The 144179-nt window shown below is 37.7% G+C and overlaps 1 long non-coding RNA gene across 2 annotated transcripts; it reads left to right on the forward strand.

Annotated features, from left to right (window-relative positions):
• The first annotated feature begins 23503 nt into the window (after positions 1-23503).
• Positions 23504-74938, forward strand: LOC111769104 (uncharacterized). 2 transcript variants are annotated; one of them, XR_011428855.1, is made up of 4 exons: positions 23515-23692; positions 63606-64211; positions 73494-74208; positions 74742-74938. It is a non-coding gene; the product is annotated as an uncharacterized lncRNA (long non-coding RNA). The 2 variants fall into 2 exon arrangements; XR_011428854.1 differs by lacking the exons at positions 73494-74208; positions 74742-74938 and having other exon boundaries at positions 23504-23692; positions 63606-64849.
• Positions 74939-144179: the final 69241 nt, after the last annotated feature.

Genomic DNA, 144179 nt, shown 5'->3' on the forward strand with positions numbered 1-144179 from the left:
TTTGATAGCCACCATAATGAATGTGAAGTGATGTCACATGTGGTTTTGATTTACATTTCCCTAGTGATTAGTAGTCGTGAGCATACTTCATGTGCTTATTGGCCATCTGTATATTTCCTTTGGAGAAATGTCTGTTCAAGTCCTTAGCCCATTTCTTAATCAAGGTGTTTATTTTTGTTGTTATTATTGAGTTGTACAAGTTCTTTATATATTCTGGATATCAATCAGTATCAGATATTTTATTCACAAATATTTTCTCCCGCTTCCTGGACTGCTTTTTCACTATTTTGATGGTATCCTTTCATGCACAAAAGTGTTTTGTTTTGATGAAGTACAACTTACCTATTTTTTTCTTTGTTGCCTGTGCTTGTGATGCCCCTGTCTTTTTTCTAATTGACCAACCAACTGTAAAGTTCATCTGGAAAACTGCACATGAAAGAATAACTAGGAAATTTCTGAAAAAAGAGGGGTAATAGAGGAATAGTTTTCCCTGATAATAAATGTATTCTAAAATAGCGTAGTCTTGGGGCCAGCCCAGTGGTGCAGCAGTTAAGTGCGCATGTTCTGCTCAGCAGCCCAGGGTTCTCCTGGTCATATCCCTAGTGTGGACATGGCACTGCTCATCAAGCCATGCTGTGGCAGGTGTCCCACATATAAAGTAGAGGAAGATGGGCACAGATGTTAGTTCAGGGCCAGGCTTCCTCAGCAAAAAGAGGAGGATTGGGGCCAGATGTTAGCTCAGGGCTAATCTTTCTCAAAGAAATAAAATAAAATAAAATAAAATAAAATAGCCTTGGTCTATAAGTAGACAGGCACATCAGTGAAGCATAGTAGAAAATCTAAACTATATGCCTGTACAGTTAGAAATTTAATATATTAAGTATAGCATTTCAAATCAATAAGCAGTGTGGGGGAAACTGGTTGGCCATTTGAGAAAAACTGAAATCTTATTTCATATCTTTTATCAAAATGAATTCCAAAATGAATTTTAGTGTAATCAATGATTTAGACGTAAAAATTGATTTAAATGTAAGACTTGAAACCAAAAGATTAATGAAAAAAGTATGAGAGGATATATTTATAATATAATAATGGGAATGATCTCCCTAAGCTTATCATAAACCTAGAAGCTATATTGAAAATTTTGACTACCTATCCGTTTGAATGTCTATACAGACTTCTGCTCTCAGTAACCAGATGAACTCTCTTATTGAAAACAAGAATAAACCAACAGAAACAGCAACTGTTTGAAGACAAGGAGATTTTAAAATTTCAGGCAATACTTGAGGAATTACAATCTTTGTAAGAAGAGAAACACCAAATAAGGTTCATATTCAAATTGATTTAATAAACTTCGTATTCAGACTGACATTTTATCTTCGGGACATTTTCTGTGTGCGAGTGAGTGGGGCACAGAGCCCAGGCAGAAAGCAGCAGTCACTCTGTGCTGAGAAGGGACGTGTTGGCATATGGAGCTGCCTAAACAGCTGAGACCTGAAAAGTAAAATCCAAAAGAAGAGGGAATCTCAGAGAAATGAGCCCAAAATCTGACTACAAATTTTCCTCCAAACATTAGCTAACTCTTAAGTACCATATGAGTAGATTAAGATCCCAAGAAATACATCAGAAAACACCAGGGAGGGGGGCTGGCCCCGTGGCCGAGTGGTTAAGTTCGCGCGCTCCGCTACAGGCGGCCCAGTGTTTCGTTGGTTCGAATCCTGGCACGGACATGGCACTGCTCATCAGACCACGCTGAGGCAGCGTCCCACATGCCACAACTGGAAGAACCCACAACGAAGAATACACAACTATGTACCGGGGGGCTTTGGGGAGAAAATGGAAAAATTAAAATCTTAAAAACAAAAAAAAAAACAAAAAAAAAAAACAAAAAAAAAAAAAAAAAGAAAACACCAGGGAGGAAGCTAAAGCTGAGCAGAAATTACTACGGCCATGGAGACAGAGGTTGGAGTTCAAAGCCCTTGAAACAGACCCCCAGGCTTTCAGTTATGAGCCACTAAGAGTCACACTCAGGAGTAAGGGACATGTGCTAGTACAGGAGACAGCAAGCTACAGCCTGCAGGCCAAATATGGCCTGCCACCTATTTTTGTATGTCCCTAGATCTAAGAATGGTTTTTACATTTTTATGTGGTTGAAAATAAGCAAAGCACTATTACATAACACTTAAAATTATATGAAATTCAAATTTGAATGTTAATTATTTTTATTGGATCATAGCAAAGTTCATTCACTTACTTATTGTCTATGACTGTTTTTTCTGCTACAACAGCAAAGTTGAGTAGTTGTGGCAAAGGTCATATGGCCATGAAGTCTAAAATATTTACTATCTGGTCCTTTTTGGAAGTTTATTGATCCCTAGCCTAGAAGTGAGAGCAAAATCGAAATAGATTAGCCCTGACAAGCTTGAAATCAACCTTTACTAGGACTAATATGATCTGCCAGAATAAAATGTAACCCTCCTTGAGAGGAGATAACATCCAAAACCTCTATATTTTTCACATGTAATGTCCAGTATCCAATATAAATTTGAAAGGTCTATTTAAAAAAGTATGAAATAGAAACTGGCCTGGTTGCATAGTGGTTAAGTACTCGTGCTCCACTCCAGCGGCCTGGGGTTCACAGTTTTGGATCCTGGGCGCAGACCCAGCACCCACTCATCAAGCCACACTGTGGCAGCATCCATCATAAAATAGAGGAAGACTGGCAACAGATGTTAGCTCAGGGCCAATCTTCCTCACCAAAAAAAAAAGTATGAAATGGCGAAAAAGCCAAGAAAAATGACAAAAAGAGTCACAGAGGCATGTATGTCATTTAGATATTGAAGTTATCAGACAACAACTTTTTTTAAAGTTTGTGATTAATAGATTTAAGAAAATAGAGGAAAAATATAAAGAATAAAAAATTCTAATACAGATATGAATTCTAAAAAATAAAAAAAAAAACAAATGAAAATCCTAGAATCTGAAAGCACTATAACTGAAAGCAATAACGAAAATATAGGTTTAGTGGCAGATTGGACATTGAAAAACAAAAGAGTGCTAACTAGAAAACACAATCATTGGATGCAGTACAGAAAGGGGGAAAGGTTGAAAAACAAAGAAAAGAGCAAAAGAGACGTGGTAAAAACCTTTAATTCTTTGTCAGTTAGAGTCCCAGAATTAGAGAGAAATATTGAGACAGAAGAAATATTAAGAGAATTCTTCACCACTGACAAAGGGCATCTAACTGCATTTTTCAAGAATCTTTACAAACTCAAAGTACATTACAGTCAGGCTGCTGAGAACCAAATGGAAAGAGAAAAGCTTCAGAGAAGTAAAACGCTACTTTCCAAGGGGAAAAATAAGCTGATAGATGAACTTTCAATAAAAACTAAGTGACATCTTTAAAGTACTGACAGGAAACACCAACTTAGAATTTTATACCCAGCTAAATATCCTTCAAGAATTAAGATAAAATAAAGATGTTTTCCAGACAAACAAAATCTGAGGAAATTCATCAGACACAGACTTGCAGTAAAAGAAGTATTAAAAGCTCTCCAGGCAGGGGGAATATGATCCCAGACGGAAGCACAAAATTGGGAGAAAGAATGAAAAACACAAGAAAGTGTAAATATGTGGATTAATGTAAAAGATTATTAATGCTTTAAAGTGGCAATAATCCTTATATCTTATACAATTCAAAATAAAGTAGAATAAACTATATGAAAACCTTAGCACAAGAGACAAGCACAAATGACAAAAGAAAAATAGATTTAAACTGTTGTGAGGTTCTTGCTTTCTTCAGCAAATACTAAAAATATTAACCTAAAGCAGACTATAATAAATCAAAGATGCATCTTTTAATTTCTATGGTAACAACTAGAAGAATAATAAAAGAATATATAATTAAATAATGAATATGGGAGAAAAACGGCAAAATAAAAAAATATTTGTAATAAAAATTATAGTCAAGAAAGGCCAAAAAAGGGAAAAATACAGAGGACACATAAGAAGCAAATAAGATGACAGATTTTAAAACCAAGTATGTTTTGTAATTCCATTAAATATCAATGGAGTAAAGATTCCAATTTAAAGGAAAAGAATGTCAAACTGAATTTTAAAAAACTGTAATACAAAAGACCTATTTTAAATACAAGCTTACAGAATGACTGACTGTAAAGGAAAACCACCAAATGTTTGGAAGTGACAAGCGAATTTAAAAAGTATTTCAAACTGAGTGATAATGAAAATTCAACATTTTGAAACTTGTGTGATGTAGCTGAAACAATACTTAAAGGGAAATTTATAATCTTAAATGCATACACTAAAAAAAGAAAAGAGATTGAAAGTCATTACTTATCTCAATAAGCAAAAAGAAATTAATCCCAAAGAAAGTTTAAAGAAGGAAATAGTAAGAGCAGAAATCAGTGTAATAGAAAGCAAACATGCAAGAAAGAAGATCAACAAATGAAAAGTTGGATAAATATCAAACATGTATGTTGAGTGAAAGAAGCCAGACACAAAAGGGAACCTACTGTATGATTCCATTTATTTGAAGTTCGAGATCAAGTAAAACCAATCTATGGTAATAGATGTTGGATTAGTGGTTATTTGGGGAATAATATTGCTTGGGAGGAGAATGTGAGAGCCTTCTGGTGTACTAAAAATGTTCTATATCTTGACCCACATGTTTTGACACTTGGGATTTGTGCCCTTTAACAGAAAAAGAAATAAATTTATGAAAATTTGTTCCTCTTCACTCACTAGAAATTACTTATAATTGCCACCACACATGTGCCCAAGCCTCAACTTTGCCATTGCCACTCACAGGACTGCACCCTGGACTCTGATGCTGTTGCCACAGTGTATACCCCTGCTCCCTAGACTCCAGCGCCAAGAGGGATCCCCTCTGCCAAAGCAACCTTAAGCAAGAAAAATAAAGATGGAGGCATCACACTTCCTGATTTCAAAATATATTACAAAGCTGCAGTAATCAAAAGAGTATGGCACTGGCATGAACACAGACATATAGACTAATGGAACACAATAGAGATCCCAGAAGTAAATCCACACTTTTACATTCAACTGATCTTTGACAATAGTGCCAAGAACACACAATGGGGAAAAGATGGTCTCTTCAATAAATGGTGATGGGAAAACTGGATAGCCACATGCAGAAGAATGAAACTGGATCCTTATCTTACCTCATACACAAAAGCCAGCCCACAATGAAGTAAAGAATTAAACATAAGATTTAAAATTGTAAAACTCACAAGATAAAACACAGGGGAAAATCTTTGCATTGGTCTGCGAAAGGATTTCTTAGCTATGACACCAAAAGCACAGGCAACAACAGAAGCAAAAATAGACAAGTGAGTGAATTAAACTAAAAATCTTTTGCACAGCAAAGGAAACAATCAACAGAGTGATGGGACAACGTATGGAATAGGAGAAAATATTCACAAACCATATATCTGATAAAGGGATAATGTCTAAAATAAATAAGGAAATCATACAACTCAATAGGAAAAGCACACATAAGCCAATTTAAAAATGGGCAAAGAACCTCAGTAGACATTTCTCCAAAGAAGGCATACAAATCACCTATCGGTACATGAAAAGGTGTTCATCATCACTGATCATCAGGGAAATGCAAATCACAACCACAATGAGATATCACTTCACACCTGCTAGAATTGCTATTATCAAAAAGGCAAAAGATAACACATGTTGGCAAGGACGTGGAGAAAAGGGAACCCTTCCTTGTACAATGTTCATGGAAATGTAAATTAGTACACCCATAATGCAAAACAGTACGGAGAGTCCTCGAAAAATTAAAAATAGGACTACCTTATGATCCAGCAATCCCATCTCTGGGTATGAACCCAAAGGAAATGAAATCATCATCTGGAAAAGATATTTGCACTCCTGTGTTCGTTGCAGCATTATTCACACTAGCCAAGATATGGAAACAATTCTAAGTGTCCACCAATATATGAATGCATAAATAAAATGGGGTGTCTAAAAGGGGTGTCCATTCTATACACAAAGGAATATCATTCAGCCTTTAAAAAGAAGGCGATACATATCAACAGCAATGAAGCTGGAAGGCATTATGCTAAATTAAATAAACCAGACACAGAAAGACAAATACTGCATGATCTCATTGTACATGGAATCTAAAATAGTCAAACTCATAGAAGCAGAGAATACAATGGTGGTTGCCAAGGGCTAGAGAGAAGGGGCAATGGGGAAATGTTGGTCAAGGGATACAAAGTTTCAATTATGCAAAGTGAATAAGCTCTGGAGGTCTGACAGACAGTAATGTGAATATAGCCAACACTACTGTTTTGTATATTTGGAATTTTCTAATAATGTGGATGGCAAGTGTTCTTACCACAAAAAGAAAAGAAAATGTTAACCAAGTGAGGTAATGGATATGTTCATTAGCTTGATTATGGCGATTATTTCACAGTGTGTATATATATCAAAATATCAAATCATGCACCTTTAATAAATACAACTTTTTTGTCAATTATACCTCAATATGGGGGGGGAGGAAGACATACAGATTAAAACAAAAATATAGTAAGCTTCATTTATCAATGAACACTCATTAAAAATTTGTTAGTGCCAGGCCCAGCCAGGTGGCGCCGTGGTTGAGTTCTTGTGCTGTGCTTAGGTGGTCCGGGGTTGAGGGGTTCGGATCCTGGGTGTGGACCTAGCATCGCTGGTCGAGCCACTCTGTGGCGTGGTCCCACATAAAGCAGAGGAAGATTGGCACAGATGTTAGCTCAGCTGCAATCTTCCTCACAAAAACACACAAAAAATTTGATGATGCCTAGAGAAAAGAGCATAGGAAAACTAAAATGCTCACATTCTGTGAATAGAAGGATAAATTGCTATAACCGTCTTAGAGGGCATTATGGCAATATTTTTCAAAATTTTAAATATGAATATCCTCTGACCAGCACTCTACTTCTAGAAAATAATCTTAACATATGCACAAATATGAAAAGTTATATCCAGGGATGTTTTTAAGAAGGGAAAAAGGAAACATAACTTAAACTTATCCTGCATTCTATACTTTGAAAAGAGTCACTAAGGCCAACTCAGATTCCAGATGAGCAGATGAGATTTCGCCTCTTGATGGGAGTAACGTCCAAGAGTTTGTGGACATGTTTAAAACCACCACAAAATGGAATGTGATGCAACCATTGTATAAAGAAAAGCAATGCAGTAGATCTTTAAGTGCTGGTAAGAAATGATGTCCAAGTTCTAAAAGCTTAAAAAGCAAGTTGTTAAGTATGATTATATCAGGATCTTTCTTGTGGACAATTACACATATATGTACACATATGTATGTACACACAGCTATGTATATGAATGTCTATCTGTATTCATCCATATGTATTTACATATACACATGAAATCTGGAAGGTGAGCAAGTGTAGGAAGGGCCTTTTTTTCCTGCTTTCTACTCTTCTGAATGGTATGAATTATTTGCAATAAGAATACGATACTTTTATAATTAAAATTTAGTAAAATTTCCAATTTTAAAATTGGAAATAAATACTTTGTGCTAGATACCATAGAGTTTCCATCTTTGAACTAGATCTCAGTAAATGAGATTATTACTGAAGAGACTGGAATGAAAAAAAATGGTACATTTCGGGTACATGATGAGCTCTAGATTTGAAAGTACAAAAGGTTCTACATGGTTTCTATTTGGGCAAATTGCTTAGCTTCAATTCATTCTCCTTATTGGTAATACGTGTAGAATTGGACTGGAGGGTGACTAAGGTCCCTTACAGGGTGACTGAGGTGCCTTATAAATCACGAACCAGGGCAACTAGAAAGATCAAAATGTTCTGCAAAGAATCAAGAAGCTGATATACCCTAAATATATCAGGATGAGGTGTTTCTCAGTGAAACATCAGCTCCTGGAGTTTGTGGCCAGGTCTTGGATATTGTAGAGATAAAACGATAAGCAGACTTCTCAAACAGCTGCACTCAACTCCCATTAATGGTAAATAACTTTTTTTGCTTCAATGCAAGATGTAAAGAATTTAAATTTCTTCAATTTTCAAGTTCTTCAAATAACTGTTCTTACCATTTTCCCCATTTCAAACACCTTTTCTCACTCAGCACTCTTTGAAACACAACCCAGTTTTTTTAAAAAAATGAATTCATCAGCGTAAAATAGTTCAAAAAACAAATCACAAGAACGTATATTCACCTCATATTCCAACTTTCCCCCATCCTGCTGATGCCGTTCATATTGTTGACTCAATAAATAAACATTTTGCATGTGGTGCAGAATGCATTTCACAACCTTAGGAAACGAGAGGTAAAATATTATCACAATTCAAGCATTTATTTTTTCCTCTAGTGTCAAAGTAGGCAGTTCTCAAGTTTCAGATGGGCTGTGTCCCGGAATTTAGTTTTTACATCAGCCATAAAGAAGTAGGAATATACTTCTCTCCCCATAGAAACGATATTATAAATGCTTCATGTGTTCTCAAGCTAAACCGCAATGATCTACTTAATCCATAATGTACCCAAACCAGAGTATTTCTGAGGGATAATGGAAGCTAACAAAGAAAGCAAACCCTTCGGAGTCAGAACCAGACCAAAATCTTGGCTCCGTCACTTACCAATTGAGCAAGTCATTTAAAGTCAATGAGCATCGGTTTACTCTTATGTAAAATAGTGATCATAATATTGATTTCCCAGAGTTGCCCTGAGGATTATCTGAGATTATGTGGGTGGTCATTTCTTCCTTCCTGCCTACCCTTCTAGCCTCCCCTTTTATGCTGGTTTTTGCTACTTGTTAGAACCCAGAGGAGGTTTTTCATTTGTTTGTCCTACACCACAATTATGGTATTAACTAAGCTATGAAAATGGGTTGGCCTAATTTTAATCACAGTCCCAAGCAGCATCTGAAAGATGGGTACGGCTTCAACTCCGGAGGAACAGAAGAACAGGGCCTTGGAGCTCCTGCCATGCCATGTGATGATGTCTTATATCACAGCAGCATCTACACTCACTGATGATTAAGACCACAGGCTCTAGAGTCAGAGGATCAAGTTCAAAATCCTGCATCTACCACCTACCAGATGTGCAAACTGGAACAATGTGTTTAACTTCTCTGTGCCTCGATTTCCTCATCTGTAAAGTGAGAATAATAACAGTACCTCCCACAGTCAGCTCTGATGGCCCAGTGGTTAAAGTTCAACATGCTCTACTTTGGTGACCTGGGTTTGGCTCCCAGCCGTGGACCCACACCACCCGTCTGTCAGTAGTTGTGCTGTGGTGGCAGCTCACATAGAAGAACTGGAACGACTTACAACCAGAAAAAAGAGGAAGATTGGCAACAGATGTTAGCTCAGGGCAAACCTTTCCTAGCAAAAAATAAATAAATACATAACAGTAGCTCCCACCTAAGGTTTGCTCGAAGATTAAACAAAGCAATGCATACAAAATATTTACAAGAATACCTTTCTGATAAGATTTGTGTATACTTTAAGCTTACTAATTATAGTTTTGATGCTTTCTAACTAAAAGAAAGTTTAAACAAAAAAGAAAGCATGTGGGGCCAGCCCGGTGGTGCAGTGGTTAAGTCCGCACATTCTGCTTTGGCGGCCCGGGGTTTGCCGGTTCAGATCCCGGGTGTGGACATGGCATTGCTTGGCAAGCCATGCTGTGGTAGGCGTCCCACATATAAAGTAGAAGAAGATGCACACGGATGTTAGCTCAGGGCCAGTCTTCCTCAGCAGGAAGAGGAGGATTGGCAGCAGTTAGCTCAGGGCTAATCTTCCTCAAAAACAAAACAAAACAAAACAAAACAAAGCATGTATATACTGCTAAATTCAGTTGGGAAAAATCTTGCAAGTTAATTTCAAAATTTTCTTTTTGTTTTTTTAAAGGACACCTTTCTTATTTATGAATTCTGGATTTGACGCTTTGCATTCTTAGTGCATACTGACAAATCACTGTAAAAGGATGAATACTTCACAAATCAGGTGTGAACATGGTAATTGGATTGAGTCTTCTATGCTGATATAATTTTGTGTATAATCCTCCTTCAGCCAAGATGACAGCAACTTGATCTCTGTATTTTGAGTTTCCTAGGAATAGCATCCAGTTTACAGAGGCTTCACTCAGTCTCAAGACATCGGGCTGAGGCGCCGAGTGCATGGTGCCATCTGTCCACCTACATGTCTGCTGATACATCCTGTTGGGTCTTCAGCCCTCATCTCAGAGGGGTTGCCCATGAAACATTCCTTATCCCTGTTGGCTGGCCTCTTCAAAGCAGGAGGCTCTGCTGCTTCTACACCTCCCTTGAATCTCTCGGCTCCTTTCATGCCATCCTGTGGCTCCATAATTGCTGCATAGCCGTCTCACACCTGGACATACCATGCAGGCTTTCCTTTCGAGTTCCTGAGAGTTTGATCAGTAAGCAGAAAGCCGTCTTTCTCTAAGGGACCTACTATCATCTGTATTCACGTCATTTCTCTTCCATCTCTACCCTCCTATGATGTTATAAAGGGTGTCAAAGGTCTGTTGCCCTTCTCTCACACTGCTCTCTGCTCATCCCCTCACCATACACCACACATGGACACCCTCCTCCTCCTTTCATTGTCATATGAAAATGCCTGCTGGCCTTGCTCTCAAGAGCCCTCAAGGATTTTTCATAACTTTCTGTTAGCATCATTCGGAGGCCTTTCTGAGCCTGCCTTACTTAGATTTTATTTATTTATATCACAGCTTGTCCCAGAACTTTCTTAGCGAGCCTATTCATCCTGACATCCTTTATAACACCATCAATCTCTGCCTTCGTCCTCTTCATCATCCCAGGTGCTTTTTCTCTGCACTCTCTCTTATCTTTCCTGATTGGGAGCCTCTCAAGTCCATTTATATTGTGTCTCTATTTTTATTGGCATTTGTAGCTAGTTTTTAGTTCATTATTTAGTTCATAGCAGCTCTGTTACTTGCCAGGTCTATTTGATTTATGCTCACAACATTGTGAGAAGTTCTATCAAATGCTTTCTCCCATGTTGTCAGTCAAAGCAATCTTATCAGATTTCCCTGAAAGACCAAGGGCAACTTGAAGATATTTCTCAATTTTTGCATTCTTTTTCTGAGACAGTTTTATACTAGGCACTACTGAATTTCAATGCGAATGGCTTGGAGCCTCATCTTTTGAAATTCTTTGGAAATACAGACATTCGGTTATCTTGTTTCCGGCCACAGGAGACATTTTAGAAAGTAAAGCTCTAAATCCTAAATAACAGAGCTATTTCCATTTCTAATGAAATGGTGACATTTTCTCTACAAAGTTTTATTTAAATAATATATTATTATTTGTGTATTCATATAGATGCAGAATGTAGTGCGTGTGTTTTGTTTTGTTTTGAATTTTAAAGCAGCTACACAAACTACACTAGGTTCCCAGGGACAGAGCCTGAAAGAAATAAGTCCAAATTTTAAAAGAAAAAAGGTTCTGATCCAGATTGTTTATAACAAAAACAAGACAAAAAATATCACATTTGCTCAAGCCATCCATACCCAACACCTTGAGACTAATGATGGTCCTCCACTTTATGCTCTGTCGGATTATGTATTCTGTCCTTTGAAGGACAGGTTGCATTATTTCCCGCAGACAGTGTCAAACATAAACAAACAAAGCTCCAGTTTAGGTTTACGTTTTGAAACTAGCAGAAGCATTTTGAAAGGCACTGTATAGGAGAGACAAAAAGAGCACATTGCTGTTTCTAATATCAGAATTTACGCCGACTTTTTTGAGTGTTTGATACAAAAGACCCACCAGATAAAGTTGAGAGAGGTGCAAGGGAAAGAGAGGAAGTCGCTGAGTTTATCACATAGTCATTCACAACAAAATTGATTAACAACAGATATAACTTACGAACTGATAGCCATCTTCCAAATTTTTCCTGATTTATGACTGACTTGGTATAATTTTCTAAAACTATTTCATGAAGCAGGAGGTCCGTACAAACACAAAGGTTAGGATTTTGGGGTTTTTTTTGGAGGAAGATTAGTGCTGAGACAACATCTGCCGCCAATCCTCTTCTTTTTGCTGAGGAAGACTGGTCCTGAGCTAACACCCATGCCAATCTTTCTCTACTTTATATATGGGATGTCTGCCACAGTGTGGCTGAATAAGCAATGCGTAGGTCTGCACCTGGGATCCGAACCAGCAAACCCAGAGCTGCTGAGGCAGAGCAAGCGAATTTAAGCACTACGTCACAGGACCAGACCCTAGGATTTATATTTTTATTGAAAGAAAAAGACAGACTCTAAATATATTTGAGAAATCTCCATTCTCCTCAGACCTTTGGTGTGAACAAGCAAAAGAGCAGAGTGTGAAGCTGCACAACAAAGAGAACAGTAATCTGTACTTTGACCTCGGACCTGTGTCGTTAACCCAAGTAATCCTATTTCAGCTGTGGTAAACATTCAGAGGCAATTCCTTACACAGCCTGGGATAAACAGTAAGTCTATTTATTTTATAATTTTCTCATAATTAATACTAAGTCTTTTCTTTTTATTTATTTATTTATTTCTTATTGAGTTAATGATAGGTTACAATCTTGTGAAATTTCAGCTGTACATTATTGTTTGTCATTCGTATTATAGGTACACCACTTCACCCTTTCTGCCCACCCCCCACCCCACCTTTCCCCTGGTAGTCACTAATCTGTTCTCTTTGTCCACAATTTTAAATTCCTCATATGAGTGGAGTCATACAGAGATTATCCTTCTCTAACTGGCTTATTTCACTTAACATAATTCCCTCAAGGTCCATCCATGTTGTTGCAAATGGAATGATTTTGCTCTGTTTTGCAGCTGAGTAATATTCCATTGTATACATGTACCACATCTTCTTTATCCATTCATCTGTTGATGGACACTTAGGTTGCTTCCATGTCTTGGCTATTGTAAATAATGCTGCAATGAACATTGGGGTGCATAGGACTTTTGGAATTGCTGACTTCAAGCTCTTTGGATAGATACCCAGTAGTGGAATGGCTGAATCGTATGGTAGTTCTATTTTTCATTTTTTGAGGAATCTCCATACTGTTTTCCATAGTGGCTGCACAGGTTGCATTCCCACCAACAGTGTATGAGGGTTCCTTTTTCTCCACAACCTCTCCAACATTTGTTACTATTAGTTTTAGATGTTTTTGTCATTCTAATGGGTGTAAGGTGATATCTTAGTGTAGTTTTGATTTGCATTTCCCTGATGATCAGCGATTATGAGCATCTTTTCATGTGCCTATTGGCCATCCGTATATCTTCTTTGGAGAAATGTCTGTTCATGTCTCCAGCCCGTTTTTTGATCGGGTTGTTTGATTTTTTGTTGTTGAGTTGTGAGAGTTCTTTATATATTATGGATATTAAGCCTTTGTCCAGATATATGACTTGCAAATCTTTTTTTCCCAGTTAATGGGTTGTTTTTTTGTTTCAATCCTGTTTTCATTTGCCTTGGAGAAGCTCTTTAGTCTGATGAAGTCCCATGTGTTTATTCTTTCTATTGTTTCCCTTCTCTGAGAAGACGTGGTGTCCGAAAAGATCCTTTTAATACTGATGTCAAAGAGAGTACTGCCTACATTTTCTTCTAGAAGCCTTATGGTTTCAGGTCTCACCTTTAGGTCTTTGATCCATTTTGAGTTTATTTTGGTGAATGTTGAAAAAGAATGGTCAATTTTCATTCTTTTACATATGGCTTTCCAGTTTTCCCAGCACCATTTGTTGAACAGACTTTCTTTTCTCCATTGTATGCCCTCAGCTCCTTTGTCGAAAATTAGCTGTCCATAGATGTGTGGTTTTATTTCTGGGCAATACAGTCTTTTCTTAAAGGTGGACTCAGAGTTGTGACTTCATATTCTATTCTCAAAGAGAGCGTACCTTGTGTTTTGTTCCCACACTGGAAACACCTACCTACCCTGTCTGGATTGGTCCCTTGGGAACCATAGCACACTTCTGCCTTCTGGATGGCCCGAGAGAGGCACAGCCATGGACCTGTGTGAGGCTAACAGGCCCTGACCAAGCGAGCCTGCACCCAGGAACGTGATTCTGTAACCTATCGGCCAAAATGCCCACAGGCAATGGATACTGTTATGCTAGGACTGGGTAAATGTAACTGAGAACTAGAAATTTCCTTGTTTTTAATAACAGCAGAGCTGTGCTTTTTAAAGCCTTCTTCCTTCATGCAACAATAGATAAATGTTCTCGAAGATAAATTTGTTTTAAAAAATGAGAAAATCACATCTATGCTATGATTGTCGATATATAATTGATATATAAATTTCGTAGGTATGTGAACAGAAATGAATTGGAAAGTAGAAAAATATGATTACTTTTTATAAGATTACTGAGTTCTAAGTAATTTCACTTTCTACACATTTTAAATCTCCATTGCTGTTACAATACTGCTTATATAAAACATACACAACACAAAAACTCATCCTTAAGTTAGAAAATAATTGTGACTTCATCTTTTCCTCCCAGTTGAGACTCTCCATATTTTAGTTAACCAGTTTTTTAATATTCCTCAATCTTTCGATATATTTAACACAAATTAAAAGGGCCTTCAAGTTGGTAACTCACCAGCCCTAACTGAAGTTTCTGCTGATTTTGAAGGAACTTTATAGAAAATACAAGTAAATGGAGTACGTTGAAAATGCCTTCTTGAGCTAATCTTACGAAACGTTATTTTGAGAGAAGTTAAAACTTATTTATACTATTTTATGTATTTAATAATTAATATAAATTTTGATAAAGCTGGAGCACAGAGAAACTGAGGCACAAAGAAATTATGTAGTTTGCTTAAGGTTGCACAGCTAGCAGGAGTTACAGACTAGCGTCAATCCAAGAAATCTGGCTACAGAGTCCGTGTTCACTGCCCCCTCAAAGTAGTCGTCATTATCACCATATCAATATTGTCCAATGCAGAGTCAATAGTACATATATTTATGTTTGTATTTCCTTCTTGTACAATTTTTGCTTATTTTTCTTGGAATTAAGTGCTTCTTTTTTTAATTTGCTTCATTTTTCTAATATCCTTAATTCTTTCTAGATGCTCAATCGTTGTATCTCTTTCATCAAGCTGACTTCATTTTTCCTGGAGCACTTCCTCCGTGGACGCTCCACACGTGTCCTCTTATTTCATTCTGGACTTACAGTGATGTGCTCTTGCTGTTTGTGTTGATATACTGCTTCCAAAACCCAAGGTCTTTCTCTTTCTTAGTGCATTCCTTTGTTTTCTTGGAGCATATTCTCCCTATCTCCTCAGGAAAGGGTTCCATGAAAGGTAAACTTGTGAGTCCTCAAAATTCTGATATCTTAATTCTTCCGGGAAGTCTAACTGATATTTTAGAATATTACAGTGTGATAGATTTCTATAGCTTGAAAATCACTTTCCATCATGATTTTCAAAACAATATCCAGTGCTTTCTAGAAGTGGGAACTGATTGGAGATAATCAATTTCATTTTAATGTCCATTCTTCTGTGTATAAGCTTACTTACATTCTCCCCGAAACAAAATATTGTGCCTGGTGTGGGGATGTCCTCATTCACTATGCTTGGCACTTGAGAGACATTTTCAATATGATAACTAGTGTTCACATCTCCAGAATGTTCTTAAGTTATTGCTTTGATAATTCCCTCCCTCAATTTTCTCTGTTTCTCCTCTTAGTTGGATAATGGAACTTCCACGTTCATCTTCTAAGTTTTTTTATTATTTTTATTTATTTATTTTGAATATTTTTCCTTACTTTGGTTATATTTTCTGAGAGACGTCTTTGATCTTATCTTCCAACACTTCCCTTGATTTTTTAAGTAAACTTTGATATGACTTTTACTTTCTCAGTTTACTTACTCTGATTTTCCCTTTTTTCATAGTATCCTACTCTTGTTTTATAGATCTCTCAGGATTTTAATTGATTTTTTAAATATTTTCTACATTCTCTGCATTATCTATGTCTCTTTGATTTTTTTTTTTCACTATTTTGTCTTTTTAATCTCTGCCTTAAAGGCACCAGGGTTTACATAAATGTTCAGTAATTTTTGTTTGTCTGATGACACATGATTGAGTGACCTGATTGAGAAAACGTGGTTTGTTAGTTCTGCCCGCAGGCAAGGACTTTACTGGCAGGCCTCATTTCTGAGGGATTGGTCATGGACACGGCCTCTTTACTGAGTCCTCCATATTTTGGAAGCCTTTTCTCAGTGGTTTTTTCAGGACCTCCTGAGAATTTTCCAAGCTTGTTTTTATGGTATAGATGCCAGGCTGTTGCTGTTTTGCAATTGTGATGAGAGGAGAGAAAACTTGTTATGAACTAAAGTTTGTATTTATCTCCACCCCCAAAATTCATATGTCAACACCCTAAGCCCCAAAGTGATGGAATTTGGAAGAGGAGCCTTGGGAAGTAATTAAATTTAGATGAAGTCATGAGGGTAGGGCCCCACTGTGGAATTATTGTCCTTGTAAGAAGAAGAAGCGAGACAAGAGCTCGCTCCACCCATCCTGACCCTCACCATGTAGGGACGCAGAGAAAAAGCAGCCATCTGCAAGCCAGCAGGAAGCCTCTCACCAGGAACCCAAGCTGCCAGCACCTTGATCTTGGACTTCTCCAGCCTCCAGAATTGTAAGAAATGAATATCTACTGTTTAAGCCACCCAGTCTGTGATATTTTCTTTAGCAGTCCAAGCAGACTGAGACAGAGTTGATGACGCAATCATTCTGGTTACAGACTCTAAATTAATCTGCTATGACTCTGAGTCCCACGCCACTCCCACTAACTTTTCCAGATAGGAAAAATTGCCTAAATGTCAGTGTTTTTTATATTCCCTACATAGAATTTCAACCTGCTTCCCTGATTTCTGACCCTGCTCCTCTCTCTCACCATCCACTGTAACTCATGCTTTCCAACCTGGGGTTTGGAAGGGTGAACAAATTTCTTATCATTAGTCTCCTCTGCTGCACACACTTTAAATTATGGCCCCCTGCACCTCGCTAAATCATTTTAGCAATAATCCATCAGTTTTTCACTTTCTAATATTCTGTCAAAGCCTTTCATCAGTTAGTGTCCATATTATCAGTAAATGTAATCTCGGTAAAGACAGGAGATAAACATGTGGTTCATTTCTTTACTGTAACCTGGAGGATGGATTTGAGGGAAATAATGCTAGAGGAGGGCATACAAATTAAGTTATGGCATTACTTGGAGGTAGGTTTTGGAGCTATGATACATGCCTATAATGTGTGATTGTAAATGGACAATACGGTTTGAAAGAGATTTAGGAGTGGAATCCACAGACATTTGTCACTGACTAAATGTGACAGATGAAGCAAAAGTAAAACTATTATGATCATGTTAGCCTAAAAAAGGAAATGACAGTGCTACCTCTAAAACAGAAAAGATAAAAGGCTAATTTAAAATGTTAATAAACTTTCAGAGTTGGAAAGATATCAGTATTCATATTTTCATTCAACAAACATTTTGTTAAATTCATTTAAAGCCAGACAGCTAGACAATGGGCATAAAAACGATGATGAAAAATTCTTTTTTTCTCCAATTATTTTATTGAGGTCATAATGGTTTATAACATTGTGTAATTTCAGGTGTACATTATTATTTATCAGTTTCTGTATAGACTGCCTTGTGCTCACTACCAATAGTCTAGATTTTGTCCGTCACCATACATATGTGCCCCTTTACCCCTTTTGCCCACCCCCCCCCCGACCCTCTTCCCCTCTGGCAACCACTAATCTTCTCTCTTCATCCAGGTATTTGTTTACCTAAAAATGGTGAAGATCTCTTGCTTTGGAGGGGCTTACTGTTTAGCATATTCAGTCAGAGTTTAAATTTGATGGCTCCTACTGGATTAGAAACCACCAAAGTATATCAATTCTTGTTGGAAGAGGCATGAGATTTTTCTCCAGAATCACTAATCTCCTCTAAAGCAGGAGCACACAATGAGAAACTAGGATAAATGATGCAGAAAGTAACTGAGATAAGTTTTTGAAAGAATTGGTGAGATGTAGTTTAAACTTGAGTATCTTGGGATCCTTATTTGGAAGAAAGGAAGTGAATCCAGAAAGGGACTGATTAAGTCAGCTATAAATACTAGATCAAGGAACTGGAGAGTCCAATGAAGTCAACGAACAGAAGTGCAGTGAGAGTTGTAGCAGAAAGAGTTAATTGTATCCCCAAGACCATTGCTTCTTTCTTCCTTTCAGAAATAGAACTTCTGAATTTTAGGCTGCACATGGATTGCTCAGCTAGAGATTACCTTTCTCCATCTTCCTTTTAGCTAAGTTCTGTTGACTGAATGTTTATGTATGTTGAAACCTAATCCCCAGTGTGATGGTATTTGGAGGTGAAGCCTTTGGGGGGTGCTCAGATCATGAGGATGGAGCCTTCATGAATGGCGGTAGCACCCTTACAGAAGAGACCCCAGAAAGTTCCCTGGTCCCTTCCACCATGTGAGAGCACAGCAAGAAAACAGCCATCTGTGAACCAGGAAGTGGGTTCTCACCAGACACCAAATCTACTGGCACTTTGATCTTGGACTTCCCAACCTCCAGAACTCTGAGGAATAAATTTCTGTTGTTTATAAGCCACTCAATCTATGGTATTTTGTGATAGATGCCCAAATGGACTAAGACACTGGGTATGGCCATGTGACTAAGCTTTAACCAATAGGATGTGGGTGTAAAGAATATGTGCAACTTTTAGGTCACGTGCTTTAATAAGAAAGCTGCTAGTCCTTCATTCTCTCTCTTCTTTCCACTTGCTGGAAAGTATGTATCATAGTCGTAAACCAGCTTCAAACAAGACAGCCCACAAGATGGGGGCAGAACTACAAGGTAGAAGGAACTTAGGTCCCTTGATGACCTTGTAGAAAGAGTCATCTGCCTGGTTGGACCACTCACTTCTGAACTGTTACATGAGGAAGAGCCACTGGATGTGGGGTCTCACTGTTTCAATAGCTTATCCTGTAACTAATGTTGATGGAATAACGATGTGTGATCTGGAAGAAAAGGAGTTATAATCAGAGATTAAGATATTAGCTTTTGTGACTTCAAACATGATGTAGTTCTGGGAAACAAATGGTTCAGGATGGGATCATGAGAGTTGATTGTTGAAAGAAAGTGAAGACAAAGAAAGTAAAAGATGGAAAGTCTGACTTTAACAAATTGCATTAACAATCTATATGGTTATTGAAATCATCTGGATGAGAACAGGAATGAGGATGGCAAAAGAAAAATGATAAACCATGACAGAGTTCTCGATGGATATAGGAAAACCTTGAACTTAATAAATAATGGGCACATGGAGGGAGGAAAGGAGATTGCTACAGTCTATTGGCATAAGCCTCAAGGCTCCAGGGATATTTTTCCTGAGTGGAGGAATAACACAATAGAAGTAGTAATACAGGCTACTGGTGATTCTAGTCCAGAAGCTGTCATCAACCAACTTGGCAAATCGTTTAACATCTCTAGGTCAAAGGACTTTCACCTATAGAAAGAGAAAATTGGATTAGATTATACCTAGCTTCCTGCAGCACTAACATTTCATGATTTTAACTTAGAATTGAATCCAAATTCCCTAATTCTAATAACAGGCCAATCTTCTACTTGCTTTAAAACCATGTCACTACACCTTTAATGGAACATAAACCCAGGGCTAGTGTCTCTTGGGGAGAGTGATGAAATGGTACATAAACAAGTCACTTCCCTGCTCTCTCCAGCAGAGATGCTCAACTTTAAATTTGTTCCCTCTGTGTCTGTGAGCTGTGGTTCACAGCTGTGTGAGCTGATTCCCAATTACCATGATTTGCGGGAAAATCTAGGCTGAGAATGAGATGAGGCCTGTGGAAGGATCGAGGCTCAGGCCGGTCAGACAGTGTCTGGGTGACCTCTTTCTGACCTGCGCTGTTTTATTACCCAGCTGCTGGTGAAGAGCTGTTGCTTACACGATAGCATTTTCCTTTCCTTCAGCTATTTGGGTGTTTCCTCTTTGATTTGTTTCCTTTTTATTCCTATAATTTTCACTCTTGAATAGATTATTTCAAATCATATGTGTATATGTTTATGTGTGTGTTACAAACACATATGTACACACACATATATAACATAGCATTACTAATTTTCCAAACTTTCAAATAGTCCAATCACAATTTGGGTAATTGAGTGTTGTGAGCAAGATGATGTTCTAATACTCTGCTAATGAGTCCCAAGCATTTTATTTTGGCCCCTTTTTCCTTTGGCTATGATACTTTGCATCTTTCTAACCCCCAGAGGCTCTCACACTTCCCTTCTTGGGCTCGCCCCAGCTAACTTGGGTGTAGGGCTCTTGCCACACCCTCAGTCCACCATCTGTCTATTTTCCTTCCTTTTCCAACAAGACAAACAGCAGCACAGGACAGAGGTGGAATCAATCATTAAAGACATAGATTCTATTGGACTGAGATTGTCGTTCATAACTGTGGAATAAAACGACTTCAGATCTGTTTTCTTTCCCACTTCTGACTCCTTTTTTTTTGGAGGAAGATTAGCCCTGAGCTACCTACTGCCAATCCTCCTCTTTTTGCTGAGGAAGACTGGCCCTGAGCTAACGTCCATACCCATCTTCCTCTACTTTATATGTGGGATGCCTACCACAGCATGGCTTTTGCCAAGCAGTGCCATGTCCATACCCGGGATCGGAACCTGGGAACCCCGGGCCGCGGAGAAGTGGAATGTGGGAACTTAACCGCTGCACCACCAGGCCGGGCCCTCCGCTTCTGACTCTTGATAAAGAGACCTGGTTGGGGGTTACTGTCTCTCAAGGGCCATTGCGAAAACACTGTAGCTAGATTCCCCTCACACCAAAGACCTTTCCTGTTTTCTCATTGGCTCCCACAGCCACACAAACATCTACGAGGTGAACTTCAATTTCAAAAAATAGGTTAATTGGGAAAGAGATGTTGATGAGTGGTTGTTTACTTGTTCTGTAGCTAGTGCCATCTTCCTTGTTTCAAGTGTTGATTTTCTATTAAAGAGAGAGGTGTTAGCTGGGAAACTAATGCTAATAGAGCTTAACGTTCGCTACCCACTAGACTAGGCCAAGTCTGTCATTGCTGGTTTTTCTTACCGTCTGTACACATTATTATAGCACTTATCACAGTGGTAAATTAATCATTATGTTTATTAAAAGTGAGACCTGCTAGCTTACAAGCTCCATCAGTGCTGAGAACATATTTGTATTTTTCAACACTCTGCTATGACTTGCAGTTGCTACATACTCAAAAATTTGAGTGGATAAAGGTAAATAACATTATATTGAGTAATATTTTTCAGAGTCTTTTTTTAAGTGTTCATGCCTGTAAGGCATATAGTTTCTGGAAAGTCCTGCATAACTATTAAGCCCTGAAAATATCAATAGTCAATTTTGTTTATTACATAAGTTTTGAACAAGAATCACAGTTTACTCCTTATCCTGACTGATTGTTACAGCACTCTTAAGTGCACTGGTAATTTTCAAAGTAGTACGAAAAAACCTGAAACACACAAGACACACATTCAAAATGTAATAGCCTCCTTTTTTTTCTTTTTTAAACTCAGCGGGCGCTCCAGGGTCATCTCTGTTAACATCAATTATCTCTACACTCTAAATGTGTGTAAGTGCAGTTAGAAAATTTATGGTTAACATCTCGCCATGTCAACCAGACTTTACTATAAGATGTAATATTAAAGTGTCACTGAGCATAATCAGTCATATATCTCTCACATGTCCCACTCTGTATCAGCAATCACTAAATGTTTAATGCTACTTTCCCCCTCTGAATTACTGTATTGATAGCAGGTCAGCTGTGCTAAATGAACGAGTGTGATTGAATCAGGATTCATTTTAAGCTCTGTCATATTTTTATTTTTTTCTAAACTATGGCATAAAAGCCAATGTTTCTTATTATTACATATGCTTATCTTCACTGAAATCTCTCATGTAGATATGAAATTTCTGTGTGCTGCAAATCAAATCAGGATGAAGGACTCCATGAATTTCATAGGAACTTCCTACTAAGTATTCAAACCATAAATGGACGTTTGAATAAATAGTGTGCCCAAGCCAAACATAGCTATCCCAAAAGAATAGATCTCCAGAAGAAAGCTGATGACTATTTTGGCATGATTTATTTCTGTTATAACATTGTTTTCATTCCTAGACTCATACTTCAATGTAATATAATTGCTCTAGATTAAAATGTTTATAATTGTAGGCTTGCTTGCTTGCTTGCACTTCTGGCAAATTGTAGAAAGCATGAGTCTGTAAATGTAGATACCTCATTTCAACAAATTCACATTTTTATTTATTTGACCATTAATACTTAGGATTTATTTTACCTGGAAAGTTATTTAAAACTAAATTTTTATTGACATTATTATATTTATTCCTGATATCTACACAGACCTAAGCCTCTTGGATTTTCCTCCTCCACTCCCATTCTATTATCTCGTCACTCTTGTGTTGAAGAACTGTCAAGGGCTGCTTCTTCTAGAAAGTCTAAACCTCTACCTCTCTCACTACCTTCCATTATGTGGCTCCATCCGTAGCCATGTCCAGCCTACTTCAGCCTCTCCATACCACATAACTTCTGTTTTGGTAACTGTTAGTCATTTTTCTAATCCCACATAAATGTTTGCTTATCCTTGTCTTTTGCACTCAACATATGATCCAGCTCTCAATAGCTCTGTTTATTATTCATCCTTCAAGTTAAATTCTCAACTTATGAAAGAGATCCTCTGTCTGCCCTTCCAGATCCACTTCCACCCTGACTTCTGTCCAGAGGGCTGGTGGACTAAATTAACAGGCTCCCTTGACCTCTAGCTGTCAGTTAAGTTTGGCCAAAGTGGAGGCCTGGCAGAAATGGGAAGGCAAGAGCAAAGACAGTGAGGTTGTGGTATTTATTCCACCGATTTCTTCCCATAAGGTAATCTTGATCTGGCTGCATTCTTCAATCAAAGCCAGCTCTCTCTGCAGGACTCGCTTCTTTCAGGTTCCAGGAAGTACTCCGTTCTTTAGCCCCTTAGGATGGTAATGACCTGGTTGTTATTAGCCTCATAGTAATGTGCTGTTCTCTGTGGCTTCCACATACCCTGAATGCATCTTTGTAAATGATCCCTTTATTAAACCTTCCTAAAATGATCTATTTCTTGCTAGGATCTCAATTGATACAGATCTCATCCAAGAAGCCTTAGACAATAACTCCCATTCACTTGCAGGTGATGGCATATATCTTTATCACACTGGTGGCTTTAAAATATGTCCAAAGGTTCTTTGATACTCCTCTCTTCAAAAAATGAAGCCTAATTCCCTTCTCCTTTGGCTGTAGAAGGTGGCAGAAGTGTTGTCATGTGACTTCCCTTATTAGGACACAAAAGACATTGTGACTTCCTCTTGTTCTCTCTTAGATCACTCACTTTAAGAAAGCCAGTTGCCAGTTGACACTCAAGCAACCCTAGGTAGTGGCCCATATGACAAGGAACTGAGATCTCCTGCCAACAGCCATGTGAGTGAGTGAAGCGGCTCTTCCAGCCACAGACAAGCCTTCAGAAGACTGCAGCTGTGGTCGACATCTTGGCTCAACCTCATGAGAGACCTTATGCCCAACTACCCAGCTAAGCATCTCTTAAATTACTGATCCATAGAAACTGTGAGATGATAAATAATTGCTCTTTTAAGCTGCTAAGTTTTGGGAGATAATTTGTTCTATAGAAATAGATGATTAATACTGATAGATGACTAATATAGCAAGACACACCCAGACACATATTTTAAAGAGTTTTATGCCACAGAGGTGTAATGCCAATTCAAAACTGAATCACCCCAGAACTCTTTGCCTTCAATTATCTCATTTTTTGCCCCTGGTGACTAATCTTTGGATCTTCCCAACAACCATGCCTCTGAACTCTTCCATAATTTGGTTTTGGTGTAACTTAGTGGATTTCCTGCCCACGACACCAACTGTGCCCCACAGTTTTGCCTCTTGGACCATGAACTAAACCTAAGCCTCACTCAGTGCTTCTCCAGTCCTGACCAGGAAAGATTTCTACCACGAATCCTGTGTCACATAGGAATAACACTTTCACCTTATTCTCTTCATTTCCCTGTGATATTTACATTATTACGTTATTTAAGACTTAAAGCCATGGTATATGCTTTGTCTTCTTCAACTGTATTGCAAAAGGAGGAACCATAACCTCATTCTTCTATATTCTATATTCTATATTCTATTCCTTTCAATTCTGTCAAATATATAGTAGAAAATAAATGTCCATAAACATGTATACCTTATGTCATTTATGTTGAATAAATGTTCTTTTTTTTCCTTACTTCATTCTTTCTTTTGCTGCTACCACTACCCCACCACCCAAAAATCCACATATCTCACTTGAGTTAGAAGATTTTAATTTTTTCCCGGGCTCCTCTGTCATGCTCTTTTACAAATTATTATATATTCTGTGTAGATGTTAAGCCTTTGGTTTTTGTTTTTTTGCTTGTTTGTTTTAGTGTGTAGCAATTTGCCAGTCAAATGTATCACCATCATCCGTAACTCCTAAAGTAATTATATAGAAAATATTGCTGCTGTTTGCTAGATTCAACTTGGACATAAATGAAGATGACTCTATCCTGCTGTTCCTGGGTTGGCTCTTGGATAAATAGAAACATATGTGGCTTGTCCAAAGTAAATGGATGACTTACTCTCCTAGATAACTTGATTTGGCAAAAAGAAAACTAGGTTTCCTGGCTCTTTTTCCTTTTGTCCAATAAAAACAAGCTTTTGAGACAGCTTCCCTCTCATTGACACTCCATTAACTGCCAATATTGCTGGAGCTACACAGTTATAAATATGTAAAGTGTAATATATGCAGGACTATTTTGCATAGTGTGCCCATGTCCCTGGCTGCCTGCTTTTTTTGTTCAAGTCAAACATGTTTTGATGTGCTTATTTTGTTGTTTTTGTTTGAATTCTGTGATACTGAATGATTAAAAACAGTTTATAGAAGTCATCAGATATCCAAATGTTGCTGAAATGCATGCAAAATCTAACCTTCTGTGTTTGGATATAAATAGAGATGCTAAAATGGCAGTAACACAGAAATTTTTGTTTAGTGAAATTGTTCACATACAGTATTTAAATCATACCTAAATCATATAGATAATGTGCATATGAACTCAAGAAGGCTAGAGTATCCATGGTTGAGTTAAATAATGCCAGAGTAGGATGGAAATTCAGAGAGATTTTGGTTCAACTCTTTCACTTCATTTATGACGTTAAAGCCAAGGTATTTATTCATGGCCACACAACCAACTTAACGATGAACTATGCAGAGCCAAATTCCTAGTGAGTCTTGGTTTGATGTTCTTTTCCTATACAAAAATGAGAAGAAGTGGGAGTTGTGTCATCTAGGAGAAGACAGAATGGCCTTCATCCAGGAGTGCCTTATTCTCCATTTTCTAGGATGAGATGCTCTGCCGACACAGGTCAGCCTTCCTCTTTCTATGCCCAGAGATAAATAAGTCCTTAGAGGCAGAATCTCACTAAACCAAAGATATCTAACACTGAGCTAGTCACAAGAATGATAACTTATCATTTACATTGAGAAAGAGAAAACTCTCTAGACCATAAGATTCAGGCCCGCATTATCATCACGGCTAAGCTACACATCACTTTATTCATTAGCCATGAGGTATTATTACAGATATGAAGAATTTATTCTTATGTAATCACAGAGTTTCCCTCTAGGCTCGGAAGATAAAAACTCGAAAGCCTGCGGGGACTGGCAGTTAAGTTGGTGAAACAGCTGGGTGTAATACGACAGGGAATAGTAAAGATTCTGGTAAAATAGAATCTAAATATCCTGTTTAAAGGGAGCAGCTGCTATTCGGCTCTCAGCAGTAGCCACCATCTAGAAATTTAAACCTAATCTCATAAAAACGTGCTATTTTTGGAGGGGAAGCAACATCGATTAAAAACTACTTTCCCAACTTTTATATATCCACAACTATTTATGAACATTTATTTTAATTACACAAGAAAAAGTGTTTTGGTCTGAATTTGGCCTCTGGGTCCTCATTTACAACCTTCCCCATACAGACTCACATAGAAAGTCAACCATAGCCAGATGTTTGCTCACCTCTAATGCAGTCAGAACAAGGGGAGTCATGATTATTTAACGTCCCCTGGCTAATATAGTCCCATGTAGAGTTTCCATTAGGGATAATATTACCAACGAGGAACAGAAACACACTAAATTCACTCTCTCCGTTCCTTGCATCTATGTCCAAACCAAGGATGGCCTTGTCATTGTCCCAGAGATACTCCTGCTCCAAAAGATGAGAATCCTTTCCGCTCGTATTGTGTATATGGCTACATCCAATCTTATCTCAGCAAATCTCCATTTTTTCTGCACCTCCAGGATGACTAACCCTCTTTTGATTGAAAAGAATAAGAATCTCTTCCATAGATTTTTTTTTTTAAGATTTTATTTTTTTCCTTTTTCTCCCCAAGGCCCCCCGGTACATAGCTGTATATTTTCAGTTGTGGGTCCGTCCAATTGTGGCATGTGGGACGCCGCCCCAGCATGGCTCGACGATCGGTGCCATGTCCGCACCCAGGACTCGAACGATCGGTGCCATGTCTGCGCCCAGGACTCGAACCGACGAAACCCTGGGCTGCCTTCAGCAGAGCGCATGAACTCAACCACTCGGCCACGGGGCCAGCTCCTCTTCTATAGATATTTTAATACATTCTTTCTTTTTAATGTGAGTTTTGTTGGCCTGGGAACAGTCCTGTTTCTTTCAGGTGAATTTGGGTTTGCCTGTCCAGATCTTTCCTGTGTTAGTCTTATATTTAACTTTGAGTGTGTAATGTTATCTTCCTCATGTCCAAGTTCTTGGGGGACCACCTCAAGGTGGCCTCTAATTCTGACTATATTAAGATTGGCTAATGGCATAGTGTTCTGAAGGTCATGGAGTGACACATATGTCTAAATGCTTAAAAAATTAATAGGTTAAAAATTAATTTCTGTCTAAAATATCAAACCAGTTGCTGAACCAGGTGCAGTATGCTGTGTCCTCCTTTTTGGGTCCTGATGCATGCTAGAAATCTGCTATCATTTGCACAGAAGTAGTTGAGAAGATCTTGCATTGTCCTTAACAATCAGGGTACACTGAAACTTATCAGACACCAAAAATACTGCCTCACTTCTTCCTCATTTTTGACACACAACAAGTACATATGACAGAGGGAACAAAGCACTGGATTTTCACAAAGAACAAATCATGTTCCCCATGGGATCTCGAGCTGATAGGGTTGTGAGTGTGGCCCTTCTTTTGACCAGCTCCTGAGGGGCAGTGGCAATGCTATGTCAACATTCTCCTTCTTTAGCACCCCTAGGTAACCAGGGAGCTGGTCGTAGAGGCCACTTTCAAAATAGCAGCTCCAAGTTTTACATCAGTGTCTGCAGAGAAGAAGAGAGTAGGATAGGCAGGTGGTACCTTACTTGCTATTTAATAAAGCTCTGAAAATCTTTTGCACACAATCAGCTTGTATCAGCTGTGATCACTCTTTTCCATTACTTAAGAACTATAGTCTTCATCGTCTTATACTTAACCTTGTACACCATACTTAGAAGCAGTATAATATGCTGGTAAAGAGTATGGATTCCAAAATAAGACTGACCTCATAGCTTGCTCTGCCACCTAAAAGGCTTGTGCCTCAATTTCCTCATTTGTCAAATAGGGATTAACATAGGACTTATCATAGACTTTTTGTAACTATTAAATAAGGTAACGCCTGATTCTTAGGATAGTGCCTGGAATATGATAAGCATCATACACATTTTATTTAACTATTGTTTATCATCACCTGCATTACCATCTCTGTGGCTGCGCTTTCATGTTTTTTTCCTAATGATTCTGTCCCATTGTCTTCATAATCTCATATATGTTTGCCAAGAAGATTTTCCAATTTCTGGTTTGGAAAATATGTTCATCATAATTAAAGAGAACATCCTTCTGAAATAGTACTACTATTCAATTTCCCTAAACTTCAATGCCAGTTGCAGAGTCCCTAGCAGGAAACACTCCTTGATGTCTCCCAGTCCCTAGCACTTTGCTCCTCTTTTGTGTCTTGGCCCATAAAGAGCTAATTTCTTTAGACACTTCAGCTCAAAATCAAATCTCAAGTGTAAAACAACAAGTATGTTTTTTAAAAAGTCACAAAAGGATACTCAGCAAGCTGATCGAAGTTCCTTTGCTTCTAGATCATGCACTCTTTCCAGATTAATGAGGCTTTTTAAATTCCACTGTCATTTTCATTTTGGCTCTTCTCAGGATAACTAGGCTTCTGGTCATTAAAAATAATTTTTAGGAAAACAGTATTGTAGCAGAGATCATTGCTACTTTAATATAATAAGCTAGTCTATCCAGTAAGTCAGATGGCATTCATTACTTTTCACATGTTGCTTTCGTTATTCAGAATATTGAAGGAAGATATAAACTTGTTAAAGAGGTAACATTTTCAGCTATCCATTGCTGTGTAATAAACCACCTCAAAATTTAGTGGTTTGTAATAACAGCCATATTAGTATCTCTCATGTTTCTCGAGGATGACCAGAATCAGCTGGATGGTTCTTCTGTTCCTTAGGATATTGGCTAAGACTGCAGTTGTCTAGGGTCTCAGTTATACTGGAACATCCCAGATGGTTCCCTCTCTGGCTGGCAGTTGGTGCTGGCTGTTCTCTGGGAGCTTATCTCGGGCTGTAGATCACAGTACCTCAGGTCTCATGCTGCTTACAGCTTGACAGTTGGGTTTCAAAAAGGAACATCACAAAAGTAAGTATTCTGAGATGAAAGGAATGGAAGCTGTTAGTCCTTTTGAGGCCTGGATTCAGAAGTTCCAGAACATTCTATTCGTCAAAACAGTCATAGAAGCAGCTCAGATTCAAAGAGAGGGGATATAACTCTCTCTTCCTGTGGGAGCGGCTTGCCATGCAGGGAGGGGAGGAGTTGCAGGGGCCATCTTTGGAGACTGGCTACTATGACAACCAAAACCCCCTCTTCCCCTCAGATTTCCTCTGTTGATGGGCAAGAAATGAAATAAGAATTAAGAGAGTAGTTCAAAAGACAAAATAAGTTATGAATAATGTACTTAAATTGTATTAAAACAGAGTAGATCTTGGAATCAGAACATTAGGTTCTAATCCAGGCTCTATAATTTATAAGCTAATATGACCCAGAACAACTCCCCTAAACTGAATATCTCAGATTATTCTCTCGCAAAGTCAGACTGAGGAAAAACTAGCAAAAAACTGACCCTGAGAAGGAAAGTAAAATAACTGGTAAATGGCCAACATGTAACTTTCAAAGGGAAAATCATTCATCAGACTTAGGAAGACAAACTCAGTGTCTCAATATAGTTCCTGGATACTGTCAGCCTCTTCTGATAGTTGTCATAACCACAAAACAGAAAAGCCACATGGTTAGGTCAGTTCCCATGTAAGGCCAAAGATAAAAGGCAAAAGTCACCCAGATGGACTGAGGATCTGGGATGAAGGCATGGGTCAGACAACAGGCAGAGTGAAAGAGTTTAGCATAGTTCTTCTGGTCTCTCTGTTTCCTTATCCAGGTTTTCTGAATTAAGAAGCAATTCTAATTAGAATTTTTCAACCCTAGTTCTACACCCAAACTGCCTATGGAACTTAAAAAAACATAAGTCCACACTGTGCATGCTATTCCTCCTATCTGGGAGATCTTTTTCTTCTGGTTAATTCCAATTCATCCTTTGAGTCTCAGCTCAGAAGTCACCTCATCTAAAAGCGCTTCCCAGAGACCCTCTCAACCCATGTTAGATTCTGTATTCCTCCTTTGTGTTTCCACAGATGATCACTTTTTAATATGTCCTCTTTTCTTGTTTCTCTCTTTCATACTGTGAAGCTGATGAATTCCTAAGGCATACCACAGTGCCACCATCTTCCACTACCAAGATAGGTGACAGACAGACAGACTGACTGATAGACAGATAAATAGACAATGGATGGAAAGAAGGAAGGAAGGAAGAAAAGAAGGCAGAAGGAAGGAAGATCACATGCCCAATTTCTTTCTAATGTTTCCAAAACACACATGCACACACACACCCTGGCCCCCTACCAAAAGAGTTTAAATCAGTGGATAAATATTTTTATAGATTCTAATCCTGAAGTAGAGTCAGGGTTGATAAGTATTGCTTTATGCTTGAAAAGCAAAAAAGTCAGCTTGTACTGGCACAAAAATCCTATATTGATCCAAATGTTGGCCAATGAAATCCAAAGTAGGAAGACTACGTGTTTCTCCCAGTCTAGATATAGAACCAAGGGAAATAACTCAAATTTTTTGAGCATTTATTGTGTGTCAAGCACTGTTCCAAATGTCCTAAATATATTAGATTTTCACTGTAACAACAACAACCCTATCTTACTATCTCCATTTTTACTGACAAGGAAATTGAGGAACAGTACAGAGAGAGTAAGTAACTCTGGTCAGGTAGTAGATAGAACCTGTCACACCAAAAAGTCCATAGCAACGTAGGACCTGTGCCCCGACAGCTTTCTCTGTATACTGCTCAGCACAAGACTATGCACAGATTGATGATCAATGAATATTCATCAGCAGCAGCACAAGGCTTAGCTCGTCTCCTTCTGTAGTCAGAAAACATATTAGTGTGTGTTAATGATTAAGCCACAAAATCCCTTAAGGCAACAGATGGATACTCAATTACAGTGTTACCACTGGGGTTGGGAAGATGGCAGGAGATGGAACATGATATAATACAGCAGACAAAGTCGAGATTGAGTTGAGTAAAATGTTTTCTAGGCAATAGGTGAGACACTTTCAAGGAGCATCCATGTGGGTGTTCTTTCCTTCCCACCAAAATCTAGCGGCAGTGTTGACTTCATGGAGTACAACTTGTCGAGTTGCATGGGGCCCATGTTTAGAAGGGTCCTCTTGGTTTAATGCTCTGCAGTCACTATCCTGACAGTTTTAATAATTTTTGAACAAAGATCCACCCATTTTCATTTTACACTTAGCTCCACAAATTATGTAGCTGGTCCTGTCCAGGAGGTTCTGTAAAGCCTCTCACTACACAGCAATAGGTAAAGGAGACATTTTGTGATAGGTGGATACAGCCAACATGTTTGCAGAAATGGAGGAAGTTGCTTAAATATATGTAATAACAAATGAAAAGAGAATTGCGAGACTCATAGAAATACAGACAGGGTCTTAGAAATCCTTGTAATCAGTATGTCAGTCTTAAATCAAGGGAGCGGTAAGGCTGACATGAAGCAGATTAGATAGGGAAGTATTGGCCCAGCATGAGAATACAGAAGTGGATCAATGAACAACAGTGAAAAAGGAGAGTGAGAAAACAGACGTGGATGAAAATTACAAGGGCAATATCCTTTTCAGGAGTGGCAGAGTGTGTTTTTCACAACCTCTGGAAAAATAAATCAGTAATAAATAATAAATATTCATCTGGATATCATTTTTAACAGTGTTTATGCTTAAGGGAACTGCTTAGTAATCTGAATGTAATTAATTTTATGATGTGAGTTCAGTCATTCACAATTAATCATTTCTGATGTCTTTGTAAACTAGTGAGTTAGAAGAACCTCTTCCAGAATTGTTAATCACGGGAAAGTAACTGGATTTTTTGCTGACATTCTTATTGCTCAAGGTGGACAGATTAGTCAAGAACCTAAAATTGAAGACTTTTTCCTATTTAAGTAAGCTAGCTGTTTAGGACATTCACTGGGAAGAAATAGGTGCTCATAATAATGTCTAATATTTGAATACTTTATGTGCATTACCAGTTTAATCCCTTTCAGAACTCTTGATAGGGAAACTGAGGTACTGATGGGTTAAGTCGTATCCTCAAGATCATACAGTTAAGCCATATTCTAGTCAAGTAGCAAACAGATGGACACGATAAAGAAAATATAATTTATACTATCAGAGAGATATACATCCAGAATTACATCCTGAGTATGAGCCAGGGCAGCGCTCTGACACGCTGCTTTGTGCTGCATCACTTCTTCCACAGGGGATGTGCCTTACCATTAGAACTCGCTGGCCTGGTCCTCCCAAACACCTGCGAACTAGTCCATTTGTTTAAAAGATGATCCTTCCCCCACTGACTTGGGATATTCATACACCAAAAAAAAATATGAAATTCAAACCTTACCTCACAGCATGGGCAAAAATTAACTCAAAATGGTCATGACCTAAATGGAAAATCTAAACCTATAACATTTCTAGGAAAAAACATGGTAGTGACCTTGGGTTAAACAAAGATTTCTTAAATGAGACACAAATAGCACAAACTCTAAAAAAAATGATAAATTGGATTTTATCAAGATTAAAATATTTTACCCTTCAAAAGACACTGATAAAAAAAATATGAAAAGACAACCCATAAACTAGGAGAAAATATAACAGGTATCTTATAAAGGGCTTGTATCAAGACTATATAAAGAACTCTTAAACTCAATAATAAGATAAATCAATCAAAAATAATGGGCAAAATATTTCAATAGACACTTCACTAAAGAAAATATTTAGAGGGCTAGTAAGCACATGACAGATGCTCAACGTTATTAGTAACTGGAAGATGAAAATTAAAACTTAAAGGAAATACCACCAGACCCTCATGAAACGGTTACATTAAAAGACTAAGGAATAGCAAGTTTTGGTGAGGATGTGGAGGAGCTGGAACTCTCATATGCTGGGAAAGCAAAATAGACGTTGCTTTTAGCCATTTTGGAAAACAGTTTGGCAGGACTTTTTCGTTACATTAACTATACACTTATTATATGACCCAGCAAATCCACTTTTAGAAATTTACCCAAGAGAAATGAAAACATACGTCCACACAGACTACTTCATAGTAGTTTTACTCACAATTGCCCAAAACTGGAAAGAACTCAAACGTCCATCAACTTGAGAATGGATGAGTAAGCTGTGGTGTAGCCATACAAAGGAATACCACTCAGCAATAAAAACAAACTGCTGATACATAGCCAGCCCCGGTAGTCTAGTGGTTAACATTCAGTCCTATCACAGCTGTTCCTTTCTCCCTCAGGGAATCACACCACCTGCCTGTTGGTTGTCATACTGTGGTGGCTGCATGTTGCTGTGATGCTGAAAGCTATGCCCCTAGTATTTCAAATACCAGCAGGGACCCACCGTGGACAGGTTTCAGCAGAGCTTCCTGACTAAGACAGACTAGGAAGAAGGACCTGGCCACCCACTTCTGAAAAAATTGGCCATGAAAACCCTGTGAATAGCAGTGGAGCATTCTCTGATATGGCACCAGAAGATGAGAGGATGGCGCGAGAAGATCCAGCAGCGTTCTGCTCTGCTGTCCACAGGGTCTCCAGGAGTCGGAATCAACTGAACGGCACGAACAACAAACTGATTTATACAACGTCATAGGTGAATTTCAAAAGCAGTATGCTCATGAAAGAAGCCAGACACAAAAGACTTCGTACTCTATAGTCCCATTCATATGAAATTTTTAAAAAGGCAGACTATAGATATAGAAAGCAGATGAGTGATGGCCAGAGGTTGAAGGAGAAGATTGATTGAAAAGTGTCATGAAGAAACTCTTTGGGACAATGGAAATATTCTATATAATGATTATGGAGGCTACACAACTGTATGCATTTGTTAAAAGTCATTGAATTGCACATTTAAATGAATTTTAATTTATGCAAATTACACCTCAATAAAGCTGACCCCCCAAAACGTCTCTAGTCAATCATAATGCAGCAAATACGTTGAACAACTACATCGTATACAGTTGTGAACCTAAGATTATTTTTGTATCTTCTTCATTCATCTGTAAATTTTGCCAGGGTAATTGCTTGCCCATTTACTGTTTCCAGTACCATTCTATAATCACTTAAATTACATAACAAGGTGTTTTTTTGGGTTTTTTTGCTGAGGAAGATTTGCCCTGAGCTAACATCCATGCCAATCTTTCTCTATTTTTTAGTATGTGGGCTACCAACACAGCATGGCCACTAACAGGTCCACATCCGGAAACTGAACCCGGGTCGCTGAAATGGAACATGCTGAACTTAACCACTAGGCCACCAGGGCTGGCCCCATGACAAGTATTTTTGATAAAGCACATTCACTTTGAAACATATGATTTCACTGAATCACAGATAGATTCCATAGAGGTGAAATATTTTGCACTGCCAGCATTTAATCAGCTTATGGGTGGGAGGTGAACTTGATTTCCATGTATAAGATGTTGAAGCCATTTCTTCCCTTCAGGACACACGCAACTGTGGCAATTGTTTATCCAAGTGGCTGGCCAAACAGCACTTTACTCCTCCCAGATAAATTTAGCAAAGTCTAAATGCTTAAAGTTCATCTTGATTCATTATCTGGTGCTTGTGAATAAAAAATTGCCTGCTAAATTTCTTTCATCCAAAAGCTCACACTGCAGATGCGAGGAAGTCTGAAAGCCCAGATGCTTGTTTCCTGCTTCTTCTAACTCATCCATGTGCAGATTTACGCAAATGCTGACAGGACCACCACAATATCTTAAAAACTGACTTTTAAAGAATTGATTGAATCCTAAATCTAAATAAAAGCCTTTTTTCATTCCCTTTCCCAAATGTCTTTTTAAAGTCATGTGGATAAAAGAGAACATGTTTCCAAGTTCAGCAGAGAAACTAATAAAAGTAAGAAAATAATAAGAATTGTGTAGTGCCTTCTGCTTAAAAATGCCTTTTTTACGCATTATCTCAGAACAAATCAAACTGCCACAGAGTCGGCCATGGTTTAAGGTGAACTCCTCAGAAATATCTTTTCCTTTGAATATGGAACATCTCTAGGGGCTTTCCTCACACCTGAGCAGCCCTGAGACCGCTCAGTACAATACACACCTCACCGCACAGATGGCATGTGTCATTCACTTAAAACCCTCGTGCATCACTTCCACACATGGAGTGCAAAAAGAAGGACCAGGCCTCTCACGTTGTTAGCAAGAACACACTTAAAAGGGGCTTTTTAAAAATCAGTTAAACGCATGTCATTTCCTAATACAACCAAGTTCCCACTGTTTCAGAACAGCTAATATCTCAAAGTGAAACATTTTTGGCACAGCCACATCTAGAGTCCACTTTCAGTCTCCACTCCCTGGATTTCCTCCAGGAGGAAGGTTGATTTGCCTGACTGAAATGGATGAGCTGCCACTGGGCACAGAGACACGTGCTTGAGGAAAGTCAGCTCTAGGATGAATGGCGAAGTCGGAAAAGTTGCCATTGGGGGTGAATAAAAGGAGATATTGGCGTGCACGACAAGAACTTGGAAATACGGAGAGTTTCAAACAATGAATAGCAATTAACATTTTCATGATGTAGCAATAAAGCCAAAGATTATCTGTTATGTGATGAAGAGTTTAAACACATGTACAACTCTAATCAGGTTAGTCTATTTATTTTATCCTTTTTTCCTCCTTCTTTAAAAAAAAAAGAATTTAAGGTAGCATACAGAAATATACACAATATAATAACAACAAGAGACAAGAAATAAATGTTGATACTTCTAGGTGTTAGAATGGAGAATTGAGCACACAAATCTACTTTTGTTTTCTGCACAAACCCCACTAAAATGATAGAATAGAGACTTTAAGGCATAAGAACGAAGATGGAAGAGCAGGAGGCAACAGGAGCAAAGTTTTGTAAGCGATGGGCTATTGGTAATGACATAAACTATGTGAGAAACGGAGTCCTAAAGCAGTAGGGAGAACACCATAAATAAATCTTATTTATTCAACAAAATCCTCAGAAGCCTCAGGAATTTACAGTACTAGTTCACTTTAGAAATGATGATAAAGAGAGGATGCTAAAATAAAGAGGAATTCTTGGAGCAGTAGTTCTTCAGATCGTCTCTCCTACTCCAGCAAAAGACTGAAGTTTGATTTATTGGAGAAGTTAAGAGGAAGAGCCTCTGGATTTGGGGGGTACCAGAAACATTGAGGGTAGAAATAAGATAGCAAACACAGAGAGATTAAGTACTAAATGCTTACTAGATTCTTAGACTCTAGTCTACTTTCCCTATGCAGATCTCAGAACACCAGCAATTGCTAGACCATCCACCTCCTTTAAAGAGGAGGTTTGAAGAGTTTTCTTTGGAGAATCTGACTAGTTAAATAGAAAGACCTGGAAGATACTAACATCAGAGGTTCACCCAAAAAAGTTCCACCCATATCACCCTACAGTAAAACTCGTGGTACAACAGCCTTAACTTCACCATCAGACCTTTTAAATGGTTTTTGGGGCCCCTACTCTTAAATGGGAGCAACAAAGTCTGAGTAAAGCCTTTAAAGCAGAAGATAACAACGTGGGGGAAACCAGGACTAAACAAAGAGAAGAAAACATAAAAATCATCCACGCAGTCAAAGAGAAAAAATAATCTACTGTATCCATAAAGACAGAAACAGGGGCTGGCCTGGTGGTGTGGTGGTTAAGTTCGCACGTTCTGCTCTGGCAGCCCGGGGTTCGCTGGCTCAGATCCCCAGTGCAAACCTACTCACTGCTTGTCAAGCCATGCTGAGGTGGTGTCCCACATATAAAGCAAGGAAGATGGGCATGGATGTTAGCTAGGGGCCAATCTTCCTCAGCAAAAAGAGGAGGATTGGTGGCAGATGTTAGCTCAGGGTTAATCTTCCTCAAAAAAATAAAAGACAGGGACAGTGCTGTTAGGAGCTTTCTAAAAACAAAAAAAAATCCTCAAAACAAACAAAAAAGAGTTCTTTGAAATTAAATGTATGTTTACAGAAGTGAAAAACTCAGCAGAAGTGTTGAAAGACAAAATTGAGTAGATCTCTCAGAAATAAGAGCAAAGAGATTGAGAGAAGAAAAATTAGAAAAAATGATTATAATGACTTATTCAGGAGGTATAATATCTGAAAATAGAAATTGAAAAAAAGAAAAACGTAGAAAATGAAGAGATAAAATCATTAAGAGATTTTTCAAGAAAATGTCCCAGATTTAAAGGATATGCTTTTTCAGATTGAAAAAATAACTCAGAACAATGGATAAAAATATACTACACTAAGGTATCTGATCATAAAATGTCAGGGCCCTGGTGACAAAGGGAACAGTAAAAAACAGGTCACACTCAAAAAATATCACCATACTTCAAGAGTCACAATTGGAACCTTAAAGATATATAGCAATAACTTTAAAATACTGGAGGAAAGAGGTGTGTATTCAACCAGACTCAAAATTAAGTGGGAACTTAAAGACCATTTTGAATATGCAGAATTTTTGAAGTTTCTCCCCCTTTCTCAGGAACCTACAGGAGGATGAGCTTCACTAAAGTAAAAGTGTAAGCCGTGAAAGAGGAAGGTAAACTCAGGGAAAATGCATATTCACTTGAGGCAAAACGAATTCCCAGGTGATGGTGAAAAAACTTTCTATAATAACAGCTGTGCCCTCAGCAAAGGAAAACAACCCAGATTGGGGTAGGGTAGAACGTTCTTCAGGAAGAGATTTCTTCAGGAAAATGAAACTGATAGAACATGTGATGTATTTTAACATCTTGAGAGGACGTTTAGACAATCATGACCGTCAGGGAAAACATAATGTTGTGCAAGGACAGTAAAATTATCAAGACTCACTATATGGCTCCCTGTCAGTGGTGTTTACCTCTATCAAGGGGTGAGGGCTGGGAAGTGGCACTTGTCCAGCAGGCAGTGGGCGTGGTGAAAGAGAGCTTACTGCAAATTCTGTAGTTGGAAGTCCACAGATCTTGCTTGAAATTGGCAAACCGAGAAGTGTCGATAAAGCAGGTTATTCAGAGGCGTAGAAATATATCCCAAAATAATCTGCCAAAAGTGAGAGTAAGGGAAAGTAGACCGATGGTTTTCATAACAAATCTTGTAGGAACTATTTGCCTTTTTAAGTGTATGTATAACTTTGGTAAAAATTGTAACTAAAAAATCAAAGCAATATAGCAAGTAGTTACTTGTAGAGATTACGAATGTATAGCAATAGAACATATAAGAGCACCAACTTCCTAATATGATGTATTAGTAGCATAAGATGAATTTTTCAATGACATCATACATGGAATTAGTAAGTGCATATCTCAAAAAATGTAGATAGACGTGGAGATGACATTGTCAAGTCTCCAGCAGCCTAAGACCTAAAGTGAACGCCACTGCACTCCACTGCTTTGACACGCCAATGTGGAAACTGATGAGAGGTAGCTTTTTCCAAAATACTTGTATTTACTATAGAATTATACAAGACAATAAAAAAAAGATTCAATTTAAAATTACCCAATCAATCTAAACTAAACTTTCCTGTTCATATACTCACCCCACCCACACATATTTCTTGGAGTAGGGAAATAAGAATACACATGTGGTGATCTGCAATGGTCCATTATTTGACATGTGGGGAAAAATGACTTTACTTTTCCAAGGGGTTGCTAGGCCCTGACTGTGGATTGGATCCAGTACAAGCGTTCTCCAAAAAGCGTTCCATAGCCTCTGCACATAGACTCAACCCTCAAGCATCGGGCGAGTGGATGGACAGCATATACACCTGCCACGAAAGCAACTGGTGACATTGAGCTATGTAAGCTCAGGGTGCTTATACTTAGTGAGCTTTCGTACACTGGTCTTAGATATTATTACTCCATATTTTATGTCTGCTACCCCTACTAATCTGTCTGTAGGTTTCCTTGGGTATAAATTAAGAGACTCTGTTATCTCAATCTTGATAAGATGTGGCATCCCTTACTGAATGTTGCCAGATCAATGGGTTGAGAATGATATGATGCTGTGGCAAGAACTGGATTTAGAGGCATAATTAATACTGACACTCACTAGATGTTCTCTGGAAAACTCTGTTGATTATGTAGATACTGATGGCAAAGAGGCATACTAATAATTTGAACTAAACCTCTTCTTAAAATGTGAGTCAAATAAATCAGTATTTCTAAATTCATAAACAACATAATATATTACTTTAAATAGTTATAAATAAACAAATAAATCGCATGTAAGTTTGAGAAGAGAATGTTTGGAAAAAGAAAGGAAGCCAGAGAAAAGGCCAGGGACACCAAAGTGCAATCCATCAGATCCTTCAAGGACACTTGATGGTTCTCCTCAAGGAGACATTATGGCATGCTGAGAATCATGACCTTATGTGACACTTCTACAACACATACAACAGTGAGTTTCACTGAGTTGTTTGATATAGTCTGATGGCAAATACCAAAGGACAGGTCAGTAAAAGTAATATCATGAAAAGCCAAAACAATCAAGTTCATATTTACAGTTCCCTGATGGTTTGTCATAAGAGGAAGAGTGTGTGGAGAAAAATGCTTAGGACTAAAATTCAAAAAATTCATATTCTCATCCCAAGTCGCCCACTTATAAGGTATATGTGACTGAGCAATTTGGTCATTATAAAATTCTATGATTTAGTTATTTTACTGTGAATTATCTTAATGAGATAACTCTTTATATCCAGCAGAAATAAGTCCCATGAGTAGGATAATGAGGGAGGATAATGGTGGCTGAAATGAGGCAATCAAAGGGGGACTTGAGCTTCATGACAACATTGGTATATTAGTTTAATTAGGCTGCCATAACAAAATACCATACACTTGGGGCCTTAAACAATAGAAATTAATCTTCTCACAGTTCTGGAGGCTGGAAGTCCAAGATCAAGGTGCCAATAGGGTTGGTTTCCTTTGAGGGTTCTCTCCTTGGCTTGCAGATGGCCACCTCTTACTGCCTCTTCACATGGTTGTCCCCTTGTGTTTCTTTTTGTGTGTCCAAACTTCCTCTTATAAAGGCACCAGTCAAATGACATCAGGGCCCACCCTAATGGCCTCATTTTAACAGAACCACCTCTTTAGAGGACCTGTCTCCATATAGTCGCATTTTGAGGTACTGGGGGTTAGAACTTCAACATAAGAATTCGGTGGGGACGCAATTCAGTCCATAAAAGTTGGGAAGAAGACAAACCAGGGGATGAGGGAAAGGAAATAGATGAGAGCTGAGAAGACGCTGAAGCCAGGCTGGACGTCCTTCCCAACCCAGCCTTCAGTTGGCTTCATTCTTTCTCTCCTCTCAACTGTCTTCCTCCAGGCGCAGAGAGAGCCTGAGAGTGAAAGAAACATCTCTGTCCTTATCCTCCAACTGTGAGAGCGTGGGGATGCTGAAGTAAGGAGGGGACAATGAGAAGAGAATATGAGCCAGCTGTATTATTCTAACTCTCCAGAATTCAGGAATTGAGAGGGAAATTCACAATGGGGCACAAAACCTAGCCCTTTACCTCTTGACCTTTCGGCCCTTCTGTAGGCTGCATCACGGAGAAGTTCTCCCTCTCTTGCTTTTTATTCCTCACAGCCCCATGAGCGAGCTATGGGGATCCTCTAGCGCTGTTTGTGAAGGGAAGTAAGTTGCACATAGAGATGGAATTTATACAATGCTGAGCACATCCACAAGTTCGTAGATATACTGCACCTCACTACCCTCTTTCCTATTAGTTTATCCCATAGGACAAATGTCATCCCTCAATTTTTAGCATAAACTATTCAGAAATTATATGGCTTTGGATTCCAGTCTTGTCAAAGAGTTGAAAAATGTGCTACTATTGATGGCAATAAAGGCATTAGTTAAACATTACAGTAAAAAATATGTAGCCCACGCTTTGACACCTGTGCAGTTATAGCATTTGCAGAATTTCAGGATAGCAAGATATTTCCCTTGGAAAAGTTTGCCACTTCTGCTGTCCAATGATATTCATATCAGGTAAAACAGAATGGTTGTAACACCTCAAAATTACCAACAATCTTTTTTTCTAGCGAAAATTTATGGGAGCATAGTTTTCTAATTACGGCAATTTGCCGCTAAGATTTAAAATGAGTTCAAGTATAAAATACATAAAATTGAAGAGAAATATATCTCTGGCACAAGCAAATGTTAGGGTCGGTTTTTCAAAGTGAGTGTTAATCTGCGCAGCATAATTAGAGGTGGGCATCGTAGATGATCCATTCAGTTGAATTGTTGGTCTAGCAATTAATATTTTTGTGCCAAATTCTCTTACTACTAAAGTGTTTATATTTAGTTTTTGAGAGTGCTAGATCTACTCTGTCTCAGTTTTACACAATTTGTGTCTGACCCCAGAGAGTTTCTTGTGGAAAGGTATTTATACAATGATTTGCGGCTGCCACAGGCTGAACACTCTGGGTCCAGCAGCCGCTGCATTTCACCACCACTTTACAAGGTTGTTTTTGCACCTCAGAAAATATCCAGAGGAAATTCACTATGAATTTTCTAACCTGTGGCCAAACGCAAGTGACTGAATTCAGCCAACAAATGTTTCCTGATTCTCATTCTCTCTTATAATTTTTATTCCCATTGCCGTGATTCCAATTTGGGTATTCATTAACCCATTCCTGAATTATTTCAATATCTTCTTCACACATTTCCTTAGTTGAAAGTCTACTCAATCCCTGTATTAATTTGTCTTGCATCCAACCGCATATGAATCCTGCTGGAGCACCACCGTCACTGTACTACCTCTCACCTACTATTTTCTCTTCTCAAAAACATCCAAAATCAATTTCAAAATGGAACACAGATGCTGTACCCTGTATTGAAGGCTTCTGTTATGGACTGCATGTTTATGGTCCTCCCCAAATTCAAATGTTGAAACCTTAGTCCCCAGTGTAATAGTATTTGAAGATGGAGTCTAGGAGAGGTAATTAGGTCATGAGGGTGGAGCTCTTAAAATGAGATTATTACCTTTATAAGAAAAGACACACACAAAATAGCTTGCTTCTCTTTCTTTCCTCTGCTATATGAGGATACAATGAGAAGACAGCTGTCTGCAAGCCAGGAAGCAAGCTCTCGCCAGATACCAGATGTGCCAGCATGTTATAGGACTTCCCAGTCTCCAAAACTATGAGAAACACACGTTTGTTGTTTAAACCACCCAGTCTAGGGTATTTTGTTACAGCAGCCTGAGCAGACTAAGACATCCTCCAAAAACTTCATCGCCTTCCAACCCGTTTCAGTTGCCCAACCCAAACCCTAATTTCAGAGTTATCTCTACATTGGCACCTGTAGATATGGTATATTTAATCCATGTCTTTCCTCATTTTCCTACCAACCTAGAAAATTCTCTTATTGATATTACCTCTCCTATGCTTTTTGACTTTATGTCCCACTTTCTAATAAAGTCTTTAGTAATCATTCCAGGCTACAGTGATCTTATCAAGTGATCTCTGGTTTCTTACGGCCTTCATTCTCTATATTAAACACAGCACTTAAATAAATGGAGAATTGTGTTGTATTATATGTAAATGCATCTTTCTAACAAAACTATATGTGCTGCAAAGGAAGAACTATGCTTTATTCCTCATTTTATTTCTCCTACGTGCTTCACATGTTACTGGGCACATGGTAGAGATATAGATATAGATATACAGATAAAAAGGAGATATGTACTTATTTAATTCAATTTATTACATTAATTAATTATCTATTCACTATATTATTAATCAATAAGGTTTACTCATGAATATGATTATTCATTAGTTCCGTGATCTTGGGCGAGTTGCCTAACCTCTCTGTGATTGTTTCCACATCTGTAAAATGGAGATGATAATAGTACCTTCATTACTGGTTGGTTCATTGTGAGCAATAAATAAATAAAAGCACTAAGAACAATACCTAGGGCATAGAAAGCTTTCAGAGTTTTATCACCGCAACTATCATCATCAACTTTATCTTCTTCATCATCTCACTAGATAGATAAGTCTATTCATGTACTAATCAGTCATTCAACGTCAGTCAACAAACCTTTGTGTTCCTGTATAGCCCACTTAGCTTATTTCCAGTGCAATCGTCTCCAAACATTGCTTCAGAGCCCCTCCATGGCTTTCACAGAGGAAGTTGGGTGCCAAGAAGGCCCAGCCCCAAGCCACCTCGACCCTAAATCATCCAGAGCAGCAAAGCTTTCATCTGGATTACAAATGAACAAGAGCTTAGTAGGTCTGGAAATCAGTGTTCTAAAGCATAAATTCCACCACAAATGTTATTGCTCTCATAAGCTCTGTTGCTCCCAAGCTTATAGTCATTCTGTTGTCCCCTCTTTTATAAATGATGCTCCCCAAACCTCAATGCATGGGCTTAAATAGAATTACGTACTACAGCTTTACTCCCCAAAAAACTCCCATTGCTTTTTGGTACCATATCTCCTTATTCCAGCCTTCATAGTCTGCTCTACAATAACAGTACAACTAGTACACTGGAGGAATACTAAAGATAATCACTGGAAAGAAGGATTAAGTCATTTTGCAGCCAATTATTGAATAAATATTTATTGAGTGCTCCCCATATACCAGGTATTGTTTTCAAAACCAGTTTGATTCACAAATAACAGAAAAGATAATATCCCAGCATTGTTTCTCTTCCTCTTTTATCCCATGTGTTCTTTGAACAAATATGGAAGACTCTCTCTTTAATAGTATCTGGGAATTAAGCATAAAGTAAATATTTTGACATAGAAAAACTACAAAGTGATATTTCAATATGTATCGTCATATACTATCAATGTGTGCTGTTGGTTTACCTGTCACCAGTCTTCCATCTAGCTCTTGCATCTGCAGGTCGAGTTGCCTGCTTTGTTTTTCTATCATAGACAAAAGCACAGAAAAGCCTATTTTAAATATACATGTAAGTGCAACAGAAAATATGCATTTCAGACTGCACATTCCTTTCATCTTGAATCTGGGCATCCACCAGCTCTGTGCACAAATAAAAAAAATGACTAAGAAATAAATAAAATAGGTATTTTTCAATATAAGATGTAAGGCTCTATTAATGATATAAATATAGCTTTAATTTCCCCATTGTCTCATTTTTTGAAGAGTCTCCTTTTTTTTTAATTGAGGTATAAATGACATACAACATTATATTAGTTTCAGGTGTACAACATAATTCAATATTTGTGCATATTGCAAAATGATTACCACAATAAGTCTAGTTAACATCCATCACCACACATAGTTACAGAACATTTGTCTTGTGATGAGAACTTTTAAGAGTTACTCTTTTAGAAAGTTTCAATATGCAATACAGTATTATTAACTATAACCACCATGCTGTGCATTATGTCCCTGTGACTGACTGACTTCATAACTGGAAATTTGTACCTTTTGACTCCCTTCACCCACCCCCACCTCTGGCAACCACCAATCTGTTCTCTGTATCTATGAGCTTGGTTTTTGTTTTTAGGTTCAACATATAAGTGAGACCACACGGTATTTGTCTTTTCTCTGTCTGATTTATTTCACTTAGCATAACACTCTCAAGGTCCATCCATGTTGTCGAAATGTCAAGATTTCATTCCTTTTTTATGGCTGAATAATATTCCATTGTATATACATAGACCACATTTTCTTTATCCATTCCTCCATCAGTGGACACTAAAGTTGTTTCCGTATCTTGGATATTCTGAATAATGCTGCAACGAACATGGGGTGCATACATCTTTTTGAGTTAGTGTTTTGGTGTTCTTTGGATGCATACTCAGAAGTGAAATTGCCAGATCTTGTGGTAGTTCTATTTTTAATTTTTTGAGGAAACTCCATACTGTTTTCCATAATGGTAGCACCAATTTACATTCCCACCAACAATGCACAAGGGTATCTGAAGGGTCTCCTCTCTGTAATAAATCACATCATAAATGTTCTGGAGACATTTAATTAATTCCTTACTTTAAGACAATAAGTCTGATGCTAAAACTATCCAGGAATGCAGTTCTCTCTTCTTTTAATTAAACTTTCCACCATTTTTAGCTCATACCTATTTGATTAATGACCAAAAATACACCATTTTGATTTATATGGATCTAGGAACAAAAATAAAGATGGCTTTTTCATCAACTTAAATAATAATAAGATTTTATAAGCAATTAACCAATAGCCTTCCATCTTTGAATGAGGCATCAACATGAAATCACCTTCCTTACTATTGAAACAAGAAATTATTCTCACTACAACAGTGAAATTTTCAGTGAAGCCTCACTGATGACATTACCCTCAGATTATTTCAGGTTTTGTGATTCTGCTCTGTACACTTCCATCTGCGTGCCTTATTGGAGTTTGTGATTTCAGAGCACTAAATGACATAGCTGGGGATATAACAGGCAGTAACCAAGTAACCATTATCTCACGTTATCCAAATAGCAACGTTGGTTTTCTTTTTTTTTTCAGTCTGCCTCGTCGGTTTTTCCTTGGCTCTGTTTCCCAGGAACTGAGAGCAAGAGATAAGGCAAATGCAAAAAGAGAATTAGAAAGAGGTTCTTAGGAGAGAGCATCAGTAGATAATGTTAATGAAGACCTAGGTGAGACTGTTAGTGTTTGGTTGTTTTATAGTAAATAGTCATGAGCTACCATTGTTTTCTAAGGAGCCAAGTTTACAGGCAAAAGAAACAGTTTTATTTTAAACTCCAGCACCCAGGTTAGTAATTGGCTAGATGACAGTACTAGAAGCTGGGGGACCTAAATTATAAAGAGGGCTCTTCAGTGGAAGTTCCCCCTTTAGTATTAAAGCTGTGTCATCACCTGGTTTCTATAACACTGCATATCCCGATTCATTGTCTTCAGCTCAAGCTCTTTATCTTCATCACTTCTGCTATTTTCCTTCCTTCTCCCAACACCTGACTTTTTGTGCCTCAAAACTCAGTTCAAAGACTTTGAGGTATTTTGGACCCATCCCCTTTTAGCCCCATAGAATCAAGCTTCAAGTCCGTTCAATTTAAAACTGTTCCTTTCTTTCCATTCCCATTAATACTACCCTTGTCCGTAAGCTAATGACATCCTACTTCTATAGTGGCAGTTGTTTCCAAAGTCAAATGAAGAACCACATACCAAGCACACACCACAGTAATGACGCATAGTAGATGCTCAATAAATGTAGTTTCTTTCATTTCTCACCCAAAACTGGTTTTCTCGATTTCAACCTGCTCTCAGTAACACAGCGCATACATTTAACATATTTTTTGCATACATCGCTCTCTACTTTCAAACTTGCAATCTGCCCTCCATCTACCTCTCCCGATTTGTAATACATTAAACATCTAAAGGAACACTACACTTAATCCTATCAGATGTACTTAGTATTCCCCAAGTGGCCATTCACTTTTCTAACTCTATCTCCTTGCTCACTTCATTCCCTTTTCCTGCCGTCCACTGATACGTCTAGCTCTTCCTTTAAAGTGTACCCAACCTCCCAACTACTTCAATCTTTGCTGAATTATTTTGGCATTTACAGATACTCACAATCATTAGGATCTGAAAGGCTGTTTGAAATCCTATCTTTTTGTAAGGCCAAACTGACTTCTACAAGAGGCCATGGACACCATCTGTTGTTGGCATGCTTTTCCTCTAGCCAATAGCGTGGTTCATATCAATGATATTCGCTACTTCGAAAGTTTGTAAATGGAGGTGCTCCTGTACCATGAGCTTCACTCAACATACTTAGCGTATATCTTTCATTATTATTTATCTTTTAGTGAGTGAGTCTTCTCTACTCTGTCTAGCATATAAGTGGTTTTGAGGCTTATACAACCTTAAACATCTTTGCTTCCTTCTTCCCTAGTGCAATAACATTTCAACATTTATTGATGATAATAAAAAGAACACTAAAATATTTCTCCACTTACATCACAGAAATATTATTGTGAAAATACAATATCTTTAAAGCACCATGAGTTCCTCTGAGATGCAATTTATACTGGACAAAAAGAAATGTTTCTTTTTTTTAACTTTTTTTTTGTAGTATTAGATTCTGAGGAGAAAGGATAATAACTCAAACCTGCCATGTCTCAAAGGCAAATTTTTGTGTATTTACAATCTATTAAATCTGTACAATTTGTACCATTATTTGGTAAAGACAAAATGATATTCATTTGCTGAGAAAAAAGAGAGATACCATGACCAGGTCAGTTTTACAAATGGAGTTTGAAATATATACAGAGACCCTGCACAGAACATAAAGGACAATAACTGCTTCTGGCTCAAAGCAAAGAGTAAATTGTCAGTTAAGCTGGCATGGGACACTCTCTAGGAGCAATATGAAAGGAGAGAGTTATAACATTCTTACAGAAATGCCGAAAATGAGATACTCTTAGAATATAAGATAGAACTGTTACACTAAATTCCATACTGGATGAATCCGTGTTCTTGTAAACCTCCAAATGCCTTCATGCTGAACAAAATACTAAAGTCAAGATCCATATGAATAATAAATTTAGATAACAAAAAGCAGTTTTCAAAGGACTTATAATGGGAAATCACAATGCAAAGTGCATGTTTAAGGTGTCATCAAAATATTAACATATAATGGATAGGAATATATATAACCAGAGGTCTATATTTTGAATATCAATATCATATAGACTGTAGGAAGAGTTTTAGGCCAGAGACTTATGGTCTAGAAGTAGTTTCATCACCTTTTACTCTGTCACCCTCTCTCAGCAACTCAATCTCCTCTTCTATAAAATGGTGGCACAAATCTTTCTTTCCCATAATGGGTTTTTGTGAAGAAAAATTAAAGATTGTTTTTAAATGTAATTTCATCTCTGGAAGAATCTGCACATATAAAGACAAGGCATTCGACTATGATGGCTGTGAATTTGTGACTCTATTTTCCCCCAAGCTGCTAATTGCTCAAAAACAGCTAAGCAAAGCAGCTCATTTAGGAAATGGCAGACTTTTCTGCTTTATTGATCTGTTTCTGATCTGAACTGAGCCAGGCTGGTACATTCCTCTTGTTAATGGCACATTTTAACAGATTTTATTTAACTAACTAAATCAAGAGCTCATTACTTCTCAATTTGGATTTCAAAATACGTGCTGGAACAGACGTCTTGGGGAGTTTGGACACCTGAGCTTCCTCATTAGCTGGAGTAAAAGACAAGGAGGTAATTTTATGAAGCAAACACACCCAATTTGTACAGCTAATCATGACAAAGTCCATTTTCTATTATTTAGCAGGGTGGGAGTATCAGCAAGTCTTAGCCGAATCTAAACTGGGTTCCTCTTTGTGCCGTGTCACTTGCAGATGTGTATTTGCGTCAAGGGATGCAAGTGAGGGTTTTAATTTTTTGACTGACGGAGTAAGGGGGAGTTTTGTCGTTGTTTATTTTGATAGTACTATAAAGAGTCATGGAGAAAGAGTATTGATAAACACTGTGAAAGCAAGAGACTGTGTTTTTCCCTTACTTGAACTGACTAACCAGCTTTAAACCTCTGTAAAAGAAGGGTTAAGGGTAGAAACTTACAGTTCCGTTCATAAAAGGTGTTATGAGACGCTGAGCTCCTTCAGTGCTGCTTTGAGGTCCAATTGAGAATTAACGGAGGGAAACAGAAGAAAGTACTTGTACCTAGAAGACTCTGATCTCAGAGGCAGTGGTGGGATAACCAGACACGTCAGGAATTGGCACGAGGACCTGAGAAGTCTTGTTCTAGAGCACGTGTGATGCCGCCATGCTGGAGACGTCGGACATTACTGAGGGGGACTTCATATTTGGGAGTAGACTGAGGCCCCACAAAATGGTCTGGAGAAACTGAGATTTAGATATTAATATTAGTGGTGTTATGTATGTTCTCACAGGGTAGTGAAACCGATTGTGTATACCCAACCTGTTTACATATACAAACTGCATCTATTCCAATGTATCCTCTCATATTTATCCAGCAACAACCCAGTAATCCATTTCAAGGGTAAAATAGATCTATCCATTGTGTTTTGTTTGTTTGTTTTCTAAAACGGCCCTGAGCTAACATCTGTTGCCAATCTTATTTTGTGTCTTCTTCTCCCTAAAGCCCCCCAGTACATAGTTGTCTATCCTAGTTGTAGGTCCTTCTAGTTCTGCTACGTGGGACGCCGCCTCAGCACGGCTTGATGAACGGTGCTAGGTCCGCGTCCAGGATCCAAACTGGTGAAATCCTGGGCTGCTGAAGAGGAGCATGTGAACTTAACCACTTGGCCATGGGGCCGACCTCTACATATCCATTTTTATATACAATCTAAATCCTTTTAGTGGAAGTGAAATTCTGTTTCTGTCTGATTAAAACTTCACTGAGTTCATCTAAGTATTGAACTTGATGCAAACATAGCGGCCACTGTGGATATTTAATATATTAAGTAAGTAGGTCATTTTATAAATACCAAAGTGGTACTAACCATTTTGAGGCTAGGGACTATACAAGAAAAGGCAATTACTGTTAAAGAATGTTTGAGTGATAGGAGACCCTTGAGGTAGTAAAATCTATAATTCCTTATGACCACCCAGCAGATAAAACCTGTCTTGTGTTTGTGGAGTCCCCAACCATAAAAGCTGAAAATGCCAACCATTCACCAGCCTGGGTTCTTTGCAATGAGGGCCAGAGCATGTGACCTAGGCTCTGCTAATCAGACTTGGTGGTACTGGATTCCCACTAGCAAAAAGAATTATACAAGGGCCCACCCAGTGGTGTAGTGATTAAGTTTGTCCCTCTGCTTTGGTGGCCCAGGGTTTGCAGGTTTGGATCCGGGACGCAGACCTAGCACTGCTCATCAAGCTATGCTGTGGCGGCACCCCATATACAAAATAGAGGAATATGGGCACAGATGTTAGCTCAGGGCTAATCCTCCTCACAAAAAAAAAAAGATACAAAGAAGTGGAGAGCAGACAATGTTCTCTGGTGGCTAAAACAGTTGCTTGCAAAGCTCTAGTCCCCTGCTCAGCACCAATAGGGATCCAGTTGCTGGGCTTCCAGTTCTTGGTATTAGTGGCTGTGTGTTTTTCATCTGAGCACTGTCTCCTAGCTGAATAAGTCTACACTGAGTTTCCCAATCCTCATTGAGCATCCAAAATGCTTTTACTAAATTCCTTTTCTGTCACTTGCAACAGAGAACTCTGATTAACAAACTTGGGAGTTAGAAAGGTTCTTAATAGTTTAAAAAATGTTAAATATTATTTATTATCTGTTAGGCTGTACATGCTCTTCTACCAGACAGCAACATCACTCTCTTTGTCCCTTTATTAACATCTTTGCTGAATGTCACCTTATTAGACAGTCCTTTTCTAACCAATCTATCCCAAAAGCACCCCCTATCAATTCCACCCCTTCAAGCCCTCCTGGATTTTTCTTGATCTCATTTGTCTCTGACCTCATATGACTTTGGTCATTGTCATATTCCTCCATTGGTACTTAAGACCCAAGAGAGCATGGACTTGTCGTGGGATACAGTTTGCCGTCAGTTCCTTCTCTGCAGCCTTTTCTTTTTTCATACTTTATAATTAGGGCTTGTAGGAAAAGCAATTACATTCTAATATACTGTGTGGCCATCTACTTGTATCAGCTACTCAAGTAGCTGTTGCAACCCTGTAATTTCTTTAAAAACCAACATCAGATGTAATATGGGGAATTAAGCATTATGGAAGCAATTTGACATAATCATAAAATCAAAGAAGTTAATGATGGTACACTCCTGGAATATTGAATGTTTGTATATGAACTTAATACACATTTTTTAAAAAAAGAACAATATAAATGCTCGCCTTTCCCCTCCATTATTCTGCTGTCATTTTTCATATATGTACATAACTCAAAATACTATTAAGCTGAATTACTAAAGCAAAAACACCACTGTTGCTATGTTGTGTTAAAGTTTTTAGATTATTTTACATATTGAAGGATATTAGTAGTGGCCCAATTGTTTTAATGAGGAGACGTTTCTGTCCAATGTAACCTCCGAAGTAAGGACACTGTGTGGTGATTCCACACGCTGATGATTAGATCTGCTTCTTGTGGAACTGTACCACCTCCCATATTTTTCTGAAGAGCTCAGATATTTTACAGAGAATTTTTGAATTGCAAAATTTTAAAGTAAACAAGGGAGGGATCGCCTGGTGGCTGAGCAGCTAAAGTTCTGTGCAGTTAGCTTTGGCAGCCCAGGTTTGCGGGTTTGGATCCCAGGTGCAGACCTCCTCCACTCATCAGCCATGCTGTGGTGGCATCCCACATAGGAAAAAATAAAGGAAGATTGGCATAGATGTTAGCTCAGGGCGAATCTTCTTCAGTCAAAAAATAAGTAAATAAAATAAACAAGGGAAACACCAAAAGCACAAGAAGGGTGACATGGCCTCATCTCAAACCCTGAGCAAGGCTCCCCATAGGTGGTAGTCACTAAGCCTGTTGTCACTATCATGTAAGTGCTTTGAGACAGTTTAGGCAGCACAAGGTGTAGTGGTCCTGAGAGGGGCATCGGCCGCTGTGGGAAGAGCACTGGGAGTGGTTGGAGATCTCCGTTTGAATGCTGGCTCTTCCACTAACTAGTGGTGGGATTTGGGGCTTCAGTTTTCCCAGCCAAAAAACAGGGATGTCAAATTTCTTCTTATTCTGAAATTCTATGTGTTTTTCGGAGTTGAGAGTGATGATGAGATGTCTGCTTTAAGAATAATAATGCCAAAACTGATTTCTGGCGAGTGAATTAAAGCTAATTGTACAGAATTGCCTTCTCTAGGTTTGCCAATTCAGTGGCCCTTGAACTTGAGTGCCCGGGTACAATCACGGTGATCAACCACAGAGCCCTCCCAGGAGGCGGGAGATAGAGCATGCCATCATGTTGGGCTAATCCTTGCCAGGGGCCTGTCTGACTGTCTCCTGAATAAAAGTTGTCAACATTGCGGACACAATGGAGAGAGAAGACATGGCTGACCTGGCAAAGGTTTCTGGGAACTCTAGAGCACTGAGACGCTAAGTCTTCCCATGGTTTATCAGCTTCCTTTCCAGGCTCACTCATGTCTATGACTGCTTGTAGCTTCAATTTCTTGTCACTCTCCAATCAGAGAGAGGTGGGATGGGGGAGCTATTATACCCCGTGCTCATTAACCTTATTTGAAGACGGCAGGTGAAAAATCAAGCATTTGTATTTCTCATATAAAGTTAGTAAGTGCAAAAGTCTTCCTATCTGCAGGCAAAGCTCTAAATTGTGCATCAACAGGGTGATAAATAGCTATGAGTATAGAAATCTCAGAAACTTTTTATAGGCCTCAAATGTCCATGTCTGCAGGCAGGTTATAGTGTCAAATATCCAAGTGGTGGCTGGCGTTGGGATTACAAATCATTTTTTAAAGTAACATAATAGTCCTCAGAGCTCTCAACCAGGTATCCAAATAAACTGAAGCCTATTTTTAATCTCCAGGTCTTACCTTACATGGGCATCATTGAAAGAAACACTTCTGCCATAGTGTTTTGCAAAGGTTGTAGTCCATTGCAAAGCTATGGTGAAGAAACGTGTTAAGGCAGGAAAAAGCCTCGTTTGGCTTTTCCTTTCTATGGAGCAGTGATATGCAAATATGACTGCATGTTGGAATCACTCAGATAGTTATTTAAAGAAAAAAAAAAGCCTGGTGCCTGAGTTCTACTCGTAGGTACCCAGATTTAATTGGTCTGGGTGCTGTCCGGGCATCTGCATTTCCAGAACTCTTCCAGAGAGGCTAAAGCATAGCCAGGACTGAGAAGCTCTGCTGATCGAGGCTGCCAGCGAAGGACCCAGTGAGTCCTTTTTGTGATTGTTAGCTTAGATGTGGGACACCTGTTTACTAAGAAATTGGGCTGAAGCAGCCATTCATTCTGTTCAGAGCACAAAATCACATTCAGCTGTTAATGGCTTTTTCGCAGCCCTGACCTACGCTGGATTCAAACCAGCAGTGACCTTCATTTTCTATCGCTTGTAATTAAGGATGTCTGCCACCACCATAATCCAGTTTGGGGCTTGATTAATTCTCATAATTACCAAACACATTTTTGCAGCCGTAGAAAAAGAAGGTCTAGGCCACAGAAATGAGATAGAACCATGATGGCCAAAAATAAGTAATCATAATGTTTTGCATTTATTTCATGTGTAATCATTATTTTTTATGCTCTTGACATTCTCGAACTAGTTATTCCATATGATGTCCTGGGGAAGTAATGCAGAATTATTATTTGCTTTTTACGTCAGTCAGTGGGGCAGAAAAGTATTTTGCCAGGTCCTAGGAGTTGTAATTTTAAATCCTTTGGCGCATGATTAAGCTTGTGGCTTGCCTTTAAAGAAGAGAGCAATATCAGGGCTGTGGTGACTCAGAGAGAGTGCAATTTGCACTGATTTCAATAAATAAACTCTATCAAAGTGGACAAATTAATGATGCATGTTATCACCAGCTCATCATTATGGCTCCCTTCCTTTGCAGGGTCCTCTAATAATCTCTATGGGATTTTAAAAGTCTCTACGTCCAGGGTAAAAAGCAAGAATCTTTTCACCTAAACAATAACTCAAATGTTGTACTCAAAATGAAGATAGCATTATTTTTAAATTTCAGACCTTATAGAAGAAGAGAGGAAATTTCCTGACTTTTCCCACTTCCAACTCCCAATTTCAGCATCCCCAGTACTCACATCCAACTGCAAGGGACTCAACATGTAATATTTTTATCAGGTCCCGTTTATTGGGTGCTTACCATGCCTAACACTGTGGCACATACCTTCACATACTGTAACATGTGTGCTCAAAAATGGCCTCCTCGGTAGTGGTTATCATCCCCTTCCCACTTTATGGAGAAAAATCCTGAATCTCAGAGAAAGGTAGAAACCAGCACAAAATCTAAGAGAGCGGAACGGGATTAAAGTCCAGGTCTGCCTGACTCCAGATGCCTAAAAACAAAACGCAACCAAAAACCCCTGTAGAAATGTTAAAGTTTATCATTGAGATTCCTTATCTCTCTTTCTAAATATTCCCTCAGCCAGTTCCCTCCACTGCAGGGACCCACTCTGCCTGAAATTTAGCCTCGTCTCCTCCCAAGGAAGTTCACTTGGCATGCTCTTCTGTCAGACCCCACAAACTGGCTAAATCCAGCCTGTCACAGCCTAGGAAGGAACCATCTTGTGGTCCCTCCTTCATCTCTGGATCCTAATTGATGACAATGTCTGTTTATCACTTTCTTTTAATGTTTGTTCTATTTCTGCCATTGCTACTTTTAGTCCAGGCTGTAAAACAGCAGTCTCCCCTCACTCTCAGCATCTCCTGCCCAGCCGATATTGCTGCTGGACCAATAATCCCAATGCTGCCTTCGTGGTGCAATTTTCTGCCTCAAAAACCTTCCATGGATCCTCACTTCCTATCATAGCAACTCTAAACCATTGTATCTGACTTTCAGTGCATCTCAAATTATTTTTCCACATTATCAACTTGGTTTCCATCTCCTATGCAATTTAATTTCAGCTTTATTAAGATCTCATAAGTTGTCATTAGATTTATTAGTCACTGTTAGACCTGATAATTAATGAATTACTAATTAGTTACAAATTTTAGACCTCATAATTGACTAATTGTGGGCGGCACACAGGATCGTCCAGTGAACAATCATGGACGATTTTCTCTGAGTTGCCTGGCAATGAGCAAGAAGGGACTGATGGCTCCTACTCCCAGTGAAAAAAGCTGCTCCTGATCTCTACTTCCCCAAGGTTTCCAGGTGTTGGGCAGCAGGATCCCCAGGATCTCTCTAATCAATCTTACTCAAGTTCAAGTGATTTGGCACCTGCACTCAGACCGTTCCCCTCACAGGGCTCCTCTCAGAGTTGCCCTATATGAGGAGAGCAACGTGAGGTGCAGTTGCTCTCCTAGATAGCAGACTCGGTACATACAGCTGTCCCTGACTCAAACTTGCCTCTGAGCAGGATGCTGTGTGAATGGAGAGTGTTGCCATCAGGAGATGTTTTAATGGAGAAATGAGCATGGTCTCTCTCAACAATTCAAAACGTCAGATGATTGGTTGTCGAAGACCTCAGGAACTTTATATGATCCAAGAAATATCCAAAATAACTTTAAATTTAGAAGAGAAGGGTGAACTCTGTTGCTTTATAAGCTTGTGTAGTTTCTGTAGCTACTCCTGGAGCTTCACACAGATGGGAGCTTCTGACTTATAGCAGGTTTACTTTCCATCAAGTCCATGTGTACACTTTCCAATTCAGGAAGTCGAAAAGAAAGGACACTATGAGTAGTAAACAAAAAGAAAGGTAAAGCACTAAAAACATGGACTTCCTGATTACCTTACACCTAAAACTCATGGCATCCACAAGAGCCAGAGTAACAAGAAAGGAGAGACAGAGAGACATCAAGAGAGAGGAAGAGAAGGAGATTCATTTCAGATCATATTGTGAATGAGGCAGAAAAGTTGCTAGTGAGGCGTAAAATGGTCTAAATACTGATGAGATATAAAGATCCATACAGTAGATTATAACACAAAGGTGATAGAGAAAGAATAGAAACTACAGCAATAGTAGGAAACATTTATTGAGGGCAAACAGTGCATCAGACAGGGTGTAAATTCTTTCTATGGATTATTTCATTTAATCTTTAAAACAAATCTATATGATAGACGCTGCTTCTTAAATTTGTTGTTGATAAGGAAACCGAGGTTCAAAGAGCTTAAGTATTTTGCTAAGTTTTTTAATCAAGAAAAAATACGAAAGGGAAGAAGGGCAGATAAGGAATTTACCCACATCACACAAACAGCAAACCACAGAGGCAGGATTCGAATCCAGCTCTTTGACTCCGGGTCACATGCTTCTAGCCAATATACAAACACACGCTGATTTACTGGACCTACATTGCAACTACTACCTGCTGGATATTTCTTTTCCCTTGTACTACAGACACCCACTGGGAGTTGTCCCCGATCCTCTAGTTTGCAAGTTATGTGAGAAAGAATAGATAAATGGATTTGACACAAGAGGCAGCATTGCCACAGTCCTTCACCTTTGGTTAATTAGGAGCAAGCATGCAGGACAGAGAGAAGGTTAGGATATTGGAAAGAAATCAGATGCAACTGTTCGGAGTTACAGAACCCCCCTGCTGTGCAGATGGGCTGTGACACAGGCGACACGGAGAGGACAGAGCTCAATACTCTGGTACTTTCACTGATGTAGCATCCCAAGAAGCTTCTAAATCAAGTTGCTTTCTTCCTAAACCATGAATAAAGGGAAACTAGAAAATACAAAATAAAAGCCATACGATGTCTGAAAATGAGGTTTTATTTAATGTCTGCAGTCAGACAGGCAGAGTGTTGGTTAGCAAATATTTATGGAGAGCTTGCTCTCAATGAGGATCCCTGAAAGCTAGAGAGAGTACAAAAATACATAAAATACAGTCTGTCCTCAAGGCGCTTCTACCTAGGGAGACATTCTGTGGCACAATGCACCGAACTGTGCCCAGCGTGAAGACGTAACAGCCCAACAAGCTTCAGGAAGCCATTTGACCGCCCGAGGCCTAATGGCACACTTCGTGCACACACCCGCCTAGCTTCACGTAGTAATCTTTGTTCAACACTCTCAGCTGTGTAGGCATCTTTGCTTCCCAGGAATAACCAACTGTAATATCATAAACTAGGTTATAATTATCCTTCCTTTCATTGTTTTCTCTAAAGTGCCATAGATAAAGAAATATCCTTTGAAGCAAAGCTTAAATCAATCTAGCATTAGTTTAAAATCATTCAGGCCACTGATGTACCCTCTCAATTCATCTTTGTCAACTCTATACCTCACAATTTCTCCAATCGACTCACTTCCTTTTTCTACTCCTTCAATCATAAATGCAATGTTTGATAAGAAAAAGGATATTCATATATTCTTGCACTGTAAGGAAATACTCTTATAGCGTCTCTCACAAATAAAAAAAAAACTGAGATATCAAAATTTTAAAAGTCCAGAAGGGCAGGGGCTGGTTTTGGCTGTTGGCTTCATTGGAGTCACTGGGATTTCTTGTAGGTTATGGGCATTTGAATGAGGACATAATTTCATGATTCTGGAAGAGAGTAGACGTAGCCAAGAATTGAAACTCCATGCAAAGTTGCAAAGTGGTCAAACCTCCAAAGAAACAAGGTTACTATGCCGATTTCAACTAGTAAGGTGACTTCATCACAGGACCAGTGCACTGCTGAAAACAGACACACAAACCAAAAGCCATAAAACATGTAATCATAAGGCATACATTTATTAAATTATTACTAAAGGTTCCCATTCACTGTGTGCCTGCTCTATGCTGGATACGGTGTTAATCACTTTGTTGAGCACATTACAGGCTTTTAATAACTATTAGTTGATTTAACATCTTATTTTTAACCTTCACAAAAAAACTGCAAGCAGCTTTTATTAGTTCCATTTTCTGTCTGAGAAAATCAGGTCAAACAGCTAATAAATGATGTCTAAGCACTTTGCTCCATACTGAGCTTCTTCTCACTAGGCAAAAAAATCTGATGATTCTGCATTGAATATAATTTACAAAAAATTGACTTTGTTTTCTGTAATTTGAATGTCCTTAAACTGGGCATTTGAAAGACTCTTCTAAATTGCAAGCATATAGAAAACACGAATACATCATTCTGCCTGCATAACTGAGTGGTTAAAAACGCAATTACCTGACCTTCCATTGTTGTGGATTTGCATACACGCAATTTTGAAGTCCTTTGAATGAGACAGAGTAAGATATCAAAAATATTACCTAACTTGATAATTACTACCATAGCAAACACAATAGTAAAAAATGTATAGTTGCATTTCCATTTGAATTAATTTTTAATTATGAAAGCTAGAGAGAGAGAGAGAGAGCAAGTGAGAGAGAAGGAACAGTTGATAAAGGGAAACTACATTAAGAGAAGGAGAAAAGGTGGATTTGAACACAATTGATATTTGGCCTCTATAGTCTTTTCTACTTCTAGCATTTTAAGAATATAAATTGCCAATAATGAACAATTATACCCACTTTTCTTTCTTTTCTCTTATTGGAAACAAACTTAACATAGTTTCTTCTTTTTGCTGCTATTGTTATGCCTACAGTACCCTATAATTCCCCAAAATTATACCGCCATCAATCCTAAGGATCAGTTTAATTGGTGGCAAATCATTGTTGGTATTTTCATATTGGACATAGAGAAATTACAATAGGGAAAATTTGTGATTGACCAAGATCCTGAATCTAAAGAGGAAAACGTAAACACAAGAAGACAGAAACCTCTTGCTTCAACATCCAGGGTGTGTATCCTAAAAATTAAAAAAATATGTATTATTTATTACTCTTATTTTTAACACACCATCATAACTGAGAACTGACAATCACATATTATGACACATGAGTAGATATTTCCAATATAAAACAAATTATATGTGCATTCTATTCTACAGCAGTTTGATTTTAAAATATTTATATTAAATCTAAACGGAGACAAATAAAATATTGAGCATAATATACTATTAGATTATCTGTATTTGAATTTTATTTACCAGTAATTGAGGTAGAAAGAATATGCATCAATGAAATCTATTTATATTCCCTCTACATTATTTGTGGTTTGGACTGACCTTAATAAATTAAATATTATGAATACATTAGCCCTTAGAAACAAGAATGAAGAGGATGCAGACGCTCTTTTGGAAATCTATGACCTTGCTTGCTTGAAAGATGCAGTAACTGTCACGGCCATGCCAGTCTGGATGATGGATATTCTAAAATGTTCCAGGGAGCACACAGCAGAGTCCTTCATTGAAGGCAACAACGGCTTTACATAAAATCTGCCCCCTGCAGAGTTCCTGAGCTTTAGCAGACAGCCGGGTACACAGAGGGAAAGACAGGGCATTCGGAGCAATCAGCCGTGGGTTTGAAGTTCACTCTACACCTTAGTGAACATGGGGCCCCGGACAGGTTATTTCATTGCTCTGAGCCTCAGTTTCCTCATGGCAAAAATGAGGTTAATAACACCAAATTTGAAGAGTTATGTTGGGAAAAAAGTACCTCAACAGGTGTACTGATTTCGTTCTTGCACAACTAAGCCTTCAGGATGGGAATCTGTCTGCTGTAGCTTAAATTTTCACATGACACAAGCTTAACGTGTGTCCTTTGTCAAGTTATTGCTCAGTTTCTCCATCTGACGCGTCACCTCCCTCATAAGTATAAGGAGAGAACTTCTTGGAATAATAAGTCCTAGGAGAAGATCTATATTGCATGTCACAATATTTACTTTTATTACTGTTTATAGTTTTAAAAGAAAATTACAGTTTTTCTTATAGGAGTTTAGTTAAGTGAAATAGAGTTCCATGAGATTTGCAGTTTTTAAGTGGACCTGGGGGGCAGAAAGGAGTCATCTGTCCAAATCACACCGAGACCTTTAGTAGGTACCCAGAACTATGCAATTACTGCTTTCAGTGACAGCTGTCTGCTAATATACCCAACACTTTTAAGCAGCCCCTTGAAAGTTTCTACAATAAATAAAACGACTTTTATCTCAAAATGTGAGAAACGTAATGCACATCTAATTCTGATCCACGAACAAGTTGATCTACTAGCATCTCCAATCTACGTGTTGAGCGCTAGACTTTTTCACTTGTAGTAACTTATTATCTCTTTGTTTACATATTTATTGCATGTTTTCCTTCCTACCAAAGACTGGAAACTGGCAGCTCATTAAAACCGGGAAGGCAGAGCCTCTAAATGCAACAAGAACAAGAAAGAAACAATTACCCACAGTAAACAAAAGAAAGTTTTCTCTGAGAGCTACATTAAGCAGCATACTTTGGATAGCTTTCATGCTCTGTCAACTTCCAGGCAGGCCATTAGAGGAAGAGAGAGAAGAAAGAAGGCAAAAAGACCTCAGAGCACTTGGCCGGGTTTCCGTAATGAGCTTCCTGTCTAACTTTCCAATAAAGGCCAGCTCCAGTAATGGGCCCCTGGCGCATTTGAGATTCCTAAGCCACATGTGTTGCTCCACACAGCTGCGGGAGGAAGAGACAACCAAAAGGCTTCCCTGCCTTTTATACAGCTCCTTAAAGGCGAGGTCCAAGACCTCATTCATCTCTCTAGCCCCAGCTCCCAGCCAGGATTAGGTGTTTGTAGAATCAATTTGAATATGATTATGTGTTTTTGAGGGTATTAGGTTAAAAAGATCCTTTAAATGACTTATCTGTGAAGCATATTTTTTCCCTGACCAAACTGTATTGGGTTCAGCGACTGTTTTAATGCACGTTGATCCCTGAATCTCCTCCTCCAGATACGCATGCACATGCAATGATCTGTTCTTGTTTCTCAGCCACTTATCCCCATATTTAACTCATCAATCATCCACTCTCAGGCTTCCTTGCCAGGCCAGATGCTTTGACTAGTTTTAACCTTGACTAGGACATTCCAGTGGCCAGTCTCTAAGATTATCCTTGATCCTCTGTTGTTAAAACGATGCAGGAAAATGAACCTAAGAACATTCTCCCCGTAAGGTGGAGGCTGGTCTACCCCCTCTAGCCAGCCCCTGCTACCTCCAGCTGGCTTTTTTGAGGACTTCAACATCAGCGGGAACTCTACCATTCTCACCAGCAGCCTTCATTTCAGAGTCACCTGCCCCACTTCCACCCACCCACTGCCAAAGCTCTGGGAGAACTTACATCCTGGGAACTTACATCTCTGGGAATCCACTGGGGGTTGAGTTTCTTCATTTGTAGCGGTTTGGCTTCTGAGCAGTGGCCGCAGTTGATAATGGAGGTGATAACGTCCCAGGTGGGTGAGGTCTGAGCAGCAGCACCGCAGGCCCAGCTATTGAAGACTTAGTGGCATGTTCTTTGTTAAAAGTGCTGAAGGTGGTCACAAGCAGTTCCCATGAGCTCCGCCATCACTCTGCCCTGAGACAGGAGGTGTTTCAGAAGGCTGAGGTCTCAAACCTCATGCTAAGAGGATCCGAGTCAGTGACTACTGACTGCATTGTGTATGTCAACAAATTCTCTACAAGGCTTCCCCAGGCTAGCAGCCAGAGAAGCAACTGTTACCATCATAAACGCCACTGTAATGAAGCAATTCTGTTCAATGATATCATGGCCAAGACCCAGATGAAGCTCCCCTGCAAAAGTGACGTTTTTTTAAGACTTTATTTTTTCAGAGCAGTTTTAGGTTCACAGCAAAATCGAGAGGAAGGTACAGAGATTTCCCATATCCCCTCTGCCCCTACATACACATAGCCTCCCCCATTACCAGTATCCCCCACCAGAGTGGTACCTTTGTTGTAACTGATGCACCTACATTGACATGTCATAATCACACAAAGTCTGTAGTTGCCCTTAGGGTTCACTCGTGGCGCTGTGCATTCTATAGGTTTGGACAAATGTATAATGACATATCCATTATTAGACTATCGTACAGAGTATTTTTACTGCCCTAAAGAATCCTCTGTCCTCTGCCTATTCATCCCTCTTCCCAAAACCTGAACCCCTGGCAACCACTAATCTTTTTATTGTCTCCAAAGTTTTTGCCTTTTCCAGAATGTCATATAGTTGGAATCATACAGTATGTAACCTTTACAGATTGGCTCTTTTTCACTTAGCAATATGCATTTAAGTTTCTTCCACGATTTTTACGGCTTAATAGCTCTTTTCATTTTAGTACTGAATAATATTCCACTGTATGGATGTACCACAGTTTATTTATTCATTCACTTACTGAAGACATCTTGGTTGCTTGCAAGTTTTGCCAATTATGAATAAAGCTGCTATTAACATTCGTGTGCAGGTTTTTGTGTGGATGTAAGTTTTTAACTCCTTTGGCTAATTATCAAAAAGCATGATTGCTGGATCTTATGGTAGTAACATGTTTAGTTTTGTAAGACACCACCAAACTCTCTTCCAAAGGGGTTGTACCATTCTGCATTACCATCAGCAATGAATGAGCATTCCTGTTGCTCTATATGCTCACCAGCATTTGGTGTTGTCAGTGTTCTGGATTTTGGCCATTCTGATTGGTGCATAGTGGTATATCATTGTTGTTTTAATTCACATTTCCCTGATGACACATGATGTAGAGCATCTTTTATTATGCTTATTTGGTACCCGAATATCTTCTTTGGTAAGATGTCTGTTATAAAAGTGACATTTTAATTAAACAGAATAATTCTCCTTAATAACAATGCAGTAAGCTACATTCTTCCCTTGCCACCTATCCTTAAAGTCATCGTTATAATAAGCCATCAAGACTTATTATAAAACTACAGTAATCAAGACAATGTGGTATTGGCATAAAAATAGACACAAGGACAAAGGCAACTTAGTAAAGAAAACGAGTCTATTCAAACAGTAGTGGTGGAATAATTAATATCCATAGGAAAAAAACCTGAACTTTGGTCTATATATTGTATCATATACGGGCAAAAGATATACTATATGATTCCATTTATATAAGTCTAGGAAATTCAAACTAAACTATAATGACCAAGAGCAGATCAGTCATGGCCTGGGTAATGGAGAAGATTACCGAGGGTCATGAGGAAACTTGGGAGTGAAGACAATATATTCACTCTCTTGATTGTGGTGGTGGTTTCACAAGCATATACGTATATCAAAACTCATCAAGTTATGGGGCTGGCCCCGTGGCCGAGTGGTTAAGTCTGTGCTCTCCGCTGCAGGCGGCCCAGTGTTTCGTTGGTTCGAATCCTGGGCACGGACATGGCACTGCTCATCAAACCACACTGAGGCAGCGTCCCACATGCCACAACTAGAAGGACCCACAACGAAGAATACACAACTATGTACCGGGGGGCTTTGGGGGGAAAAAGGAAAAAATAAAACCTTTAAAAAAAAAAAACTTGTTTAAAAAAAAAAACTCATCAAGTTATATACTTTAAGAAACTGTAGTTTATTATATGTCAATTATAGCTCAATAAAGTTGTTTTTTAAAAAGCCGACCAAAAAAATCATTACTCTATTTAAGAAAACCACCTGCTTCCTTACAAAAGAAAGAAGCAGATGGGGAAGATGGGAAGATGTCCACAGTATATTGCGAAGTGTGAAAACCAAGGTTCAGAGCCATGCTACTACTAATAATAGCAAACTTACAGAATACTTATTTGTGGCAGATATTCTTCTACATGCTCTATGCATAATAATTCATTTATTCTTGCTAATATTCATATGAGGTGACACTATTACTGTTTTTTTCCTGAAGAAGATTCACCATGAGTTAACATCTGTGCCAGTCTTCCTCTGTTTTGTATGTGGGTCACTGCCACAAACATGGCTACTGACGAGTCATGTAGGTCCATGTCTGGGAACTGAACCCATGCTGCTGAAGTGGAGTGCAATGAACTTAACTGCTAGGCCAGAGGGCCAGCCCCTACTTTACACTTTTGTAAATGAGAGACCTGAGGCTTGTCCCAATCACACAGCTAATACCTCGGGAATGAGGGCTGCTAATCCAGCAGTGAGATCCTGGTCTGTGCTCTCAACCTCTACATTGGACAGCAAGATTCTACTTGTGTAAAATAACTGTGCCTGTGAGGGCAGATGTATTCAGATTAGGGAAGGAGAGTGAAATAGGGAAAAAGCACTGTTGAAAGGGAATTTTGCTCTTTAACGTGAATTCTATTGTTCTGTTTGAATTTTTACAGCAATCGGTCCTGTGTCAGTTGGTCTTTCTGGAAGCAGATGCTGAGAAGTTAGAAGTGCAAGTGGTTTATTGGGAAGTAACACCTGTGAAGAAAGATAAAGAGGAAGCAAGATTCCGCGGGGAGAGCCTCAGACGATCCAACGGACTGGCCCGAGTCTAGCCAACCCAGTGGAGAGCTCCGAAGCAAAGCTGCCCTTTAGAGGAGGCTCATCTCATGTTGAGTAGGATTGGCCAGACCCTGGTAGTCCTGCCGTGCTCAGAGTTGGCTGTGGACTGCTCAGGAAAGCGGACCCTCGGCTTGAGCGAAAGCTCAGGAGGATTCTGAAGGCATTGCAGAGGAAGGCTGCCAACCACCGACACTGTGTAGCAGGACAAGTTCCCTCTTAAAGGGAGATCCGAACAGCTCTCCTCCTTAGCTGCCACACTACAAAATAGGGAGAATACATCCTCTTACAAAGCTCTTAAGCGTACGGTAAAGCTTCCAGAACTGGTTCCCAGAACTGGTTCTGAGACAGAAGATCTGCAATCATTATAAAGCATTGCAAATTTCAGTGAAATAGAAATGAGAAGAGATATTTATCCAACTACCCCAACTATTGATCAGAAGGTTTGAGAAATGTCTATTTGTTTAGTATGTTATTCCTCCCAGTGGAGAAGGGAAAAAAATGCCCAAGTTGTATACTGAGGCTTCTCCAAAAGAAATTGCCTCTTTATATCTGTCCAGTGTGGAGGGCAATTCAACCACCCCTTCTAAAGAAATTCTTTTCCAGAAGGTTTGGCACTTGGTTTGATAATACTATGTCAAGTATCACCCCTGCACTAGTATTTCTTTCTTTGTTATTATATTATTATTATATCCTTGTAACAGTTTCCATGCAAGGCAAAATAAGTCAAGGTGGAATCTGAAGTCATCAAGGCAAAAGACTCCACTTTTATTTTCAAATTCAATAGAATCAGATATGCAAGTAAACATGCTCAAAAAAGAAATAAGTTTGCTATTCCCAGTACTCTCCCAATCAAGGGAAAGGAAATAAATCTCTAGGTTATTGAGTGAAAGTGACATGGTGGACTGTCCTGGCAGGTCTCTCCTGTTTGAAAAGTGGTTGCACTGCTGAGCCATATGAATAATTAAGCAAGCACTCGCCACCTGCAGGAAACAGAAAATGAAGGATAAGTACTATAAAAAAAGAAAATCATTTTCACTGGAAATCAATAGTTCCAACTTGATAAACTGGCACAAAATTATTAATTCTCTATGTTTTACAAATTGAGACATAGAACTTTTTAAGCTTTACCTGCTCATCTTTAACGATTATAAATTCTTCTCTGTGTTCTCTCTTTTCCTTTTCAATCAATGCCCTCACCTCAACACACACACATACACGTGTTCACATATACACACTAGATTTTAAACATGTAACGTGACTACAGAAATAGATTGTGAATCAGGAGAAAAAAATTTGATACTCGTTATCTGCTACTGAATATTCTGCCTTAGGTTAGTCAGTTAATTTTTCATCTAAATTAATTTTTAATTCAATTTTTGCAAATGTCCAAGTAATGATTGAGTAAAAGATAAATATGCAAGCAGAGACACTTTCTGCAAAATGGAAATGTATTCCTAGTCCAAAGTCCCAGACAGAGTATCTCCCCCCTCATGTAGTGTTTCATCCCCAGCCTGTGTAAATACAACGGCAATAGCCAGAGAGCAGTTTGAAATGCCTGCTTAAGATGAATTTGATTGTGCATCCATCAGAAAACAGCAGAAATTCAAGACTGTGAATCAGGTGACATTTAAAACTAACTACCCTTCATTGAGCTTTTGCTGTGTTTCAGACTCTTTGCAAAGCACTTTACTGACATTATTCTATTTAAATATTAAACAACAATGTTAGTAGGTAGATATTAAAATCCCGATTTTAGAGATAAAAAAAATCAAACCTTAAAGGATTAAAAACCTCACACAATGAAAGACCCAGAATTCAAAAGCAGCTTTGCTTTACTCCTAAATCCACACGATAGTGACTCCATATAAAACAAAGGAACAGTGATGTTGGCTCTCAAACATCAGTGTCCATCAGAGTCACCTAACAGACTTGTTAAACCAGGTTGCTGAGCCCCGCCCACAAAGTCTCTGATTCAGTAGGTGGGGATAGGGTATTTGCATTTCTATCCAGTTCCCAAGTGATGCTCATGCTCCATTTTGAGATGCATCATTCAAAACCAATGGCTCCCAGACCTTTAGATTCCAGACAGCAAAACATTTTCTTAAAAATGTAGTTTTACAGAAGGTGACCAGATTTTATTGTACTAGGTTGCTTCATAAATATGCACACTTACATACACACAAAATCAACCCTATATTCTAGTGTCTCTATAATTTCTTTTTGTTTTCATTTTTTTAATGAAGGCATAATTTATATATCAGAAAACTGACCCTGCAAGTTTTGACAAACATATATAGTCATGTAACCAGCACTATAATCAAGGAACAGAACAGCGTCATCATTCCAAAAAATACCCCCAGGCTTCATTGTAATAAGCCCCTCCCCCACCCCCAGCCCATGGCAATCCCTGACATATTTTCTGTTTCTACAGTTTTACTTTTTCTAGAATGTCATATAAGTGCAATCATACAGTATGTAACCATTTTGATTCTAGCTTCTTTCTCTTAGTATAATGAATTTGAGATTCATCTATTTTGTTTTGTGTAGTTTGTTCCTTTTCATTCCTGAAAGACATTCCATTGTATGGATATACCACCGTTTGTTTAACTAATCCCCAGTTGAAGAGCATTTGAGTTGTTTCCAGTTTGGAGCAATTATGAAAAAAGCTTTCTAAACATTCGCATGCATGTTTTTGTGTATGCACCCAGGAATGAGATTGCTGAATGGTATGGTAAGGGTATGTTGAACTATATAAGAAACTCCCAAACAGTGTTCCCAAATGACTGTATCATTTTACATTCCCACCTACAAAGTTTGAGAGTTGTTCCACATCCTCACTAAGACTTAATATTGTCAGCTGTTTTATTTGTTTGCTTTTAATCTTAGCAATTCTCATAAAAATTTAGTGAGATTTCATTGTAGTTATAATTTGTTTCCCTAATGACTAATGATGGTGAGCATCTTTTTTTTTGTCCTCAAACTTTCTTCTTATTTTTCAAAATTGTCTATTCTAGTTCCTTTGTCCATGTAAATTCTAGAATCAGCTTGTTAATTTCTATAAAAAGTACTGCTGGGTTTTTGAATGTCGTTGCCTTGACTCTACAGACCAATTTAGGAAGAATTAAGGTTTGAACAAAATTGGGTCTTCCAGTCCATGAGTATATGGCATCTCTCCTTTTATTTAAGTCTTCTTTGATTTCTTTCATCAACATTTTCTTGTTCTCAGAATACAGACCTTTAACATATTTTATAAGATTTATACCTAAGTATTGCATTTTTTTGGTGCTATTGTAATGATGCTTTTTCAATTTCAATTTCCAGTTCTTCACTGCTAGTATATCAACAATTTAATTTACAAAGATGCTTTAGTGCTGAAAGTGAAAAGAATGCACAGTAAGGTGTCAATAAATATCTTTGGTTTAGTGAACGAATTAATGAATAAGTCAAATGAGAGGAAAACAGAGTAAGAAAGCAGCTTCAGGCTGTATAGAAGGAATGAAGCTAAGGAAGTAGTGGGTCGAGATGTCTAAATTCCATCCTGATATTGTTCAGCTCTCCTGTAGAGCTTATCTTGCATTCTTAGACCTTCAGACCCATGCCTCCTTCTTGACATTCTGATCTCAACTTATATGTAACTGACTCAGCCCCATCTCAGCCCCGCCCTGTTTTAGTTTTTTTCGTAACACTTTTTATTGTTCAACCTTTCCTTTTTATTGGCTTATTTGATTATTTTTGGTCTTCTCTCACTAGTTTTGTTTACTGCTATACCAAATTACTTAGAACAATGTATGACTCATAGATGGTATCTATATGTGTTTGTTGCATGAAAGAAGGAAAGGATACATAGATACAGGAATGAGTTGCAAAAATAACCATTTTTAAATAATACAAAAGTAAAACCTACTTAAAAGAGCAAAAAATATCATAACGTACTAGAAATATTTTTTTTAAAGTGTGCAAGATCTTCCTGAAAAAGATGTATAATATTTACTGCTGGACAGAAAAGAATGCCTGAATAAAGAAGATATTTATGATTGAGAAACTTAAAATCACAAAAGACATTAATTTTGCCTAAATAAAATTATGAATGTATAATAGCTAGCACTAGTGTGAGGGGAGTGAGACAAGTGAGGACCTTGACCAGGGTGCAAAAATTTAAAAGGGTACCAAGAAACTCTGTAATCAAGATAAATAACATTTTAATGCAATATGTTCTAAAACTCAAAATTGATGCAAAAGTCAGCGATTAACAAAGTATAAAAAATTTCCATAAGGAATTAAAGACAGGATCAATCCTGATTTTCCGTCTTACCTCTGCCTTCAATATGATTGGGTATGACAGTGTTATTGATCCAGTCTTTATTGAAAATTCTGATATTTTGTTATTCAGGTACTTTTGGCATTAATTTTTGTGTTCTAAAACATTATTTATCTTTATTATTGAGTTTTTTGGCAACCTCTTATATTTTGCACTTGAGGTAAATACCTCACTCACATCACTTGACTCACCCTAGTTTAGGCCCAGAAAATTTCTATGAAAATTACATAGGATTTTTATTTAATTTATCAAATTGGTTCTAAAGTCCATGTATAAGAATACAGGTCTGAGGATAGCCAAAAGGAATTGAAATCTAAAAGCCAGTCAATACTTGGCTAACATACTTAGTTAACATCACAGGTCAGGGTATACACCCACTGCCAACTCAGGAAGCACAGAAATGAGTTACAGTAGCTGGAGTGTGTAACCAAGGGAACTGGTCAGGAGCAGCCAGATTGAGAGAATGAATCTGAAAGAGCTTCAGCTAAAAGAAGCCTCCAAGTATCCATACAGATTACAGCTGTAACCCAGAAAAGCACACAAGGGACCCGAGCCCCCAGGATCAGAGTGGATGGAGGACTTGGCGGGTGGGCCTGGAGTCCTAGTTATCTCACTAGGTGATGTCAAGAAGACATGGGATATCTTTAAGGCCCTCCAGGTACAAAACATATCTGTTCATGGAGTGGTTTGGAAGAACTATCAACCAGATTTACAGTAGATGCCCCTCGCAAATCTTCTTGCCGTATGACGGCTTTGGATGGTCACTTGGATTTGACTTACCTTGATTTCTTGACTCCTACTCTGGATTCACCCCTGTTCCCATGATGGCCTGAAACATGGGTTCATCCCTTTTGATTTTCAGATTCCCCCTGCCTCCCTGCCACCTTACCTGGGCAATGAACTCTACCCACACCCTTAACCTCCCACCACCACCTCCCAGTCAGTTTCTCTCTCCTAGTTACAATCTTCATCGGCTCCGACTTCTAGCTCCTCATGAGGAGTCATACTGTTCACTCGTGACTAGCAGGACTGTATGACCTAGAGAGGAAGAAATACGTGTATTTTTCTATCCAGAAAGTGAAATATAAAAATCAAGTAACAGAAAAATAGAGATTCTTACCTTTTTTTATATATATATTGTGGGACGAGCTATAACTAAAAAAAATGAATAAAGGTGAACTAAAAATTTTAAGAAAAAGGCAGACCAATTTTATCTGCTATTAAGATGAATATGAATTTTAAAAGGGATGCTAGGAAACAGAATTTCTCCTGATTACTTTATCAGCAACTAATGCTAATACATTTCTGAGAAGCGATCATGTGCAGCAAGTACATCATTCACCACAAAATTGAACAAAGAAACGGTGTCTGCAGTCAAAGGAGGATTTTTTTCCCCTCTCATTTGGCCCTGCCAAACCCTTTTCTAAAGCCTCTTGTAAACATGAGAAAGACAGGCAGACTATGCCTTTCTTGCTGTCAGATGAAACCCCTGTTTTCCAAAGTGTAGCAGCATCTCTATCTTAACAAGACAAAGCTCTTACATCGTACAATTTAAGCCAGGTCAGTGAAAACTGACATGGTTAGCATGCTCATTACTACCCATATCTGGGATCAACACTGTGAAAAAGAACATTCTTTGAGGCCCACTAACCTCAACAGTAATTTTATCCATTTCCTATCTTCTCCAAAACATTAATCTCACTTCTCGGTTATTATACATTTATTTCTGGTGAATTCCTCTCTGATTAAATTAACTTTATCAAACCAGTAGTAGTTTAAGAAATGCAAGTTACACAATGAACGCAGTTACAAAGACTGTGTCCAGAGAAATTTATTTTCCAGTGTTAATTTTTTGCTTGACATAAATTGCTACCACAAGCCCTATAATAGTGCCAGACCTGAGCATGCTGGATGCTTTACGATGCCTTATTCATGTTATCCTGAATACATTCTAGAGCTTATTATATTTTTCCCTATTTCTGACTTCAGAAAGATGAATTTTTTTATATTTTCCACTTTGCGCTGTTTCATTTGCTTGATTTATCAACAGGAAAATGGTAATGCATTCTATAGGTCATTGTCTCCTTTGTTTCTAATAATCCATTCAAGACAGATAGCCAACACATTTTCAATTAAATAATTCCAGAATCACAAGACAAGAGGTAACACCGTTTATGTAGCGATTGGGCTGGGAATACTAACAAGCTTGGCACATCAATTCAGGGTAACATCCTGTAATTCCAAAGTTCACCTTGAAGTTTGCATTGCATTTTCTCATTCTGTTTAAATATGTGTCTTTGTCAAAAGAGAGCAATGCAACTTTTTACTTCATTCTATTAGTAATTCTTAAAGACCAAAAATTAAAGGCAATGCCAAATCACAGCTTTGTCAATGTGCTACACATCCTGGTGACATATACATTTTTGGCCCCAAACATTTTTCTTTCTTAATTTAGTTTCTTTACTAATGCGTTCTAAAATTGTGTACAGGTATACTTTCTTAAGAATGTGCGAAAACTAGTTTCCCAGAAAGCATTTCAATTTGGATACATTTTTGCTTTTTCATTGAAACAGTTTTAATGGATTCACATTGACTAAATAAGCACAGTAGCTCTAAATTGTGAGGGATGGTGGATATAGCAATCTTCCATAGAAGTTTTAACTATTATTCAAATTTGGCAATATAATACAGATTTACTATCACACATATATAATTTTCAGTTCAATTTAACCCCCATCTTGTAAATTCCATGACTTACCACAATAAATTAGCAACTCATTCTTTTTCAGAATTTAAAGTTACAAATCCCTTTTCTTTCTTTTTTTTTTCAAATTTTTATTTTTTCGGATGTACATCATATTTCAAATTTTGTATACATTACATCATGTTCACCACCTGAACACTAATTATAGTGCATCCCCTCACACCATTTATTGAAGAGACTCTCCTTTCTCCATCGTATGCTCTTGGCTCCCTTGTCGAATATTAGCTGTCCATAAACGTGTGGGTTTACTTCTGGGCTCTCAATTTTGTTCCATTGATCTGTGTGTCTGTTTTTGTGCCAGTACCATGCAGTTTTGGTTACTTTGGCTTTGTAGTATAATTTGAAATCGGGGAGTGTGATACCTCCAGCTTTGTTCTTTTTTCTCAGGAATCCTTTGGCTATTCGGGTTCTTTTGTTGTTCCATATAAATCTTAGAATTCTTTGTTCTATTTCTGTAAAAAATGTTGTTGGAACTTTGATAGGGATTGCGTTGAATCTATAGATTGCTTTAGGAAGTATGGACATTTTAACAATGTTAATTTTTCCAATCCAAGAGCACGGAATATCTTTCCATTTCTTTGTGTCTTCGATTTCTTTCAACAATGTCTTATAGTTTTCAGTGTACAGGTCTTTCACCTCTTTTGTTAAGTATATTCCTAGGTATTTTATTCTTTTTGTTGCAATTGTAAATGGGATTATATTCTTAATTTCTCTTTCTGCTACTTCGTTGTTAGTGTATAGAAACGCAACCGATTTTTGTACATTGATTTTGTATCCCGCAACTTGACTATAATCCTTTATTATTTCTAAAAGTTTTTTAGTGGACTCTTTAGGATTTTCTAGATATAAAATCATGTCGTCTGCAAAGAGTGACAGTTTCACTTCTTCTTTTCCAATGTGGATCCCTTTTATTTCTTTTTCTTGCCTGATTGCTCTGGCTAGGACTTCCAACACTATGTTAAATAAGAGTGGTGACAGTGGGCATCCTTGTCTGGTTCCTGTTCTTAGAGGGATATCTTTCAGTTTTTCTCCATTGAGAATGATATTTGCTGTGGGTTTGTCATATATGTTTATTATGTTGAGGTATTTTCCTTCTATACCCATTTTATTTAGAGTTTTTATCATAAATGGATGCTGTATCTTGTCAAATGCTTTCTCTGCATCTATTGAGATGATCATGTGATTTTTATTCTTTATTTTGTTAATGTGGTGTATCACGTTGATAGATTTGCGGATGTTGAACCATCCCTGCATCCCCGGAATGAAACCCACTTGATCATGATGTATGATCTTTTTAATGTATTGTTGTATTCGATTTGCTAGTATTTTGTTGAGGATTTTTGCATCGATGTTCATCAGTGATATTGGCCTGTAATTTTCTTTTTTTGTGTTGTCCTTGTCTGGTTTTGGTATCAGGATAATGTTTGCTATGTGTATTGCAAAAAATAAGATAGTTACTGACAGTAAAGCAAACTAGAAAACACAAGTAATTATCCGAATAGTTCAAAAATGAAAATGTTTTAAGATAAAGTTAAAGATAATTATGTCTGTTTTAAAGTTATTGTCTCTCACGTTCAAATCCAACTTCTATACTCTGCTTTCTCCTTCTAGAGTCAGAAGTCTGTAAATCACACTTCTGGAAAGTTCTGCAAAGAGAAGGTATTAGAGGAAAACCTCACAAATGGAGGAGAAAGAAGGGGCTGCCTCTCCTATTTGCTTATTTTGGGCTTCCTGTATGCATCTTATTTCTGTAGCATCACCCCAGCCTTGCTTCTCCAGTCAAGCAATGGTGATTTGTTCTTGTAGCCTCAGTTAAATCTATTTTGTAGTGTTTCCAACACTTGCAGAATCTGCCTTATTATGTACCCTCAGAGACCCCAGGAAAAGTTCACCATCACTTCCCTCCTCAGTAGGCTGAGCCCCAGACTCGCAGATCCCTCCTCTGAGCTTAGGAACATCAGCACCATCAGACAAGCTCTTTCAGCTCTAAGGCCAGGATTTCAGCTGTGTGGAGTCCCTTCTGTAATCGTCCAAGTTTTAATCATTGTATATTATTTTCTTTGTTTTCCCAACTCTAGGAATGGTAGCTGCTTCTTGCAATTGCTCTTTCCATAATACCATCATGTTCTCTTTTTGTCTTTCTTCAGTTTTAAATATCTAGTCAACAATTCTTTATATTGAATTCCCTCTATTAAAGTAAATTCTATCTCCTAATTATCCCTGACTGATGTAATGTCACGAGGCCATTAGCATGGAGAAAGTAGATATAAAATATTTGAAATAAAACCCTCACACAAAGGAAATACTTTTGAAGAATTACACCTTAAAATAGATTCTTAAAATAAGATGCATATCCTTCACAAAAGACTAATTAAATTATTTTTAGAAATAAATCCATAAGGACAAAAGTAATCAGGAGAAGAGATGCTAAACAAAAAATTTTGAAAAATTGGAAAGCAGATAGAAAAGTGGCAACTGACCTAGAAAACCTGAGAATGCTAAAACCTAAGCCCTAGGGAATAAAAAGCATAGAAGCAAGCCAATTTGCACATTAGAATAAAAGAAATATTTCAGCAACTGGCAGCACGGGTACTTCTGAGCAACGTGTTCCCTGAGTTTTCTTTTTGCCTCTTATCCCAGGTTGGGTGCTGAAGCGGCAGGAAACCTGGAAACACCAACAAACACAGACAAAAAATGTCCCCCCAAAAAGCCTTCCCCATCCAGGCAAAGATCCAGAAAAGGGGTAACTTATCAAGATATTAAAAAAAAAATTAGGCAATAACCACTCTACTCCAGCAAACACTACAGAAAAACTGGGATCCCACCTACACTTCTGCCATCAAGTATCATCAAAGCCCATTGAGGAAACCAGAATTATACTCTCACCAAGCTGTAATAAGTCACTGGAACTCCTCTGCCAGGGACACATCCATGACAGCTAAGAAAGGCAATGGGACTTTCATTCCTACTGAAAGGTAACAAAGCATTCATCTCTGTGGGATCAGTGGAGGCCACATGGGAAAACTAGTTTCCCATCCACACCCGAAGATATTGAGGTGCCCCTCTCCTTCTCTGCTGAGTTGATATTAGAGGGGTCTAGTGGAGAGTCAAGTCGTTTGCCAACATCCAGTAGTAACAAGGCACCACCTTCTGACAGTGTCAAGCAGGCCATGTGGGAAGCAGTAATGAACCGCCTCTCCCACTCCCAGCCAGAGTGGTATTAGTGGATGCATAATAGAGAGCCTGATCCCCCACCCTCACCCAGCAGTAACAAAGAGCACCTCCCCCACACCAGTATCAATGGAAGCCAAGTGAGGAACCTGGACTTTTACCCCCCCCACCTGACACTAATGAGGTAAGACTTCTCTTCCCCCATTAGAGTAGTGTCAAAGGATGCCTGCTATACTGCAAATTTAAATAAGGTCCAAAGTTTCACAACATAATAACTAACATGTCCAGGATTCAATTTAAAAATCACTCATTATACAAAAACTAGGAAATTCTCAACTATAATGAGAAAAAACAATCAATAGATGCCAAAATTGGAGCCAGATGTTGGAATTATCTGACAAGAATTTTAAAGGAGCCATAATAAAACTGCATTGACAATTACGAACATGCTTGAAACAAATGAAAAAATATGAAGTCTCTGTCAAGAAATAAAGAAAGTCCGAATGCATTTTTAGAACTAAAAAGTAAAATAACTAAAATTTTAAAACTCAATGAATGGGCTCAACAGCAGAATAGAGAGGACAGAGGAAAGAATCAGTGAACTAGAAGACAGAACAACAGAAATTAACCAATACAAACAACAGAAAGAAAATAGACCAGAAAAAATTAACAAGGACTTGGGGACTTTAACAAAAAAATGTAACATTCTTTTCATAGGAATCCTGGAAGGAGAGGAGAAAGATGGTGTGGCTGAAAAAGTATTCAAAGAAGTAATGGCTAAATTTTTCAAATTTGTCAAGAAAATGTAAGCTTACCAACTCAAGAAGTCAAGCAGACTCCAAATAAAATAAGCCCAAAGAAACTACACCTAAGCACATCATAGTCAAACGCTGAAAACTAAAGAAAAGAAGAAATCTTGGAAGCAAGGAAGAGAAATTACACCTTTCCTAGTGGGAGAAATAATTCATGTAAGACCAGATTTCTCATCAGAAACCACAGAGGCCAGAAGGAAGTAGTACAACATTTTTCAAGTGTTGAAATAAAAAGACTTCAAATCCAGAGTTCTTTATCCAGCAAAAGTATTTTTCAGGAATGAAGGGGAAAAACACTCTTAGATGAAGGAAAACTAAGAGAATTTGTCACCAATGGAGCTACCCTAAAAGACAGGCTAAATTAACTTCTCTAAATAGAAAAGAATTGATAAAACCAGTAATCTTGGGACATCAGAAAGAAAGAAAGAACAATATAAAAAGAAAACATATGGGTAAATATGGTAGACTTTCCTCATCCTCTGAATTTTCTAAATTATGTTTGCTAGTTGAAGCAAAAATGATACCACTGTCTGATGTATTATAAGCCTGTCTAAATATACAGAAATATGTAAGGCAATTATGCCATACATGGTAAGAGTAAAGGGATATATAGAGAGGAAATACTTCCGTAGTTCACCTGAACACCAGTAGACTCTAGTAGAGTGTGTTATGTATATATAATGTAATATCTTGAGCAACCGCTAAAAGACCTATACAAAGAGACACACTAAGAAAAAAAACACCAACAGATAAATCAAATGGATTTCTAAAGTATGTCCAAGTAATCCACATGAAGGGAGGAAAAAGAAAATGGAGAAATGAGAAACAGAGAGAACAAATAGAAAACAAAAACAAAATGGCATACATAAGCCTTAACATATCAATAATTACATTAAATGTAAGTGCTCTAATTATAGAAATCAAAAGACAGAGCGTAGCATACCCAACTACAGTCATGCACTGCATAACAACATTTCAGTCAATGACAGACTGTACATACAGTGTCAATCCGATAAGATTAGTACCATAGAGCCTAGGTGTTAAGTAGGCTATACCATGTTGGTTTATGTAAGAATAGTCTATGATATTTGCACAACAATGAAATTATCTAACAACACATTTCCCAGAATATATCGGTGTCATTAAGCCATGCATGACTGTATATGCTGTCCACAAGAAATTTCAAACATAACAATATAAGTAGGTAGGAATTAAAAATATAGAAAGATATACCATGCCAACATTAATCAAAAGAAAGAAGAAATAGCTATACAAATATAAGATAACCCCGACTTCAGAGCAAAGAAAGTTACAAAGGATAGAGAAAGATATTACATAGTGATAAAAGGGTTGATCCTAATTGTGTATCACCAGATCTTCAAAATACATGAAGTAAAACTGATAGAACTGAAAGGAGAAATAGACAAATCCACAATTATAATTAGGGATGTGAATACCTCCCCCCCACCAGCAAATGATTGGCAAGGATATAGAAGAACTCAACAACACCACCAGCCAACAGCATCCCATCAACATGCATAGAACAATCCACCCAACAATAGCAGAATAAACATTCTTTTCAAGCGTCCACAGAAACACATACCAAGATAAACCACATGCTGAGTCGTAAAGCAAACCTCTACCAGTTTTTAAAGAATTAACATTGCACAGAATGTGTTCACTGACAAAAATGGAATCAAACCAGAAATCAATAACTGAAAGATAATAGGAAAATCACAAAACACTTGAAAACTAAACAGCATGCTTCTTTTTTTTTGTGTTTTTTTAAATGCATTTTATTGCAGAAACGTTGGATTACAACATTATATAGCTTTCAGATGTACATCGTAATATATTTCGAATTCTTTGTAGACTAATTATAGTCTATCACCTCACATGTGAGCCTAATCACCCCTTTTTCCCTTCCCCCTCCCTCCTTCCCCTATGGTAACCACCAATCCAATCTCCGTTGCTATGTGTTTGTCTTTATTTTTATCTTCTACTTATGAGTGAGATCTTGACTTTCTCCCTCTGACTTATTTCACTCAGCGTAATACCCTCCAGGTCCATCCATGTTGTCACAAATGGCTGGATTTCATCCTTTCTGAAGGCTGAGTAGTAGTCCATTGTGTGTAAATAACACATCTTCTTTATCCATTCATCCCTTGATGGGCACCCAGGTTGCTTCCAAGTCTTGGCTATTGTGAATAATGCTGCAGTGAACATAGGGGTGCATGTATCTTTATGCATTTGTGTTTTCAAGTTGTTTGGATAAATACCCAGCAGTGGAATAGCTGGATCATATGGTAGATCTATTCTTAATTTTCTGAGGATACTCCATACTGCTTTCCATAGTGGCTGCACCAGTTTGCATTCCCACCAGCAATGTATGGGGGTTCCCTTCTCTCCACATCCTCTCCAACACTTGTTCTTTCCTGTCTTATTAATTATAGCCATTCCAACCGGAGTGAGGTGATACCTCATTGTAGTTTTGATTTGCATTTCCCTAATAGTTAATGATGCTGAGCATATTTTCATATGCCTATTGGCCATCCATATATCTTCTTTGGGGAAATCTCTGTTCAGATCTTTGGACTATTTTTTAATTGGGTTGTTTGTTTTGTTGTTGTTGTTGAGATGTATGAGTTCTTTGTATATTTTTGATATTAACCCCTTATCTGATATATGATTTGCAAATATCTTCTCCCAAATGTTCGGTTGTCTTTTCATTTTGTTGATGGTTTCCTTTCTGTACAGAAGCTTTTTAGTTTGACATAGTCCCATTTGTTCACTTTTTCTTTTGTTTCCCTTGCCCAGTCAGACATGGTACTTGAAAATACGCTGCTAAGACCAATGTCAAAGAGTCTATGGAAAACTAAACAACATGGTTCTAAGTGACTCAAGGGTCAAAGAAGTCTCAAAGGAAATTCAAAAATACATTGAACTGAATGAAATGAAAATACAATATACTAAAATTTGTGGGACACAACTAAAGCAAGGGTGAGAGAGAAATTTATCACACTAAATGCTTACATTAGAAAAGAGGAAAGTTCTCGAATCAATAATATAACTTCCTATCTCAAGAAATTTTTTTAAAAGAGCAAAATAAATCCAAACCAAGCAGAAGGAAAGAAATAATAAAGATAAGAGCAAAAACAAAATGAAACTGAAAATGGAAAAACAATTGAGGAAATCAATGAAACTAAAAGCTGGTTCTTTGAAAAGATCTTAAAAAATGACAATCTCTAGCAAGAGTGTCAAAGAAAAAGAACAGAAAAGACACAAATTAGCAATATCAGGAAGGAAACAGAAGATATCACTATAGACCCTGAAGACATCAAAAGAAAAATAAGTTTGTTTTTTGAACAAGCTATGCACACATAAATTTGACAATTTAGATGAAATAGACCAATTCCTTGAAAATCACAATCTACCGCAACTCATGCAAAGTGAAACCAATAATTTGGGGTTTTTTTGTTCTTTTGGTGAGGAAGACTGGCCCTGAGCTAACATTTGTTGCCAGTCTTCCTCTTTTTGCTTGAGGAAGATTGGCCCTGAGCTAACATCTATGACAATCTTCCTCTATTTTTTATGTGGGATGCCACCACAGTATGGCTTGATGAGCAGTGTGTAGGTCCACTCCTGGGATCCAAACCCATGAACCCTGGGCTGCCAAAGAGGAGCTTTCAAGCTTAATCACTACACCACCAGGCTGTCCTGAAATCAATAATTTGAATAGCCCGATAACTGTTAAAGAAGTTGAATTAATAATTTTAAAACTCCGAAAAAAAGACACATTCAGACCCAGATGGTTTCATTGAAGAGTTCTACTAAATGTTAAAGTAAAATTTAATGCCAATTCTGTACAATTTCTTCTAGAAATTAAATGAGAAGAAACATATCCCAGTCATTTTATGAAACCAGTATTATCCTGATTCCAAAGACAGTACAGAAAATGAAAACTACAGACCAATATTCCTCACTAACATAGCCACCAAAAAACTTTAACAGGGGCCAGTCTGTTGGCCGTAGTGGTTAACTTCACGCGATGCACTTCAGTGGCCCAGGGTTCATGGGTTCAGATCTCAGGTGCGGACCTACACACCACTCATCGAACAATGCCATGGTGGCAGCCCACATACAAAAAGTAGAGGAAGATTGGCACAGATGTGAACTCAGCAACAATCTTTCTCAAATAAAAAAGAGGAAGATTGGCAACAGATGTTAGTTCAGGGCCAATCTTCTTCACCAAAACAAAACAAAACAAACTTTAAAAAATATTAGCAAATAGACGTTAACAATACATAAAAAGAATTATGTACCATGACCATATAGTATGTGTATTCTATGGAGGCAAGGCTGGTTCAATATTAGAAAATCCATCTGCGTAACCCTCCATATTAACAGGCTAAAAAAAATTGCGTGATCATATTATTTGGTGCAGAAAAAATGTTTGACAATATCTATTACCCATTCAAACTAAAACCTCAGACAACTAGGCATACAGGGGAACTTTCTCTACTTGATAAAGACATCTACCAACAGCCTTCAGCAAACTTCATATCTAATGGTGAAAAATTGAAAGCTTTCCCATAAGATCACAACAAAGCAAGGATATGGGCTCCCATCACTTCTATTTAGCATAATTCCAAAAGTTTTAGCTAGTGCAATAATGCAAGCAAAGAAAGGAAAAGGCATACAGATCAGAAAGAAAGAAGTAAAATTGTCCTTATTTTCAGATGACATTATCATCTATATAGAAAATTCAAAGAAATTTACTGAACTACTAAGTTAGCTCAGCAAAGTCTCAGGATATAAGATCAACATACAAAAATCCATTGTATTTTTATGTACTAGCAATGAACAACACATGGACATCAAAATTAAAAATAGAATACATTTACAATCACTAAAAAAAGAAAAGAAATTCTTAGATGTACATTCAACAAAACCCATACAGGATCTGCATGCTGAAAATCACAAAATGCTGACGAAAGATCTAAATAAATGGGAAGACACACTGTGTCACAGATTGGAGGATAACATAGTAAAGATGATGATCTAAACCTCATACCTTACACAAAAATCTAAAAGAGTATAGATTTAAATGTAAAACATAAAGCTATAAAAATGTAGAAGGTAACACAGGAGAAAATCTTCAGGACCTACAGCTGGGTAAACGGCCCTCAGACATGACACCAAAAGTATGAGCCACAAAAGGAAAAATTCGATAAATTGGACTTCAGCAAAGTTACAAAATCTTTTGCTCTGTGAAAAACCCTGATAAGAGGATGAAACAATAAGTTACAGAAAAGGAGAAAATATTTGCAAACTACATATCTGGCAAAGGACTTTAAATCTAGAATTATATAAAGAACTCTCAGAATTCATCAATTAAAAAAATTGAATTAAAAAATGGGCAAAAGACATGAAGAGACATTTCACCAAAGAGAATTTACAAATGATAATACAATAATACTTTAATTAAACTCCTTTTTATGGGACACATGGAGAAAAGTGAAATATGGGGTGCTTATCACCACTGTTTAACTCAAAAACATTGGCAGTACAATTAAAATAGCAAAATATAATTTGTATTTACCTATATCCCTCAGTACCCTTCCATCCTCAGGAGCTAGTCTAAAAAATTGCAATCAGGTTTTAATGACTCAACACATCAAAGCTGAGAAAGTGAATTAAACATCTTTATGCCTACTATGAATAAGACATACATAGTACTAGGTGCTTTCTCATTTATTATTCATTTAAACTTCCCAAAAACCTTGTGAGAAAGATATCATTATATATTTTATTATATTATTATTATAGCCTTATTATATATAATATATAAACATATCCTATTATATTATATAATATTATTATATCCTCGTTATACAAATGAAGAAATTGAGATTCTGGGAGTCTAGTCTAAAACACATCATAATCAAATTCTTCAAAACTATTGATAAAGAAAAATATTTAAAACAGCCAGAGAAAAAAGACGTGTTAAGTACAGAGGGACGTGACCTATGTTGACATCATATTAGAATGACAGCACATTTCATTGGAAACAATGTGGAATATGAAAACAAACAAGAAGACAGTGGAGAAACATCTTAAGAGTATTGAAAGAAAAAAAAACACATTAACCTGTAATTCTTTATCCAGTGAAAATATTTTTCAAACGCAAAAGCAAAATAAAGATTGTCTCAGACACACAAAACCAAAAAGAATTCAGACATGCATTACAAGGAACATTCAAGGAAGTTCTTTAAGCAGAAGGAACAAGATCCCAGACAGAAACTGGATCTAAACAAAGGAATGAAGCACACAATGATAATTACATGGATAAATATAAGGACTCTTTTATTACTCAAATATCTTTAAAAGATAATCAACTATTTCAACCAAAATAATAGCCATGTGTTGTGAGGCTTATACTCTACGTAAAAGTAGAATGTATGACAACACCTCACATGTCAAGAGAGGAGCTATGGAAATAGACTGCTACGAGTTCCTTAGAGTATATGTGAAGTGATAGAATATCATGTCATGGTAGACTGTGAAAAGATGCAAATGACTCAGGAAACCCAAAGACAATCTGTAAAGTAAAACAACAAAGGCTTATAGCTAGTAATTCATAAAGAAGATAAAATGGAATCATAAAAAATCTAATTCAAACGAAGGTAGGAAAAAAAGGAAAATGAGAACAAAGAACAGATGGAAGAAATAGAAAAATAGAAAGGTGGTTGATTCAAACTCAGCTACTTCAATACTCTCATTAAATGTAAATTACCTAAAAACCTCAATTGAAAGACATTACTAGAATTAAATACAGACCAAAGTATATGGTACCTACAAGAAATCAAGTTTAAATAAAAAGATATAAGTTAAAAGTAAAGGAATAAGAAAAGATATACCATGCAAATATTAATGAACAGAAAGCCGAAGTGGTTATATTTTTATCAGACAAAGTACATTTCAGAATAAAGCATATTTCTTATTGTTAGTGCCATTGAGTCAATTCTGACTCCTAGTGACCACGTATACAGCAGAGTGGAACGCTGCCTGGTCTTTTGGGGCCATCCTCTCACCTTCCAGCGCTCTATCAGACAATGCTCCTCTGCTATTGACAGAGTTTTCATTGCCAATTTTTTCAGAAGTGGGTAGCCAGGTCTTTGTTCCTTTTCTGTCTTAGGCTGGAAGCTCTGATGAAACCTGTCCACCATGGGTGGCCCTGCTGGTGTTTGAAATACCAACGGCATAACTTTCAGCATCACAGCAACACACAGCCACCAAGATAATGACAACCAATAGGTAGGCAGTTTCCTTGAACCCAGGCCTCAGCAGTGAGACCGCTGAATCTTAACTGCTAGACCACCAGGACTGACTATAAAGTATATCAGCAGAGACGAAAAGTGGACATTTCATAGTGAGATAGGGGTTAATTCATCAAGCAGACATAACGATACTAAACCTTTAGACAGCTGATAGGAGAGTTCAAAATATATATTTTGCACTAACAGGTCTTCAAAAAATGAAAAAGACAAATCCATAATTATAGTTAAATGATTTCAAAACCTCTCACTCTATAAGGAAAGACAAACAATAAGAATACAGGAGACTTGAACAACATTATCAATCTACTCAGCTGAATTGACATTTACAGAACATTCCACTCAACAACTGCAGAATACACATTCTTTTCACGTTCACTCAGAACACTTAAAACACCTGACAAAATCTAACATCCATCTCTCATAAAAACTTTCAACAAATTAGGAATTGAAGAGAGCATTCTCAATCTGACAAAGGGCATCTAAGAAAAGCTTACTGGTAGGTGAAAAAATGAATGCTGTTTTTATAAGTTCAGAAAAAATACAGATATCTGCTTTCACCACTTCTATTCAACTTTGTACTGGAGAGTGATGTCAGCAAACTGGCAGGATAGGAGCTCCCCAGACCTTACCTACTCCCTCAGAAACATTAATTTGGCAACCATTCATAGACCAAAGTGTCTTCGCAGGAGCCTTTGGGTCCAGATAAGAGGTTGCGACACCCCTGTGGAGTCCAAGACCAAAAAAAGCTGCTTTGAAAAAGCAAGTCCGTGCCCTAAGAGCAGGCATGCCAACCACAGACCTGGCTGCAGAAGCGAAAGCAGCCTTATCCCTTTATGGACTCGCCTCCACCCCAACTCATCCTGATGACATTTTTTACAGAAATGGAAAAAATAAGACATAAAATTTACTTGGAATCCCAAAGGATCCCAAATAGTCAAAGCAATTCTGAGCAAGAAGAACAAAGCTGGAGATATCACACCCTCTGATTTTAGAACATACTACAAAGCTACTGCAATCAAAACGCTATGGTACTGGGATAAAAACAAGCATAAAGACCAATGGAACAGAACAGAGATCCCAAAATAAGCTCACCCATATGCAGTCAACTAATCTTCAACTAGGGTGCCAAGGATACACAATGGGGAAGAGATAGTCTCTTCAATAAGTGGTATATGGAAAATTAGATATCCATACTCAAAAGAATGAAATTGGACCATTACTTCACAACATTTATCAAAATCAACTAAAAATGGATTAACGACCTAAACATAAAACCTAAAATAATAAAACTCTTAGAAGAAAACACAAGGGAAAAATCTTCAAGACATTGGATTGGTCAATGGTTTCTTGGATATGAAATGAAAAGCACAGGCAATGAAAGCAAAAATAGACAAATGGGACTACATCAAACTACAAAGCTTCTACACACCACAAGAAACAATCAACAAAGTAGAAAGACCACCTACAAAAGGGGAGAAAATATTTGTAAACCATATATCTGACAATGGGTTAATATCCAAAATATATAAGAAACTCACACAACTCAATAGAACAAAAACAAATAACCCAATTCAAAAATTGGCAAAGAATGTGAACAGATATTTTTCAAAAAAATACACACAATTTTCACCAAGTCTATGAAAATGTGCTCAATATCACTAATTACCAGGGAAATGCAAATCAAAACCACAATGAGAAATCACGTCACACTTGTTAGAATGGCTATTATCAAAAAAACAAAAGACAACAAATATTGGTGAGGATGTGGAGAAAAGGGAACACTTCTTCACTGTTGGAGAGAAAGTAAATTGGTAAATCACTAGAGAAAACAGTATGGAGTTTCCTCAAAAAATTAAAAATAGAACTACCATATGATCTGGCAATCCCACTTCTGGGTATGTATCCAAAGGAATTGAAATCTAGATCTTGAAGAGATGTCTCATGCCCATGTTCGCTGCAGCATTGTTCACAATAGCCAAGACGTGGAAACAATCCATCAATGGGTAAAGACAATGTAGTATATACACACAATAAAATATTATTTAGCCTTAAAAACAAGGAAATCCTGCCTTTTCTAACAACATGGATGGACCTGAAGGACATTACACTAAGTGGAATAAGCCAGACACCGAAAGACAAATACTACATTAACTCACTTACGTGTAAAACTTAAAATAGTCAGATTCATAGAAGCAGAGAATAGGATGGTGGTTGCCTGGGGCTGGAGGGTGGGAGAAATGGGGAGGTGTTGGTCAAAGGGCATAAAGTTTCAGTTATGCAGAATAAATAAGATTTGGAGTACAACTGTAAAATACAGGTTCTATGATTAATACTTAAACATGTGCTAAGATTGTAGATTTTGTGTTAAGTGCTCCTATCACAAAAGGAAAAAAAAAAATAACAACAATGGGAGTGGGGAGGAAACTTTTGGAGGTGTTGGATAAGTCTGTGGCATTGATAGTGATGATGGTTTCATGGGTATATACTCATCTCCAATCATATCAAGCTGTATACGTTAAACATCTACAACTTTTTCTGTGTCAATCATACCTGAACACAGCAGTCAAAAAAACATTGCACTGGTTCTGCATGGTGCTATAAGTCAAGAAAAATAAATAAATAAAGGACAGCCATATTTGATAGAAAGAAGGAAAAGTGTCTTTATTCACAGACAATATATTGCCTTTGTAGAAAATCCAATAGAATCCACAAAACAGCTACTAGAACTAATAAATCAGTTATACGAGATGGATATACAAAGAGCATTTGTTTTTTTAAACACTAGCAACAAACAATCTGACACTGACATTTTTAATACAATTTAAAATAGCATCAGGGCCAGCCCTGGTGGCCTAATGGTTAAGTTCAGTGGCTCTGCTTCAGCGGCCCAGGTTCGGTTCCCAGGCACAGACCTACACTGTCCTGTTAGCAGCTATGCTGTGCTGATGCCCCACATACTGGAAAAAAAAAAAAATAGAGGAAGATTTGCCAACACTCAGGGCAAATCTTCCTCAGCAATATATAAATAATAAATAAAATAGCATCAAAATATAAAATACTTAGGGACATATCTGACAAAAAAAGGTGCAATATATGTATACTAAAACTTCAAAATATTGCTGAGAGAAATTAAAGACTTAAAAGACTCAATATTGCTAAGATGTTAATTCTCTCCTAATTAATATTTAAATACAATATAAGCCCAATCAAAATCTCAGCAGCCTATATTTGTAAACAATTGACAAGCTGAATCATAAAATCATTTGGAAATGCAAAGGACCTAGAAGAGCCAAAACAACCTTGAAAAAGCCAAACAAAGTTGCAAGACTTACATTAAATGACTTCAGGACATATTACAATGCTACGTTAGTCAAGAGAGTGTGTTAATGGTATTAAGATAAACAAATTGATCCAATTTAACAGAATACAGTCCAGAAGAACCTCCGCTCATATACAATCAATTAGTTGTAAATAAAAGTTGCAAAGGAAATTCAGCGGAGAAAGCATAGTCTTTTCAAAAAGCAATGCTGGACCAATTTTGTATATTATGTATACACACATACACACATATATATGCAAAAAATGAACTTTAATCATACCATATACAACATTTAACTCAAAATTAATAATAGATGTAAATGTAAAATCTAGAATTATAAAAATTCTATTGGAAAACATAAGTGAAAATCTTTGTAAACTTGGATCAGGGAAAGATTTGTTAGGTACAACACCAAAAGCATGATCCATAAAAGAAAAAATTGATAAAGTCGACTTCATAAAAATTCAGAACTTCTGCTCCTTGACAGACACTGTTAAGAAAATAAAAAGGTAAGCCATGGACTAGGAAAAGATATTTGAAAGTCATATAACTGCTAAAGGACTCGTATCCAGAATATGTAAAGAACTCTCAAAACTCTATAAAAAACAATCTAATATTTAAAATGGACAAAAGATTTGAACAGAACAAAGAAATATATATATGGAGTTCATAAAAGCATATGAAAAGAGGCTCAATATCATTAGTCACTTTAAATCCCAATGAAAGTCTACCATTTCCCTATTAGACTGTCTAAAATTAAAAAGACAGACATTACCAAGTGTTTGTGAGCATGTAGAGCAACTGGAAGCCTCATACACTGCTGGTGGGAGTGTGAAATGGTGCCGCCACTATGGAAAACAATATGCAGTGTTCTTAAAAAGTGAAACATATTGCTGCCATATAAGCCAGCCATTCCACTCCTAGGTATTTATCCAAGAGAAATGGAAGCATATTTCCATATAAAGACTTGTACACAAATGTTCATATTAGCCTTATTTGTAATAACCAGAGCTGGAATCAACCCAAATATTCACTAACAGGTGAATGGATAAAGCAATTATGTATCTATACGATGGAATGCTATTCAGCAATAGAGAGGAATGAACTATGGATACATGTTACAACAGGGATAAATTTCAAAGCAATTTTTCTGAATGAACAAAATCAAACCTCCTTATCAAAAAAGAAGGAGTGTATATATATATGTATGATTCCATCTATATAAAGTACTAGAAAATGCAAATTAATCTCTAACGACAGAAATCAGATCAGTGGTTGCCTGAGGATATGGGTGAAAGAGAGGGACAGAATGGAAGGGCTAAAGGGGGCAGAAGTAAATTATTGGGGTGATGATATGTTCATTATCTTTACTGTGATTGTGGCTTTACTAGTTGTATACATATGTCAACACATATCAAAATGTTAAATGTGTGCAGTTTATTATATGTCAACTATATCTTAATAAAACCGTTTAAAAGTACAAGATGACATTAATATAAAAATACATATATTGAGGGGCCAGCCCCATGGCTGAGTGGTTAAGTTCGCGCGATCTGCTTCTGCAGTCCAGGGTTTCACCAGTTCAAATTCTGGGCCCAGACATGGCACTTCTCATCAGGCCACGTTGAGATGGTATCCCACACACCACAACTAGAAGAACCCACAACTAAAAATATACAACTATGTACTGGGGGGGTTTGGGGAGAAAAAGGAAAAATAAAATCTTTAAAAAAAAATTATGTTGCTAAAAATACATGTATTGAGCCAACCCTGATGGCCTAGCAGTTAAAGTTTGGGATGCCCCGCTTCGGCAGCCCGAGCTTGGTTCCCGGGCACAGAACCACAACACCCGTCTGTCAGTAGCCGTGCTGTGACCGTGACTCACATAGAAGAACTAGAAGGACTTACAACTAGAATATACAAGTATGTACTGGGGTTTTGGGGAGGGGAAAAAAAAAGAGTTGAAGATTGGCAACAGACGTTAGAGTGAAACTTTCCCAGCAAAAAATAACATATATGTGTATTTATATGGCATAAAAGCTGTGAATATAATAATAAAACAAACATCTCTGAACTCTATCCAGGTTCCCCTTCTCAAATCCTTACCCCTTTCCTCTCCCAAGAGGTAATCACTATTATTCTTTGAATAAAAATGAACAAAAATTTTATTATACTCCTAAAAAAATATGTGGGAATGTTGAAAGTCCAAATTAGTGAAAAATAGTTACATCTTTAAAAATATTTTCAATGTGACACTTTTAACAAATGGTTTAAAAAAAGAACTTAAGTATTAGCATCACTATTGTCACCTACTATTTTTATGAGAATTTTAACCACATTATTAGATACTATTTTATCATATTTACCAATAATTTCATTTGCAGCCATCTTGTCTATTACCTGGATTTGACGTCCTCAGTACAGGTACTGTCAGAGAGTTCTTCAGTGTACATCCCTTGCTGGGAATTTATCATCTAATTTAGCACAAACTAATTATGGTTTTTGCCATGACAACTCTCAAAATCTCGGAAATAAGTAACACATGCTATGAATTAAATATTAGCAATTCCCAAAAGCCACATGTGGGAGTAAACAGAGAGCTCACTTGTAAAATTTGTATTAAAGAGCAGACAGATTAAAAATTTTGAGCCAGTTGCCTTGTTTTTCATATTATAAAGACATGTGGGACACCATTATCACTTATTAAGTGGAAGCCTGCTCAATTTTATTGTTTCTATGCAGAAAAGGGGAATGATTACTGTGATGGTTAATTTTATGTGTCAATTTGACTGAGCCATGAGATGCCCAGACATTTGGTCAAAAATAATTCTTGGTGTTGCTCTGAGGATGTTTTCAAGTGAGACTAACATTTAAATTGGTAGACTGACTAAAGCAGATTGCCCTCCCTAATGTGCATGGGCCTCATCCAATCAGTTGAAGGCTTGACTAGAACAAAAAGGCTGATCCTCCTCCCAAGAAAGGGAGAATTTTTCCCGCCTGACTCCTTTCAAACTGGGACATTTGCTTTTTCCTGCCTTTAGACTTGAAGTGAAACATTGGCTCATCCTGGGTCTTGAGCTTGCCGGTCTTCGGACTGGAACTACATCATAGGTTCTGACGGTCTTCAGGCCTTCAGACTCAGACTGGAACAAAATCATTGGCTCTTTTGGGTTCCTAGCTTGCCAACTCACCCTACAGATCTTGGGACTTGTCAGCCTTCATAATTGCATGAGCCAATTCCTTGTAATAAATCTCCTTCTATATATATAGAGAGAGAGAGAGAGAGATAACTATATATCTCCTAGAGGTTCTGTTTCTCTGGAGAACCCTGACTAATATAGTTATCCTGGAGCATAGCAATTGGTAGAACAAAGAGTCAAAAGTTGGCAAATAGTCCCAGCAATAATGGGAGTGAGCAGGGAGTTCTTCCCTGGTCCACAGACTCTATCTTCCTGAAATCTATTCCAGGCATGATCTCATTACAGAGATTTTTCACCTATCCCAGCTCAACACAATTTAACCTCAAACCATCTATGGATCTACGTTCCAATTCCATGCTCACCAAACAATCTCTGGTTTTAATTTAGCTTTCCATATAGAACTCCTCACCTGGGGAAACACTCCCTCCTCAGGCAAAGTATTTCAAACTGTGTGACAGACTGTGTGGACATCTATGCTTTTTGTCTAGTTGGCCTTCATTCAGCCTCCTTTTGGTGAGCGAGGTTTTATTCCCCTTAATCCATGGTTGTGGAAAGATGATTCAACCTTCCAGATATAGGATTTGGAACACTATAGAGGGTTAGACAAATCAGTTACTGTGACTGGTTTAGTGATGGTAGGTGACCACGTCTAGATCAGTGAGAATCAGCCTCAGAACTTTTGCTAGAACCATTTTCAAATATTTGGAATGAGACACACTTATCCTGCTAGAGTTGCTATACTGCTAAAATGTGAGCCTGGAGTTCTGTAGCCAGCTTGTATCTATATCTACATGTGTATGTATCTATATCTCACAGACAAGAATTTATGGATTAGACCTCCTAATATGCCTGAGAGATTAAGCATCTTGGCAATGAGCTGGGGAGCCTGTCGTGTAAAGAGCCCACTGCCTTTTAATCTTAGATAGTGGTAATTCAATAAATACTTGGGTTTATCGGTTGTTTTTCTGGCTTTTGGTCAGAATCAAAAAGATATAAGAGAGTATCTTTATTTATGGTTTTTGTTTTGGGACTTTTCTATTTTCATTGCATTAAAAAAGGGAAAAAACACTTCAAGTCTTTCCATATGACTAAAACATTTCATCTAGAAATTAAAAACGGAAAATGAAAATAAAATATCAAAGAAAGAAAATATTCCATCCTCTCATCTGGCTAATTTAAAGTTATAATTCATCCAGTTTTGCAAAGTCTGAGAAACCACATCACATCCTAAGCCTCCAGAACTCACCAGCTCATCGTGAGCAATAAAGGGAGTTCAGCAAAATCCTTTTGTGGCCTCCCTGAAACTCGTGAACTCTAATCGCTTTCCTGATTCTGGTCTTTTTTGTGCAGTTTGACTTGTAACGAAGGCGACAGCTTTCAGAAAGCAATGGTTCAATCAGTAACCAGAATGTGGAGCTTATGAGAACAGGGCCCTAGATTCAACCAACAGGCTTCATGGACCAATTGGCTTCATGGAACAAAAATCCAATTTCGTAACTATTATCAGCACTCCTATCTCAAACCAACACACTTCCAAATACATACTCTTAATTGTAGCAGCAACCTGGTAAGAGAATATAGGTGTCTCAACATAACCCACCAGAGCTATGAAGAGGAGCAATTGCAGTACAAGAGCAAGATGGACCTCGTGCATGCTTTGCATCAACTTTCCTATCCGCGGGACACAGACCATATTGGACATCTACTTGAAGCTATAGCGACTTACATTATCGTGTAAAACTTCAAACACTTGGAGAACAACTGTAGAACAATTTTGCAGAGCAAAATTAAAAATAAATTTTAACAATTAGGCCATACAAGAGTTTCCTGTGTAGCCATCTGTGTCTAAGTGCTGGTCATTTAACTTGGGAGACAACCCTGAGTTAAGGATTCCATAGAAGAGGAAGCTGAAGCTCGAAGCTCTTAAGAGGTTTGATCGGCATCACACAGTTTAAAGATAGCAAAGTCAGGATTCGACCCAGTTTTATGGAAGGTCAAAATCTCTGCTCTTAACCACATTGTGACCTGCTTTCCTAATAGAACAGTACAAACAATACAGAGAAAGCCAAGGACCTAAGTGTTTTGGTGCAAATGGGACAGCTTAATGAGGAAGTAGGCTTTCATGCTAAGGGGTTATCTGTGTCTTCTGTCTGCAATTGTTCCTGACCAGAGAATTAAGCAGGGAACTTCCATAAGATTGATAGGAATGGAATGATCATTACTTTTCCAAAACTACCCGTTGTACCTTGGCAAGTATTTATGTTTTTCTCAAACAGGAAAGTGCCCAGAAGCGCTGCCATGAATCTAAATGCACACACCTTTTAACAGGATTCTTAGGGGCAGCTTTACAAGTGTCTGAAATAATGACCAAAGCAATTTTTTAAATGTGTTCAAATAACAGTTGTAAGCACAGTCAGGTTGTTCCCCTTAAGATGCAAAAGAAAGGTAATTACCTGTAAAATACATAAGATGTATATTGTTTACTCATCATTAACTCTGAACACCTTTATGCTAATGGATAGAATAAGACATGTTCGCAGCAATAAGGTGACATAAACAGCCATTGTATCAGAGGGACACAACGACCTCTCCAAACGAGGGAACAACAACAGCCCAGTAACCTTGAAGAATCCCTGTGACCAGCCACAGACTTCAGTCACCTGTGGCAGCAATAAATTTTGGGAGAAAACCCAACAGGCACTGGAGACTGCTTTACAGACATGACCTTGTCCTTGCACAGTCTCTACTAAGGTGACAGTAAACCACTTGTTAGGCAAAGAAATAGAAAAGCAAGGAAGAATATGACATGCTCCAATGAAAGGTCAAAATCTCCATGTGCTGAATCCCAACAATCTTTTTTCTTTGTTGCTACTCCTCCAAAGTTTCTATCATGTGGGTGTCCTTAAAGTTCTTCTTGTTTCTATGTTAAGGAAGGCATTTCTGAGAAAGTTTGAAATCATTAAACTGGAGTCTTGCTTTTACCATCTATTCGCGTTTCCTCCTCCACACTCTCAGGGAAGCACAGAAGTTAACTAATGTTCCCTGAGTTCCTGCATCGGGCCAGGCAACTTGTACACATTATATATAGAAACACGTGTTCTCGGGAAATCTTCTAGTACTTTCCTTCTGTCCTAATCTCTCTTTCCCTCCTGGAAACAGAAATCATCAGAGGAGCCTTTGCAAAAATATAAGCAGAACGAGAGGGCTGTGCAAGTCACTCCTGGTACTGACATTTTTCTTTTTTATGTGGTGGCTTTGGTCAATTCTGAAAAGAATTTTGAGAATAAAAGAGTTTGTGATTTTTGTCAAGCATTTTTACTCAGCTTATGGTGACTTTAGTAATGGAGAAAGAACTAGGTTGTCAATAGGTAAAACAATTTCACTGAAATAATTTATAATGACTGATGGATAGGTAGATGTGGACGTAGGTAGATACAGATATGTAATTTCCACGTTAGTCCCCTCTTGTTTCTCTCTAAACCAGGTAGCAAACGCTAGAGTGTGGCAAGGGTTTCGTCTTGCAAAGGTACCTGTGGAAGGTCAAAATTTAAAATTAAAATGCATTTCTCGGGGCCAGCCCTGTGGCCGAGTGGTTAAGTTCGTGCGCTGTGCTTTGGTGGCCCATGGTTTCGCCTGTTCGGATCCTGGGTGCGGACATGACACCACTTATCAAGGCACGCTGAGGTGGCGTCCCACATAGCACAACCAGAAGGACCTACAACTAGAATATACAACAATGTACTGGGGGACTTTAGGAAGAAGAAGAGAAGGGAAAAAAAAATGAAGATTGGCAATAGATGTTAGCTCAGGTACCACGCTTTAAAAAAAAAAAAAAATTCTCTAGCAGAACAATGCAATTAGAACATTTTCCCAATTGTCCAGTGCAAGCTTAAGTGAGAATGGACTTAATTCTCAGTTTCCAAGCCACAGTTAAAATGCTTTATATGTACACTCAAAAAAGCTTCTTGCCAGGGGCTGGCCCCGTGGCTGAGTGGTTAAGTTCGCGCGCTCCCGCTGCAGGCGGCCCAGTGTTTCATTAGTTTGAATCCTGGGCGCGGACATGGCACTGCTCATCAGACCACGCTGAGGCAGCGTCCCACATGCCACAACTAGAAGGACCCACAACGAAGAATATACAACTATGTACCGGGGGGCTTTGAGGAGAAAAAGGAAAAAAAAATAAAATCTTTAAAAAAAAAAAAGCTTCTTGCCAAATCAGGAAACTATCTCTGATTCTGGAAGCTGTGTTTTTGGCTAATATGAGGGGCAACATATCGTAATGTTAATGAGCATAAATGTTTGCGTCACCTGCCTGGGGTTCAACTCTTGGCTCTACCATTCAGTAGCTGAGTGATTTAGCACAAGTTACTCAACCCTTCTTGCCTCAGCATCTTCATCTATAAAATAGGTATAATAGAAATAGCTACCTCATGAGTTGTAAGAATACAATGAATCAAGAAAAAGTACCTGGTACATTCTATGAGTTCCATAGATGTCAACTAATATGATTATTACCAAATTTCAAGGTATTGCAATTGTGGCAGGATAATTTGAGATAACAATCTGTGTTTTATCGTTTTGTCCTCATTGATGCAGGAAATTCAAGTGACTGAGAGCTATTTTGTGTATTTTTTTCTTTCCTCCTTCAAGGAAAGAACAAAGATTTTGAGTTCTGGCATGTAAGAATTTCTCTTGCCCCAGAATAGAATTAACTACTTCTGTTTTCTAAAGCCTCCGATGAAGGAACAGGCTGAATTTTATTTGTTGGTGGGGAGGAGAAACGAAGGAGGAGAATGTGACTTGGAAGAAATGAGAAGGAGAGCATCGCTCAGACCTAGGGCTAGATGGGGTTGAATTTTTGGCAAGTGGAGAAGACCCATGTCCCCTGTGGACACAGGGCCCAATATAGGGGACAGAGACGTATAACTGAGGTTGGCCTCTAAGGGCCTAGCCCCTGAGAACAGTATCAAGGGCCTCTGTGGGTCAGTAGGAGGACCACTCCAATGGAGATCTCTGAGCAGGCCCAGCACAGTCCTACCAGAAAAATGACAGAAGATCAGTCTGTTCAAAAGCATCATGCAACAAAATAAGCAATGGTCATGACAAAGACACCATGGACTATAGACCAAGCCGCTTGCTCATCTCCACTTGCCCCAACTCAAGTCTCATAGAATCATAAGAAAGAGGAGACCCCAAATCAAGACTAATATTATACTTCTTACTGCCCTAGTAATTGGAGTGTAGACTCATAATTAATTTGTTTTAAAAAGATGAAGTTCTTTAACTTAAGCAATGCAGGGCAGAAAAGCATGAGTTTTGGAGTTATTTTGACCTCAGTTTAAATACTAGCTATGTGTGTAACAGGAGTAAAAGACTTAAATTCACTAAACTTTTGTTATTATATTTGTAAAATCATAACATATCTTGAAGTAAATGTGTAAAAGTTAATAGTTCATAAATTGATAGACATATGGCATATAATAGATGCTCAATAAATGGTAGCTATTATTACTATTAATTATTATCATTATATGAATGTGCTCTACTATGCGAAAAAATAATTGTCAGTGAAAGATGACCCTGCCATAAAAGGAAGCCTGTGGATGGTTCTGTGGTATACAACTTAGATCCCCTTGAGGACCAAGGCGTTCTTAGATCCCCTTGAGCTGCCTGGAATAAAGATCACTTACCGCACGTATAGCAAGAGCTGGGAAAGCACATCTAGAACTGTATCTAAAGGTGCTGGAACGGGCAGATGAAACGCAAAGTTGAATACAAGAGAGTATCAATGTGGGAGCACTATCCTGTGATACAGAATTTAACACTCTGCAAGGACCTTAGGGGACAGTGCTAAGATGTTCTCAAATGACCTTGGAAGCAGGAAGAAAGTGATGGCCTACATTAGCTGAAGTAGAAATAATAGAAATTCTTCATTAATGGATAGATTGGCTCACAATGCAGGTGCAAGCTGAAAATCACCATCTCCTCCATCTCGCTTAGAAATGACCTTGAAAACAACAGAAAAGGAAACCCATCCCATTGGGCAGAGCTTCAGGTGGTGCAGCCAGCCATCTGCGCTGTGTGGAAAGTGGCCCAAGGTGATGCTGTATATGGTTTCATAAGCAATGGACAAAGGGCTTGGCTGGCTGGACAGGGCATGGAAGGAAAAAGACTGGGAGATCTGGGAGGGGAAGTCTGAGAAAGAGGTTGACATAGAGGAATGGACACAATGCGTGAAAATCTTTGCATTCCGTGTTAATATACTTGTGAGCCTTCGTGTAACTTGGCACCCAGATGACCCACTGGAGCATCCTTCGCTACTGCTCTGCTCAGATCTGAAGCACAGCCCTGCTCCCACGTTCACCCACAGATGTTGTTGCTGGGAACACCTCCCTATAAATCTCCTGCATGCAAATCTCTCAGGGTCTGTTTCCCAAGGAACCCAATCCAAGGAAGGACCAAAGTAAACATTTATGACTTAAAAGCAAAGACAATGAAAATTTTGTATGAAAGATAATTAATACTTTCATCATAAAAAGGGTATTTTAAATCCCTGAACATGAACATTTTAAATAAGACTGAAGCAAGTGGCTAAAATTGTCACCACACCACCCACCTGCACCCGCCAACCACACAAGCACGCGGACACAAACTCACAGCCATACCCACACATATACCACTCATTCTTTAGAATGAAAGAGAACAGAAAAATGGGCTTTCTTACAAAACCAGATTTCAGGTTGTAAAAAAATCAGGATAGAATCTAGAATGTACATAACATACATATCAGGCAATAAGTGATTAATTAAATACTTTATGTGTAGCTATATGGTGGAATATTACAACACAATGGAAAATTGTCTCATTTTGAAATATTTAATAACACATTATTGCAAAGTTTGACATATTGCAAAGTGAATAAAATATATTATAAAACAAATATGGTACCACTTCCCATCCATTAGAATGGCTATTATCAAAAAAACAGAGGGGCCAGCACGTGGTCTACTGGTTAAGCTCACGCACTCCAATTTGATGGCTCAGTTTTTGCAGGTTTGGATCCCGAGCATGGACCTAACACAGCTCGTCAAGGCACCTTGCGACAGCATCCCACATAAAGTGGAAAAAGATAGGCACAGATGTTAGCTCAGCGGCAATCTTACTCAAGCAAAGAGAAAGATTGGCAATAGATGTTACTCAGGGTTAATCTGCCTCACAAAAAAAAAAAAAAACACAGAAAAGAACATGTGTCAGCAAGAATGTGGAAAAACTGGAAGCCTTGTGGGTTGCTGATGGGAAGGTAAAATAGTGCAGCTGCTATGGAAAACAGTATGGTGCTTCCTGAAAAAATTAAACATAGAATTACACCATGAACTAGCAATTTCACTTCTGGATAGACACACAAAAGAATTGAAAGCAAGATTGTTCACAATAGACAAAAGGTGGAAACATAACAAATGTTTATTAATGGATGGATAGATAAACAAAATGTGGTATATACACGCAATGGAATATTATTTAACCATTAAAAAGGAATGAACTTCAGATACATGTTACACTATGGATGAAACTTGAGGCCAAGTGAAATAAGCCATACACAAAAAACATATATTGCATGATTCCACTTACATGAGGTACCTAGAATAGTCAAACCAGTACAGACAGAGAGTAGAACAGTGGGTACCAGGAGTTGGGGGGGAGGGAGAAATGGGGATTTTCTGTTTAATGGGTACAGAATTTCACTGCAGGATGATGAGATGGATAGTGCTAATGGTTACACAACAACATGAATGTACTTACTGTCACTGAAGTGTATGCTTACAATGATTAAAAGGGGTAATTTTGTGTTATGTATATTTTATCACAGTAGAAAAATTATCAAAAAGAATGCAAAATAAATATGGTACACAGTGATACGATTCTTGTGAAAACATTCCTCGGTTCTAGAGTGAGCATCTAAGAAGGCTGCCTCCCTCCCTCCTTGCTTCTTGCCTTCCTTCAACTACCGTATACTGAGCACCTACTCAGTGTCAGAGTCTAAGCGCTGAACAAAGGTGTCTGAGACAGAAAATGATCCCTTAAAGGGTGCACAAGATATGTGTATGAGAAAAGAGATGTTGAAGAGAAATGGCACCACAATTTGATCAAAGGCTCCAATGAACGTGAGGACAGAAAGCCGTGAGAGTGATCAACTCTGCGCTTACTCTGCCCCCAGTGAAGTTCTCTGTGATACCAGCAGCGGGGCTGGCATGGAATACTTGTACCAAAAGATATTTTTCAACAAAACAAATATTTTGAGCACTGACACTTAGGGAATATGTGATACTTAATTCAAGTCTTCCATCTAAAAAATTTCCATCATCCCAGGAAAAAGAAAATCTTTTAGAAAATTAAATTAAGAAAAAATATACATTGGAATGGAAAACGGAAAAGGTTTATTTTAAAGAAGCAACGTGATAAGAAATATATAATTGAGGTCACATACACTGAATGCTAGTCCCAATTCAACCACTTAAAACTTGGTAACCAGGGACCAATTATTTAATTCCCTTGTTCTCAGTTTTCTCATCTATAAAATAAAAACAACAATAAAAAAAAATTCTAAGTTTCTTTCAGTGCTATTTTTCTGGAATTCTACATGGATCACTGCGACTCATTGGGCTAATAGTTAGAATTGAGTGAAGCATCTCAGATTTCATAAGATCTAAATTTATCATTGCATCTGTAGTTATCAGCTTTGCTATTGGAAAGATAATCAAATTTTATTTAGAAAAGATAAAAAAGATAAAAGATTTTTACCATGAATAATAATAGGAGTAAGATTACTATTCTAAATATACTCAGCAAGTATGACATCAATAATCTCAGGTTAATGAGAAAATCAAAATCTCTCAGTTATGAAACCATTTTTTTAATTTAAAGTATAGATAATAAGCAAAGGAGAATAATATTAAGTTATTCATTTATTCTGTTTTTTTTTTTTTTACTTTGCTTTTCTGGTAAGGAAAATTGGCCCTGAGATTACATCTGTTGCCAATCTTCCTCTTTTTTTTTTTTCTCCCCAAAACCCCAATACATAGTTGCATATCCTAGTCATAGGTCATTCTAGTTCTTCTGTGAGGATACTGCCACAGCATGGCTTGATAAGCAGCGTGTAGGTCTGCACCCAGGATCCGAACCAACGAACCATGGGCTGCTAAAGTGGAGTGTGTGAACTTAACCACTCAGCCACGGGGCCGGCCCCTCAATTATTCTTTTGATGGTTAATTTTATGTATGAATTTGGCCAAGCTATAGTGCATAACTGTTTGGCCATACACCCATCTGGACATTTCTGTGAATGTATACTTCAGATGTGATTAAGATTTAAATCAGTGTACTTTAAGTAAAAGAGATTATTCTTCATAATGTGGGTGGGCCTCATCCAGTCTTAAGAGCAAAGACATCCAAGGTAGAAGAAATTCTCAAAACTGAAACATAAAAACTCTGCCTGAATTTCCAGCCCTTTGACCTGCCCTACAAATTTGAGTCTTACCAGCCCCCACTACCACATAAACCGATTCCTTTAAATAAATCTCCCTCTCTCTCATTCATATATATATAAATTCTGCTTCTCTAGAGAACCCTGACTAATACAATTATCTTAACACTACATAAACACTTCATTTTTGGTTGTTTACTAAGTATGATTCTTCATTTTGAATATTTGAGGAAAAAGTTCTAGAAGGAAATAAGTAAATAAGCACTCTGCTCAGTCATTCCCAATTCATATTCATGATGTTTCTTGACGCCTACTGTTTCTGGATCTCCAAATACACTGCAGTCTTAGATTTGATTTTCCTTTCCTAAGAGAATTTTAGGAATGTGAAATCTTAGCATTGTTGAATTGCAATTGAAGAAACAAATTTAACCTGAATAATAACTGTAATAATAATGGTGGTGGTAGTAGAAGTAATTATAATAATGTTTCGTATAACTGAAAAATGTAAAAGCAGACCTGGCTTCAAACCTGAAACGCCTCCAACAATGTCATCAGGCTTCGTGAACCACCCTCCCTTTGGCTTTTTCAGCGGAGCCTTCATTCTTGGACATTTCTCTAATATGGCAGCTCCCAGGCAGTTCCAGCCTTGTCTCTTCGTACTTTAACACTCCCAGTGGGAAGAGAGAGCTTCTAACTCCCAATAATTCCAGCCAAATTTCAAGAAACCCCTCTAATTTGTCTCCCCTTGTCATGTGCCAATATCTAAAAAAATCACTATTAAGGGTATCGAACATGCTAATTGACCTGGAATAAGTCATTTCCGAAACACTACAACTCGGAATGAATAGGGGACAGGAATAACACTGCAGGGTTGATGTAGGGCAAGAGGTAGGGAAGAGAAAATTCCCAAAGAAAACTCGGAATGTTGTTACTAGAAGAATAGCACCATTTTTCAAGAATAAAAATTAGCAATTGAGGGTGGTATTCTTTCTAGTGGGTATATTTGAGCCTAGGGATCTGAGATAGGCAGGTTTCTAATATGGTCCATTAGGTACTCCCTGGAGTACCCACCATGTGTCACCCTCCCTTCCTGAAACATCATCAGAAACTGTGACTATGACAGAATATTTCTCCCGTGATTATGTTGCATTATACAGCTAAAAGTATTTTTCAGATTTAACTAAAGTCCGTAATCAGTTGACTTTGAGTGAATTAAAAGAAAGATTATGCTGGGTGGGGCCGACCTAATCAGTGACTGGAAGCATCAGAGAGCTCTTCTGCTAGAGAGCCATGTCGTGAATTGCCTTTGGATGGTGTCACGTAGCTAAGACTTGAGGGCGACCTTTAAGAGATGAGAGCAACTCTAGCCAACAGCTACCAAGAAAATTAGGGACTCGGTTATTTTATAACTACAAAGAACTGAATTCTGTTTCTATTGTAAATGAGCTGGGAAGAGAACTCCTAAGCTGTGAATGAGACCATAGCACTGGCCAAGACTCTGCTGTCAGCCTCATGAGACCCTGAGCAGACAAGCCAGCTGTGTCAGGCCAGGATTTCTCATCTACAGAAACTGTGACACAACTTGGTGTTGTTTTAAGTTTGTGGTAATTTGTTACTTAGCAACAGGAAATGAACACAAGGTCACTTCTTGAATTCCTTCAGGTTTTCATTTTCTTGACAGGCAACATAACGTACAAAAGTGCACATAGTGTATATTAATAATGATGATTGCAGTGTTCGAAACAAAGAGCATTTTTAGTTCCCAACAGTGACAAATGTGAGAACTTCGAGATTTGTAATGTGCCTTTCCTGACACACCTGCCAAGTGCCCTGCAGCCGATTTTTAGGCAGACTATTTGGCAAAATAATCTGTCTTCATTTCACTTGCTGAGCTAAAGAGAGAAAAATGTTGATTGTTTATATTATAAATAGTTTTCTCTGTCACAAAGAGCAATCTTCATTTCTTAAGATCTATGATGTCCTTTTAAAGCTATACCTGCTTCCCTCTGAATAGGTAGATGCCTCCTGAAACTAATACTCAGAAGAGATGGAGGAGATGCAGAAAATGTTTGCAAAAGATGTTCTTTCCTGCTGAATTAATGTACAGGAATTCTAGAAGGTTTACCAAAAATAATACATTTTGGAAGAACCAGGAGTCAGAAACCATGTTTTGTTTCCTCCCTGAGTTCTTCACTTTCCAGCCATGTGACCTTGGGAAAAGCTCTTCTGTATGAAAGATTGAATAAACTCCAACAAGTAGAATCAGTGACAAGATTCCATGAAAATGATATATGTTAAATGTTTTATAAATTCTAAAGTGCTAATTAAAATTAAAATATAGGATAACATATTTATTAAGTGGAGTTTTCATTTTTCCCCAAAAAAACCAGTATATTCTAGACACCAGCATGCTCAGAATGAAAACCTTTTAGGAATGATGGAGCACTGGCTGTAAACGATCTTCGAATTGCATTGTAAAATGTGTGCTATGGGAATGTTGATACTAGAAAACAAATTACACTAATCGGCCTCTTAAATAAAACTAAACCTCATAAATTACAGTGCTTGTATACTTTGTAAAATTTATGTGTAGGGACACATTTAAATTGTTTAGTAAATTAAAGCAATTATTAAGTTAATTGTTATTGGCCTAGGAGTCTTGAGTTATTAGTGTAATTAAGGTTATTTATATAAGAATGAATCTTAGAACAGGGGGATATCTTTTTCTTGTCTTGTCTTATTTTTTAGCTTCCTTTGACAGACCTTAACAGGAACCCAAAATCATTTATATCCTGACAGGTGTGAGGCCAGTGAGTTTGAGATGATTTCAGACAAGTGGTAATTCAAACTTCTCACTCTTCTTTAGCTATGAAAATACAGTGAGAAGATGGCTCCATCACCGCGGTGATGTTCCTGAGGATAACTTATTGCTATCTTTGTATTCTTCTGGAAAGTTTTTGTAGCATTTATTTAAAATGATTCCTGCATCCCTTCTTACACAATACTTTGTTATTCAGAGAAAGGAAGGGAGAGTCTCCAGAAAGACGTCTTAGACAGGGACTTCAAGGGGCCCTCTGGAAATTGCACTGTCTGCCTCCATCATGCAGCAGTTCAGAAATCCTGAATGAGATTTCCCCTGGACTCTCCTTGGCCTACCTCTGTTTTCCCATTTTTCTGGATGAATGTCATGCCTCCGCTACCAGGAACTCCACGTAGCCAAGAGAGTTCTGAATCCCTCTTCAGTGGTTTTGCTCAATGATACAAAATTCTCTATTTCCCAAGAGTAACTACTTAGGGCAGAAAGAAAAGTTTTATTGCAATATCTGCCTTGTGCTATTTTTAACAAAAATCCTTACAGCTAGAAAATCCTTTAAACTAGAACTGTTTTTCAGGTCAGAACAACTCAGTGCCTCCAGCTTACCAAACACACATACTAAGTAAGAAGTAATCCAGCCAGTACTGCCTTTTCCCGCAAAACAGACTTGAGGGCGAAAGAAAGCATACAGCACAGAGCTATAAACTTCTAGAATTACCTAGGTTTAATTCATTGAGTTCCTGTAGTATTTTGAAAGTCTTGATGATGCCAGATGGCTGTCCTGATTAATAAAATGATGCAAAAATCCAATGTGTCAAATTCAGGGTTATTTAGTATTATTTAAATTAGCTACTTAAAGCATGCTACCCCTTTCGAAGTGGGATTTGCATTGGAGAAGCTGCGAGGGTCAGGACTCAAAGGCAGATCTGCCTTTCATTAAAATTAGGTACTGGTTCATTTATATATCCTTGGGCAAATCATTTCAGCAGTTAGAAAACAAGATGCTACTCAACACTAAAAGATTAAATCCCCTAGTAAAAGAAAGAGCAAGGTAAATAAAAAATGATGATACTACTACAATAATTGTCATTTATTGCTATTGCTTTTGTGTCTACCTTTCTCTAAGCTCCTATTACTATTATTATTCATTATTTTCAATTGTGTACACGAGGCAAGATGCAAGGAGCACATACCCCCTGCTATGTACTGCTCAGAGATTGGTCCTTGCTCTCCTAGTCCATCAACGATACACTCTTGACACTGGGGCAGAGAAGACCCAGTGGAAGGATATTCTGGAAACTAAAGCAAGAACTCAGGGACCAGCTTTAACAGCACTCCTTCCAGGAACTCTGGTAAAGCTAGGAGAGGACCCATTACTGCAGGAGCCAGGTGCTGGTGCAATAAAATGGTATGAATTAATGCACCAGGCAATGCCACGGCCTAATGAGATCTTCCTTCACCCTCTACTGACAGACTGAGGCAGAGATCTGCTCCCTTATTCATTCTTCCACTTAAGTGCTATATGCATCACACTATAATAAGTGCTAAGAAAGATACAACAGAAATTAACCAATACATAAGACACAGATGGCGTCTAACAACCACTCCTTCGCCTCCAGAAGCTTACAATATTTTACAAAGGTAAGATACTGGGAAGAGCTAAGTAAAAGTAAAAAGTAGGATGTTGAAACAGTGTTGTATGATAGAAAGATCGTAGGCTTCTACCAATATCAAAATTTGTTATAAAGTTATAGGAATTAAAAGTGTGTAATTTACAAAAGACTAGACAAATAGATCAGTGGTACAGAATAGGGAACAATGTCACAAATAATCACATAAATGTAAATGAAAACACCAAGGAGTTACCCCTCCAGATCAAATGTTTGTCAGTACCAGCTGCTGGCCAGAGTGGTGGGGAAAGGGAGCTCTTATCCAGAAGGTAGGACAGACTAGAATAGCCGCTCTAGGAGAGCAATCTGACAGCATCTAGAAAAACTAAAAAATGCTCAAACCCTACGACTCAACAATTCAACTTCTAAGTATTTATCCCACAGAAACTTTCACACAGAGTTTCTCACACAGAAACTCTGCCCAAAGAGACACATAAAAATATGGACAATGCACCATTTTTCTAATAACGCAGTAGTGGTATTTACCTTAAAAATGTAATGGCAATTGATCAGAGAATGGTGCTATGACAAATAGGACCATAGATGTATAATTTTAAATAAAACTTGGTCATTAACTAAGAATTGCATTGGAGAAAGGGAGGAGGGAATTATCTACCATCCAGAGGCTGGGTAAACATCATACTAGAGTTACTTAACATTTTGAAATCATAAGCTTTCTTTACTATACGAGCACTTCCTAAAAAAGGCCCTCTAAGAATTCCCTTAGGTTTTCAGGAGAAGAGAAGCCTTCTGACATTCAGGTAGGTCTCATGATACTCAGTGGGGTGGGTAAGGGGGTAGCGAGCAGAACACGTCATCACATGTCAGCAATCTTCAAAAGGTTATTTAAAAGATATGCTTGTGAGATATGTTTGAAAAGGGATTAGAGTACTTTTTCGATAAAACACAAGCCTATCATTTTATTAAAACTTCCCTAACTACTACTAGGTAATATTGATTTAATAAAGAAGATTATTTTTCATCAGTGGACAAATAAATGTGGTATATTTATTCAATGCATTTATATGAATGAATTGATGTATATGTAATAGCATAGGGAAAGATCTAAGTAAAATAAATGGCTGCAAAAAGATGTATGTGGTATGATACTTACATGCATTATTAAAAAACGAGTTTAAGGTTTTCGGCTACGTATACGTGTAGGAAAACCATAAACTGAAACTAAATTCTTCATAGATATTGTCTCTGAGGAGGAAAAGAAGGCAATGAGATTGGAGGGGGGGAATTTAAATTTATCAATAATGGTTTCGTTCTTTTATATTTAAAAAATCTGAATGAAATCAGAAAAAAGATTTTACATTTTATAATTATGCTGACAGGTGTACATATAATTGTCAAATTGTTTATTTCTTCTTGCAGCTCTGTCAGTTTTGGCTTCATGTACTGGGGACTCTGTTGTCAAATGTATATACATTTATAATAACTATCTTTCTGATGTAGTAATGCTTTTAGCATTATGAAATGTCCCTCTTTGTCTGCCAGAGAAGTCTACAAGCCAAAGATCTCCATCAAAAAAATCCTGTTTCTTGGGGCCGGCCCAGTAGCATAGTGGTTAGGTTTACACGTTCCGCTTTGGCTGCCTGGGGTATACCAGTTTGGGTCCCGTATGTGGACCTGCACACTGCTCATAGGTCCATGATGTGGTGGCATGCCACCTACAAAATAGAGCAAGACTGGCACAGATTTTAGCTCAGTGACAGTCTTCCTCAAGCAAAAAGAGGAAAACTGGCAATAGATGTTAGCTCGGGACCAATCTTCCTCACCAAAAATGAAAAAAGAATCCCGTTTCTCAGGAATAGAACTGCCTTAGTATCTCTGTGTACTCAGTCCTTGGTTTGGAACAGCACATGGGAAAAGTGACCTTGAAGTAAATACGGAGATGGTTGTCAGAGTGCAGACACGAGAGCTCTTGCATTGTTATTTTAAACACTAGTTTCCACAGTTGTTTTAAAAGTCATCTGGTGCTAGTTTAATTATCATTCCTCAGTGGGTGTTCTGTCTTTTCCCTCTACTGTGTTTGAGATTTTCTCTTTGTCTGTGGTATTCTGAAAAGTCACTACAATACTCCAGGTGTGGATTTTTGATTGATCTTTCTTGATATACTTTGAGCTTCCTGTATTTGTGAATTTATTTCTTTGATTATTTGCAGAAAACTGCCAGCTATTATTTCTTTGATAATGGCTTTTACGTTCTCTCTTTTCTCTTTTCCTCGATTATGATACACCTACCCCTTCTATCTTCAAGATCTTTTAGTCTCTCCTCCATATTTTCTATCTCCTTGTCTCTCAGCGTTTTGTTGTGTAATTTCTTCAGGCCTATCTTCCAGTTCACTAATTTTTAATTCATGCATGTGTCAGTGCTATTTAATTCATCCTCTTCATTAACAAGGTCATTAGAAACTGTCATTTCTAAAACTATTTGGTTTATTTTCAAGTTTGACTTAAATTTTTTTGTTTATCTAAGAAGTAGTTTTATTGTAATGTGCAGGCCATTTGGATTATCTAAACCTTCATGCAACCAGGGGCAAAAATATCAGATTTTTGGCTAAATAAGCTTAAATAAGTTTAAATAAGGCTAAATAAGCTTAAATAATTTTAAATTTAATTATATGTACTGATAAGTTTCAGGAATATTAATTAGCATTTATTAATCTTTATTCAAATCACTGGATAAATAATGATTTTATAATTTACACTTTAGATTTTTATTACCCTTATCATTTAATTGTTCCTTAATTCTTTATTTCTTGATTTTATTTCCAAAAAAGCTCAGGTCTTTGACATAGATCCATAATAAAGCACTGCCTATATTATCCAAGTGCTGCATATTTTTAAAATAAGCCACTTCTGAAATATTCAGCTGGAACTGATTTAAGTGTATTTCCAAGAAAGGCAAACATTTTCTACATAGTTTTGGGGTAGTATCCTAAGAGATATATTGAATTTGTGATTCAAAATAACATCTGTTCAACGCAGCAGAAAAACTATTTTCACTTTCAAGTACAATATTTATAAATGTTTGTAAATTATAGATCAAATGTTCAAAATGGAGCTTTAGCGTTGTGATGTACATATCCAAACCCAACACAAAAAATGCTTTTTAAAATTAAGTAATAAATTCAAATACATCAAATTTCAATGGATGTAATTTCAACCTACAAATGTTAAGCTACATGCCAATATGTGTTTAAAGGACAGAGAGAGATAAATTTACCTAGGACTTCAAAATAATCAAATGTATCAAACTATATTTAAGATGTTTAGATTATACGATTACAGTGTTATATACATCTTTATAAAAAGAAAATTTAGATTTTAAATTAAGGATTTAAAGATATGCATAGATTCTCTAACACTGTTAAAAATGTAATTGGGTTTTATTGTATGTAAACCTAATTTCCAATAATATGGACATTTTAATATATAATCACCAACTATTAGATTGATATTGTGATTTTGAGATGTATGTGTTTTTCTATGGTATTAGTTAATATATTGGCATGGAGATTAACATTATGTATTTAAGTGAAACAAATTTCAAGTTTGATGTTTTGAGTATATACTTCCATTTAAAAGTTGTATACATGATGGCTTTGGCTTCTGTATAAGAACATGATGCTAAGAGTTGCTTGAGTCATCTAAGAGTCATGAGGGGAAGGCCAGGAGAATCTCGGAGACCTGTGCCTGAGTCCTAATGTTGTTGAGCCTGAATCGTTTTGAAACAATTTATCTCCAGGCTTCTTGTAATTGGGTAATGTCTGTCTTTTTTAGTTAGTTCATTTTTAGTTGAGTATTTTGTTATTTGCAGTCAAAAGCCTCCCTGAATGATATATAACCATATAATTTTTCTTGGAATGTAAGAATTATTCTACTCAGTCACCAATAGGTTAAAAGAGAAAATGCTGAAAGGAAGTGGTTGATAAAACTCAGTGCACATCCTTAAAGAAAATTCTCAGCCAACTATGAATAGAAAGAAACTTCTTTAAGGATATCTTCTATAAGACCATTCTTAATGAAAAATCAGAATCACTCTTGTTTTAGTCAAAACAAAAGGGGAATATACACTCACTAGTACTTGCTTCATTATACTGGAGATCCTAGCCTTTGCAGTTACACACACACATACACACACTCATGCATATATACACACATACACACACACTCTCACACATATACACATGTGCACATACACACACACACATCAAATGAGGTATAAATATTAGAAATACATAGATCAAATTCTCATTATTTCCCAGTGAATTCACAAAATCGCATACTCAGAAAATTCTGGAATAACTGCTAAGAGACTGCATAGCCACAAGCCTAATTTAAATTAGCCCGGCTAATTTAAATACTACGCACCTGGCGCATACGTTTTTTCACTCCACAAATAATTTGTTGAGTGTCTACCATGTCAGTTACTATGCTAGGTCCTGGAGATTCAAGTCAAGCAACACAACCCGGTCTCTGTCATTTACAGAATTGTATCTACCATGAGAGACAGACAATAGTCAAATATTTACACTAACAGGAATCTCAGAGTGTGATAAGTCCCCTTAATAAAATGCTCAGTGATCTATAGGGGAACCTAACTTAATCTGAGGGACTGAAAAAAATTGTTAGTAGAAGAGATTTAAAGAATGATGAGAAGTTAATTAGATGAGGCAGAGGAAGGTGGGGAAAAGGTGCCCAAAAGACAAACAGCACGTGCCATGGCACTTGGAGGGAGCATCGCCCACATTGTTGAGAGACAATTCTCCACGGCATTGACAGCCATCTGTGTCAGCTTTTGTGCTGGACTATCTTCCCAAGGACGTTTGTACAGCAACAGTCGTGGAAGATAGAGATAGCATCTCTCTCTGGGGCAAAAAAGTATATTTGTTTCCTGACCAGGATAATCAAGATAATATCTTCCTCCAGGTCAAAGATTGGACAAGTTCGCTAGCAGCCTACTCAGAAGATTGAGAGGTTCCCAAGCTCGGGGTTCCTCACCTGTGAGGCAGACTCATTGTGTGCATGGCATCTACCTGAGCCTAAATCTACATCACCCTCATGGGACTTGGAAATCAGGGAGAAACAACAAGAACATGAGTCTGCCTGCTGTGCCGTGCACAACAATACCCTTTGTCTCTGAACCAGGACTCTTGTGACTTCTGCCAGTACCTATGAAACTGTGGCAGGCTAAATTGTTAGCTTTCAAGTAGCATAAAACCTGAGCTCCTTCACATTTCATACAAGTGTGAGTGAGGCAAAGATAGCCTGGGAGACAACAGCAAAATATGAATCTGGGAAGGAAAGCAGAATCTTAGGAGGCATGGTCAGGAGTAACATTGCAAATATTTGACAAACATCTGGCACAGGCACTAGCCATTCTGAATAAACTCAAGAGAATCAGAAGAGTCATTAATAAGCCAACATGACTTTAATGCTGCACACAAGCTGAACATCAGCCTTGGCCATGTGTATTTTATTTTTATCTTAAGAAAAAATACAAAATCATCATGGGATGTTTAGCCAAGGAGTGATACTAACGAATATGATTTTTAAAAAAATTACTCTGATGACAACTAAATGCAATTTATTATCATGGATTGGATTCTGAACCAGAGGAAAAAACATATTGTACTATAAAGATATTAATGGAAAAATTGGAAAATTTGATAAAGTCTGTAGATTTTTAGATAATAGCATTATATTATTGCTAATTTCTGATTTTTATCATTGTACTGTGGTAATGTAAAATAATGTCTCATTTTTAAGAAATACATACTGAGATGTTTAGAGGCAAAGATGTATCATGTTTGCAATTTACTCTCAAATGGTTTCCCCTAAATGTACAAATATACAAAGAGGGAGGAAAAGAGGAAAAAAGGAGGAAAGAAGGAAGGAATGAAGGAAAGAAGGAAAAGAGAGTGATAAATGTGGTAAAATGTTAAGATTTGGGAAATCCAGGTCAAGGTTATACGGAACTTCTTTGTTTTTGAAATTTTCTGCAAATCTAAGATGATTTCAATATAAAATCCTTAAAAAAGCAAAAGAAGGTTACTTTGTTTACAATGTAAGAAATGTCTTAGAGGGGGCCATTTGGTAGGCAAGTAAAGCATGTCTAAATAATAAATTAATTTTTACAGGCAACTCAGGCATATTATCACCTGATTTACTTGTCTTCTACCTTCCCATCACAAGATGCAATCTAGTCATCTATTTTTAGTTGATCTTTTATTATTCAGACATTCTTAGCAGTTTTATTCCAGCCTCATCTCTAAAGGGATAAAGGTTTTCTCTGCTTCTCTTCTCAATTTTCACTGAAGAGTATTTTCCTAAAATCTCTATTTCTGAAAATTTATTCCACTTGTCATTTAAATTTTCCTAGCCTCCTCCCTGTAAAATCATGTTCTTTTATTTCACATTCATGACCTACCCTGATTTCCACACTTAGTGACAGTCTCATCTACTTGTCCATTGCTTTGTGCAGCTCCAAAATTAACTAACTTTATATCTTGTTAGCTTGCCCAGCGTAGTCCCATCTGCAGACTTAATGAGCAATCTCTCCATTCCATTACTGAGGAAGATGCTGGCTAATTATTAAATTATAAGGTAGAGTATGAGGAATCAATATCTCTCTCTCTTTCTCTCTCTGTCACACACACACACATATAGGTACATACAGGCTAATTCTAAAATTCTGGAAAGATTAGATGAGAGAGGAGAGTCTCAATAACAGCCTGTCTGCTTCCTGAATGCCTTTGTGTTATGCTAGTTGTGGTTATTCCACTGACCAAAAAATAAAAACAATAATAATTTTATAACTATATATTTTATAAAAGTATTTCTTACAATAGGACTTATGATCTCTCAGAGCTGTGGGAGAGTCTCACATTTGACCAACAAAAACATTGCCATCTGCAGTCCATTTGCAGCTATACTGTACCACGTTGAAAACTGGGTGAGTTGTCGAAGTGCCAGAGGCAAAGAGAGCTCAGCTGGCCTTTTTGGATCTCAATGGAGGTTGCAGAGATGCTGGAGGAGCCTGAGCCATCAACTCACTTTCAGCATACCTAGGAAGCTTAAGTCTGGCTGAGCTTTTTTTAGGAAGAAAAACTGAAGTTGACTCCCAGCTCCACTTTTGTTTTTCTCCAATGGAAAATAGCATTATCATTAAAGCACATTTTATTGGAAGGAACCAAAAGGAGGCTATGAGGTCCAGAAGCCCAGGGTCCCATTTCTTCCCCAGTCCCTGAGAATTGTTTATAGATTGACAGGATACACTCACCCCTGAGTAGCAAGTTGACCTCAGGACGTTAGGAAAACCAAAGCAGAGAGGATTAGACAAAGGACAATGTATCCCTAGAAAGAAATCGGATAATAGTAGCATCTGCCATTTCAGTCACAAAATCAGACCATGTTTGATTAGATGACATTATGGCAGCAGTTATCAGTGTTGTCAGTGAAACCAATGTACTATAGAATTTGCAGCTGAGAGACAGAGGCAAGAAATGCCATACAACCAAGCTCAGCAGAATAAGCCTAATCAGCATGAGTATTACATTTCAGTCACTCCACGGACTGCACAGAGGTAGAGGGATAAAGGAGGTGACCTTTCACTCTGCCTTTCAGCGATACCATTTTCAGATTCTGTGGAACGAGTGGCTTCTCAGAAATAAATCTGACTTGGTACATTAAAATTTAATCTGTAGCTACCATGCACCTCTCTGGTGTCAAGTCCATGTCTAAAGGTGATGCTCAAGAAAAGTTAACACAAGAGATCCCAAGTGTCCACTGATATATAAGTAACTACTTCTAATAGACTATTAGATTGTTTGTGGATGAAAGTTCTATCTGACAGCTGTTGGGCTTTTAGTAAAAAGAAATAAATAGAAATTTTAAAAAGAAGACCTCACAACGAAGGGGAGAGCACGTGGGTACTTTAAATTTACCTTTGTTAGTTGGATATTTCAGCCAAGAGCCCAACCAGACAGCAAGGAGAACTTTTGAGAGAGGAAAACTCCTGACATAATCCTGTTTTTTGATAGAAATCTGGAAATGTAAACATTATTCCATAAGTTAGGCTACTTTTGGGCCTTTTTATTACCAGTGATGAGGGAGGGATATTTGCTCCAAGCTGCTGAGTTTTCCCACTCCCACGTTGTCCCTTAGACTCCTTCTAGCCAAAAGTGGAAGAAGCATGTTCTGGGATTGCTTCTCCTGGCTCCTCCAACACTGTATTCACCATTGACCCTCTGGTTTTCTAGTCTCCTCTGACTGGGACAAGGAAAAATTGAGTTCTAGGCATTGGCAGACTGGATTTCAAACAGGCTCCCATCTCTTCTTTAAATTCAGGGCAGGCAATGGCAGACATGGGAAAGTCACATGCAACCCCTGTTCCTAACCCATCTCACCAGCACGTCAGTGTCTGGACACATCTGTGCAGAAAACCCCACCAGCACAAAGTAAACATTTCCCAATTTTACCTTCAATACATAATTATAAACCCATTGTTAAAATGCAGAATATTGATCTCTGTTCTCAAGGAAATTAGCACTCGTCAAAAATGTTCTCTGTTTCTCTCTCTGTTTAGATCCTTCTCCGTGTTGACCTTCATTTCTATTCTTTTTCCCCCATTTGTTGCCTAAGTTTTTCACATTTCCAGTCTTGCAGATTTAGTGCCTCTATACTGAGCAACCCTAACCCAGAGGCTGTTCTTTATTAGTGTCAGTCATGTTTTGAAAGGCTCTTCTTCCAGGCTTCCCTCTGCAGTAACCTGGATTTTCCAGTAACCTGGATTTTCCAGTAACCTGGACCAGGTGTTCCAGTCAGAAGCAGATGTAGATCTAGGAGGCTTGACATCTTTATGGGTGCAGATTGAGAATACAGGCAAATTCTCAAAGTCAGTTAAGGAAATTGTGCTAAGGACTGTGCTGAGCACTTTCCAACCACAGCTCATTTGGATTCCCCCACAGTGCTATGAAGTAAATGAAAATTATTAATGTTATTTTAAGACAAGGAAAACTGAAGTTCAGAGAAGTTAATTATCTTCCCCCAGGTCACATGGCTATTTAAGAGACAAATCGAGTTTCCAGATTTCAAATTGCAAGCTTCGTTCACCAGATAAGGTGTCAATTTGCTTGTAGAATTGGGGATATTTCCCTTCAATAGGTAAGCCACAAATCAAAAGCCATTTTCTGGAAGAATTTTCTGATTAACCAAGAATCACTAAGTATACTATCGAATCTCATTTCCAGACCAGTTCACTCCCAGCTATGTAAAAGAGTCAGAACTCAAGAATTTGATCCTTCTCACTAAACTATAAATCCCTTGAGAACTAAGATCTTATTTAAACTATAACAACTGTGGCTTTTGAACAGAGCCCAGCCCAGAATAGCCAATGATTCAGTGGCTATCAAGAATCTCATGTTCTAGAGAGGATAGTGTCAAGTTGGCAATATAAGTGGACTCTGAACTCACCTCTTCCCATGGACACAACAAATTTACAACTGCTCTTGGAACAATTAACCCCTGACAGAGAACTGAAAACTGGATAAAAAGAACCCCTGCAACAAGGGACAGTACTGATGAGGTAGAAGAGGCAGAAATTCCTTTCTGGAGAGAAAAGAGCAACTTTTGTGAACCATGGCACTTCACAACTTGGAAAGAGCAATCCTAAGGTATGAAGCCTTCCCTGGAGGAGCAGGGGATCTGAGTGGGAGAGTGTTACCACTACAAGCAGCTATTGGACACAGAACAACTGAGACAAGGGCCATAATATCTGGCTTTGCTGGCTGCTAACAACAACAGGGAATACCCCCAGAAAAGCTATCAGACATAAAGGAAGAAAAAGTTGGCTCTTAAAGGACCCATGCACCAATTTACCCACTTTGGAAAGCAAACTAAAATCACCAGAAAGAAAGGTGCACAGTCCTTTGGTGAAAAGAGACTCACCTGATAGGCTCTGGGTGCATCTTAGTGATAGGTGAGACCTCTCCAGGGACTGAGACATTGGAGGCAGCTATTGTTGTGACCTAGTATAGGCGTGCTGACACAGACATTGGCAGACGCCATTGCAGTTCTCCCCCTGGCCTGTTAGACCAGGATCTACACACCCACTAGAGCAATGATTTAATACAGCTCAGCCGGGGCAGGCAACCCACCTAGGGATTGGCCCCACCCAACAGCAAGCCCTTAGGAAACTTGTGGACCCCCATAGGTGGGGTGTTGAGAACCTCTGCACCAGGCAAGGGGGTCCACTTCTGCAGAGCATGGGTGGAATGTGTGGAGCATTGGTGGAGTGGGTGGGACTTCTGTGGTGGAGTAACTGGGTCCTGTTCATTGGGTTGGGGCATGCACACAGGGCAACACCATGTTGACAGGGTGTGTGGCCCTGTGGGCAGTGGGGCTTGTCAGCTGCAGCAGACTTATGCTTCTCAAAAAGCCACATAGGGGATTGTCCCCACCTTCTAAATCCTGAAACAACTGGGCTGTCTCATGCCTGGGGCCAGCCCCACTCAGCTGCAATCCTGAGAGAGCTGACAATGGCTGTGAGGGCCAGAGGCCTACAGCAATTGTAAGTCCCTGAGTTTACCAAGCAACCACACTGGGAATCCACTCACTTAACAGAAAAACTGCAACAGCAGTGTGCTATTAGGCCTTGCAGCCAACTGTGCTGGGGCTCCCCATGCCCAATAAAGTGACTGAAGGGTTCATAGCAGCCACACACAGCTGAGCATTACAACCAGCCAGCCAGGGTGGACAGCCTAGCCTCCCTGGGCGCCTGAAGCAAGAGCAACCCTGCCACAATAGAAGGACACATGTAACCCACACAGGAGACACTTCTGGAACACTTGGAACTGGTGAAGAGAGGGAAGCATGCTGTTGGGCCTCATAAAGCATCTCTTACGTAATGTCAACTCTCCAAGATCAGGAGATGTAGCCGACCTACATATAATAACAGAGAAAGAGGCAAAATGAGGAGACAAAAAACATGTTCCAAGTAAGGGAACAGGACAAAACCCCAGAAACAAACTAAATGAAACAGAAACAAATAATATATCTGACAAAGAGTTCAAACAAAAAGTCATAGGATGCTCACTGATCTTGGGAGAAGAATGGACGAACTCACTGAGAACATCAACAATGAACTGGAAAATACAAAAAAGAACCAATCATAAATGAAGGATACAAGACTGGAAATGAAAAATTCACTAGAGGGACTCAACAGCCAAGTAGATGATACAGAAGAGCAGATCAGCGAGCTAGATGAAATACTACAGGAAATAACCCAAGCTGAGCAGATAAAAGAAAAAAGAATTAGACAGAATGAGGACAGTCTAAGAGACTTCTGGGACAACATCAAGCACCCTAACATCTGTATTATAGGTGTCTCACAAGAAGAAAAGAGAGACAAAGGGGCAGAGAATCTATTTGAAGAAATGATATCTGAAAACTTTCCTAACCTAAGGAAGGAAGCAGACATCCATGTACAGGAAGCACAGAGAACACCAAACAAGATGGATCCAAAGAGGCCCACACCAAGACACATTATAATTAAATTGTCAAGAATTAAAGATAAAGAAAGAATCCTAAGAGCCACAAGAGAAAGGCAACAAGTTACATACAAAGGAAACCTCATGAGGCTATCAACTGACTTCTCAGCAGAAACCTTACAGGATAGAAGGGAGTGGCAGGATATATTTAAAGTCCTGAAAAGAAAAAACTTACAGCTGTGAATACCCTACCCAGCAAGAGCAAGGTTATCATTCAGAATGGAAGGAGAGATAGAGTTTCCCACACAAGCAAAAACTAAAGGAGCCTATCTCCTAGAAACCAGCGTTACAAGAAATGCCAAAGGGACTTATTTAATCAGGAAAGAGAAGACCACAAATAATAATAAGAAAATTATTTTTAAAAAAACAATAAAATCACTGGTAAAGGGAAATATACAATAAAAGTAGCAGATCAACCACTTGTGAAGATAATATGAAGGTTAAAAGACAAAAATACTAAAATTGTCTATTTCCATAGTAAAAGGATAGTAGATACACACAAAGAAGAAAAGTGTCAGATATGATATCCAAAACATAAAATATGGGAGAAGGGGAGCAAAAAGAGTAGAGCTTTTAGCAAGAGGTCAAACTAAAGAGAGCATCAACATAACATAGATTGCTAAATACATAGGTTGTTATTACCCCATGGTAATCACAAACTGGAAACCTATAATAAATACACAAAAAAATTAAGAGACAGGAGCTCAAACATAACACCAAAGAAAGTCATCAAACCACAAGGGAAGAGAGCAAGAGAAGAAGAAAGGAATAGAGAAAAACTACTAAAACACTTGGGAAAAAAGTAACAAAATAGATATAAGTTGATACTTATCAATTGCTACTTTAAATGTCAGTCAGAGGGAGAAAGTTAAATGCCATATGATCTCAATCATAAATAGAAGATAGGGGGCCGGTCCTCTGGTCGAGTGGTTAAGTTCGTGTGCTCTGCTTTGGCGGCCCAGGGTTTCGCTGGTTTGGATCCTGGGCGTGGACATGGCACCTCTCATCAGGCCATGCTGAGGCAGCATCCCACATGCCACAACTAGAAGAACCCACAACTAAAGATATACAACTATGTACCAGGAGGCTTTGGGGAGAAAAAGGAAAAATAAAATCTTAAAAATAAATAAATAAATAGAAGATAAAAACAACAACAACAAACAATCACATAGATAAAGAGATTAGATTTGTGGTTACCAGAGGGGAAGGGGGTGGTGGCAGGAGCATGAAAAGGGTGATTAGGCACATGTGTGTGGTGATGGATTGTAATTAGTCTCTGGGTGGTGAATATGATGTAATCTACACAGAAATCAAAATATAATGATGTACACCTGAGATTTATATAATGTTATAAACCAATATTACCTCAATTAAGAAAGAAGGAAAGAAAGAAAGGGAAAGAAAAAAGGCTATTGTCAAAAAGACAACAAATAACAAGTGTTGGAGAGGATGTGGAGAAAAGGGAACCCTCATACATACACTGTTGGTGGAATTGTAAACTGGTACAGCCACTGTGGAAAATAGTGTGGAGATTCCTCAAAAAATTAAGAATAGAACTATTACATGATCCAGCTATTCCACTACTGGGTATTTATACAAAGAATATGAAAACTAATTCAGAAAGACAATATTCACTCCTACATTCATTGTAACATTATTTAAAATAGCCAAGATATGAAAACAACCTAAGTGTCCATCAATGGATGAATGAATGAAGAATGTGTAGTGTATACATATACAATGGAATACTACTCGGCCATGAAAAAGAATGAAATCTTGCCATTTGTGACAACATGGATGAAATTTGAGGATATTGTGCTAAGCAAAATCAGTCAGAAGGAGAAAGACAAATACTGTATGATTTCACTCATATATGAAATCTAAATAAAAAACGAACAAAGAAAACAAAACAAAAACAAACTCATAGATACAGAGAACAGATCAGTGGTTTCCACAGGTGAAGGAGGCTGGGGGGAGGGGATGGACAAAGGGGTTAAGGGGGTCAATTGTAGGGTGATGGATGGTAACTAGACTTTTGGGGGTGATCACTTTGTAGTGTATACAGATGTCAAATTATAATGATGTACACCTGAAACTTATTATTAAAAAGAGAGAGAGAGCACCCTATCAGTAAATCTTTTTGATTTACTCTATGTGAAATTAGGAGAGTGGGGGGGAGGGGCCAAAGGAGAGATAATACATGAAAATACTTAGTAAAATTTCCAGCACTAATAACTGCTCAATAAATGGTAGCTACTATTACTATCAATTTCATTACTTTAGAGAAACAAACATCTTTTTGTGGGAGGCCAGCAACGGGCCTGATTAAGTCTGCCATGTTGGGGTCGGAGAGACACCAGTTTACTCAAGGCCTTTAGGAGGCACAATCTGATTCCGTCTCTGTCTCTGAATTTAACCTCCAATTCTAAATGAATGGTGAAAATTTAGAGCAACATTTTCTGGGTAATAAAAAGGACTTAGTTTTGTAAGAATAGAGATCTAAAAAATCTAGATCCTGATTATGTATTTGTTACTTCCTGTAACCCCAGGAGGCACCCAGCACTACCAGGTCGCTGTTTAATTGCCTTTATGGGAAACATAACAGCTACCCGACTTCATATGCAACATGTGACTCATCTTTTACTAATATGCAGAAATAACAGTTTCTGGTTTCAGACTATTGGATAAGTCAACTTAAATGTTAAAATAATAGGTTTGCTTGCTGTTCCACTCTTAACTAAAGCTGTTGTTAACCAAAAATGCTATCTAAAATTTTCAAATTAGAACTGTTATAATTTCAAAAGGTTTTGAAATCAGGGAAAATCCAAAGTCTTCAAATGAGAAAATTAGAGAATATATTGAAAGTTGATGACAAATTTATACGTATTTTCCTCTGACAAAAAATTTAATATTAAAATTTATTCATTCCCCTTAAAAAATTTACTAAGTATACGCTATGTGGTCAGCTTGGCTAATGCAAATGTGAAAAAGACACAGGCCCAACTCTCAAAATGTTTGTAGTCTGATAGCATCTTTAGCAGTAAATTTACATTTTCACATTGTTACATGATATTTTACAAATTTGTTTTTAAAAATTCAGGTAGTTGGTTTGTAAATATTTGTCTTTCCTGAATAATAGAGTGCTGAGTTATAAAATGTAGGTCCATCTTGTTGCCTGACGCTTGCCTACAATGTTCAGAATATTCCTCTTGATTTTAAATTGACTCTGTACTCTCATACCGAAAGCCTATTCAACTGATCAGAATGCTTTTTGTAAAAGGACAAATAGAATAAGAACTTTTGCTAGCAATAGTAGAGATGGGAATATACAATACAGCCTAGAAACACGGCCATGGAAACATGAGTTTTAAACAATTCTTCCCAAGCATTAAAAATGAAGTCAACTCAAAGACATCACATAGATTAAGTAATTATTTGTACCAAAGGCAGTAAAATATATCAATTTTACCAAGCTTTATATGGCAATCACAGAAAAATGAGGGCTCTAGTTTCTTTAGAACTCAGTTCTCATAACCTGACTCTCCAGAGCTCAGCCTTAAACGGTACATCAAATTTCAAACTGAAGAGAAGCCAAACACTGAGATTCAAGCGTGGAGGAGAAGCAAGAGGCAGGGGGCAGATGAGGGAAGATGGGCTCAAGGAGGAGCGGAGAGTTAGGTAACGGTGATCAAGAGCATTTGGGTTCATTTCAGCCATCATGTCCCCACTAACAAAAGTCCAGCTTGATTTGTAAGATTTCCAGTCTACAGTGCACGAAAGAGCAATACAGTTCATTAAGAAACCTGCTTGCTGGGTAAATGGCTTCCAAGAGCGATGCATTAAGCACCAACATAAACATTGACCGGTTTTCAAACTGCTGTTATTTCACTTAGAATAGATTCCAATGTCACTGTGTATATCCTAAAATAAGGCTATATTAATTAGTTAACTGCAGTGGGATTCCTGTAAAATATTTATTTTCTCTTAATATATGCTACATTAGAATTAGCCCATCATATCAGAACCTTCCTCCCCATTCTAATGAAGGCATATTAGATATGCATGAATTAACATGGGCATGATAAATGCCAAATAAATTAACTATCGACCACTAATTACATGAAGAGACAGAAGAAAAATTGAAAACGATTAAAATACAGTTTGGGAAGAGGCGGTCCCCACCTTGTTTATTCAACCATGGAGAGTTGGGTTGTTTTTTCTCCCACTTTTGAAATTCTCACAAATCTATATCACCTGGATGTTCAACAGCTCACCATTGATTAGTTGCCTTTGGCTTCTTCTCTACTTGATTTTTCTTTGTCCTTTTTGAAATTGAAACTTGAGACACACTGAAGTCTAGATATAACCCTTCAAAAATATGTTTCTAATTATTGTATTTCTAGGACCATAAATAACTCCCCCAGCAATGATTATTTACCACTGCTAAAAGTGTATTTGTTAGGGCCGGCCCGGTGGTGCAGTGGTTAAGTTCGCACATTCCACTTCTTGGTGCCCCGGGGTTCGCCAGTTCGGATCCCGGGTGAGGACATGGCACCACTTGGCAAACTATGCTGTGGTAGGCATCCCACGTATAAAGTAGAGGAAGATGGGTATGGATGTTAGCTCAAGATCAGGCTTCCTCAGCAAAAAGAGGAGGATTGGCAGCAGTTAGCTCAGGGCTAATCTTCCTCAAAAAAAAAAAGTGTACTTGTCACTAGGGGCATTAAGAACAAAACAAAACCACATAGAAAGGCTGTCTTGATATTAGAAACAGTCCTGGGAGTGAGCAGAAGATATAAAGGGAACCCTGGAACATCAAATAATGTTTCATGATAGATAATATATCTACATATACATTTTAGACCTTGGAAAACAATAAATATTGCACTTAAAATTCCCAACATAAGCTTCAAAGACAATTTTGCTTTTGGCTGGACGCAGTCTCCACACACATAAAGTCCCATTCCAGCATCCTAGTAGAGGCTGATGCAAGGAATGACTTGTATTTATTGTTGCACACTCAACTAAAAGCTCACACATTTTTAAACATATCATTTTATTGGGAAATTTTTACCAACTGCAGAAATATGAATGTGTTTAAGCACCCACACTGAATATGACTTTATCTTAGGAATTAGCTTAAATCTCAAGATCCATGAAAGAATGTTTTAAGCTCCAATCTCCTCAATTCTCTAATTGCATTTGTAATGATGTTGTTACCATCCTTTTAAGTTGCAATTATTGCTATAAGATGCATATTTATCAATTGGTCTTGACAACTAAGAAGCAATAGGCCACCTACAGGACGCTTGCAGAGTTCACCTCATTCACAGTTTTTAAAGTTGTTTCAGCAATGGGCTACAGAAAAGAAGACACCAGGTGTACGAATATGTGCACCATCGGGGATTTATAAAAACTAATCAGCCCTACCCAGAGTAGCATGCACAAATCTAGCATCTCTTAGTACTATTAACAAAATATTAGCTCATTTTAAACACCTGTTTATATATTTCATTGTAAATATAAATGCTCACTGTTTCTGAGATGCAATGCTTATGAGTCTAGTGATAGAACTTTGAAAGAGCCACACACAGTTGTTCATGGCTAACTACAAATTTTGGAATATAAAAGCACATTCTATCAAAAGTTTGTTCTTGGACAGGCTCGGTAAGATGTTCAATTTGTAAATTTCTCCTTGTTGTATAAACTACCCAAATTACACATTGTTAATGTTACATGCTGGCAGAAATTCTAAAAATTATTTTCAAAATATAAGCACACGGGGCCAGCCCCAGTGGACTAGTGGTTAAGTTTGGCGGGCTCCACTTTGGTGGCCTGGGTTCGGGTCCCTGGTGCGGATCTATGCCGCTCCGCCAGGGGCCATGCTGTGCTGGCAGCCCACATACTGAAAAGTACAGGAAGATTGGTATGGATGTTAGCTCAGGGTAAATCTTCTTTGGTGAAAAAAAAAAATATATATATATATGTATATATAAGTATATGACTGATCGAAATTGTCTATAATTCTTATAAAAAGTCGTTAGCTTCCCGCCACTTTCAGTGTTGCATTAATAAACTAACAGTTTCTATATGATCACAGACGTTTGCATGTTCATATGCCGGAGCGAACTCATGCCAATCACTGGGAAGCTTGAAATGTACTGTGCTTTGAGAACAAACAAAAGATGGCATTCTGGGAGTTCTAAGGGATCACAGCACACTCCCCATAACACACACACACACATACACACACACACACACACTTGCCCCTCTCTCTGAATGACTTGGACAGCAAAACACCCCCTTCCTCCACCATAAATCCAACTCACAGCTGAGAAGCTGCCCGTCCTCTGGCTCCCTCTCCGTATGGGACTCACGCATTAAGGGCCTGTATGATGCTGTGCCATCACTTGGATTAAACCAGCTGGAGCTTCAGGTCACACTGCATGAGTTGAAGACACATTCTGCTATTCTGCTACTTACTGGCTGTGCAATCTCCTATATGTCACTTCATCTCCCTGAACTGTTTCCTCTCTCTACAAAAGTGTATAATTTTAACTACCTTATAAATGCGATATGAAAATTATATGTTTATAAATGCAAAATTCTTGGCACTGAGCTAATGATAAATAAATGGTAATTATTACCTTTTCTCTGTGTATATGCATGTATGTACTATACATTCTGTCGCTAAAATACGTATACAATGTTTCTTTCTCTAAGTATTATCTGTATACATTTTTACATCTATAGATACGATATATAAAGACATACATACATACGGTATATGTATAGTATATCAGTGATCAGCTAACTTTTCTTTAAAGAGTCGGATAGTAAATAATTTAGGATTTGAGGGCCACACAGTTTCTATTGCATCTATTCAACTTTGCTATTGTAGTACGAAAGCAACCACAGACTATACACATACTAAGGAGCTTGATTGTGTTCTAATAAAACTTTATTTACAAAAATAGGTGGAGACTGATTTGACTAGTAGTTTGCAAACCCCAGTACAGATAAAGTGTGTAGTGTAGATACTACATAGACTGTGTATGTATGTGTGTGCATATATATAGCTTAGATATGATTTTTCTAAAATTTGACTTTATGTATTTTTATGGGCTTGTTGGATATCTATATGTTTGTGTGAAAGGGCCTTGTGAATATTCTCCCAAATGAACCTGGGAGAAATGTGTCTATTTTATATAGAATGGGGACTTTTTTCACAAAGGACAAGTTCTTCCATTACTGCTGCATAATTTGCCAAATGCAAATATTTCTATAGTCCTCTGAAGAAGCAAAGATCCCTCACATTGGTAATGATAATAAAATATAAATAATAATCATAGCCATAATTCTTAGCACGTACTATATGCTAGGTGCTGAATTAAGACTTTGGTGTACATTACATGGATGCTAACACCTTCAGTGCAAATAGATATTGTCCCTATTTTACAAATGGGAAATGTTTGTTTGCCTAATAGCTACTCAAACTAGGTAAGAATTGATGCAAGGAGCAATTCTATTTTCTGTTTATACAGTCACAGGATTTTAGAGCTCTAGGATGATGAACTGATTCTCTAGCTCCAAATTTACTCTCTCCTTCCCCTACTCCATTATTCCACTTTGCATTCAAGGAAACTGCAATCAAGAGGTAAGGGGATCTATCCAAGACTCCTCAGTGAAAAGAAGAGCTGGGACTGACGTTCATTGCAAGTTTTACATGTCGTGGCGATAGATTGAGCGTTTAGTCAAAAGCAATGAATGGGGATTCTTCATTCCGTATTAAAACTACAAGATTCAGTGCCTAGCTTAATTTCACCTATCCAAAGTTATAGAAAATTTAAAACTATACAAACATATGGGGAAAAAAATCAGTCTTTGTCGGATTTTAAGACTTCCTTGGAAGTCACAGCACCCATTTAAAGGATATTTCCTTAAGTCTTCTTTTAAATGCTTACTGTATTTATTTCCTCTTCTTCATTTGAACAGCTGGACTCCCATGATTAGGACCTTGTATGGAATTAATTCAGCCTTTTGGTCTGACCTTAGACACGGGGGCCTTTACTCGGGTCTGTCATTTCTTTGAAGTCATTGTTGTTCTCTTTTAGCACCCCTCCACCCCCTGGCAGCATAATGACCCCAGGCCCACTTAAACTCAAGTCTCTACTCATTGCGGTGTAGCAGCCCTCGGCTGAACAGTATTTTCCAACAACTGTGTGTGGCCCCTTGGCACTCTGTCTTTAGAAAATACCAACAGAGAAAGAGAAAAATCACTGTGTTGAAGAAATTGGAATGTTGAATTTGTTGCTTCTCTCTCTATCTAATAATTGAGAATTATTCATTTCCTTGGCATCCATTGTGCTACTGTTAATTCAAATATATCAAAAATAGTTTAATTAAAATTATGAGAACCCATATGACAAAATGAATGGACTAATGCATCATTAAACAGTAAGAAATACATACTTCCAAAGGATTCCAGTATGTTTAGCTATTAATTGTACCACTGCATGAAGAAACACATGAAAGCATTATACAGTCTTTGAACTGTAAAATAATATTTAGAATTACATTTAACAGTTTTTATAGGCTTTATGTTTCACATTTATTAAAGGATAAATTCAACTTTCGCTATATTTCTCTCCTGAAATAGCTTTATTTTTGTTAGAAGCTCAATTATTATTGCACCAGTGTCATTATTTTTGGCTTTATAAACTGGCCTGTTCAATCTATATCCCAACTCTAGTTTGACCTTAAGCTACATAAAGGAATGGTTTTCCATCGTACACAGCAATCCGTTTCTATTAGGTACCAGTGGCACTTGGGCCTCTGACTGCCAAAATCCAATATAATATCCTAAAAATCACCCCTGCTAAAATAATCAAGAGATTAAAACAAAATAAACCTATTTGCCACTCTTTCTTAATATTATTGAATTCTTCACATAAGCCCTAAAAAAACTTTAGTAAAATTGCCTTTCTTTCAATAGATGAAAATTTTAGAGGAATGAACTCTCGTCTTCTCTTTGTTAATAGAGGACTCTTGGTTTTGCTCTTGTTTCTTTTGTTAGTTTGCTTTCTTTTGATTTTCTTATAAGCATCTTGAACATCATTGGTTTTAGTTACATGTTACTTCCTAACTTTCTCAAATTTTAATCAAAATGTTACTTTTTTTTTTTTTTGCTGAGGAAGATTAGCCCTCAGCTAACATCTGTGCAAATATTCCGCCATTTTGTATGTGTGTTGCTGCCACAACATGGCTGACAAGTGGTGTAGGTCTGCGCTCAGGATCTGAATCCACTAACCTGGGCTTCCAAAGCAGAACACGCTGAACTTAACCCCTATGCCGGTCCCAAAATGTTACTTTTGGTATAATTGTAAACAAACTATTACTTCATTTTCTACCAAAGTGGAATGAGTTGCAACGTCTAATATTTAATTAAAAAGTGCTTTAAATTACACTGTATACCCTTAAATTGCTTTCTCATTCTCCTAGATAGCAACACATCCTGCTCCAACATTGTTGTTCTCAACTCATGCAAAAACCAATTCCTAAAAAGATGTTTTACCAGGTTGTCCAAATATTTATTCTATATTTCATTCATTTATTTTTTTAACAAATATTTCTTGAATAATTATTGTACACAAACACTGTGCCAAGCATTGATTATCCTGTGAATAAAATAAACACAGTAACCTCCTCTCAGAGTTTACAAAACAGTGAGAAAAACAAAGAACGGCCACGATAACTAATAAAAAATACAAATTTTAACATTGTAAAAATCTCCTTGGGGGAAACCCACAAGGTGCCCTGACAGAAGAGTGGGACTTACACAGATGAGAGTCTTGGAAGATGGTGCTGATCAAGGATCTCTTGAAGTGAAACTGGAAGGATGAGAAGGAGTCACTCCTTGAAAACAGGAAGTAAAGGAACTTCGAAAAAGAAGGCAGTCTGGACAAATGGATCCCCCCAAAGTGGAGTATAGCCAGGCACATCTGAAACGTTAAGGGTGTCCAGGCTGATGGGGACAGAGGAGTCAAGGAATGAGGAGAGAAGTTTAGAGAGGTAAGCAGGGACTTCGTAGTTTATGGTAAAGGATTTAGATTTTTTTTCTAGGTTCAGAGTAAACTCTTGGGAAAGGTTTTAAGTTGGGAAATGACATAACCAGACTCATACATATAGATGTATAGGCATACGAAGTTTTTAATCACATGGTTGTTCCTTGAAATGGTTTGGAGATGGACAACAATGGAAGCACAGAGGCCTGTTGGGAAACTGCTCGAGAAGTCCTGAGAGATCATGGTCAGTTGGGTGAGGAGAGTGACAGTGGAGACAGGAGAAGTAGAACAAATTCAACAGATATTTTGGAGGTAAAAATTATAGGAATTTCTGAGAGATTGGATGTGGAGGATGAAGGAAAGAGAGGAAACAGAGACACTGCGTCTTTTAGCCTTTTGGATAGAAAGAGATTGAGTTGACTCTGAGGCTGAGATTTAAAAAGAAAAAGGATGTAGAGTTTGGAGCTGCAGAAGGAAAAGCAGCTGTCCTTTGGCAAAAGAAACTTTCTCCCAGTGTCTGCATTAAATACAAGGTGAAAATCAGTAACAAGAGCTCTTGTGGTCTGAACTTGTACATTAGCACCGAAATTCCCAGTTCCTTTAGCCACCCTTAATGATTTAAAGAGCCCTGACACAGCTCTGGTATCATGAGTCATGGTTACCCAAAAGGTAAGAAAAGGCTTAAGAGAGGTTGGGGATATGTCAAAAAAAAAAAACAAATAAGCCAGTTTAAAGGAGATCCCTCTACCTGAATCTGAGATAATATAACCCATAAAATAAATAACAGTAGAATATTATAATCTATAGAATAAAATAAGAATCTGTGACTCTACACCAATATAAATAAATAAGTAAATAAATAAGGAAGGGAAAGCTCCATATTACAGAAATCTCAATTTGGCAACCACTGTGGTAACAATTTTCAGTCATGAACCATTTAGGGCGAAAATATGATGAGAGATAGGATATTGACTTGGTCTCAAAGTATCTTCCCACAAGATATTTATTAATTAAAAACAATAGCAGTAGTTTTACAGTAAACTGACAGACACCTCCTTAGCTAACCTAACCCTGACCTCAACTCTAACCTTAACATCACCAAGAATGGAACAAGTCAACAACCTGTGCCTCCTGATAAGATGCACTGAGAAGAACACAGCACCAGTTCTGTTGCACTCCTGTCAAAAATCCATAGCCTGAATTTAATGTAAGGCAACATCAGACAAACCCAAATTGACAGACATTTTACAAAATAGCTAACTAGTATTCTTTAAAATATAAAGTCAAGAAAGATAAAGAAATGACTGTAGCATTATTCCAAGTGAAAGGATACTGAAGAGATAGCCACCTAAATACAATGTGCAATCCTGGGTCAGATCTTAAACCAGTTATTGAGAGGAGAATTGGCAAATTCTGACTATGGTCTGTTTACTGGAAAATACTATTTTATCAGTATTAATGTCCTGAAGAAAAAACATCATTATACTATAGTTTTATAAGAGAATGTCCATATTTTTAAGACATATCCATTGAGAAAATGACACACATATATGTATATGTAGAGAAATATGTGTATGTGTACATGTATATTTATGTCTGTTTAGACAGAGAAATGACAGTATTTTTCATGCTGATGGGAATGATGTAGTATGAGAATGTAGAGAGGGAAATTTCTCATAAAAATTGTCCTTTTGCTGTGTGAATTGTTATTAACAACCTCTTGTAGCCTCTGTTTCCACATTGGTGAAATGAGGGGATCAGGAGATGATGTCTAAGATCCAATGGTTAATGTTTGATGATTCAAAAGAATTATTCTTGATTGCCCCAGTGGCCTACATTTGGATCATTCCATTTGGAAATGGAGTTTTTCCTAGACCATGGTGGATGGCATGGCATGTGAAGAAAACATTCTTCCCCCATTTTTAGTGCCGATCTCTTCAGCTTTCTCTTCACTGTCTTTATTTTATTCCGTACTTCTTCCTTGGAGTCAACTCCAAGGGACAGTCAATGTTGTTTCTGCTATGTTTCATCTCTATTGCATTAAATCACCTGTGAAAGCAAGTGGACGTTGCTTGGAGGTTAGACATCCTTGATTATATGTAGATTCGCATCGCAGTTCTATTTGTCATCAAGAGAGATGACCAATGCCCTCAATACCATTTCAGCATTTTTTTCACACAGAGTTCTCATTTCTTATAGATAATCATCCTTGATTTTCTTGAAATCCACATCACTCTATTCTTAAAGCCCACAAGAGCTCATTATTACAACCATTGAACAACAGTTTGATACTGATAATAATACAATGATAATGCATTGATCGAAATACATGAACATATAAAAACCCATGAGTTCTTAATGCTAGAAAGAGAGAGAACATTGGTCACCACTGGCAGCGACTAGGACACCATACGCTCTCTCTAAGGTGAAATTTAAGGGAAAGAATTGAGTAATTATCCAGCTTTTCCTTTGCTAACTATATTTTGGACAGCCAGATGGTTTATAACTAAAGAGTGGAACTTCTTCATTACAAAATATTTACAGCTTAAAATGTGGACATGATAGAATTAGAAAAGCATTTACAAGCATTAATAAGCTAATTCGTGAAAAAATTAAATGAAATTTTGATGGGGAACTTATATATGAAGGAAACGGACTGTCAACATGCGAATTCCAATGATGAATCACTAAAGTGGGACAACCAGAAAATATACACTTCTTGACATGAAACACAAGAAGCATCCAGTACCACTCGTAAAGTTTCATTTTCAAAAATGTTGAACCTAAGTCTAATCAAACCTTCAGTGCTAACTTCCAGTTTACAGTAGATGCAAGGGATAGAGCAATAATTTAAATGTCAGATAAATATGGGACACTTACAGGACAACAGATCCAGTTTCTTCAACAATTCAATGGCAAAAGAAATTTTAAAAAGATTAAAGACATAACAGACAAATGCAATAGGTAGACCTCATTTGGATATTCAGTTAAATAAATCAAGTAGTTAAAAAATTGTTTGAGGGGCCGGCCCCATGGCCGAGTGGTTAAGTTCACGCTCTCCGCTGCAGGCAGCCCAGTGTTTCACCGGTTCGAATCCTGGGCACGGTCATGGCACCACTCATTGAGCTATGCTGGGGTGGTGTCCCACATGCCACAACTAAAAATGATCCACAACTAAGAATATACAACTACATACGGTGGGCTTTGGGGAGAAAAAGGAAAAAAATAAAATCTTTAAAAATAAATAAATAAATAAATAATTGTTTGAGGCAATTTGTGAAATTTGAATATGGACTGGCCACTGGAAATGTTACATTTGTTAAGTGCAGTAATGACATTCAGGTGATATTCTCAAAAATCTATATATTTAGTAATATATTCTTAATTACGTAGGAGAAATGACACGATGTCTTGGATTTGCTTTAAAATATTTTAGCAAAGAAGAAGGAGGAGGAGAAGAAAGGGGAAGAGAAGAAGGAAGTGTGGCAAATTCTTGACAAGTGTAGCAAATATAGGGGTTCACTATAGTATTCTCTCTTACTTTGTTGAACGTTTGAAGATCTTTATAATAAAAATCATTCTGTACTCACCTTACTCTTCCAATCCCATCCCTTCTCCCAGCAAACCATTCTTGCCATTTGCCCCTTTCTGTACACCCTAGATGCCAGGCCCACCGGACAATTCACTGTTTTCTGCCCTTTGATACCTGGTGCTTCCACATGGTATTCCTGCTGCCAATACTCCCTACAACCACCTCAAAAATTCCTAGAGACCCTTCAAAGCCCAGCTCATCCATTGTCCTTGCTGTTCCCCAAACATGCCAAGGGACTCCTACCTCAGGCTTTTGCACCTCCTGCTCCCTTTGCCTAATGTCTTTTTCCTCTAGATATCCACATTACCCTCACTCCATCCATAGATCTGTTCAAACCCCAGTTCAGCAAAAAGTCTTTCCCCTGCCCCCACCACCCTCCCTCCATGAATCTCTACATGCTCCTATCCTGCCTTGTTGTCACCAACTGGCATAGTAGATATTTTTTTGTTTGTTTATGTCTGGCACCCTCCACTAGAGTGCCAGCTTTGTGACTGTGTGACTGCTTTGTTGATTGGTGGTATATTCTCAGCCCCAAAACTGCCAGGAGCACAGAAGGACATAGTAAATGTTGAATTAATGAATAAATAAAATGTTCTTCTGTGAAGTTTTTCCTGACTCTTGTATCTGAGTTAGACACTTCTTCCTTCATGCTCTCCCAGCACTTTTTATTTCTCTCTGCCTTGTCATGGACCGTTTTATAGCATTTTGAAGTTAATTGTTACTATATTTCTACCTGACTAACATGAGGTTCTTGAGAAAGAGATGGTGTTTTATTCATCTTGATGACTCTAACAGTGCCAGGCATATAGAGTAGGCTCAACGATTATGTATTGAATAAAAGGGGAAATTTCAGGGCTTTGCAATTCTGTTTTCCTCCATCCTTAAGATTCTTTCTCAAGACACCAAAATCTTGCTCAAGATTTTGAGTTCTAAAAACACTTCACAAAACTAATTACCTTCTGGCTCCTAAGAAAAGAAACATTGACTTTATCATTATACATTTTCCACTAGCTGCGTCCTTGCTACTGTCCCATATTATGACACTTAGAAAACAAGATTTAGGAGATGTGTGTGTGCGTGTGTGTGCGTGTGTGTGTATGTCTGTAAAAAGAGAAAGAAAGCTGGAAAATATTTTGGCCTTGCCTTTGAAGGTGAAGATGTACAAACCTCATGAGCCAGCATTTCTATTCTTATGTGTCCCCGCTCCCGGGGAATTACAGCACACGGGTACCAGGGGCCATGCCAGATATATTGATAGCAGCATGGTTTGTAATAGCAAAAACTCGGAAAAATGCAAATTTCACCAACAGAAGAATGGATAAATCAATAGTAGCATATTCAGGCAATACAATAATCTACATCAGTGAAATTGAATGAACTTCGACTGTACACAATAACACAGACCAACAGTTCTCAACTGGGGGCGATTTTGTCCTCCAGGGGACATTTGACAATGTCTGGAGACATTTGTGATTGTCATGACTGGAGAGCATGGGTAGACACCAGGAATGCTGCTAAATACTCTACGGTACCCAGGGCAGCCCCTCATAACAAATAATTATCCAGCCCCAAATGTCAATAGTGCTGAGGCTGAGAAACTCAGACATAGGTGAATGACAAAGACGTACTGAGTAAAAACATACCCAGCAAAAACAAGCAGGTCACAGAAGAAGCATTTTATCTTTTACATCGCATATTATAACATCATTTACATAAAGCTTTAGTAAATAGGCAAAATTCAACATATATTATTTAGAAACTGATAGTGATGAGGTAAAATTATGAAACAAAGCAAGGGAAAAATAAACACCTGGAAGAGAACAAAAGGGATGAGATTAGGGAGGCACGCCGGGAGCATCAGAGATGCTGGTAACACTCCAGTTCTCTGGCTGGAAGATAGGGTGCATGTTTCATTATCCTTCTTTAGGGTTTATTATATACTATAAGTATTCTTTTGTATGTTTGATTGTTACATAGGTTTTTAGAAGAGAACGATATAAGAGCAGGGCTCCAGAATAAACAAGAAATAAATAAAGCAAGGAACATTTCCAAGATCTATTTGTGCAGGCTGCATCCACTTTGAGATAAATGCATTTACCTTGTTAAGTAGAATGATTGTTTACATACTTCTTTTTTTTTTTTTTAAAGATTTTTATTTTTTCCTTTTTTCTCCCCAAAGCCCCCCGGTACATAGTTGTGTATTCTTCGTTGTGGGTTTTTCTAGTTGTGGCATGTGAGACGCTGCCTCAGCGTGGTCTAATGAGCAGTGTCATGTCCGCGCCCAGGATTCGAACTGACGAAACACTGGGCCGCCTGCAGCGGAGCGCGCGAACTTAACCACTCGGCCACGGGGCCAGCCCCTACATACTTCTATATAATGTATTTTTCCTTAAAAATGTTTCCTGCTTGTGGCAAGATAAATTACTTTAAAAGTTTTCTCTATGTTCATAGGTGCCCAGAAGGTCTTCGGCAAGTCATGCCTCCTATGATCTTGTCTTGAAAAAAAATTAAACTGAACGTAGTTCTAATAACCAATATAGAGAAAATATATGAGATAAAGAACATGTCAAATGCGGGATACAATCAGCAAAATTCTGTCTGTAGGAATCTCTACAGGACAATGAGTTGTTGCCACAAATAATTTATAAGAAAATAAATAAATGAATGAAGGGGAAAAAATAAAAGGAAGATGAAGAGGAGGGATCTATCGATTAAAAAGAGACTTAAGAAGCAGATCGACAAAGGCATAGCAATTTTACTTGTTCAAAAATTATTTTTAAAAAGGGAAATGTTAGATATTTACTAGATAAATGATTAAGGAATTATTGTTAAAAATGATCAAAGAATTATTGTTAATTTTTTATTAGCAATAATGATATTTTTTATGAATGCGAATAAAATGTTTACCTGGGATTTATTTTAAAACAACCCAGAATAAAACAAGATGGCCATGAGCTGATAAGTGTTGAAATTAGAGGATGGATATATACACGTCATCCTGTGTGGCTGGCATATGGGTTTGTATATGTGTGAAATTTTATAAACTAAAGTGTTTCTTAGAATTACCTATTTGTCTAAAGGTATCTTTGCACTTTCCCTCTCCCCCTACAAAAGAGACTGAAAGAGTTAGCAGATTTGACCTTGAGGAAGAGACTAAAGGAATTAGTATCAGCTTTGCCCAGGTAAACATGAAAGTCAGTTTGATCAGGTTTCCGGAATGTTGTATAATAAACAAGCTTTGTCTTCTTTCTCACTCCTCTAGTAATGGAAGAAAAGGAAACGTTTCTTCCCTGTTGAAATTTCTGCAGTATAACAATAGAATAGTATATGGAATAGAATAGAATAGATCTGTGTAGGGCAAAAATCCTGTCACATAAGTCTCATGGCTTTCAGAGTAACCTACATACAACCTACTGTAAATGTTAAGACCCTGTGTGAAATAAAACCCAGCTGAGGGGGCGGGCCCTGTGGCCGAGTGGTTAAGGTCGTGCGCTCTGTTTCTGCATCTCAGGGTTTCACCAGTTCGGATCCTGGGCGCGGACATGGCACCAGTCATCAAGCCATGCTGAGGTGGCATCCCACATGGCACAACGAGAAGGACCCACAACTAAAAATACACAACTATGTGCTGGGGGGCTTTGGGAGAAAAAGGAAAAGTTTAAAAAAAGAAAAAATCTTAAAAACCCAGCTGATATCTCGGGAACTGGGAAGGAGGACAGGATAAAGGAGAAGAGAATTATCTATTGAAATTTAGCCATATCTATGTTTCACTTTTTGTTGTTGTTTATATATTTATGGAGGGAGTTGTTTAGGGGAATGCATTTTTTGGTTACTGTGAATAAAAAGAAATCTTTTTTTTTAAGCAATCCTCCTTTTTTAGAGCTATGTTTGGCAGACTAGGCACAGAATCCTACTTTAGATACACCCACTGTCACCAGTATCTATCAGAGAGATGCCAGAGGGCCTAAATCACCCGTGCCCCCTGATAATAGTGATTGATAATGAATTAGTGCCTTTCACTCAGAGGCATTATTAACTTTATGATAAGCTACAGTGGCCCACGCCATGCTGAGCCCTTCCAGAGGGACTATTTCAACTTTGTGAGCCTGATAATAAACAGATAGTTTCCCTGGGCTTTGAAAGTGTTCTGTGGATTGTAAACCTTTTACAGAAACACGCAGACTCCTATATCCTAAGGGTATATGATGAATGAATATTAGTTTTTTCGACCCAGTAACCATCTGCCCTTCTTCTGGTAAAAGCAGCTCAATTTTCATTTGGCAAACCACCCCTTCTTCACAATTAAATTTGTAAGGTTTGAGTAAGGATGAACTTGATCTCCTCTGCAGCTCAGGTGGCCCAAGTCTGACAATTAGAGTCAGAGAGATTGATTATAGATTAACTGAGGAAGGATGCTGAAATGTACACCCTGTCAAACAGGGTCATCCCCAGGACTCTTGAGAGGGGGGCACGGATAGAATTTTAGCTCATGCTTGCCAGTGACAATTTTTTTCACTTTGTAGGACGATCTTGCCTGACAAAGAGACCAATATAAAGGAATATATAGCCTAGAGAAAGAGCCCTAATGCAGTACTGTGAGGGTCTGAACCAGATGTGCCCTTCGTTTTCTTGCTTAAGTTAGAATTGATGTGGTTAACAGAATATTAGTCCCCAAAGATGCCCACATCTTAATCCCTGAAACCTGTGAGTATGTTGTCTTACATGGTAAAAGGAACTTTGCAGATGTGATTAAATCAAGCATCTTCACAGTGGGAGATGATGCTGGATTATATAAGTGGGTCCTATGTAATCACAAGGGGCCTTATCAGAGGGACGCAGAACAACAAAAAACGAACAACCCGATTGAAAAATGGGCTGAGGATCTGAACAGACATTTTTCTAAAGAAGATATATAGATGGCCAACAGGCACATGAAAAAAGATCCTCAGCCTGACTAATTATTAGGGAAATGCAAATCAAAACCACAATGAGATATTACCTCACTCCTGTTAGAATGGCTATTATTAAAAAGATAAGAAATAACGAGTGGTGGAGAGGATGTGGAGAAAAGGGAAGCCTCATGAACTGCTGGTGGGAATGTAAATAGGTTCAGCCACCATGGAAAATAATATGGAGAGTCCTCAGAAAATTAAGAAAAGAACTACCATATGGTCTAGCTATTCCACTTCCGGGTATCCATTCAAAGAATATGAAAACAGTAATCCAAAAAGATATAAGCACCCCTATGTTCATTGCAGCATTACTCACAATAGCCAAGACATGGAAACAATCTAAGTGCCCATCAATGGATGAATGGATAAAGATGTGGTTTAAATATACAATGGAATATGACTCAGCCATAAAAAAATAGATGAAATCTTGCCATATGCAACAACATGGATGGACCTTGAGGGTGTTATGCTAAGTGAAGTAAGTCAGGAGAAAGACAAATACCATATGATTTCACTCACACGTGGAATATTAAAAAAAAAAAGGAACAAACAAAACAAAATAGAAACAAACACATAGATACAGAGGACAGATTGGTGGTTACCAGAGGGGATGGGGGTGCGGTGAGGGTGAGATAGTAAAGAGGGTCAGTTGTATGGTGAGGGATGGAAACGAGACTTTTGGAAGTGAGCACACTGTGGTATATAGAGAAGTCGAATTATAATGCTGTACACCTGAAACTTACATAATGTTATAAACCAATGTTATCTCAAACAAAACAAAAAAAAAGAGGGAGACAGGAGGGTCAGGATCAGAAAGAGCAGATATGACATCGGCAGTAGAGGTAGGAGTGATGTAGGGCCACAAGCCAAGGAATTGTGTAAAGCCAGTAAATTTGTGAAAATTTGTTACAGAAACAGTAGGAAAGCAAGCAGCAGGCTCTGTAGCACATGACTGAGAGCTTCCTAAAGCCACAGACAACTCAAAACCAGTTAGACATTAAGGAGCTCACCCTCCTGGATGGATCCTACACTTATGAAAAAACACAGAGCTTCCAGACGGAAGTTGTCGAAACATGATTCTGGTTTCAGATTTGATTTTAAAATGGAACCACTATTAATGTTTAATGGTGTAATTATTTTGAATATATTTGACTACCACAGAGCAATTGCTCATACATACAAAATAAAGGTGTTCCTATTGGAATAAATACAGATTTTTCTGCAGATCTTATTAAATGTCTTCATGGAGAATTGTCACGAAGTCAAAAAGTACAGAAGGAAATTCTTATAGAGGCATTTCCCAAAAATGTTAAGTTGATTAAATGGATGTTTTAAGAGTATAATGTGAATCAAAAACATGAACTTTACAACAAAAGACCTCAAGGTCGACTTTCAGTTTTCTTTTATGTTGACTTGCCCTTCAAAGAAAAGTAAGCCAAATTTTTAGAGCAGAATAAGGCAGATAGTGGATGTTTGGAAACAGTCTTAAATGTAGGAAACATGAAGGGAAAAGTCGGTGTCGATTCATGGCTTGAAGGGAAGAGAGAGTAAATGAGAGAGAAAAGGAATTATGCACCTCACAGCCCTGAACATGAGTCCGCTACTGGGCTATTTGTCTGCTTCCTCATAACCTATCTCAAACTTAAAGAGCAAAATAAGAAAAAAGACCAAGAGGTGAGAAAATAAGGATGTCATGATGGAAGGGTCACTCTATCATGATTTTCAGCCACTCCAATGTGGACAACACTGCCCTCCCTGAAACACTTAATTGGTTGGCAGGAAAAAGTGAATAAAGCAAGCATAACATCAAAAGTAGAAGCATAAAAGATGATTAACTTTCTCACACAGTCTAGAGACAAAGAACCTGAAAGGAAAAATCTAGAAATACTCTTTCAGTTGTTTGTTTAGTAACACCTATTTGATGCTAGCCCAGATGCTGGGGATATGGATGTGAATAGTTGGGATCAGGGAGTGGACAGGCTAACTCTTCCCTGAAAGGGGCTTACCTTCAAGTGGAATGTGAATAACTAAGAGAAGATAATGCCATTCCTTTCTCTCCCCTTGCCCTACCATCTCCTCTTTTCTCTACTTCCACACACCTAATTTAAACTGAAGAGAATCCTATTAAAGTGGTCAGGGTCAATGCCTGATAGAAACAGAGTTTTTGGACAGTGACATCTCTCAATCAATCAATGCATTAATTTTTTAGTCCCTCCTAGGTAAACACGTTAAGAACTTTTCACAATTATTTTTAAATAAATTGTTGTGTAATTCTGTGTTAGTGTAACTTCAGTGAGAGCAGGACCTGATTAGTTTCATTCATTGTTGCACATCCAGCACTGAGACAGTGCCTGATACATTAGAGATGCTTAAACATGTGCTCAATGAAAAAGAAATACAAAGAAGTCAAGGGCATAAATTCTTATTATGGAGAAAAGACAGAAAAAGAAAGTTGATAAAATATGTGATCCTAATCAAGTCAATGATATAATGTGTACTTTGAGGTAAGAAAGGAGAGAATTCTGTTGTTCTACAGCTGAAGTAGAAGTGTTTAGGATCCACGCCTCTGCAATGCATGTTAACTTAGGAGTTGTTCTCACTTGTGCCTAAAAAAGGGAGTATTGCTGGTATGTTAGCATCTAGAACTACACTGTCCAACACAGTAGCCATTTGGTACATATGGCTTTTCAAATTTAAATTAATTAAATTAAATTTAAAATTCTGTTACTCATTTGCATTAGCCACATTTCAAGTACTCAGTAGCCACATGAGTACTGGCTACCATATTGGGCAGTGCCGATATAGAACATTTCCATCATCATAGAAAATTCTATTGTACAGCTCAGTTCCGTGCCATGCTGCACTAAAACATAAAGTCGCTAGAATTTTGTAAATGAGAGAAATAAGACACAGCTCATACACACACAGTTAAATAAACTGTTTTATATCCACCTAGCATCGCGAGGAGCCAAATTAGTTTTCTTTCTGATAAATTTCGCTTCCTCCCAATATTTTCATTTATTGAGTTAGTACAGATAATTTCTTGTAGTTAAATACACATCTGTCTAGCAACCACTGGGAAACCCCAGCCCCACTTGATACTGTCAACCACTTATTTTTACCCAGTCTTTCAAAGCCCGATACTCTCTCATCCAGTGATGTCTGTCAAATCCTGACATTTGTGGAGTTGGATATTCCTCTCATGGGCAGTGGTTGAAAACCTTAGAGCTAGTTGACAATTCACCTTTAGAACTGGCTGTGTGCTGAAATTTAGTAACACAACTGTCAAGCCACAATTACCAAGCCAAATTTGCATTTTCTTTCTAAATGACCATAGAAGCATTTTTACTCAAACTGGCAAGTCTCTAGTATAAAATTATTCCCTAGACCCTGCACTTCATGGGGCGACCAATAGGCAGAGATTGAATCACCAATTAGATGACATCTGCATTTTCCTAAATCAAAAACAAGCTGACTGAGGTTTATTTAGCTGGAAATCCCTTGTTAAATTATAAAAATGTGAGACATATACAGGTAAAACCATTGCGTGGTGACTAATTACAAAAATGAATGACTTTAAGACAAAATTAGAAGTTGATTTGAAAACTCACCTGGGGATAAAAACAAAACAAAACTTAAAGTAAAAGGAATATAACATACAAACTTGTACATATGTCCCTAGGTGTCCTATAACATCTAGGACTTGCCAGCTTGTAGTTGTTAAATACGAAAGGAAAGTCGGGTTAGACCATGAGGAAATGTGGGAATGCTTGCATATCCTCTTTGTCTTAGTGAACTCATCCCTGCAGTGGGTATCAGTGAGTTCCCTCTTCTCGAGAAGGGTTACATAGAACCAAGGAGGGAAACTCAGGAAAGGACATTTGGAGAAAGTAGCACTAAATTATTTATAAACCACCCAAGTTAAAAAGGCTGTAGAAGAGAGAGAATTCTAATAACGGGAGTACCCAAATGCAGGAGGTCAGGAGCTCCTTTGCAAACATGAACATCAAGGACTTCCATAGGGACTAGCAAAGCCTGGACTCTTACATATTGTCCTGAAAACCTAAAGCCCTCACTTGCAGAGGGAGCACCAAGTGCCACTCTTCCGGCTCTGGAGATCATGTTTCCAAATGGGTGATGTCATGAACGATTTGATAAAGGTCTCCCATGCCTTACTAATTTTGATGATAGAAGTCACATTTGATTAGCATGTTTAAGTGTCCATTGTCAAGAGCAGCTAAGGTAGAGAGAAATGTCCTCTCTTATTGCCAAACTGTCACTTAGATTTATTTAGAATCTCATCCATATTTAAGATTCTCTCCTCAGGGTATAAATTAACTGTTTCATAAAGGCCTTCCCAAAATGCTTTAAATATTTAAATGGAGTGCCAATATACAGTTATTGCAGGTAAAAAGCAATTTTGATTATTTTCTAAAAATTTGAACTTGCATTTCTATCAAGAGACAGAAACAGAAACTTTCCCTCAAAGATTTTTGTTAAAATACAGAACATGATACATTCCCAGCAATGAACCTGCCTTAAATGGCAGAGGAAAAGAAATAGCTAGAGCTCCCTCCATCCGACATTTGAAACTAACTTAAATAAATATCATTCACTTATAACGAAACAGCTTAGTGTTTTATGCGCAATTGCTAAAACAACTCCAAAATAATAAGTACCATTCATTGAACAGTTTATGCCAGGCCCTAGATTAAGTGCATTACAAATAGAATTAATGATTGTATGAGAAAGATATTATTATTCCAATGTCCAGATGAAAAAAATTGAGTCTTAAAGAGTTTAAAACATATGGGAAGATCAAATCCTCAGGAACCAGCAGAGATGAGATTTATAATAAAGTCAAATCCTGACTCTAGAGTTTGGGCATTTCTATATTGCTTCTCAAATTATCCACATTGCATATTTACACAATTTTCTTATTTGGAAGGAAAACAGATTTTTATTTCCTAGTTTCCTCACTTTTACAATGGTATTGGTACTGTCTTCTTTGATTGATTCAATTGTTGTTGTAGGGTAACATGAAAGTAAACGTGTAAATCTGCTTCGAAAATTAAGTTTCTTGCAAGTCCTGCAAGGGTCTTCTGTGCATCTTAATTCCCCTCCAGAAACTGGTAACATTAGTAACCTCCAGGAGAGAACCAGCTCGATGGTAGGAAAGGGTAGGAGGAAGAATTTTCATTACATGTTCTTTTACTTTTTTGAACCATGTAACTACATTAGCTAATCAAAGAAATAAATAAATGTAATTAAAAAATAATCTCCTCGAATGATTCGTGTAGTAATGGAATATAGCTTCAGATATCAGTATGATTTCATGTTTAGCCTAATATAGATACAGATGTGACATATAGAAATATTTATAGACAAGTGTATACACACAGGCTAGTCTACCACATATGTTTCTTGCTCCTTGTAACTTAGAGGACCTGAAAAAGTAAAGATACTCCTGTGGCAACAAGTATACTTAGTATTCAGATCTTGGTTTCTAATACTATTTTCAAATAAAAGGAACTAGTACTCCTTGGAGAAATGGCTGATTCTAAGACAGGGGCAAGAAATATAGAAGATGAGCCTGGAGCATTTTCTAGTATCAGAAAGTAAGAAAGCACTTGAAAAAACAAACAGCCACATTGATGAGGCTATGTCAAATGAGCGCAGGAGCCGCTGAAAGAACTCCAATGGCCGAAGCTGGAACAATTGCAGCAAAATAAATAAATAAGTAAGGTAGTATTGGATTATAACCCAAAGTATAAAATAAATATCCATGAGCCCATATTAACATAAATAAATATTGAATATATTAATAAATGGGAGAGAAGAGACAACTCTCCCATGCAGAAGAATTCCAAATAGTTTATGTAGGTATTCTGTCCTCAAGGAGGGGGACTACACCTCCCCATTCCTTAGGTGAGGACTGTAAATAGTGGCTTCCTTCCAGACAGTGCAATATAGAAATGGGAGGAAAGAATTACCTTACAGTGGAAAAACCTAACAAACACTACCTCAACCAGGGGATCAAGGTCAACTCAACATCAACAGTCATAAATCATGTTGATAATGTGTACCCTTAACGTGACAAGATGAAAATGGCACTTTACCTCTGTGGTCTCCCTCCCAGTAGCCCGTAACCCCTGTCTTATCATGAGAAAACATGTCAGTCAAATTCTAATAGGGGAATATCCTACAAAACATCTGACCAGTACTTCTCAAAGTGTCAAGGTCATCAAAAACAAGGAAAATCTGAGAAACTGCGTTGGCCAAGAGGAGCCTAGAGAGACATGACAACTAAATACAGTGTAGAATCCTGAGGGGGTCTGAGAATAGAAAAAGGACGTTAGGTAAAAACTAAACAAATATAGGGGCTGGCCCCATGGCCGAGTGGTTAAGTTCGTGCCCTCCGCTGCAGGCGGCCCAGTGTTTCGTTGGTTCGAATCCTGGGTGCGGACATGGCACTGCTCATCAAACCACACTGAGGCAGCGTCCCACATGCCACAACCAGAAGGACCCACAACGAAGAATATACAACTATGTACCGGGGGGCTTCGGGTAGAAAGAGGAAAAAATTAAAAATCTGAAAAAAAACACTAAACAAATATAAATAAACTGTGGGCAAGAGTTAATAATAAGGTATCAGTATTGCTTCATTAATTATGACAAACGTGTTGTTCTAATGTAAAATGTTAATAACAGGGGAAACAAGGTATGAGGTATATGGGAACTCTGTTCTATCTTCTCAATTTTTCTGTAAACCTAAAACTATTCTAAAAGAGTAAACTCTATTATATTAAAAAATGAGAAAATATATTAAAAAAATGATTTTCAGACATTGAAAAACAAGCATCACAGAGCAGTGATGCTTGAGATAAGGTAAAAAATGTAAACCCTAAGATTACCCCAGCTCACCACCCATGGAGTATTTGCAATCTGCAGCTCAGGAAGAGTCCCTAAACAAAACCCACAGATCCCTTAAGTTGAAGAGACAAAGTCAGAGGCAGCTAGAATTTACAAAGCAGATTGTCATAGAAGAGAGAGTTGATAAAGAGAGCTCCAGAGATCTGTAAAGCATTGCCCCTGATTCATCAGCTGTGTACTGATTAACACACATGTGTAAGAAAACTATCCAGGGCTGGGGAAAGAACAACAGAAAGAATCAGGTGGAACAATACTACCGAAAACCATCTGTAGAGTCAATGCAATCGCTATCAAAATTCCTATATCGTTTTTCACAGAAATAGAAAAAACAGTCCTAAAATTAATATGAAACCACAAAAGACCCTGAATAGCCAAAGCAATATGGAGAAAGAAGAACAACGCTGGAGGCATCACACTTCCTGATTTCAAACTATATTACAAAGCTATGGTAATCAAAACACTATGGCACTGGCATAAAATAGGCATGTAGACCAATGGAACAGTCAAGAACACAGAAATGAAACCACACACACTCATTCATCTAATATTTGACAAGAGAGCCAAGAATACTCAATGGGGAAAAGATAGTCTCTTTAATTTGATTCTGGGAAAACTGGATAATCATATGCAAAAGAATAAATTTGGATCCCTATCCTACACCACTCACAAAAATTAACTCAAAATAGATTAAGGAGTTAAACATAAGACCTGAAACCATAAAACTCCTAGAAGAAAACATAAAGAAAAAGCTCCTTAATATTAGTCTTGGCAAGGAATTTTTGGATGTGACACCAAAACCACAAGCAACAAAAGCAAAAATCAACAAGTGGTACTCCAACAAACTAAAAAGCATCTGCACGGCAAAAGAAACAATCAGCAAAATGAAAAAACTACCTATGGAATGGGAGAAAATATTTGCAAACCATCTATCTGGTAGCCGTTAAAATCCAAAATATGCAAGTAATTCATACAACTCAATAGCAATAAAACCAAACTATCTGATTAAAACATGAGAGGGGACCTGAAGAGACATTTTTCCAAAGAAGACATACAGATGACCAACAGGCACATGAAAAGGTGCTCAATATTACTAATTATGAGGAAAATACAGATCAAAACCACAATATGACCTCACACCTGTTAGAATGGTAGTCACCAAAAAGACAAGAGATAACAAGCATTGGCAAGGATGTGGAGAAAAGGGAATCCTCGTGCACTGTTGGTGGGAATGTAAATTGTTGCAGCCACTATGGAAAACATTTAATTTCAAAAAATTAAAAATAGAACTACCATATAATCCAACAAATCTACTTCTGGGTGTATATCCAAAAGAAATGAAATCACTATCTCAAAGACAGATCTGCAGTCCCGTGTTCTTTCAGCATTACTCACAGTAGCCAAGATATGGAAACAACCTAAATGCCCATTGACACATGAATACATAAAGAAGATGTGGTAGACATAGAATGGATTATTATTCAGCCCTGAGAAAGAAGGAAGTCTTGCCTTTTTTGACAACATGGATGGACCTTGAGGGTATATGCAAAGAAAAATGTCAGACAAAGAAAGAGAAACAGTATATGATATCAGTCATATGTCAATCTAAAAAGGCTGAACTCATACAGAGAGTAGAACAGTGATGCCAGGGGCTGAGGGGGGTGAGAAAAATGGGGAGATGTTGGTCAAAGGGTACAAACCTCTAGTTATAAGATGAATAAGTTCTAGGGGATTTAATGAACAGCATGATGACTGTAGTTAACAATACTGTACAATATACTCTAAAGTTGATAAAAGATTGGATCTTAAATACAAAAAGATTAATTATATGAGGCGATGGAGGTGTTAACTAACCCAATTGTGGTAATCATTTTGCAATATATACATGTATCAAATTATGTTGTACACCTTAAATTTATACAATGTTATATGTCAATTATATCTCAATAAAACTGGGGGAGAAAACGAATCAGGGGGAACAATCTACTGTTCAAGGTCAGGTAGAGTCCATATTCCCAGCAGCCAGAGTGAACAGACCTCTTAATACATGGTGTATTGAGTAGAGCTCTCAGAAGTGTATTGCCTCCACATTAGAGCCAAATTAGCCTTAGACTAAAGGCAGTTTGGGATGGATCCACCTAAAAAACTTACAAGTAAGCCTCAAAAAGATAAAGTTGTTTCCAGGTAACTTAATGGCCTCCCCCAAAAAAGAACAAAAATATTTAAAGAAATACGAACAACTCCAGTACCAACAACATAAAATTCAAAATATCTGGTATCCAATAAAAATTTAGAAAGCATGCAAAGAACTAGAAAAATGTGACTCATGATAAAGAGGAAGATTAAACATTAGAAACAGACAAGAAATTACACTGATGATTGAATTAATAAAGTTATTAAAATAGTTATTATAAATATATCCTACATATTAAAGAAGGTAAAGAGTAAGTGTGGTAAAGAGAGACAGAAAATAATTTAAAAGGCAGGAATTGACTTCAAGATAAATGCAATATCTAAAAGGAAAAATAGATAAGATGAAATTACCAGCAGACACTGAAACAGAAAAGTTTGGTGAACTTGAAGAGACAGCAAAAAAGAAACTAAATGAACAGAGCATCAGTGAGCAATGGGACAAAATCAAGCAGCCTAATAAACATGTAACTGGAGTACCAGAAGGAGAGGAGAGAGAAAAAGCTTTTGAAAAAATAATGGCCAAAATGTTTTTCTAGATTTGATGACAACTACTAACCCACAGATCCAAAAAGCTCAATGAACAACAAACAAAAATATATATAGGAAAAAAATTATACCAAGGCACATCATAATCAATTTGCTTTAAATCAGTGTATATTAATTATCTGTTGCAGTATATAATTTTATTCCAAAACTTGGTTGCTGAAAACTTTTTAAAAATTGTTATTTCATGCAATTTATGAAGGTCAGGAGTCCAGGAGTGGCTTAACTGGTTGGTTGTGGTTCAGAGTTTCTGAAAATAGCAGTCAAGCTGTTGGCTAGGGATGGGGTCATATGGGATTGGAGGATCTACTTCCAACCTGAATCACATAGTTGTTGGCATGCCTCTGTTTCTTGCTGGGTTGACCAGATACCTTAGTTCCTCATGACATGGGTCTCTCTATAGGCTGACTGAGTCATCTTCATGACATGGTAGGTGGCTTCCCCTAAGCAAACAATGAGAGAGAGAGAGAGAAGGGGAGAGAGAGAGAGAGGGGGAGAGAGAGAAACTACAGTCCAAAATGGAAACCACAGTCTTTGTATGACTTAATATTGGAAGTGACATACCATCACTTCTGCCATATTCTATTTGTTAGAAGCAAGTCACTAAATTCAATCCACACTCAAGGGGAGATTAATTAATCTCCATCTCTTGAAGAGAGAAGTAGCAAAAAATTTGTGGATTTTGTGTAAACCACTACAGAGTGATAAAGAGAAAATCCTAAAAGCAGTCAGAGGAAAGACACATTATGCAGCAAGGATGATAAAAATGACAGCAGACTTCTCATTAGAAACACTGCAAGCCAGAAGAGAGCACAGCAACATTTTTAAAATACTGAGAAAAAATCTTAACCTCAAATTTTTTATTCAGTGAAAATATATTTCAAGTTAATTGTGAAATAATTTTTTTCAATCACAAAAGCTGAGAAAATTCATCACCAGCAGACCACTACTGAGAGCACAATTAAAGAAAACCCTTTAGGAAGAGGGAAAAATAGCATCAGATGGAAATTTAGATCTACGTAAAAGAATAGTGAGCAAGAGAAATGGTAAATATAATATATTTTATTTTATTTTTAAAAACTCATAAAAGGTAATGGACAATTTAAAGCAAGAATAATAAAACATATTGGAGGACTTACATCATATTTAGAAGTAAAATGTATGAAAACAATAGCAAAAAGGCCAAGAAGAACTGTTTTAGAGGATATGTTAAGAGGAAGTATATATTTTAGGTGACATGGTATAATATCACTTGAAGTTCAAACTGGTAATCGAAAATATAAAGTACAAACCATAAAGAAATCAAAATATAGGCAGGGTTTTAATGAAAACTGACAAGCTGATTTTTATATGGAAATGAAAAGGAGTTAGAATATCCAAAATACCTTAATTACCTAACTTTAAGACTTATTATAAAGCTATAGCAATTAAGACAGAGTGATATTGACATAGAGACATATGTATCAATGGAATAGAATACAAGGGCTAAAAAGAGACATACACATATATGTCAACTGATTTTCTACAAGGATACTGAAGCAATTCAATGGGAAAAGGATCGTCTTTTGAACAAATGGAGCCAGAACAATTGGAAAGTCATATGGAAAGAAACAATGAGAAAGAAGGAGGAGAAATACAAGGAGGAAGACAAGAAGGAGGAGAAGGAGAAACAAAGAGGGAAAAGA

The sequence above is a fragment of the Equus caballus genome, chromosome 19, assembly GCF_041296265.1.
Source record: "Equus caballus isolate H_3958 breed thoroughbred chromosome 19, TB-T2T, whole genome shotgun sequence".
NCBI lineage: Eukaryota > Metazoa > Chordata > Mammalia > Perissodactyla > Equidae > Equus > Equus caballus.